Consider the following 144179-nt stretch of genomic DNA (forward strand, 5'->3'; position numbering starts at 1 on the left):
GGTATAGTAGACTTTACTTTGGCATTTTAAACCCATGGTATGAATTACAACGGCAGCAGCAAAAGAGTTTTTGCCAAAATTTTATGTCTCCGTGCAGTCATTATTCCAAGCAGCTGTTCTTTTGTAAGCTTAACTTCATTACATTTTGCGCTATTAAGAAACACTTGCTGAGCACCATTTTACACTATGTCGCTCAGTTAACTTTCAAGTAATTTATTCAGCAGTATTGTATGCTATAAAATTTGCCATTTGGCCTCTTTTAAGAAAGAAAGTATTTTTATTCTGCTCACATTATGAGATTTTGTCATCCGAGTATCTGCTATAGTCGAGTTGAGAAATCTCTGGCCAACCTCAGGTTGTTGAACTCAGTTTTCTATCTGACCCTAGATAATCTGGCAGCGATGTGATGGGAATAGCAGTTCATCAATTTATGGTGACTGAAGGATTTCACCCCTGCATTTTGCTATGGGTTACATCCAAAGAAAGTCTTACTGATAGTGGACCCATTAAAATCAATGGAACATGCCACTGTTGGCTAACATCAAGTCCAATTTATTTCAGTTGAACTATTTGAAGGTTGACAAAATCCTTGAATCTTTTTGTTAGACTTGCCAGGAGTGGACCCACTGAATCAATGGACATAATCGTTGACAAATCAAATTTAACTGGGATTAATAATAAAACGTTCTATAATAATAATAATAAAATAATCTCCTTTGTTTCACAACTCCCTTTCTGAATCATTGTTTTCTCTAGCTATTCTGTGCTTTGCATTACAAGTTACTATCTCTGCCTTTGGGACAGAGAACTTACGGCTCTCCAGATGGTATTGGGCTCCAGTTTCCATCAGCTCCAGGTGGCATATGCAATGGCTTGGAATGATGAAAGGCCACAACATACAAACATATCCACGTTAATCTTATATATTAGCACCTTAAAGACTGAGAGAACCAAGTTGGTAGGATAAGCTTTCGTAGACGAAATCTAAATTGGTAGCATAAGGCATTGAAGGAAATAGACTTGATTTACAAATGCTTTTGCCACCAATTTCATTCTCTCAGTGAGTCTCTAAGGTGCTACAGGATTCCTCTGCATACTCCTCTAAGTCTAAAGGTACATCCATGCTGTAGATGTAATTCTGTTGGATGCGACTTCAATGGCTGTGGCTCACTTCTATGGAATTGTGAGGATTTTAGTTTGTGAAGCAACAGGACTGTTTGGCAGAGAAGGCAAAACACTTCGTAAAACTGTAACGCCCATGATTACACAGCATCAAGCCATGGCAATGAAAGTGGGGTCAATCTGAATTAATTTTACAGTGTAGATGCACTCCATGTTAACATGGTCTCAAGTGAGAGATTATGCTCCAAAAGCAGATTGAGGGACTCCCCTTGCTGTACAGAATGGTGACATAGTCTTTCCAGCACAGAATATGTGGTTGGCATATCTATGGCCAGAGGTAATCATCTAGAGACTATTATCTGTCTGAGAAACCTAGCTGCCCCCTCTTCCTCCAAAATATAGATGAAGGAGAGGAAGCAGCAGGGGTATTGATCTATCTCCTGCTTCTCTATTGCACCTTGGTTTACAAGCCAATGTTTGCATCAGTGGGCAGGTTAAATATCACTCCTTACATTTGTTGCTTTTTCTCTCCATCATTATCTTTTGAATAAACTCTAGCCAGGATTTCTGCAACATATGGTGGCCACCCCAGTGTCTAGCTCTGGCCAAGTTTTCGTTATTTGTAATCCTCATCACAGAGACTTATTGGCATTGAATCATTCTGCCACTTCACATTAAGTTACTTGACATTTCCAAGTTGCTCATTTCAAGGGCCGAGTAAAGGGAAAAATCATTAAAGTACACAGAGAACTTTATATTCCTCTGAATTTGAGCTCTATAGAAGTTGCACATAATGAATAATACTTAAGGCTTCTTTAGTGCCAAATTTTGTAGGTATGTTTACATTTTAACTTCTCTTCAAACTGGCACTTTAAGGCTTATATATTAATATGTTATAGTATTTATATATTACGGATGTTCTGTACTTAATAATACAATATATTGTATACACATATAATATTGATAATATAATATTATATTGTAATACAATATAATAATAATACAATGTATGAATTATGTATTTTATATTACATGTAATACTACTAATAATATTACAGTATAGTGGTGTAGTACAATATAGTACAATATAGTAATACATAATACTAATATTGTGCTGTGCTAATAATATAATATATTGTGTGCACATATAATATGAATATTGATAATAATGTTATAATGTAATACAATATAATATTAATAATAATACAATATAGTAATTATATATTTTATACTACATGTAATATTACTAATATTATAGTATAGTGGTATAGTACAATGTGGGAATGTATGGTACTAATATTGTGCTATGCTCAGAATATAATATATATTTATTTACATTTGACTTGTAAGCCATTGTGAGTCCCCTTCGGGGTGAGAAGGGCAGCATATACAGTTGTGTTATTTCTACTATTGAAACCCTTGTTAGCAACTTTTGGGAGACATTATTTCCAGAAAAAAATCATGCACAAGGCAATTTGTAACATTATACAAACAGTATCATTATGTAAGAGAGAACAAAAAAATCCACAATGAAATATTTCAGTATTAGGCCACATGATTTATTCAGTAGTGTTTATGTTCCCAAATTACAGTTTATGTCTATCCATGTAAGACTACAAAAGTTACCATTAGAATTGTCTGTGCTTATAAAATACCAACATTTTCTTTCTTTTTTTAACTGTTATATACTCATTAACACCAGTTTGCAACAAGTTACATAGAATCATAGGCACTTCAAAGGCTTTAAAAGACGTTTACAACTTAAATGCATTTTAAGAACCAAAAGTAAAGAGATAGATCCTTTTAAAATTCCTACTCGTACCTTCAAATTGCAAGAAATTAATGAACAGTGGCCACAGAAATTTGCAGGAATTTCTTGGAATACTGTTAAAGAGTCTTTGGGTTTGTATAGATCTGTCAGTAGCTTACTGCAAAATCTCCCATAAAGAAGATTTGTTTTGGAAGGGTACGACTACATCATTTGCAGTAATAGTCCAATTTTACACATTAATTTGCTGCTGTAAGTTTCAATTAAGCTACAGGAACACTGAGAAACAAAGCAAGGTGTAAAATGGATTTTCTGACAGTAAAATTTATACAAAGTGGAGGTTAAGGTTTACATAGCTGAAAAAATACATTTACACTAAGAGTTACCATTATTTGAGTTATCTGAAGACAAATTGCACCATGACAACTACAAAAAGGCATTTTGTTTTTATTTTTTGGAAACAGATAAATTAATGAAAGAAAAACTAACTTGTAAGATCATTCAGACATGCTGACAAAAATTAAACAACTTTCATTGAACCATAGGATAAAACAATCATTTTCATTTATGCATAAAGTTTTAAAATGATTCAGTGAACACCAATGGCGATATAAAATAATGGGTTGCCACTGTTATTCACAGAACACTGCAAAATGTTAAGATTTTACTTTACATTTTCTTTAGAGGAATACATGAAAAGTTTTAAATACAATGGGATTTTTTTATCATAAAGGTGCCATAAAGGCTCTTTAATGAAAAAAAAAGTTCTTCATTATTCTATGCAAAAAAAGCTTTATTTAAAAAGTTCAGTGATCTCTTAAACAGAGACACTAAGTTGAGAGTTTTATGCGTAAAACTCTTTAGTAGGTGCCTTCTGATAGGCAGCACTCGATGGCTTACGTTCCCCGAGATCGTAGCTGCCTTCATCCTTCTTCCTCATGCGATATACCAAAAGCAAGATAAGGAAGATTGCAAAGAGAAACCCGATAACTCCACCAGCGATAACAGCTACAAAAGAAAGAGAAGAAAGAACTTCACCAGGAGTACCAAAGGATGGCTCATAGCCTCTCATCTGTTCCTCATAAGAAAGAGGACAACACAACCAGTATATAAATTACAAACATATTGTAACATATTTAAAAATAGGCTCTGTTTATAATACAATACAATCAGAAGGGATGTTATAAGTTGTTCCTGAAGTTTTGACAACTTGGTCCTAAAATTTCTTCACTTAGTGTCTGGATCCAGGGAAGTCATGCTACCCCTCTATTCTGCCTTGGTCAGACCACACCTGGAATACTGACCACAGAAAATGCAGGCAGGCCTGGAAAGTGCACACACCTGCCAGTGCCTGCAGCCAAGCACCTCTAACTCTCGGTTGCAGGCATGCTCCGGAGTTACCTGCACACCTCACCACACTCTCCAAGAGTGCATGTGTGGTGGGGTGTGCAGGTAGGCCTGGAGAGTGCCTGCAGCCAAGCTCCAGGTCTGTCTGCCTTCATGCCCTGCCACACATGCACTCTCTTTCCAAGGCAAGGGGACAGGTTTGGATGCACATGGAAACAGGCTTTTGTGTCAAGAGTATTTTTGTGTCGGGAGGGAGCTTCCTATTTCGTGCTTCCAAATAAATGGAAGACAAGAAAGAAATGGTAGAAATGGTAGGAACTAATTTACTGGGTGCCACACTTCAAGGATATTGATATGTCCAAAAGAAGGCAACCATGATTATTAAAGATTGTGAAACCAAACCTTATGAGGAGTTACCTAGGAATGCTTACCTTGGGGAAGAAATGACTGAGAGGTGATATGATAACTATAAATAGCTGAATGGATGTTTAAAAGGTGGAGTGGGTGTTTTCTGCTGCTTCAGATACTAGACCATGAACTGATGAACCATCTTCATCCCTCCTCTCCTTCAGAAAGAAGTTGAAAACATGGATGTGGGACCCGGCCTTCGGGTGACTATGCTGATAAGGATAATGACAACGATGACAATTTGCTAATGTAATGAACTATGGACAAGCTTGATGGAATCTCCAATCTCAGAACTCGGCTAGAAAAGGCCATAAGGCTGTTATATTTAAGTATATTTTAATTGAATTGATTTAATGTTTTAATTGCATGTAATTATTGGTTTTATTATGTATTTTATTATGTACACATGGAGGCATTGAATCGTGCCAGCTGGAAGCTGCCCAGAGTGAGAAGGGTGGAGTACAAATATTTTAAATAAATAAATAAATAAAAAAGTACAAGAAAAGACATCCCACCTAAACATTAGAAAAAACAGTGGAATCATTTGCTTTGGAAGGTGGAGGGCTTTCCTTCTTTAGAGGTCTTTAAACAGAGGTTGGATTAGCATCTTTCAAGAGTGCTTTAGTTGTGTGTTCCAGCATGGCAGGGATTCGATGATCCTTGTAGTCCCTTCCAACTCTTGTGAACATTGTTTTGTCCCAATGCATTACATTGCTTGGACTAAAAGTTACTGGCAATGAACATCGGCTCTGTAAATGCTATTTTGTCTTTGCTATGTGTGTATACATGTTTTTAAAACTGTATACAGCAAGAGGTGAAAACTTTAGGACATGTTTTACAATCTTCAGGTGACAACTCTGTACTATGCCTATGTTATAAGGTCTGACTATGAGGGGATTCTGCATAAAAACATATCTCACTAACATACTCTCCCTATCAAAATATATATCTCACTATCAAAATGTCATTCCACAAGACTGAGTGATGGCCACAAACATTTCTGGGAGTGGTGCCCCTAGACAAGTGAAGCAGCAGAAAACAATCCCATGGATAAGAGGGTCTTACTGTATGAATATTGCTACAATGAATGAATTCAGGATGCCTCAAAGTAGCACCAGAAAAACATTATGTTTCTTATGAATCTATAGAACATCTACTCAGTGACACTCACCTGCCAATACTTCCGTTCTCTGAAAAAGGTTTTCTGAATGTTTCTGAGTGAATACATCAGTATCTTCACTTGGTTCACTTTTATCATTTTTATTTTCAGCCTCTGGTTTAAGTATTTTCTTTTGATCAAGCTCTTCAGATGACTGTAGCACAAGATACAATAAAACAGTTTAGATGACAATGGGAACAACTACAAAAGTGCTAAATCACAAATATTAACTTACTCACTTTGAAATGCTATAATATGGTTTCTGTATCAAGGCAGAAAATCGCACAATATCTATTTTTTTTCTTTTCTGTGTCAGGAGCAACTTAGGAAACTGCAAGTTGCTTCTGGTGTGAGAGAACTGGCTACATGGACGTTGCCCAGGGGACACCCAGATTTTTTGATGTTTTATCATCCTTGTGGGTGGCTTCTCTCATGTCTCCGCATGGGGAGCTGGAGCTGATAGAGGGAGCTCATCCACACTCTCCTCGGATTCTAACCTACCTGTCGGTCTTCAGTCTTGCCAGCACAAGGGTTTAACCCATTACGCCACTGGGGGCTCCTACAATATCTGGTTATCTGAGTTCATACTGTCATATATTCCAAATCAAAACAGATATTTTGGGATTTTCTGCCTTGATATTCTGGGATATAAGGCTGTGTGGAAGGCTCTAGGATCCTAGTTCAATGCTTTAATCATTAAACCACTCTGGTTTTCATGTCTATGTCTTCTATAGTTAAGTTCATTCATGTGTCATACAAAGAAAAAAATGTGATATTTATTAATGCACATTGCAGTAATCCTATAACTTATCTTGAAATCTACCAATATTTCTATTTCAGTTATTTTAGCCAAAAGATGCATTATTTAATGATAAAGCACACGACTGGCATTCAAGTCGAACCAGGTCCAGTCCCTGGCATATTCTGGTAACCCAGGTAGATAATTTTTGTCTGAAACTCTGAAGAGCCAATCTCAGTTTGTGTAGCCCGGAAGAATGAAAATTCTGCAGCTAAATCAAGCTTTCTTAGGTTTTCCTGGGCATGTCCTCTTTTTTCACTACAGGGTGTTTCAAGAAGATGGACCTGATTTGAATTTGCTATATCTCTGCAGCTATGAACTCTATCATGAATGAAAGGATGGGGCTTGGAGTTTCAAATTATTACCGCTAGATTGAATGCGTTGAAGAAAATTGTGAACAATCATATCCTGTTAAAGCAAAAGTGGGCATTAACCTCCAGGTGTGGCTTAAGGATAACTCCCAGCAGCCATGTCCAGAATAGCGAATAGTGAAAAGATTTGGGAGTTACAACCAAAAAACATCCAGGGGGTCACATATTTCCCACATTTGTGTTAAGAGGAACTCACACACAGGCATCTTCCAAGAACTTGGAAGGCCATCACACTTGGACAATGAGGGATCACCTAAGTAAGTAAGTAAGTAAGTAAGTGGAAAAATGGATAGAGTAAGAGACAAGGACTCTCTCCTCCTGTCCATGAAAACACAGACTCCTCCTCACCACAGTATAATATAGTGAGAAAATACAATATATGGAATCTACATAGCTACATAGCACATGTGTAGCTAACCTACTGACATGTTAACTAGACATGCCAACATTTTGGAACTTCCCAACTTAAAGTTTTTTTTCTTAGAAAAGTTGGCTCTAACTATGCTTCCAAATGGATGAAATATTCCTATTGTTAGGTGAAGGAGAAGACTTGTTGAACTAAAACCTATATATTATCCACTTCTTCCCTTAAGATCCTTGTCCTAGAGAGCAGACTCTTCAAAACACACATGGAAAAACAAGGAAACATGCACAACTACTTAAACTTCTGATTGCTCATTTTGAGCTGAAAGAATACTATTTGAGACATTCCTTTATATAATGATGGAGGCTGGTTTTAAAACAGGAGTGCAAGGTTCTATGTTTCTCTTAAAAGATTGATGTGCTATGAAACAGAGTCATCTTTATGGTTAATCCACAGCTTTCCTCTAAATCCTCTTAAAGCATATATTAAATGGCATCTAAGGTTATATTGTAGTACTGCAGTTTTGGAGAACCAAACAACCACCACTACGTCCTCCTGTACACACCTTTGTTTGTGTAGGTACCTTGGTCTGTGTTTTCTGTGTAGTTCTTTCAGTTCTTGGGGAATCACTAACTGGAATCACTGGACGTTCTGGAAGCATTCTAGGTGTTGGTTCTAGCATTGTGTTCTCATCCTCCTCTTCATCTCCTGAAGATTATGAAGAATGTCAATGACATGCATTTAGACACATTTGCCCATCTTCTTTTATCCAAAAGATGTGTACCACTCTTAATGCTGTTCCCGAACAAAATATCAAAAACATTATAGTAAAAAAAATCCCAAAATGTAAAAACAGACACATTATGGATTGTTGTGTGTTTTCTGGGCTGTATGGCCATGTTCCAGAAGCAGTCTCTCCTGATGTTTTGCCTGTATCTATGGCAGGCATCCTCAGAAGTTGTGAGGTCACAACCTCCGAGGACGCCTTCCATAGATACGTTAGAAGAGAATGCTTCTGGAATATGGCCATACAGCCTGGAAAACACACAACAACCCAGTGATTCAGACCATGAAAGCCTTTGACAACACAAAGAAACAACATGTTTACTTACTTTAAAAGAACAATGCTAGTGCTTTCAAAAAGTTGCAGGGAGTTGCATGCTCCACTTTACTTTATTCACAGAACAACTCCTGACATATTTGATGATGAGAGATGAAAACATATTTAATGTTCTCTGAGCTTTGTGGCTGAGATCTGAAACTGGGTAATCCCTGTCCTACCTGACAAAAGTCTACTGATAACAACCAGATCTATCACTTTAAGAGTCTCATAGAGCAGCTGGGAGATTGTGGGAGCTGTTGTCTAAAAAGTAAGTTAAGCCTGTAATCTGGAATTTTGTGAGAATTGACTATTACTTATTCAGGCGCTGGCTAATTAACAGTATTACTTGGAATTTATTTAGCTTTAAAAAGGAATGGGCTGACATCAGTTATCTGATTATAGAGTTAATGCTTTGCAATTAAATCTAAACATTCATTGTATTTTCCTATGTCTACCTCATCAATTTAATTCCTATTAGCTTGTTGGCAATACTTGACTGTTTAATTTTTCCATTACTGAGATGAACATAACCGATTGCACAGAGAGCAGGTTGGTATAAAAACTTTTATTTATTTATTTTATTCATTTCTATCCCGCCCTTCTCACCCCGAAGAGCACTCAGAGCGGCTTACAACAAAGGCATAATTTGAAGACTTGAATACATATAAAATAAAACAACATATAATTTAAAATCACATAGTTAAAAACGTATCAATTAAACAATTTCTTAAAATCATGCAATCTGAAAACATATACCAGGAGCCACTGCAATTGTCATTTGTATTGTTCATTGTTGCACTGAAACTGTTGCACTGGGAATCACTGTGTAAAAGCTTGGTCCCATTAAATCTACATTCTGTCCCATCCTGATGTGCTTAATAAATCCAACAGAAAAAAATACACATCGTGACTCCATCAAATACACAAAACAATTTAACTAAAAGGAATTTTAAGAAATTCAGAAAATTCCACTATTAGAGGAGAACGGGAGTACTCCATTCATCTTCTGTTTCACATATTGCATCCCAACTTGAATTAGCCCTTCCTAACTCAATTCATCACATTTTCTATATGAAAAAGGTAACTGAAATCTCACTCCTATTAGATTTATGAAGTGGAGTCAAAAAGAACAGTTTTAGCTTAATTTTATCTGATGTCTCTTTCCACACCATGCAGTTAAATCCAAAACATGGACATCTTACTTTTTTGTACTACAACACTTCGCCACAACAGCTACTCTTGGGATATTTTGGAAATTATAGTGCATCTGATGCACATACAGCATTTCCTCTTCCAGGGAGACATGAGGGGTGGAGAAAACACATATAGCCATAACAAAACTTCTCAGATGTGGTATTGCCTTACCTGAGCCTGACCCGGATGTATAATCATCATCATCAATTGGATAGACCCCTGATGCTTCTTCAATGGAGCTGTTATCAAGATATAGGTCTTTATCAGAGGTCAGTGCTGCTCTCTGGAAATGAAAGGAAAATACATGAAGATAGTTAGCTTTAAGGCCACAAACACAACTTCCAAATTCAGTCTCACCCCCAGTAAATAATTATAGGAATCAAGAAGGTTGAGAATGGAATCATAGAGTTTGAAGAAACCAAAAAGTCTATCCAGTCCAACCTCCTGCCATGCAGTAATATTCAATATTAGTGATAAACAACTATAAGACATTAAATACTTATAATAAAACTGTGGAACACTGCTCTGAGAATATATCCAAGACAGCTAATGTTGTACAGCTGTAGCCAAAATATAACTGAAGTATTTGTATTAGACATATTATCAGAATTGGTGAAAGGGAAGCTCATTTTTCCTTTTTGCTTGAGGACTTGGAATGATTTCATTGAATATGAGCTGAATTACATATCCCCAAAACACTGTGCAACAAAACTGCTCCCTTCCTCCATTAACATAAACATCACTAATTCCTTAAGTCAACTTTCCCCAGGCTACTAATACTTTGATGCAATAGCAGTACTCTGTATAAAAAGATAGAGAAAGAAATATCTCATTTGTCCTAATATGAGGCAATTAAAGTGAGAAGGCAGGGAAGTGGATGCTCGGAGGTAAGTGGAGAAAGTTGGGGTGTAGAAACAAGTGTCCTCAAAAATGTTGAAGGGGAGGCCACTCCTCCCACCCTCACCCCCTTCCCCATCAGTGCTCAATGGTATATTAAAATCAGAATTCAAAATGATCTTGACACAGTTAAGAATTGGAATAAATATAAGGCACAACATTTACACAGGAAAAAAATGAACAAATATAGGAAGGACAACACTTGTCTTCATAACAGCACATGTGATTTCTAGGCATCATAGTCAAACACAAGCCAAACATGTGTTAATTGTATGCAGCACCATCCAAAAAAGTCAATGCAATTTTAGGCTGCATTGACAAGAGATGAATCTGCAGACCAAGGGAAGCAATAGTGCCGACCTAGTTTGCTAGACAAACCCAAGTTAGAACTCTGTATACAGTTCTGGGGACAACATTTCAAGTAGATATTGACAAGTTGGATCAAGATGATTCAAAGTCTGGAAACCAAGCTTCATGAAGAATGATTTAGGGATCCTGAAGAAGAGAAGACTGAGAGATGACCTGAATTATGTCAGGCTGAAAATGGATTGAGTTTTCTGCTGGCTCTCACAGTCAGGAAGTTCTTCCTCATGTTCAGATGGAAGCTCCTCTCTTGTAGTTTGAAGCCATTGTTCCTTGTCCTAATCTCCATGGAAGCAGTAAACAAGCTTGCTCCCTCCTCCCTGTGGCTTCCTCTCACATATTTATACATGGCTATCATATCTCCTCTCATCCTTCTCCTAAGCTACTTCCTAATTGTCTTGAAAAATACACATGACTTAGTGGATAGTCCATCACTAATTTGCCATCTCTCAGTCCAAGGGGCAAAGAAATGAAAAGATAAAAGATAAAACACACACATAACCATCATCACCATCACCGACACCATCATCACCAAAACAGCCACTACTCAAATCTTCTGAAACAGATACAGGTGGTATATTTATTTCTTCAAGCCTAATAATTTACTGTGTTTACACCCCTTGGACCACTCTGAAGAGGCAGACTGGTTCACTCATTACATCTGGGAACAGTATATGGTCAAACATTTTAGGTATTAGGGTATCACCCACAAGCAAATGTCAAGCCAAAAATGTTCAGAAGAGGGGTTATGCCTTGTAAAGAAAGAAGAGACAACACTTCCTCCCCTGCACAAACAAATAGTTGTGGAGAAACTGGACCAAATGTTTTGGAGTACATCTCTCCCAGTCCTATCATCTTGGCCATGGTGATTGAACTGTTAGAGGGTAAGTCCAAAGCACATGGAAAGCCAATGATCCTGAACTTTAAATTAAGTGGAATTTAGTCCCATCGGTATATATAAAATTACAGGCATAGTAAAACCCTTCTATCTATGGATGAAATGTTCTAAATGTCCCAATTTTTACCTAAAACTGTGGACAGGGGCAAATTTTATCCTTAAACTATATTTGGGCTGGAAGGATATCATAGAATAGTGCTAGAGGAGCAAGAGAGGTACATAAACAATTGTTATTCTATAGTATGCTTGGTGGATCTACAAAGGCCCACAAAGACTTCTGGAGAAAATATTTTTGGAGAGTGGCTAAGTAAAGTGTGGATAAGGGGTTTTTACTATGCATTAAAGAAACAATGATCTGGGCAAAGAATGGTCCTTAATAGTATGGCTCCAAGCATGTCTAATATGCTGAAAATCCCACTATGTTTCATGGAACTTTCTTCTTGCATAGGATTTCAGCCTTAGGCATTCAGTGCAAGCAAAACATGAGAGACTTAGCAATTCCCCTCATACAGTGAAAGAGGGATTGCATTATCCCCATCCACCAATTATTATCCCACTTACATTGATATTCTTAGAGTATAATGCTGCAAAATCCTCTGACCTAAATTCTTCACATATTACAAGCCAATGATCATTGGTGCTCGGTCTGGTCACTGGAAAAAACTAGGAATAAATCTAAATCTAGTGGATGTGCAGCAGATTAGTGACCACTAAGCACTAAATACAGGTTGCTTCCATCTCATATATGTGCTGAATTTAGACTGCACATCTGGGAGTTGTTAGTTTGTTTCAACTCAACATTTTTTTAAAGCGGTTTTGTATGTCATACTAGATCTATATCTGATGGCAAAGGCATTTTCCTCTAACCATAGATATATGGCTGGGGAAGTGTGTGTGTGTGTGTGTGTGTGTGTGTGTGTGTATAGTTGTGCTTCTTCTCTCTATTCATTCTGAAAATATATCCGAGATGGAAAAAAAAAGCTCCTGACCATTGTCAGCTAAAACAAGAATAGGACAAAGCAACTACAGAAACTACATGTTGAGGATTCCTTATCTAAAATGTTTGACTTTTCCCCCAGTTTGGAATACCTGTATGTGAATAAATGTATGTGATGAGATATCATGGAGATGTGAATCAAGTATAAACATTAAATCCATTTGTGTGGCCTTTACACCTTATATTCACCTGAAGGCAATTTTATACATAATATTTTAATAATTTTGTGCATGAAACAAAGTCTGCATTTGTGGACTCAACCTTCTTGCTTGAATTACTGGTAATTGGCTCTTCACCCTTGACTGGACATTTGGTTTTCCCTCCTGCTTGTTTCCTTGAGTATTTGGCATTTATGTGAACTATATGGTTTGACTTGGGACTGTTGTACACTTTGGCTTGTTGTTAGAGGTCCTGGCTTTGACCGACCCATGGATAAGTCACCTCAAGGTTTTGGGGTTGATTTTTTAATTAAACTTTCTGGACTTATCTAGTAAGTAAACAATTTCACTGAAAACATGTTTTATATCAGAGATTCATCATCATTTCATCTCACTCTTGAGAACTCAAGTCTATTAGAAGTGTCAGGGCTCTATGAATTCTCCAAATCTTCTAAAAATTACATTCCTCAAGAGGTTTTTTGTGTGAAAAGAACTAAAAGAGGTGCAGTCCAACAATTATTACCCTTCTACTCATATGACCACAATGAAATTCACAACACATTTTGATAAACATTAACATCGTGTAACAACTTTTATTTTTAGAATGATCTAAGATGTTGAGCTTCCTATTCTTTAATACAAAAGGTTAACAAAATATTAGTTAATAGGCCTGGGTAACAACGGAAAAATTTGTTTCTAAAATCGATTCGTTTTTTGGGGGGTTTTGCGTTTCGTTATTTAAAATAATTACAAAATTTTCCTTTTAAAAAGTTCGATATTTACGAAATTTCATAAATGTGAAAAAAATTACAAAACATTAACGAATCGATTTCCGAAACAATAACGAATCGATTCGTTAATGGTGGACGCGACCGCGAAATACGCTAAAAAACCTCCAAAAACTTCTGAAGCTTCCCTCTCCCTCTGTTGTTGACTGTTGGTGTGATATTATAATTTTTTTTCACTAATTAAACAAAAAACTTGCCCCAGACATGCGGAAATAATAACGAAACGACCTCAGAACAATAACGAAACGAATACAATAACGAAATACGAAGCATTTACAAAACGTGTTTAAAAATTCGTTTTTAAAAAAAATTGCTCCAGAATGGTTCGTTATCGTTTTGTAATTAAAAAAATTAACGAATTATTAACGAATTACGAATTAACGAAATGAAACCGCCCAGCCCTATTAGTTAACATGTGAATAACTGTTATAGAAATTCATTTCTAACAGGAACAAATTACGAAATTACACACATGCATAGTTCCTAAACTCCACAAATGCTACTCATTTTGTCAGTATGTGCCTTGATCTCTCAAAAGCTATGGAAGTAGTTGACCTGAACGGATGGTTTTTCTCTGTGAATATGGCTCCAGATTCAGCATGTTCCGTCAAACATGTTTTCCACATTTTACAATGAGAAGAGTATCAGCTGAGAACATCTGCCTAAAAATCTGTCCTCTGAGGAGGTTGAATAGTCCACAAAAACAGAGTAAAAAATTTATTGCTTCCTCTCCCATGCTTTTCCTGGTACTAAATGAACCTGAGAAAGGGAGATTATGGAAGTTCTTAAGACATCAGCTGCATCTGTTAATGTGTTTTATACAGTGCTTGACTCAACAGAGCTGTTGCCTAGCCGTCACTCCTCAGCTCCGAGGGAGGATCAGTGTTACCGTTGCCTAAAAAGGCTCAGCTAATCTCATGGTGCTGCAAATCCATTTGCTTTCCTGACAAGGAAATGGAATAGATGCAAACTTATTTTGCAGGACTATACACAGAGATCCTATTTCAGTAGGACTACCTAGGAAAACAGCAAAAAGGCGGTTTAATTGCAACGGACGAAGAGAAAATTATGGACATGTCCATGCAACACACATTCTTTTTCAGTATGTATTTCCAAGTTCTCTTGTCTAGCTGCAGCTCAAATTATGACTAGGAGCAGAAAAGGGTATTTTAACATAGCACTGTCCTGTTCCATTAGCCTCTATAGCAGTGGTTCTCAACCTGTGTGTCTCCAAGTGTTTTGGCCTACAACTCCCAGAAATCCCAGCCCGTTTACCAGCTGTTAGGATTTCTGGGAGTTGAAGGCCAAAACATCTGGGGACCCACAGGTTGAGAACCACTGATCTATAGGTTTGCCCATTGCAGAGGTTTGCACATGTGTTGGACTATACTACAATGGCTACCATCTCCAACCAATTCATCCAATGAGATTTGCCTACGTTCCCAACATTTCTGGAGCCAATCAGGTTGCAGAAGGTTGGCATATATACAAATTCAGTGCTTCCTGGAAGCAATGTAAGTCATGGAAAATTTGTAGGAATCCTTGGTAGTGTATCTAGGTGTGCATGTTGTTGTTCATTCGTTCATTCGCCTCCGACTCTTCGTGACCTCATGGACCAGCCCACGGCAGAGCTCCCTGTCGGCCGTCACCACCCCCAGCTCCTTCAAGGTCAGTCCAGGTGTGCATATGTGTTCATATATAAAAACAATGAACATGAAACATCCTTGCATGTCAAGTGCAAGAAAGTAATGCAACATAAACTAACTTCTTCATGTAAGCTAGTTTGCACGCAGAGACTTTATTCTGTCCCATTTAAACTGCTAATTTCCTGAATAGTTTCAGGTGCTATTTCCATCCCACCAATAATAAAAAAATAGAACCTCCCCACACAGTTTGGAGAGCAGATATTCTTATCTTATATATAAATCAAGGGATGGTTGGGAGGCAAAAGTTATAGATTTTGATATCACCCATGGATAAGTTGAAACGTATTCCGCATAGAGAAGAAAGTGCTAGTTTTGCTTCAAGGGAGCATCCATCTTCCCTGGAGTAAGAAGGAATGAGGCTCCCCCAAACAGCCTGGAGACACACTTCCCACATTTCAGCCATGAAACAAAGTGTATAGGGCACATTATTCCCCCCCCCCCCCACCGCCCCGGCTGGGACAAAAGGATTTCCTGTAACTTCAAATGGCAAATAGCTTATATAAAAGTGCTTTAAGTATTGAAGGACGTTTGCAGACCTTCCTTATGTAAGCACAAAACAATACTAAATCACAGCAATTTTATGAGCACCACCAGTAGGATTTTGAACTCTGGCATTCGCCTGTGGCAATGCAAACACAGCCTTGGTGATGAAAAACTGTTCTAGATTCCAGTATTGTTTACTTACCAGTGCAGTTACTATAACATTCTGACTAGATGCCACAAAGATGATTCGTGCTCTTTGTATATAATGGTGAACTTTATGCCAATGCTGCATACATGCATGCATGTGTGTGTGTACACACACATATATACACACATGTATGTATCCTATTTCTTATGGCCTGATCTCTAGACTTACACAAATGTTATATAGTATGTAAATCTATAAGGATGGTCTCAAAAAGGATTAATATGTAAAAGAAAATCATCCTCGTGGTGGGAATTGTAAATGTTGTGTATGTGTATGTCCAAAATTATATATATATATACACACACACACATATATATATATATACATACATACACACCAACCCCCCCCCCTCTTTCTATATATATTTACGAGGTAGAGTCCCGCCTATCCAAACTTCGCTTATCCAACATTCTGTATTATCCAGCACAGTCTGCCTCCCACCCAGATCCACAGCTTTTTCAATACATTGCAATGTTTTGGTGCTAAATTCATAAATACAGTAATTACTACCTAACGTTACTGTGTATTGAACTTCTTTTTCTGCCAATTTGTTGTAAAACATGATGTTTTGGTGCTTAATTTGTAGAATCATATATATATATAAGAGAATAAAAAGAGAGATATAGCTTAAAGCCTTTAACTTTCACTCTGCAGAGTTTAAAAAACTGGTTTAAGTGTCTCCAGCTACTGAGAATCTAAAATGACGACAAAATTGCAATTGTTGAAAACGGCTCCTTTGGACATGTCAATGAAGGGCTCTTAAAAGAGAAGGGTTTATACTCAGCTGTATAAAACTGGTTTAACTGTATAAAATTTGAATAATGGTTTCAAAGAAAGCCTAGTATTCTTTGTTTAAATACACAGGCACAAGCATAGAAGACAGATACACGGGCACAAAACAAAAAGAAAACCAAGACTAGAAGAAGTTGGAATAATTACATACGATAAATCATCCACACTTCAAACCCGGAAGTGTCATTCCAGCTTGAAGGTCTAAACATAAAAGTTGTTCTTCCACCTGTAACAGGAGCCAGGTAGCCAAACCACAGTATCGCAGGTGGGTTTACCTCCCGTAGCACAACCGTTCTGCATGTCCAATCAATTGTTAAGCAAAGAGTCTTTAGTCTGAGCTGTAAATAGGTGAAAACACACACAAGAAATTCCCCATTGCAGCTGAGGATGCTGACATATAATTTCCAAATACTATTAACATCAATCTGTGTTGGGCCTGCAACTGTTAATTCAGAAAATGATCGGTTAATGGTGGGCCAGATGGCAAATTTAATCCCTTTGAGAATTCTGGTATCGCTGAGTAAACAGGAGGAGGGCATCCTTTCACCTTTTTAGGAATGCATTTGCCAGCGATTATTAATTGTTATTGAAGCACTGTACTCCCCCCTACACATACACACACAGAAAGAGGCTTATCTGTCTTTGTCTCTCTGATCCATTTCATATCTTTCAGGAGACCTTTCTTTACAGCCCCAGAAAATATGACTGAATGATTAAAGCTGCCTGGGTAACCTCACTGGCATGCATGCTGATAAAACGTCACCTAATAGCCTTCCCTTGGCCTCATTGCCCCGGCCTTGTGGCAATTATTTCCACCTCTCCAAGTGACCAAATTGCAAGGCGTCCCCCCGGAAACTGCTGATGCTCATGGTGAATAACTTTATAGATGTGGTTTCTAGTTTGTTTTTTAAAAATCTTATACAAACCACTGCAAGCTGGTGTAGGATGAGGATGATTGTGCAAGAATCATCATCCACGGTCACAACTTCAACTCCTCCTTCAACTGAATTTACAGGTTGAAACATTGGGGCTTTTTTTTTACTATGAAAGAAATATCTCTCCTCTCTGTAAGAAAGGCTGGATTATATGATGCTACTGGAGCAAGATCCTTAATAGCAAGGAACATCATGCAAACACCAATTGTTTGTGTACTGTGATGCTGTTAAAAAGAGTGATTGTCTTGAAAAGAAGGGATCTATGGCTCTAATCTACCCACAACAAACACAGATGTTTGCAATTACTGATAATCCTGGCCTTATTTTTTCCAGCTATAGAGCAAGTGAAGTGGCAGGTGGCATGCTGGAGTTGAGGTGCCTGACATTCTCATACCAGCTGGGACCAAGGCAAGAGGAATGCCACAAAATACTCGCTCCTTCCTCAACCCTAAAAGTCATTTATTGGATCTGGACCCAGGCAGGATTTCTTTCCACCAAACTGTGTCACTGCAGCTAATCCACTGTACTGCAAAAGCTGGCCCTTCAATAATGATGCTTGTTCAAATGCATGCACTAGTTCTGACCTGCATAATCTGTGGCCCTCCAGGTGTTTGGGCCTCCAACTCTCCGAAGCTTTAGCCAGCTGTTAATATGACCAAGAATTTGGGGAGCTGAAGTCCAAAACACCTGGTGGGTCACAGATTGTGCAAGCCTGAACTAGTCCCTTTCTGGAACTGCTCCAGGGCTCCCAATCACGTACATTTTTGCTACTAATTTCCCTTCCAGGCCCAGGATCTGATCCCAGGTTTTCTGTTTATCCCAGATTATCTGGCAGTGGGGATTAATATAATCCAGTTCAAAGCAGAAAACCTGAGATCAGATCCTGGGATATAGGGCCTGCCTGGAAGGGCCCTTTGATGACCTTGCCCAATGCTGCAAGTCACTTCTGATGTGAGAGAATTGGCTGTCTATAGGGACGTGGCCCAGGGAACGCCCAGATGTTTGATGTTTTACCATCCTTGTGGGAGGCTTCTCTCATGTCTCTGAATGGGGAGCTGACAGAGGGAGCTCAACCTGCTTTCCCCGGATTTGAACCTGTGACCTGACGGTCTTCAGTCCTGTCAGCACAACAATTTAACCCATTGAGCTACTGGAGGCTCCTTTGCCCAATACTAATGAATATGGAAGTTGAAAATGGAGAAATAACTTTTGGAAGAGGTGGATTGATTCTTACATGATTTGAAGAGAAGTTGGTAATCAGATATGCAACCATTGAAAAATATCTATGGTTGATACACTACACAGCATAATAATATGTCATCTGCTAAACCTTTCACAATGTCAAGAATAAAACAAGGTAATACATTTATGTACAAAGCTGTCATTGCCAGTTTTCACTTTCCACTCCAAAGTGTCACAGCAACAAATGCCTATCTTCTTAAAAATAAAATAGGTCTATCATACTGCAAAATCATCATGTAAGATAATAAATGAATGAAACATGGCTTTTTAGTGAAGAACCCCAATCCCACTGGTGCGATTTATAGATTTTAAAGGTTTAAGAAGCAATAGTTGAGAAAATATGGGAGCAAGACCCTTTCTACTTCATGGTTACAACGTAACCAGAGTCTTTCTAAATATCATTATTTTCTTTTATGAAAATAAGATCATTTGATTTCTGTTTGTTTGTTTGTTTTTTGGAAGAGATAATGAAGTTGTTTTCTCTGGAAAACCTAAAATGTCTAGAAAGGAAGGACCTAGAATGGAGTATGACAGAATTTATAATGGAGTATGACAGGCTGGTTTCTCCCATGATGGGAGCAAGACTGGCTGCATCAGCCAAACTTGGACCACACTTTTTAGGAGATTACACTTGTAGAGATGGTATCTCACTGAGGTTCTGTGTCAATGAGAAATCCTCAAGCTGCTACATCATCAGGTATGATCCAGCTCCTTCAAACTGGGTAGTGGTGGTATGGGCTTTAAACGATGAAGTCAAGGTGCAACATGGTCTTAAGTCAAAGGTGAGAGACTTATTTCACCCCAAGAACTGAATTTAACTTCAGATAATCTATCAGTCCACATTCCCAAGACAAATGTGTCTTAAATATTATTTTAAACTCATTCTGTTCATAACTAAAAAGAGAGGATTTCATGCTTTTTGAATGGGAGAAACATGCAAAAGCTGGGAAACTACCTACTAGTTGACTCAGCCCATCTATCTGAACACAAGAGATTAAAATGGAGCCAATTTATTCCTCTTTACTACCATAATTGCAAATGGGTAAATGGAGAGAAAATAGAGAATAGGGCACTACCATTCCATCCACTAACTAGAATGATAGACCAAACAAGCAACTTTGAAGCCATGATTGGGAGGAAGGGAAGCCACACAATTTTAGCACTGTAGAGACAACTTCAAACACATACATGGAAATGAAATTATTCTCAGATACCTACTAGTTAGATCCCATACAATTGGAAGTTTCCAGAAGTTTCTACAATGCATACATTTTAAAGCAGTCAGCATTATACCTTCAGTTTGTAGAGTAAGAAGTACTCAGAAAGTATATTCCAAAGACATTTAAGACGACATATTGATGTATGAGCCAAGATCAAGTAATAGGCCTGGGTAACAACGCAAAAATTTGTTTCTAAAATCAATTCATTTTTTGGGGTTTTTTGCGTTTCGATATTTAAAATAATTACAAAATTTTCCTTTTTAAAAGTTCGGTATTTACGAAAATTCGTTATTATTAACGAATCAATTCGTTAAAATGGTGGACGCGGTTGTGCAACTTGCTCCCTTCTTCGCCCGGCAGGCACTTTGGGTCGCCCCGAATTGGCCCTGGCAGAGAGAGGGAGAGCGGGAGCGCGCACGCGCGCGACCCTGAAACCAGGAGCCCTGGTAGGAGTCGTCGCTGCCTCTACTGCTGCTGCCTCCTCCTCCTCCTCCTCCTCCTCCTCCTCCTCTCCACGCTTCAGGCTTCTCTTCCTCTCTCTCTCCCTCTCTTGGGGCCGCCGGGAGAGGCGATGAACCTACCCGGAAAGCTTGGCGATCTTGACAAAGCTAAACACATCCATCCATGCAGCCGCCTGAGCTCTGCCCGCTCGCCTCGCTCGCCCTTCTCTCGCTCACTCCAGCAGCTCCATGCCTGGGAGAAGGCGGCTTGGCAGGGCAGCTCTCCTTCTCTTCCTTTCCCCAGCAGAAGAAGCAGAAGCAGCAGCAGCAAACCTTGGCGGGGACGAGAGCTGCTACCCCCCTCCGGCCAGTTGTTGGCCGTGCAACAACTCGCCGGAGGGGGGTAGCAGCTCCCGTCCCCGCCAAGGTTTGCTGCTGCTGCTTCTGCTTCTTCTGCTGGGGAAAGGAAGAGAAGGAGAGCTGCCCTGCCAAGCCGCCTTCTCCCAGGCATGGAGCTGCTGGAGTGAGCGAGAGAAGGGCGAGCGAGGCGAGCGGGCAGAGCTCAGGCGGCTGCATGGATGGATGTGTTTAGCTTTGTCAAGATCGCCAAGCTTTCCGGGTAGGTTCATCGCCTCCCCATCCTCCTCTTCCTCCCTCGTCTTCACGGCATGTTTTGCTTTCGGGATTCTTCCAGGCTTTCCCTGGGGGTCTCTGGTGCCTCCTGGCGATGCTGGCGAAAGAGAGGCAACTAGGCAGGAGAGGAACCAGTGGTTCAACTTCCTGGCGAGTCCCGGGGGCTCTGCTTCTCCCCACCCTTCCTCCCCCCTTCCCCAGAGTGGGCATCTTGATCATCCCTAAGGGGCATTTATTCTTGCAGGAGCAGAAAAAAGTGAAGCAGCCTTAAATGCCAAATCATTTCTGAGTATAAGCAGAATGTCATTCTATAACCAGCGAGAAAAATGCAGCCAGCTGGGCTTAGAGGCAAGAAGGAGTACCAATACGCAGAGCTTTGGGAGCTGAAATAATAACGAAACAATTACAAAACAATTACAAAATAGCTTTAAAAATTCATTTTTTTAAAAAATTGCTCCAGATTGCTCCAGACTGATTCGTTATCGTTTTGTAATTCAAAAATTAACGATTTTTTTAACGAATTACGAATTAACGAAACGAATTGCCCAGCCCTATCAAGTAACTATGGCATCAAATCTTATTTTTATGGTATATTTTTTCCAGGACTTGATAGTCCTATCATAAAGCTAGAGGTGAACTGCAAATGGATGTGATGGGCGACTACACAGAAGTGAAATAAATGGACTAAACACAAACATAAAGATTAGATTACAAACAAACACTGATCATTTTATTTAATTCAGTAACATATGCACAAATTTCAAGTTGTAAAGGTTACATGTTATATCTTAAAGGCGAAACAGTAGCATACAGTGGTACCATTCTCAGCTCTAGACTACTAGAGATACTTGGGAGTTGCTATTCAGGACCAATGAAAATCCTAAATTTTAGTTACAACAAGACAGATATGAGTCCAAATCAGTATGGTTGCTACAACGTTTCTCCAAACAACCTCCTTTTGAACACTGTTAGTCCACTGTGTAAACAAAACTTGTTCCACTGGCTGAATATGTTCAATCTTCTAGTGTTCCTTTCAACGCTGAAGTCTATGGGGATGTATTGTCAAAGGCTTTCATGGCTGGAATCACTGGGTTGTTGCAGGTTTTTCGGGCCATATGGTCATGTTCTAGAAGCATTATCTCCTGACGTTTTGTCTGCATCTATGGCAGGCATCCTCAGAGGTTGTGAGGTCTCAAACAATTTGAATCCACTGATCCAAGTCTTACCATCTAAAACAATGGAAAGCATGCTTGCACCATCCTTTTACATAAGTCCCACAGATATGGGAAGACAGCTTCCTTGTCACATATTTCTTCAGGTAAAATATACCAAGTCTCTCATTGTTCTTCACCAGTCCTGGTATCCAAACCCTTTCCACCTTAGTTGCCTTCCTTTGGACATGCTTCTGCTGGCTGATGTCATTCATAAGCTTGATGCCCCCAGAATGAACACAGCTGAGGTTTGACCAAAGCAAAGCATTTCATTCCTGTGTAGATGAGTGTGTGTCTGTGGGTTTAGTAAAAAAAAAACCCCAAACGCCTGGGCTGATTTCTCCACAGATCAATGTAAGTACTGCACCTAACTCTATACCTAACCGAGTTATAAGCATCTGACTTATAAAGGACTCATAGTTAAGAACGGGAGTGAGACAACAGGAAGTGAGAGAAATTTACCCCTCAGAAAGGAAATTCATTCCTGAAAGAGTCATCATGGGGAAAAGATGTCTCCACTGAAGCTTTAACACCAGTCCTTATTTCCATAATAAGCCACATTTTTCAATACGCAGTTATCACAGGGACAAAAAGTGGGGTGAAGTCTTCTGAACAGGGACACACACAACAAAACAAACACCACAAGTCAACCTTCGCCGTGCTATCCAAGGCTAAAATATAGATATATCTGGTTGGAGTTACACTTCCGACATACAAACACATTCAACTTAAGAATAAACCTATCTTGTTTGTAACTTGGGGACTGCCTATATGTGGAAAATGCCTCCACATTCTCAATCCAGTGCATATTTATATCTGCCCGGTACAGATGAGCTCTGGGAAGTTTCTAGATTTTAATTAATCCAAAATTCTGGTTTAATTTTATCTAACTTCATGCTGGATAACTGCTACATGGTAAGTTGTTTCACACTGGGAACAGGATAAAGCCACATGTTATAGCAATTAATTCTATATGTTCACAAACTAGGTTTATGTTTGTATGCTGCGTTCCCATACAATAACCAAACTCCATATTTCAACTTTAAAAGAGGTTTGACAATGGAGAAGGTAGCCACATGTTGGACTCATTCACAGATTGTCATGCAACAGATGGCCTTAAATGAGTATTAGGGATCTATCCTGTGTCTTCAAAGAAAAACAGATTAATTTCTAAGTAAGAATTATTTCTCATGTGAAATGCTTAAAATTCAAGCCTAGCTGTTCCAATGTGTGATATTTATCGCACAAATAAAGAAGCACTTGAATCTTGCTGTGTTTCTGGGTTTTTTCCCCCTGTGTTAATAGCGACTAAAGAAACTGCAAGTCGCTTTTGGTGTGAGATAATTGACCATCTGCAAGGACATTGCCCAGGGGACACCCAGATATTTTACCAACCTTCTCCCATGAGAAACTGGAGCTGACAGACAGGAGCTCACCCTGCTCCCCAGACTCAAACAGCTGACCTTTCAGTCAGCAGTCCTGCTGGCACAAAGTAGCAGCACTGAAGCTGTTTATGTCCTCTCCTTCTTTTTAGATGTAGTTTACAAGACTGCCAGGCAATTCATATTTGTTAGAGCTGTGTGAAAAAGGTTTTACACACTGAGTTGTATCCAGCAGTGCTTCTTGCTGGTGGAAGCCACATCGAATCACTCAAAATGAAGCTTCTAATTTCTGTCAGTTCTCCCCAAAGTTGCTCCAGAGGTTTGAGGGGACCCTTTGAATAGTGAGAAATATACCGCATGGCACAGCACTAGAAAAACAAAATGCTGAAATCAGATGCCCTTCATTCATGAGAGCAGAAGTGTTTGACATTGGTGCAAAAAAGGAAGAAAAAAAAGAAACAGGTCTGTACATGCTTATTGATGGTTGTATTTTATTCTTACACATATTTTGCTTATCTAGTTTTATAAAGAACACAACATGATATTACTGACTTGAGGACAACATAATCAATCAAACAAGAGCAGAAAGTTCTCCATAAAACTAATAACAAAGTTATTATTATTAGTGTGTTTCACAATACTTTTTACATGCTGGACTTTTTATAAAATAAGATAATGCAAAAACATAACCTACAATAAGTATGTGAAGGTCTGTTTCTTTTTTGACCTGCAGATTCTGATTTGTAACTAGTGCAAATGAGCCAGTGGGTAAAAGACTCTTCTGATGGTTTTGCAAGCACATAAAAGATACAAAGATTGAGTGATTTGTAAGCAAACGCAAACAAGAATTCATAAATCATCGCATAAGTGTTAAACTTTCTTATAACAAATAGGATTCACTGCAAATACAGCACTGTAAAAGGTAGACACACTTTATCACTCTGAAAGTTTTATTTATTTACTTCTTTGGTTCATTTATATCCAAGCTTTCTCACAATAATGGGACTCAAGGCAGCTAACGGCATATTTAAAACAATATAAAGCAAAAACAATGTATGGATATTAATAAAATTATAAATATAAGATTTGGCTTTGCTTGCTCTGAACTTGTGGCATTTTGTACATATTCAGCATGTTAAAATATATCAAAGCATGAAAATATCATGCACATAAAAGCCAAGAACCTTAGGGTTGTATCTCATACACAGCAGATCTAATTTTCTTCAGCTTTGCCAGAGGTGTTGTCATTGGACAACTGAATGCATGTTGAATCTTACCACACACACACGCACAATTCCTGTCCAATACTTCTATACACCCCAAGATATACAACTCCATTTGCAACAACAACCCAGTGAGGATATTCTGGCAACAACAGCCCAGTAAGGATATTCTGCAAAATTATAACCCTCTGAAGGCATTCGACATCTGCCTTCCTTAACCTGGAAAACTCCAAAGTCATTGACCAACAACAACAACAACAACAACAACAACAATCTTTTAATGATATCCCGCCACCATCTCTAATAGGGACTTGGGATGCCTTACAAAGCACACAATGGTGCCATACAACATATCAAATACAATATATCAACATTAAAACCAACAACATGCTTTTTGTGAGTGTGTCAGAAGAAGCTTGAGAAACTGCAAGTCGCTCCTGCTGTGAGAAAATTAGCTGTATGCAAGGATGTTGCCCAGGGACGCCCAGATGTTTTCCCATCCTGTGGGACACTGCTCTCATGTCCCTGGCATGGGAAGCTGGAGCTGACAGACAGGAGCTAACCCCATCTCGCAGATTTGAACCACTGACCTTCAGGTCAGCAGTTCAGCCAGCACAAAGGTTTAACCCATTGCGCTACCATGGCTCCTTAATAACATCTTTAAAACCAGACATATAAGATTAACAAGTGCAATAGAATCAGTAAAATATGTTAATAGTTGTTGATTATAAGATCCATATAATTCTTACCATAGCCAATAACTATCCTGGCTGGGACTTAAAAGAGGTGTGGTTTCATTCATTCTATGTCAAAATTCTGGAAAATAAATATATACAAACAACATGTTTTCTTTTTAAAAAAAACCTTGACACAAATGCTCTCAGAGAGTTTGAAATGCCATTTAAAGTTTTCTAAGAGTGCCTTTTTATTCCAAATTTGATTGCTTGCTGGATTTGTGGGTTTGACACGACACATTGCATAACAAATGTTAATTAGCTGAAAGCTCAGTAGGAAATCCATTATGAAGAAAACTGAGTTTAAGGAAACATGAAGAGCAAACAAAAAAAATAAAAAAGCTCTACAAGAACACTAGCATAATGGGTATATTCACACAGAACAATTGTTTTAAAGTGGTCATCTTGAAATCTGGTGTCCTTTTCCTCCTTGCAGACAACATAAAGAAATCTTTCGGTCTTCAATTCACTCAATGGGAGTAGGGCAAAGGTTAGGAATATCTTGACATTCTCCAGGAACCACCTGTCATCCAAAGATATGAATCACTAAAATAGTCAGTCCATGTAGTCAACTTAACTATTTGTTGTTGTGAGCCTTCAAGTTGGATTTATGGCTAACTGAAGGCAAACTTATCATAGGCTTTTCTTGGCAAGATTTGTTCAGAGGGGGTTGCCTTTGTCTTCCTCTGGGTGAGTGCAAGTTACCTGTCCAAAGTCACCCAGAGGGTTTCCAAGCGTGAGCATGGATCTGAGCCCTGTTCTCCAGGGATGTAATCCAATGCTCAGATCTTAACTATACTTGTAAACAAAAGGAAATGTTGAGTAGTTCTGTCAAAATTAGGATCAGTGGCTTTCATATCAACTGCTGAACAATGGTAAGCAGCAATGGTCAACAAAAGACTAAAGGAATGAATTTACACCTACATCTTCAATATAGTGTTTGAATAACCATTTCCACAGTTTATTTCAATGAATTCAAGCAAGTTAACTTTTGCCTGACATCAAGGCCAATACATAATATTTTGTTATGCTGTTAATTGCCACCAAGGTAGCTTTTATTTATGGCAGTGGTTCCCAACCTGTGGTCCGTGCACCACAAGTGGTCTGCAAGAATGAAAATATGGTCCACAGATTCATCATTATTACACCGTTGCCTCGAAACCACATGGCAATGAGAGCAGCTGGTCTCGCGAAACCCTCTTATAGTGCAAGGCAATGGTGATGTTGGGAGGGGAGAGGCTTACTACCCATGAAAGATTGCTACTACCAAATCAACTCTAGATTATTAAATATGGTTTTCTGTGGGTGAGCAGATGTAAACTACTGGATGGCATATGTTCAGTATCAGGAACTGGAGCTGATGTGGTCTATCCAATGCAATTTTCTGAATCAGCACCCCAAAAAAACAAAACCAAATCTAAAGTTGACCAAAAACTGATATGTAACCCTTTTTGGTATGAATGTTGGAAAATGGTCCCTGGTCAAAGTGGTTCCTGGTCAAGTGATCCCTGGTCAACAAAAGGTTGGGGAACACTGATTTATGGCAATCCTATGAATGAGACACTTCCAAGACACCCTGTTAAAAACAGCCCTGCTAAGATGTTTCAAACTCAGGGCTTCTGTGAGTGAATCTATTCACCTCAGATGTGCTCTTCCTTTTTCTCCTACTTTTTTCCATAATGATTTTTATTCAAGAGAACAAGACATGACAAACATAGACATAACCAACATCGAAGATCGGGGATCACCACCTCTATGTATATTAAATCCTTACATATACATATATATGCTTGGTTTCTCATGTAGTATACATTGGTATTTCTATACACTCCCCACGAAATTTTACCTACCTAAAATAAAATTAAAAGAAAAAACAAAACAAAAACAAAAACAAAACAAAAACCCCACTCCGTATATTATGTAAGTTTCCCCTTCACTTCCAGGTTCCTTAAGCGAAGATGTAAATTTCTATCTCCTACTTTTTTCTAGTGGGTCATGTCATCTCACCAAATGCCCTAAAGTATCATGCAAACCTTATGATATGATTATTCAGAATAAAACAATTATTTACTTACGTAAATGTTTTCAAACAAAGTGGGGATGTGCATTAATTTTGATGTAAACACCTGCATGTTTAAATGCCAAATGCAAAGGACAATACATTTACCTGAAACCTCAAAGATGTGTTAGCTCTGATAATTAAATGTCAGCTATGCACCGATGAATCCCTCTCTCAGACACAGCAGAGAATAAAATGTTTATAAGTACAGGTACACACCATTTATATGCACACTCTATTCTTTGAATTTTGACATGGAATGGTACTGCTTTAATACTACTTTTAATATAGTCTCAGAGTCTTTTATTCAGAGAGACAGTATGATTTAATTTATTCACCCAGATCTCTCCTGTAGTTAACTCATTCTCCATTATATCAAGCTTGAGTAACATGCAACTATAATAATACATGGCACTGCTGTCAGTGTCTACTGTCCATCTCTGTCAAAATAAACTACTATGAAAGGCAGAAATCCTCCAAAGCTCAGGTATTTTTAAAGGGAAGATGCTGAAGTTTCAACATGAGTCCATGAAAACAAATCATGTGATGTACATATGGAATGGCAGTTAGGGTTTCTCCATTGATTATTGAATCACTTGTACCGTACCATACTGGAAAATTGCCTCAGAGGTCACCTGTTGTTTTTAGCCGAGGACCAAAAGTGGGGCAAAATTTCCAAGAATCCTCAATTCCATTTACAACCTTGCTTCTGCTAGGGCTTTGTTTGCTAGAGACTTATTAACTGCAGCTCTACGAGCAACATCAAAAACCAATTCAGGGATATTTTGCAAGTGTCTTTGTTAGTTAGAGGATTCTGAGAGTTCTAGTTCAAAAAGTAACATATCAAGCATTGTTTTGGATGCAGTGACAGACTCTGTTATAGAAAGCTCAGTGAAGTTTGTGGAATCTTTTTGGAAAGGTGGAACCTTTCTGGACAACCTATAGTCTTCCAGGTGTTTTGGGCTTCAAATCCTGGGATTCCTGAGCATTGGACAAGCTGGACAGGGCTTCTGGGAGTTAGAGTACCAAACACTTGGAGGACCAAAGGTGGGACACCAATAGTCAGAATTACATTAACTCCTGAAGGATGTTTTACCCAGTACAGATACTGTATATGCTCGAGTATAAGCCTAGTTTTTCAGCCCTTTTTTTAAGCTGAAAAGTCCCTCTTGGCCTATACTCAAGTCAAGATTATTTATTATTGAATTCAATTGTTGTTGTTGTTGTTGTTACATTTATCATTTTACTCATTATTATTACATTTATTATTTTCCTTTATTATTGTTATTATTACATTTATTATTTTACAGTTATTACTGTTATTATTACATTTATTATTTTACTCTCTTTATTATTATTGGAAGGATACGTAAGCACATTGACATTGAAGAAGGTTAGAATGATGGGTTAATCAGAGTTGGGCAGTCTTATTTATTTTTATTTATTTACTTACTTATTTACTATATTTCTATTTCGCCATTCTCAGCCCAGGGGCATGGCGGTTTACAGAACGGCACAATTTGATGCCCATAACAATATAAAAATAGCTAAAAAATTTAAACATATATAAAAATTCACTGCACAATAACATCAATAAAAACATCATGGACCATCTAGTTCAACTTCCTGCCATGAAACGAAATGCAAAGATACAGAATGGGGGATGCCTGGCTCGAGAGCAGTACGTGTGAAAAAGATCTTGGAGTCCTTGTGGACCACAAGTTAAACATGAGCCAACAATGTGATGGGGCAGAAATATTTCCTCCGCATTCCATTACCAAATCATTATCCAGTCGCGTTGTCCAGCCATTCCGAGATCAGAATTTATCTGCTACACTGCATTTGGGAAAGCCTGCTCAAATAGCCAGGTTTTGACTTTTTTACGAAATGTTAAGAGGGTGGGGGGCGATCTAATATCCCTGGGGAGGGCATTCTACAGCTGAGGGCCCACCGCTGAGAAGGCCCTTAAATTACAGTTTTATGTAAATATTCAAAAACATTTAAACTACTGATGCCTCAATTAATGTAATTGTATTGGTATCTATTTACATTTTGTAATTTTGAAATTTGCCAGTAGCTGCTGCATTTCCCACCCCTCATCTTATACTCGAGTCAATCCGTTTAGGTGCCTTAGCTTATATTAAGGTCGGTTTATACTTGAGTATATACGGTACCTACAATATGACCTACGTATATCACAAGCTATATAGCTGATGATCAACTGCGACATTTGAAATGATACTGCTTACATGTTCATTCATTTTAAGAAAAACATTTCAGCTTTCCAAAGTTATAAACCTTCTCCAACCAGCATGTAGTACGTAGAATGGTTTCCCAAACACTGATCTTCCAGGTGTTTTGGAATTAGTTTTCCAGAATCCCTGTTCATTGGCCAAGACAGCTAAGTCCAAAACACCTAGAGGACTAGACTTTGGGAATCACTGCAGTAAAAGATGAGAGCAAATGTGTATGTGCAACCAGTATTGTTGTGTGCCTTCAAGTTGTTTCCAAGTTATGGTGATCTAAGGCAATGCTATCACTAGGTTTTCTTGGCAAGACTTCTTCAGGGAGGTATTAACATTGCTGTTCTCTGAGGCTGACAAAGTATGACTTGCCCCATATAACCCAATGGGTTTCCATAGTTGAGAGGAATTCGAACCCAAGTTTCCATTTTCATAGCCCCAAAGCTCAAATCACTACACCATGCTAGCTCTAACATACCGTAAGTAGTACCTAAAAATATAAACCCAGCAGGAAGAAGATATGTGCTTATGTAATTGGTAGTTACATGGTAATTAACTTGTTTAACATGTAATAATTAAGTGGTTTCAGATTATGCAGTTCACCAGTAAAAAGTGAGAATAGTTGATATTATGTGGGGAAGATGTATATTGCTGGGAAATAGAGGACATATTTAGGGGAAGGAAAGCAACCCTTAAACACAGTAATATCACTAGTTGTTTGGCCAGTCACAAATTAGCTCTGACTAATTATCCGTGTAACATACCGGCACCCAAGAGCACTGCAGCATGGTGAAACAGAGAGATGGACTGAAGAGAATGTCCTATTTAGTTAACAATTAATGTCAAATCACAGTATGGGGAAAAGATTCTTCTCATACCCATCTGGAATTATTTCTCAATCCACCACTTTTGGGGGGCATACTCTATTTACATGTACAATTGCTATGGATATTTTTAGGAGCAATGTTCCAAGCAAACACATTACAGTACGGCTATTGTAGCAAGAACGCCAAGGTCATTCATTCATGTTCTTTTCACAAAAGTATTCATCAAGGATGCTGCTCAAACTAAATCATCTTGCAGAATTTGAAAAATAGTTATTGGTAAAAATGTAGAGTCTTAACTGCAATTCCATTTTGAAAACTGAAATGGAAATCATACTACCAAGTAAGTGATGGTGATGATAATGGTTTTTTTTCATGTCAGGAGAGACTTGAGAAACTGCAAGTTCCTTCTCATAGAATCATAGAATCAAAGAGTTGGAAGAGACCTCATGGGCCATCCAGTCCAACCCCCTGCCAAGAAGCAGGAATATTGCATTCAAATCACCCCTGACAGATGGCCATCCAGCCTCTGTTTAAAAGCTTCCAAAGAAGGAGCCTCCACCACACTCCAGGGCAGAGAGTTCCACTGTTGAACGGCTCTCACAGTCAGGAAGTTCTTCTTCATGATCAGATGGAATCTCCTCCCTGGTGTGAGAGAATTGGCTGTCTGCAAGGACGTTGTCTGGGGGACATGTTTGATGTTTTACCATCCTTGTGAGAGGCTTCTCTCATGTCCTCGCATGGGAAACTGGAGCTGACAGAGGGAGCTCAACCTGCCATGCAGGATTATATTACATATCCTGAGAGATGCCCACCCAACTTCTGTTTGAATACCTCCGAATAAGAGTTCACCAGTCTCTAAGACAGTTCACTCTACCATTACTTTCTGTTTATATTAATGTTTAGGGCCAGGGCTTTAGCATAGTTGGTAAATCACCAGCAATGATAAGATCTATCAATCCGACTGTCAGCCCTGCTCACTGTTTACCTGTGCAGTTCAAAAACAGGTTACAGCTGTGATTAGAGAAATTAGGTACCGCTAATGTGAGGGAGGTATTTTACAACACCATAAAGAAAAAGATCAAAAGGAAGTCCTGATGGCTCTTCATCATAGGGGATAGAGCGACAGCACCCTCTGTGGCTGGCAACTGCCAAAGATGCTAACAAGCTGGATGTTCAACACCACACAATATACCTCCTTTCTGTTCTATCTGTCCTTGTCCCATCCAAAAAAATGGCATTGAATGTTTGCTGTGTATGTGTACTGTGATCCGCCCTGAGTCCCCTTTGGGGTGAGAAGGGCGGAATATAAATAAAGTGTTGTTGTTGTTGTTGTTGTTATTGTTATTATTATTTAGGTGGGACCCCTTTTCTTATAATTTAAATTCTTTGGTTCATGTTCTAGTCTCTGTAAACAAGTCCACTACATCTTGTACATGACATCTCTTCAGATATTTATATAGCCATTTTCTATCGTGTCACCTCCCAATCTTCTTTTGGACAGATTAAACATATCTATCTAGTTCTTTACATCATTTCTTATCAGTCTTGACCGCATCTCCAGTGTAGAATAAATAGTTTGGGACCACTTTGACTCTTTAGCCTTCTTTTCCAAAGAGTGTTAGATATCCCAGGTTTCCATAAAATTGAGCCGTTGAAGTTAAAATGGTGCCAAACTGCATTAATTCTACAATGTAGACCTTGTGCAATCCCAACAGCTGTTTTCTGATCAAACTCATTGCAAAGGCCAAATGAAGCATCCCACTTCACAAGTGGACAGAGGGAGCAGCGAGGCAAATCTGTTGCTTCCTTGGGGCAACACTTACCCCATCACACATGGAAAGCATTTCCTTCCTGGTGAGGACCTGTGCTGGCTCCACTGAAGCCAGCACAACATGGGCAGAGACCCGTGTGAGGAGAAAGGCATCCAAGGGTGCTTTCACCCCAGTTGGGGATGGGGCCTGCATGGGAAGTCACACGACGTCATGTGATGGCCAGCATGGGACTCCGTCCTCAAAACCGGGAGGAAGAATCCTTGGATGATATATTTGCCCCATCTGCTGAGGACCTGAATGTGTTTCAGCTTGTATAGTAAATATCGCTCTTGAACAGTGACATCTAGAACTGGATACCTTCTAAGCAGAATATAGTAGCATTAATACAATCCCCATGACATTTAACATTATCCACTCTTCAATTCCTCTTCTCTGTTCCATGTGATAATTAACTTATTTGAACAAGATCATGCTGATATGTAGTAATGGGAAAAAAGGATAGCTATTTTTATTTTCTCTTGTTTTTGCAATGTGTACTTAAATTTTTGATAAATATCACTGCCTTGGGATTAAATGTGTGTTTCCCTTTTTCATGGTTTTTTTTAAACATTTATATTTTTACAGTTTTCAATAAATAATAAATGGCTAAAATTTAAATAATTCATATTTATAAAAATATATTTCTTTTTTATAACAACCATGTGGCCTGTTAATTCTACCATGTAATTGTTATTAAGTGCATTGTTATTAATTTTATAGTGATGATAATTCTATGAAAATAAAGCTGGGATAAACAATGGAACTGCATAAGAATTCTGCAGAAAAAGGAGCCTTTAAAAACTGGAGAAGTCTGTGTTGTTCATGTAATTATTCATTCAGTACTGAATGAGACGTCATCTAACCCTTAAAGTGAAGAAATGAGGGACTGGTGGAGTTGTGGCAAGGGGAGACATGCTACTATTTTGTTATTGTTGCTAACATCACCACCACCATCATAATTATCATTTATTCATATACTGCCATCAATGTACATGCACTTCATGTGCCTTGCAGACTTTCCAACGGCTTACCCGAAATGAACTTCAACAAAGAGTAGCTGTGTTAAGAATTTCAACCCAGCACTGGGGAATGCAAGAAAAATTGCATTGAGAGAGAAATATGTATATTTTGTAGGACTGCCATACCTTTCACTAATAGTAAAGTACGCTATAAAGAGAAAAGCTCACTGTATTTATGAGTTATGCTCTGCCAATGGAGGATAGGGGTATCTACTCCTGGGACACATCTACCCATTATCCTGAACAGTGTGTATGTTGAAGGGGGGGGGGGGTTGAATCAGCTTCATGGCAGCTGCACAATGCACAACATTGATTCAGACTAACACAAACTTGAAATGTATTAATAATTAACAGAACAAACTGCAAGTTTGAGCCCATGTAAACAGTTATGGAGTGTTGAAATGGTTGAACAGAAGCACTCTGAAGCTCTAGGTGCTCTTACTGCCCATTACAGGAAAAAACCAGCTGATTCCTAATCCATCTAAAATGCAGACGTGTGCCTTTCATATTAAGAACAGACAAGCATCTTGAGCTCTGAGGATGACCTGGAAAGGAATCCCACTGGAGCATTGCAGCAAACCCAAATACCTGGGAGTTATCCTGGACCGTTCTCTGACCAACAAGAAGCACTGCTTGAATATCAAGCATAAAGTGGGTGCTAGAAATAATATGAATGAAAGCTGACTGACACAACTTGGGAATCACAACCAGATACAGTTTAGACATAATTGTTTGTACGGTTTCTTTCTGGCAATTGAATGTTTGCCTTACATGTTGGAAACCACCCTGACTACCTTCGGGGAAATAGGGCGGTATACAAATAAAGTCTTCTCCTTCTTCTTCTTCTTCTTCTCCTTCTCCTTCTCCTTCTCCTTCTCCTTCTCCTTCTTCTTCTTCTTCTTCTTCTTCTTATTATTATTATTATTATTATCTGCCCTTGCACTTTGCTATTCTGCTGCTGAGTATGCATGCTCAGTGTGGAATACATCTCACCATGTTAAAACAGTGGATGTGGCTCTTAATGAGACATGCCACATTATCACAGGATGTCTACGCCCCACACCACTGGAGAAATTATACTGTTTAGCCGGTATTGTACCACCTGACATCTGTCGGGAAGTAGCAGCCAATAAAGAAAGGACCAAGACAGTAACATCTCCAGCCCATCCTCTGTTTGGATATCAGCCAGCACGCCAATGCCTTAAATCAAGAAAAAAAAGCTTTCGACAGATATACTTGTATATCTGCAGCAAGCGAGAGTCCAAAAGTGGCAGGCTAAAACCCAGAACTTCAAGCCATGGCTGATACTGGATGAAATACTCCCTCCTGGGCACACAAAAGACTAGGCAACTTGGAGGGTGCTGAACAGACAGTGCTCTGGCACCATGAGATGCAGAACCAATCTTAAGAAATGGGGCTACAAAGTGGAGTCCACGACATGCGAGTGTGGAGAAGAGCAAACCACAGACCACCTACTACAATGTACCTACCACATGTACAATGGACAGCACCAGAGGCACTTCAAGTGGCCAGCTTCTTGTCAAAGGAAATCTAGCATAATGCCAGGTTTTTAACTTTATTTGTGTCTTTTAAATATATAATAACTGTACCACTTCTGACATGATAAATAAATAAGCAGTTAGGCCGATTCCGAGATGGATTCCAGCACAACTGTTTACACGTACATTCCATATTCACTGAACTAAGGCAGCTTGAGGACATAGGTTGGTACTTGCCATCCAACTCCTGGTCTTGTTGTACTGATGACCATTGGCCAGTGGGCACGGCATGGCTGATGTCCGTTGCTCATTGCCTGAAGTAACATCAGCTGGGATGCCAGGATGATCAAAGAAGAGAGGGATGAAAGGAAGGGTGATTCCTCCTCTTTCGATCTCCTCTCGTGCATCACTCCAGGCAACATGCAACAGACACTAGCTATGTTGCATTTGTTGGCTGCCACTACTATAAGAAAGAGGAGGGGCTGGCAATCGAAATCGTCCTGTAGTTGATCTGGAATTCAACACTCCAGACTGGCTCTATGATAAAGGATCAGAGTAGATGTGCTCTTAAACTGGAGCTTAATTTTTGTACCAAATAGTTCAATATGGCCTGCTGCTCACAGCTGAAGTCTATTGCTTCAGTCAGCCTCTCAGGAGCCTTTGGAGAGTGCCACAAACCATGTTTTAACTGTATGACTGTCAATTAATGCAAATCATGGTTTAGTAGGGCATATGAAACACCCCACTTAGGTTCCATTTTTAAAAGACAAAGAAGGGAGAAGTCTATTGCCGTGGTGCTGAACTGCTGACCTGAAGGTTGGAAGTTTGAATCTGCAAGGCAGTGTGAGCTTCCATCTGTCAGCTCCAGCTCTCTTGCCAAACTAGCAATTTGAAAACATCCAAATGTGATCAATAGGTACTGCTTTGCCAGGAAAAAAGCAAAGAGACGCTCCAAGCAATCTTGCTGGCCACATAACCAAGAGGTAACAACGCAGGTTCCTCAGACTGATTTTGGCCAAGCCAAAAGCCAGAAATAAAAGGAGGAGCCTCTGCCTTTGTTTATGTTTGTGTGCCTCATTGTATTTGATTGTAAAAGGCATTGAATGTTTGCCTATGTATGTAAAATGCTGTAGTCTGCTCTGAGTCCCTTAGGGGAGAAGGGTGAAATATCAATAAAGTATATTATATTACATAATATTATTATTATAGTGACAGAAACTAAAATATTCAGAAATGCCTATAAATGATCGTGTGTAAGCAATACACAAACCTCGGGTTGTGTGGGAAGAGATGAATATTTTATCCACTTCAGCCATCTCCTCAAAAAAAGTGAGGCTGTTTTCTAGATAAGACAATCTTCAACGAACATCTCAGGAAGTCATACAAGGATATTAAGCTCAATCTATGAGTGAACCCAAATCTAACTAAAATACCATGGCTTAAGTGCTTAACTGAAATCTTAAATCCCACTGAATTTAATGGGGCTTAGCCCAGAAAGTAATCACAAACTTTTAATTTATCCTCTAAATGTTTATTTATGTCATAGATAGCCTTGCTTAAAGGAGCAGAGCTCGGTGACAAATTTTAATTTAGTGGAAACACAAGGCGGGGGGGGGGGGGGAGAGTCACAATGGATACCTTTTCAAAGAAGCTCAAAGTATAATATACCCTCCAAACTAAACTAATGAGCATTTTTGTTTCCAATTAAAAGGTAATTGAAACAAAAATGCCTCTTGTTTTTTTTAAAAAAAACCAACAACAACTTTGAAGTAAAGGAAAATCAAAGGACTGCTTTGCTCTTATTGTGGCTGCAATTCGTTTACGAAGGTGTGTGCTGTGCTTCAATAGTGAGCACAAGACACCCTGTCCAAAATAATTCAAGCTTTGATATCTTTATACAAAATCTTCTCTGTCTCACTTTTAAGACTGCAGAGATTAACATTACTGGGCAAGCAAGTGTGTGTTAAAAGAATGTTTTTGGCAAGTGATGCAGATGAATGCCGAGGTAGCCCTTTGAAACCAATGGTACAACACACTCCAGCATGGCATGTTCATAGAATGTAATGGGAAGTCCAGACATTTTCAGTCTCCCCTCCTGTATTTATCATTTCTTCCATCTTTTCTATAATATAAAAATATCCTTAAATTGAACAATGGATTTTGTTTGATTGCACAAGAAGCTCTCTGTCTGGGAGCATTTTCCCTATGACTAACCTATCCAAGAGCCGGTGTCGCCTGTTTGAGCACTGGGTAGAATAGAGTAGAATAACTTTATTGTCATTGTATATCGTACGACAAAATTAAATGTCATTCCCAATCACATTATATATGTAGAATTACAAAACAAAACACCCATCCATCCACATTCTAATCACTATCGCACAACCTTAACGCCACATCAGTGTGAAACCACAGAGTTCAATATAGTCACAGCTCTAGGATAAAAGCTGTATCTCAGCCTATTTATTCTTGTTTTTATCATCCTATACCATCTGCCAGTTGGGAATAATTCATAAAAAGAAAATCTAGGGTGGTGGTTCACAACCTGTGGGTCCTAAGGTGTTTTGGTCCACAGCTCTCAGAAATCCCAGCCGGTTTATCAGCTGTTAGGATTTCTGGGAGTTGAAGGCCAAAACATTTGGGGATCCACAGGTTGAGAACCACTGATCTAGGGTGAGGTGGAGCCTTACGAATATTTTGAGCTTTCTTAAGGCAGCGGAAATTATAAAGATCTCCCAAAGAAGGGAGAGGACGACAAATTATTCTCTGGGCAATAGTATTTATTTATTTATTTGCATTATTTCTACTTCACTCATATCAGCCCGGAGGCGACTCTCTAGCAAACCATAGGTAGATGCAATAGGTTAGGACATTCTCTATAGCATAGTGGTAGAAAGTCACCAGCAGTTTATCATTCAATTGCTGGTTTCTTAAAAGTCTCAGATAATACAGTCTCTGCTCAGCCCTCTTAACCAATGCCACAACATGAACCTTAAGAAGGTCAGGTCCTCCTTAACAACAGTACCCAGGATCTTTAAACTAGCCACCTGCTCCACTTGATCTCCACTTATAAACAAAGGCTAAATTTCTGATATATTCCTTCTGTAATATACTATATGGAGCCCCTGGTGGTGCAGTGGGTTAAACTGCTGACCTGCTGAACTTGCTGACCAAAATGTTGGTGGTTTGAATCTGGAGAGTGGGGTGAGCTCCCACTGTTAGCCCCAGCTTCTGCCAAGTTCAAAAACATGCAAATGTGAGTAGATCGATAGGTACTGCTTCGGCGGGAAAGTAATGGTGCTCCATGCAGTCATGCCAGCCACATGACCTTGGAGGTTTCTACAGACAATACTGGCTCTTCGACTTAGAAATGGAGGTGAGCAGCGCCCCTCAGAGTCAGACATGCATAGACTTAATGTCAACGGAAAACCTTTATTTCTAATATACTATAAGATCCTTGGTCTTATTGATGTTAAGGACCAAATCATTGTCCCTGTATCATGAAAGCAGGCGATCCACCTCATATAGGGAGGCAGACTTGAAACTCACTAGATGATCTTACACAAAACACAATCTCTCAGCCTCGGAGGAAGGCAATGGCAAACCCCCTCTGAATTAAGCTTGCTTACAAAATCTTGTGATAAATGCTCATCTTAAGAGTTGCCATAAGCTAGAATCAACTTGAAGTTACACCACCACAACCAACAAAACGTATCCCACTGATTTCAGTAAATCTGCTCTAAGTCTGGATCTCACTTGGGTTTCTAAAACTACAGCTTTGAGTGCTGTCATGGTTTCACATCTTATCTACAGCACAGCACACATTTAAACAAGAATTCTAACAAAAGGCAGCTGTACAAAACCTTAAAAAATTAAATATTTCTCTGAGGTTAATCCACTCTCTCTGTGGTTTCCAATCCTCTATAGAAGAAAATGGTATTTCTACACTTTTAACTTCTTGGGGAAGGCTATGGCCTTTGAGCTGGTAAAGGCTGAATATCAAATGTTAGGAAAAAGTAGAGAATACTAAGAGCTCAGTGTTGTAACTCGGAAAAATCAGATTACAGATAAAAGAAATCCCCTTCTTTTTTAGCCATCTATTATGAAATAGCTATTCATAGATTCTTGAAATACCTACAATTCTTTTCATTCAGTACTAAGAAACTCTTATATGCTTAATGAAATGAAGAAACACTATCCCCCAACAAAGACAAGATGCTTCAAGGAACAGGAGGAATGTGCATTTAGTGTCTCACAACAGTGGAAAACCTCTATAGAGAAGCACAAAGTTAGACTGGCATAAAGTAACCTTTTCTTAGGAAATTTCCACAACAGCAAAAATGCTTTAATATATAATATAGCAAAATATTCCTTTCATTACAAACTAAACATGGCTATGAAAAATAGTTTTTAAAATAAAAAAACGCTGATCCTACAGATGGAAATTCTTTTATAAAAGGAGCAAATCAGAACTCTAGTCATCATTAAAGATATATAAAGACAGAATGGGGCAGACTTTAAAGGATTTTCAAAATCCTCATATTCAGATAAGAACAAAGGAAAAGACTTTCTTGCAGCACTTTGAATACGAAGCACAAACTGTGAAGCTGTTGGAAAATTAAGCTTCAGTACAAGACTAACAGAGAAGGAAGGCATAGCTCAGTGGTCAAGCATAGGCTTTACAAGAAAGAAGTCCTGGGTTTAACAGATGATATCTCCATGTGGTGTTAAGATAGAAGCTTTTTGAAACCCTGGGCAGCTATTGCCTGTTGGTTAACATAGAAAATACTGAAAGTGATTAAGCCATAGTCTCACTCACTATAAGTAAAACACTTTAGTAAGACTGAACTTGGTACCATGCCTATAGTTCTCTCACGCCAGTCATTATCATTTTTTTTATCAATGATAGCACTGTTTGGACATTTAAGAATGCCATTCGTTTGTTCTCAATCTAATGGTTCAAAAAGGTGCATCCCCATTTCTACACTTGACACTCCTAAACAAAAGCACTATTGGTGACGGGAATCCAGAATTTAGGTTCAACCTCAAATTTTCAAGATGAAAGAAAAGGAAATGAAATTTACAATGGTGTTTGTTTATAAGTATGACTTGCCACAAAAACGTTCTGTACATGGTTCAAAACATTATGTTCCAGCTTTTATCCCTATAGAGAAGAGGGTCCCAGGAAACTGGGATATCCCACCAGGTGCCACCAATTATAGCAAACTGCCTCCAATTATAACAAACAATGGAGGGACAGTAGGCAGAATTTGCCTCAGGTACAACCATGAACACAAGATGGAGGACAAAAGGCAAATAACAAAACTTGGCCCAAGGCGAGGCCATGAGGGAACCAGTGCACACGCTCACCTTCACTCACACAAAGCCAGACAGTGGGAAACCTCCACTGTATATTATATTTTGCCTTTGCTCCTTCCAATTATTTATTAAAGATTACTTTCACTGCCACCAATTTATTATTAGGCGACCTCCTTTACTGAAATGTTTAAAAACCACATGGAGACTTCAGTTGGAATAAAACAGGAAAATGTTATTTATTTTGAACAGTCAATAAGCGTAATGGTTGTAGATAACTTGTCAGCCTTTTCTGGTTACAAAGAATGGTACTTCTATGTTTCTTTAAAACAAAGTTCCACACTTAGGAATTCAAACAGGAATCTTGTAAAACCTTTTGAAATCTCCCTTCCTCCTACACAGCACTCTAAACACTATAGAGGCCTATTAAGTTTTTTTCCTCAAAGAAGTATATTTCCTATAACACACAGTTCCCAAATTTCTTCCTTCCTTCCCCCTTCAAACTCCTCATCCTCCTCCTCCTTCATTTCCAAAACCCTAACTAACTTAAAATGGCTGCTTCACCTTCTTCCCTCTGCCTCAGGCTCCACCCATCTCCAGCTACTGAGCTTTTCCCTCCAATTTCATCAGCCATCAGGCTGCACTTCTGCCTTAGAGACTGCCTGATTGCTCCACCCCTCAGTTCTGCTTAGCTTCAGCAAGCTGGGCCTGGCTTCTGCCTTTTACACCAACCCTTTACACACCAACCTTTTTGGATAGGTCAATCTGTTACAATCCCCACTCTTCTGTCTCATCCAGACCAATCAGTCAATCAGTCGGCCAATTCAGAACAGTTAGTCCAAAATTTTGAGGTGGGTAGGAGTGGGGAGTGGAATTTGGTTGCATAACGGGAAATTAGATTTGATCCACCACAAAATGGCAAAGTTATCAGTAATCTGGTTGTTGCTGTGAGGGGCACAGAAAATAGTGCAAAAGAACAATCCCTATTAAAAGATAAAAGTAGATTGGTGTAGGAGGGGACTATCAGGTCCTTTCAAAGCAGAGAATCCACATTATCTGCTTTGAACTGGATTATATGAGTCTATGCTGCCATGTTTTTATTATTTTCATATTGATGCTTAATTCTTTGCTGTGAGTTTACTGTTGTTTCTGTGCATTATCTTGTATTATTTTGATGTGTTTGTCTTCATTTGAGGCACTGAATGTTCGCCTTTTAATCTTGTGTCTGTAAACCGCCCTGAGTCTCTTCAGGGAGAGAGGGCGGTCTAGAAATAAAATTGTTGGTGTTGTTAGAATCCACAGAAAATCCCTTATTCCCAAAGTACGCCAAACTTTCCACCAGCATGTCTGGTGGAAAGTATGAAACATTCAAATGATAGCAAATAAGAACATACAAAACCACCTTAGCCTTTCAGTCAAACAGTTGAAAGATTAAAGAAGAAAGGTCAACTATGTCAAATGAAGTGAGTTGTTTTGGTCAAGATATAGAAAGAAAATCCCAAAATGCCTACTAGTGCATTTTATATCAAGAAACAAGAAAGGAATCAAAGATTATGGTGCAAAAACTAGAGACTATGAGACAAAACAATGGATCCAGGGTGGCCAAACTAATTCAGATCACCAGCAGGCACCTTCTAATAATGGTGATTCTCTTTCAGCCTCAGGAACAATTTTCACTTTTTCTCTATGAGAGTCCCATCACTTTGGGCTATCATCAGCACTCACACAACTTAAAACATGGGAACAAATCTTGATAAATGGGGAAATTGATAAAATGACTTATATAGACTTTGTCCAATTTTGAAATATTTCCTAGAACTAGCAATGGAAAGTTGGTGCCCAGCAGTGCTCCAAACACAAAAGACTGCAACAGCAGGGAAGGTATTTTACAGATATTTCTGAATGGGAGGTAAAACTGCGATAAAAGCAGTATTTGGTGGTACATTAATATCCTCAGAGTTCAATCTTTAAGCAGTCAGATCTAAATTTTTACAATGGTCTTGCATAGGAGGACGATAATCATAATCAAAAATGTCACATGCATCTAAATAAAGCTCATTTGCTAGTTGTTAATTGATACTGGGGGGAAAGGAGAGCTCATTCCTCAAGTCTAGGCTCAGAAAGGAGAAGATACCCAAGAAGAAAATGGAAAGGGAGGCGTTGACATGAAATGGAGCACAGTATGGCCCCAACAATCTTTGCTATCCTTGATACCTTAGCTATTTATTTATTGCATATTTAACTTGGCTGGATTCTGAAGGATCATATTTTGCAGTCCTAAGCTTGGTTTGAGCAAGACCATGAGTACTGAGATTGCGGGGATGGAGAGCTGGGTTGCTGTTGTGTAGGAACCAGTATTATATGTTAGAAATACTTACTTCTCTTGAATATGCCTAATCTAGTCTGATTTAAGAAAGTTAATGGAAAATCATGCAACTGAATGGGTCAATACTTGGATGGGAATACAGGGTTTCCTACTAAGGCAGCTGTGGAAGCTAGTCAGAGTTAGATTGAGCTAGATACTCCCAAGGTAATTCAATATAATTTGGGAAAATCAGTCTCTGTCAGGTCCACAGACTGATTCCACTGAAATTTGACAGTGTTGTAGTTGTAACAAAAAATTTTCTTCATTCTTCTGATTCAAAACAAGGTGAAAAGAGGGTTGCATACATTTTTTGAAATGAGAATCCACTCTCAAAATGTTTGTGTGAGCACAATGATTAAAACAAGGTATATGGTCTCAGAATTAAGTAAGAAAGGGAAACGGCAGCAGTAGGACACAAAATCAGACAGGGATTACATGAAGTCTACAGCTGTGCAACTCAAGCTAACTAACGTGGTACATGTGCCAGAAACTGGCTCTATATCAGTGTTTCTTAACCTGGAGGTCGGGACCCCTAGTGGGGTCATGAGGTGGTGTCAGGGGGTCACCAAAGACCATCAGAAAACACAGTATTTTCTATTGATCATGGGGGTTCTGTGTGGGAAGTTTGACCCAATTCTATCGTTGGTAGGGTTCAGAATGCTCTTTGATTGTAGGTGATCTATAAATCCCAGCAACTACAACTCCCAAATGTCAGAGTCTATTTTACCCAAACTCCACCAGTGTTCATATTCGGGCATATTGAGTATTAGTGCCAAGTTTGGTCCACATTGATCAGTGTTTGAGTTTGCAGTGCTCTCTATATGTAGGTGAATTACAAAACTCAAGGTCACTGCCCACTGAACCCTTCCAATATATTCTGTTGGTCATGAATTCTGTGTGCCAAGCTTGGTTCAATTCCATTGTTGGTGGAGTTCAGAATGCTCTTTGATTGTAGGCGTACTATAAACCCCAGCAACCACAACTTCCAAATGACAAAATCAATCCCCCCTCCCCCCAAACCCACAAGTATTCAAATTTGGGCGGATTGGGTATTTGTATCAAATTTGGTCCAGTGAATGAAAATACATCCCACATATCTGTTATTTACATGACAATTTTAACAGTAGCAAAATTTACAGTTATGAAGTAGGAACAAAAATAATTTTATGGTTGGGGGGTCAGCACAACATGAGGAACAACATTAAGGGGTCACGGCATTAGGAGAGTTGAGAACCACTGCTCTATGTATTTGCTAGTTGGCTATCACTGTTTCTTTCTTTCCTGGTAACTCACCACAGATCAGCAGCCAATGAGTCATGGGTTAGCACTCATCTATATGGCACATGCTGCTCTCTCCTGCTTTAAAAGGTGGTTGGACAAATTCATGCATTACTAGTCATGGCTTCCAGGTTCATAGTCAGCAGGCTACTGAATGCTACTTGCTGAAAAACAACAAAGGAGACACTACCCTGCTTGATGATGATGGGATATACCAAGGGACAACACTATTCTCTCACATGTTCTCCACAAAACCTGAAAAAAGTAATCAGGGGAGAATCCCAAAGAAATAGCAGCAGTAGCGATTTCTAAGACATGGAGAGCGAACATTTTTTATTATTATTTCCACAGAACTGCCTTATCATCCTTTGTTGTCTTCCCATTCTCTTCTGTTAATTTTTCTTCAAAAGTCATCAGTATTGTTTGAAACTATCTTAAATGTTACTCTTTATTAATGTTCACTTACTATTCGTGTTAACTGTAAGTTGACATGGAGGTCCGGTGTCAGGAAAGCAAGCTATGAACATCTATGTTGTTCATTCGTTCAACCACTTCCAACTCTTCATGACCTCATGGACCAGCCCACACCAGAGCTCCCTGTCAGCCATCGCCACCTCCAACTCCTTCAGAGTCAAGCCAGTTACTTCAAGGATACCATCCATCCATCCATCTTGCCCTTGGTCGGCCCCTCTTCCTTTTTCCTTCCATTTTCCCCAGCATAATTGTCTTCTCTAAGCTTTCCTTTCTTCTCATGATGTGGCCAAAGTACTTCATCTTGGCCTCTATTATCTTTCCCTCCAATGAACAGTCGGGCTTTATTTCCTGAAGTATGGACTGGTTGGATCTTCTCGCAGTCCAAGGCACTCTCAGAACTTTCCTCCAACACCACAGTTCAAAAGCATCTATCTTCCTTTGCTCAGCCTTCCCTATGGTCCAGCTCTCATATCCGTAGGTGACTACGGGGAATACCATTGCTTTCACTATGTGGATCTTTGTTGCCAGTGTGATGTCTCTACTCTTCATGAACATCTATATCAATAAAAATGTAATGTTCATTTGTGGGATTAACATAACCCCAAACCACTGGTCCAATTGATACCAAACTTGGACACAATGCACCTATCAGGCCAGCAAGGGACCAACACTCATAAAAGCACTGAAAAACACAGCAGAAGAGGTTTAAAAAGTCAAAAGTTTAAAAATACATTACAACACATGCGCAAAACCAAACATATATATGCAAGCACATGTATATACACACATACACACACACACAACACACATATACACAGACTGGACCACAGCAACGCATGGCAGGGCATGGCTAGTTCTATATAAATGAAGATCTAAACATAGCTTTCATGCGCCTAAATTCCAAGATTGGTCCCAACTCCAGTTGGCCCACTAAATCACTGGAAACTTTGAATGCCAAGATATGTGGTAGTTCCATTGATTAAGCTCTGCTCTATTAAGGACTTCATTTTTATTTTATTTTTTGCTTGTGGGTTCTACAAGAATCATCAGATTTATCATTGTGGAAAGCAAGATACTGAATTAGAATTTACACAGCATTATTTTGTCAGAGAAGTGATGAAAATAGAACTTGGTGATTTGCATACAGCTCAGTTGGTATTGAATGGCTTATCAACAAAACGATGCTTTTTTACTACCATTGTCTCTGTGAGGCAAAACCCGACAGCTTTATTTCCCTAATAGACATTAAACCACAATGAAGAAATTACTGTGACTAAGGATCTTTGTCGGATCCAAATGATTCCCAAAGCTGGATTTCCTTGGGTCACCAGTGACTACATGCCAACTGTTTACTGTTCACAGTATCATGTTCATTTCATCTCTTCTATCCTTTTCAAAGGAAAAAATGGTAGTGTTTGCCAATGTGAAATCTAATGCCCTAGAAACAACAGTTCAGCTACAGATAAAGAACCAGGGCAACAGCTGCTTCTGTACAACAGTCTTTTCTATCTCCAACATCTTTTGTGAGTCAGCTCCCCAAACATTTGCTGCCAGTTTATCTTTAGGATTTAGCACAGTTCCACTGTTTATGTTGTCTGTAACAAGAACTAGAACATGCTGCTGTCCACCAATGTATCTCACTTCCTCCTGTATGTGTTTGTGATGCTTGCCAGATATCTATTAGGAACCCCTGCCACTAACTGAAAATATGTAATTCTTATTGTGTGCCTTCAATTCATTCCTGCCTTCTGGTGACACTATGGGAAACCTATCACAGGGTTTCCTTAACAAGATTAATTCAGAACTAAAAGTAAACTGTAAAATCTTCCATATTACAGATAAACACTGAGTTAAGACCTGGTTGGATCTGATGAAGTTTGGATCCCACCTTAAAACCAAAAGTATGAGAAAATTCTTCCAGGTTATAATGTATGCAAAAGTATAATTTCAATGCAAAATGCTTTATAAGAGCTAAAAAAATCAGACATGGCATAAATTCAATTTTTGGCCCCAACTAGAACAGATTTGTTGAATAATTAGGAACATGGTAAGTTAACCTCTTGATGACCTCTATAGATTGAATCAATAGGTCTACTCTCATTGGGACAAACTGTTGGATTTAAGTCATGGATGCCTATTTAAAAGCTGGCTAAAACTATAAGAAGCAAATATCAAATTTTAATTTTGCTTCAGGTACACGAATGGTTTGAGATTCACTGCAGTGGGGTAATACGCACTGCCAAAGCAGTACTGGACCAACAAATTAACTAATCAACAACATAAAATTCTGCATAATGTTTGACCTATTATGAAAATCTAAAGTAATAAGAAACGGGTATTTGTGCCACCATTGTTCCTGTTAAAAAGCACATAAAATTCTATAATTCCAAAAATTTGTGTCATCATCAAAAATACAAATAATAAAACTGTATTATTCAACAAGATTAGTGACTTCATATGAATTTGTAGAAGATAAGAAATAATATGGAGATCCTCTATAGCAAGCATGGGTGAACTTTGGCCCTCCAGGTGTTTTGGGCTTCTACTCTCAGAATTCCTAACTGTCAGCTGTTATGAATTGTGGAAGTTGATGTCCAAAACATCTGGAGGGCCGAAGTTTTCCCATGCCTGCTATAGAGGTTATGGTAAACCATTAGCACCCAAACATGGAACAGAGATTTTAAGAGGCCCAATTGGACCCCCTTCCACCTCCACATCAAAGGAAAAATGAGTGGTGTCTTTGTGGCAATAAATAAATGTAACTTGCATTTAATATGTATATCCGGCAGCTAATGCTTGCAATACCTGCTATTTGTGCTGCACAATAATTCATAAAAGCTAAGGGGGACCTAAGCTTCTTTTAGAATTCAACACCTCTTTATTAAAAACAATACACAGTTCTCTATCTAAAGCCTTCCATTCTGCAGAATTGCCAGCTAGCTGTATTGAAAAGCAACCAAACCCTTCCATCTGCCAACAGTAAAATCCAGCACATGACTCAACTTTGGTTTATTGTTTCAGTGTCCTAAAAACACTTCAGAAACACAAACGTTTCTAAGGAAATTTGCTGAATGGAGGCTGAATTCCATTTTCTTCTCAGAATTCATTTGGTTTTATCACTTGCTGCTACCTATTCTCCTTGAAAACCAATAAAATAAGCTTCTAACTACTGTTTGGAGAAGAGGGCTGTAGCAAACTACAGGATGTACAGAAAGTTTGAGAATTTAGAGTGGAGGATGAGCAGCACAGATGTATATTGCCCCAATCAACAAGACAACACTCGGAACAGTCTGAGAAAGACTTCAGAAATGCAAGTTAAGAAGGAATGCCACCATTCTTTAATTCTGGAACGAAATAGCTTCTTCCTTTCCTCTCAGGTTGATTTGAAACAGTATAAAACACTGGCAGAGTCTTTTCTGTAAAGTTCTACACTCTTTCAAATACTGACCCTTCAGTCCAGCTTGGAGAAAGTAGTGCTGAAACTTGAAGTATTTGCGGGATAGTCTTGTGCTAAGATACCGCACTATGTTCCTCAGTGGTTCTTTTTAATTTCGTTTTCTAATTAGTAAAAAGTAAACACAGATCCATATCAGTTTGGATTTAGCTTATAGGACAGAAATAGCTTTGGTCGCCATAATAGATGACCTGTGAAGGAACAAGACAGAGGGAAGATATATTGTTGAAGGCTTTCATGTCACTGGATTGTTGTAGGTTTTTTTGGGCTATATGGCTATGTTCTAGAGGCATTCTCTCCTGACGTTTCGGCTGCATCTATGGCAAGCATCCTCAGAGGTAGTTAGGTAGAGGGAAGATACTGGGTCTCTCAAAGGCTTTCCAAACTATCAAACATATTATCCTTGGTTGCCTCTTATAGATGGGATTCAGGGGAAATGTTTCACAAAAACACAAGTTCTTCTTGGAGAAACCAACTTAGAAGGTGGTGCTAGGTCAGACCTGTTCAACACCCTGGTCATTGGCCTATGGGATCCTTCAGGGTTCAGTTCTGTCCCCCATGCTCCTCTTTAAATTATTATAAGCCAATCTGAATCCCATCTCAGGAGACAGGCAGCATATTAATTTTAAAAATAATTAAAATCACCATTTCTATTTTGTTTTTTAAAAACTCAATTTTCACGAATGTATCTTATACTTTAAAGTTAATGAGTGTTTTCTAAAGGTCTTCAAGAGTATTATTCTACACTGTTTATATTTTTAAAAAATGAGTTTGGGAGAGCTCTGGAGCTGAACCAGGTAGTAGATGTCACATATGTCATACTATTGCTTTAAACATCAACACATTAACATGGTCATCTGTAGGCAATAGGTCTTATACATGAGGAGTGGCATTCAAAAAAGAAGACATCCATACAATGTATCTCCTTCTATGAACCATCACGGAGATTAAGATCTTCTGGGGAGCCTCTGCTCTCGGTCCCACCTTCTCCGCAAGTCCGGTTGGTGGGGACGAGAGACAGGTACTTCTCAGTGGTGTCTCCTCAATTCTGGAACTCTCTCCACAGTGAGATTAGATCAGCACCCTCCCTCCTGGCCTTTAGAAAGAGAACAAAGACATAGTTATGGGACCATCCTTTTGAGTTGTAAAGTAACACAGTACAAGAAGTATATATGGAATATGTGTAATTGACATCTGGAATGGCCTGGTCTATGAGTTTGGATCATGTGATTTTAATGTTTTTATTTGGAGGTTTTGTTTTTTTTACTTTATGTTTAAATGTTCTATTATCTTATGGTGAAATTGTCCTATTGTATTTTATGCTTAGTCATATGATGTTTGATTTATGATTTAGTTTGTGTATGTAAAGCATTGAATTTTGCCATTTTTTTGTAAACTGCTTTGAGCCCCCCCCCCCCCCCCGGGGTGAGAAAAGTGGTATATAAACACAGTAAATAAATAAATAAATAAACTGGGACACCAGTGTGAATTGAGTCTCAACTGCATGGAGGCCAATGATCCAGAAGCTGCCCACATGTCAGGATTTCCTTTCCAGTTGACCACAGCAATGCACCCAAAAGTTTCCAGAGGTAGGGACAAAGTCACAGTTCACCATGCCTAGTACTTATTGCAGAGTCCAGAAATTTACTCTTAAGAAGACTGTATATAATGGTATGCCAAACCTATCTGTGATTGTGGTAGGATGGTACTTTGGGCTCCAGACCATTGTTCTTCCTCAAAGTACCTTCCCAAATACTGCTCATCTGAAACCCTTATCATGAAAGAAGCATGTAAAGTGGGCCCATGTTTGCTCACATAGTGAACATTAAGCACCTATCAGAAAAATCTGACTTGATCCACAAATATATCTGGTCACTTGGGGTTCACAACTGTGAGGACAGCATTCCCTTTAGCGATTCCACAAGCCATCTGGGCTATTCTGTGAACAACTACATCTGGACAGATCTGAAAGGATGATGATGTCTTCCAGTAAATATTCCAAGTGTGTGCTGTTGGTTTTTCTTAAATGAGGGCAGCATATACCCCGGGGTACTAAGAGCTAAGAACACTATTGTTCCTCTCTTACTTACACAGTAGCATCCATTCTGTTAAAAAAATCCTTTGCTTCTTTTTACGGCAACAGCATACAATACTGCACAGATTGCCACAGCTTTCTATTTTCATTCCACCAAGCTGTCAAAGAGAAGTGAAAAGATCTGGGAAAGTATGTTATCTATTATAGTATGGTGCATGCCTCTCTTTTCTGTGGCTCTAGAAGACTGCTTAGAGTATTCAGATAAATGACTTGGAAGGCAGCATGCAGGGGAAGATCTTGCCTGTTACAAACTGTGGCAAATTTCCACACTGAAAGCACATCAGATTATTATTTCATGCTTGTGGGCAGTCACTGATCACGCAATTTCCAGCTACTGAGTCACTGTCAATCTCTGTAGCAGGGATACAAATCTTGAATTATTTCATTCTTGCCTACTAGAATGAGAAATTTCAAGTTTCCTCTTTGCTGGATGAGATCACTAGAACTTGTATGCATTTATTCAATTATTTTGCTATTTTGAGGTATCTTTTCCATTTTTTTATTTTAGGCACCATTACTTTTTATGGGGAAAAATGCAGAGAAAACACACAATTAAAAACCAATAAAAATACAGGCCATCTGATGACAGCTGACAATTTGTTTCACAAAATATCTTGTCATGTGGAGACACCTTTTCTCACAAGATGTCATAACTAACCCTGTGGATTTGAATGATTCAGATGAAGAGGTGGAGACAGATTGACAGGTATCTGCAATTCCTGATAATGACGGTCCATCTGAGTCCAAGAAGCCATAGAGTGTCACAGAGAGGGATCCTTCTCCTCAGAAGGAAGTTGTAGACACTGATGACTCATTTCCATTATTCATTAAACTATGTTGTCAAGTAGGAGACACTGACCTATTTTTTCACATGGGATCTCAAAAAAGCTTCATATAAATCTCCCAACCATTCCCTGGCAGCTTTGTTGCTTTCAACCCTCCTTCTTGGGAACTAGTAGTATTTTTGTTTTTCTCTGATCTTGGACTGGCTACAATTTATAACTGTGTTATTTCTTGCTAACAACCATTCTCTTGCTTCGCCCTTCATCCTGTTGTATACCCTGGATAAAATTAACTCCTTGACAGCTCTTACAATTCAACTGCTTGTTTCCAGGGTCACTTGCTTACTTAAATGTAGGACCCTGGGAGATGAAAATCTACAACAGTCTGTACATTCCTACTTATACAAGAAAGTCAAGAACAATGAAGCAGGTTTTTAAAATTATTATTTCATAGCTTTGAGACACTTGGGCTTATCCTTGGGCTTTGAGCCTATCCTTTATCTGAAATGCCAGAAACCAGAAGTGTTTTGGATTTTGGAATACTCGTGTATGCATATATGTAGATAAGAAGATATCTAAGAGATGAGATTGAGGTCTACGTATGACATTATTTATGTTTCATACATATAAGGTGCCTTAAAATTTAACCTGAAGGTACTTATATACACAATAAGTTTGGACATGAAGCAAAGTGTGTGTACACTGAATCATCAGAAAGCAAAAGAGTTGCTGTCTCTGCCACTCATATGTAAAATTTTGGATTTTATGGTATTTCAAGTTTTGGCATTCTGGATAAGAGATGCTCAACCTTTTAAGTTAGCAAGTGATAGTTTCCTTCTTGTGGTGCTGCAGTAATATGGCAAAGGACTTCATCACATGCAATACAATCAGCATTTCTACATATTTAAGAAATGGCTACTGACAGAGCTCATACAGTGGGTTCCAGGTATTTCGCCATTTCTGAAGTGTGTTTTTTTCCCTACATTTCCTAAGTCGATTGGCAAGCAGCTTTTTTTTCATTTTCCCGTGTAGAGACATGTAAAAAGTCCAATTTACCACATGATGGGAATTCCCCCTTGCCCGTTTGTAAATACAATGGTGATATCATCATTGAGGGAGTAGCGGAGATGATTCCTTTCTTTCCACCATTACAATTTTGGGACTGAGGAGGAAGGAATGGCAATTTATATCTCTTTTGAATGTAAAATAAATAGGCATACCTTTTGAATTGAGAGTTATCTGTACTTACAAAGATAAATTGTAATATGCAAAGAAAACGGGGAGGAGACAGTAGATGGAGAAATATTTCTCCCATGTGATGGGAAGGCAAATGGATGATTAGAAAAGAAAATGAAGAAGGAAACTATGTGATGGGGATAGGAATTTCCAAAATGGGGTTTTGCAAAACCTAAGGGAAAAACAATGATCCCAAATATTTTACATATCCCATGGGATGAAGTCCTTCATCAAGGCACCCAAATCAAGAAATATACAACATTCCTTTAGTGCTAAGGAACACAACAAAGAAAAAGAAGCATGTCTAGCAGATAACATACCAGGCAGTAAACTTGTAGTGCAACTCTATGCATGCCTATCCAACTCAGTCATTGTTTATTTGCGTGGAGCTTTCCCACACTTTGTATCCAATGTATATTTTAGGATGCTGGCAACATACAGCAATGAAGATAACATTTAAAAGGAATAGCTACAAAACAGTGATACTGGGTAAAAACAAACAAAAAGAGCCAAACTATCCAAGCAACATTATATATAAATATTACTAAACATACACCCAAATAAATGATGGAATCCAATAGATTAGGACTGAAAAAAGAGAAGACATAAGGGCTAACAAAATATTCTCTCTCCTTTCCACTCCTAATGCAAGACAAAGCAAAGACAACATGGAGTTCCTGGCAATAAAGTTCACATATTGGGTGGGAACACATCTCCTTTAGGGCAGCTTTCCTCCCAGCTCTTACCTGAATCAACCCTACGTCTCACTGGAGCAAAGTTGGGCAACTACTTGGAGGTCAGGGACCGGTTGTTGTCAACCCTCCTGGCTGCCCAAAAACTTCATTTTTCTTCTTTAATCCCTCTCATTATGGTGGCAGGAAGTGATATGCATTCTGTTGCCATTTTGAGAAGGCCTGAAGAATTACATGCAAGTATTTAAGAGATATTTCTGAGATACTCTAGGGGTAGGCAGTGCTAGTTTCCATGTGTTTTCACATGCTTGCTGAGGAGGGAGGATGCATGATTTTGGGAAAAAGGTTGTCCTATAATTATTCCATATTTTCTTAAATGTTGAGGGGGGCTTCCGGGATCATAAAATGGGGTCCAAGGACCGCATGCAGCATTTGCGACACACTATTCTCTTTTCGGCACTAGAAGAAAGATCCAGCCCTCCCTCAAGTCATCACATACAGTTTTGATTGCACTGAGCTCTTGTATTATTGTACTGACATCTTTTCTGAATGCTTCTCATCAAATCTCCTTTCAAGGGAAAATGAACACAATTAAAATCTCTTTGCTGGGTATTTGTGGCAAAAGTTGTCACTGACCCACTCAGTTGCAAGACAATTAGCAACATTAGCATACTAAGAAGCAGCTGAATACTAATATATTCCCAAGGACAATGAGTAACACAATGCTACATTTAAAAAAAAGATAAACCATTCAAGAACGGATGAAAATAATGAGAAATCAAATATGATTACATACAATGCTTAAGCAAAATAACCAGGATCCATCTCTGCAGGCATGAACATGCTGAGCTGGAGTCCTCTTTGATGGCTTACAGGGAAATGATGCTGGCATAGGCACCTGACTGAGGGAAGATATCTAAGGAAGGCAGCTCCCATCCTCTCCAGCCTTGGTATTGGCCCACCGATTCACTTCTGCAGCAGTGTGAGTTTGACTGGCTACTTAGGGGGCAAGTAGGATTTTTCCCCTTGTTGAAGGGTTTTTTTTCCTCCGTACCCCACACTGTGGCTGGGGACTTGACTTTGAGTGTGATTTATGATTTGTTTTTTATCACTAGCAGGTTTTTGTTGACATGGAAATTGGTGAACACCCATGGTGCCCCTTTAGGGTGGAAGAGAATCCTCTGGAATCACCTCTTTGGGACTGGGGAGGTGAGAATAGAGACTCTCCTTTGGGGTGACCCTGAAGCTTACTCCTCCGACCTTGTAGCTTGGAACCTGCAAAGGAGTAGACCTTGAGGAAGCCTTCCAAGTGCGGGCAATCTGAGGAACAATCCATGTTTGGGTTCATCTTGGAGTTCTGGTGTCTTCACCCAAGTTAGGTGGTGGAGAGGTTTAAGAGGATACTTGCTGTTACTACCTTTTCACACCAATACACCCCCTTTTTTGGAGGGGTTAAGGATAGTTCAATAAAGTTGGCCCAGTTTACCCAACGTTCTGGTATCTCATTATTTCACCGGTGGGTTATCAAAACGAGAAATGTAGGCCTGAATCTATTATTTCAGGTGGGGCAATCTAAGTGAGGCTAGGAGGGATAATAACATGCTAGATTGGTTCTTCTTGACCAGGTAGACGAAATGAGAAAACCTTCAGGAACTGCTAGAAACTTTAGAAGCAAACAGCCACCAGTCCAGGATGTTGTACCACTTCCTTAAAAATGACTCAATTATTTTCCATAGAGAGCAGTTGGAATCCTATCAGGTGGCACATCATGTTTGGCTACAGAGTCTTCCAGCATATGTGCAATTATTTTGTCTATCTAGATGTTTTGGACCTTGACTCCTCAAAGACTTGATGACTATGGCCAGTGGAAAAGAATGGAAAGAGCAGTACTTTGAAATATGTGGAGCACCAAAGTTTCCCCATTGTGGCCTTACAGGACTGATACCTCATATCTTTCAAATGCTTAAATATCCATACTGTGAAAATGCCGCTGTTGTTTGGGTGGGGGTGGGTTACCTGAGAAGATATATTTCACAAATAAATCCATTCCCAAATGGAGAGCATCCTAATTTTAAAAGGCATTTTCCTAAGAAATTCCATTTAAATAAGTTAATAAATCCCCATTTTCCTGAATCCTCCAGCTAACTGGTCTTTCCTCTCCCCTCTTTTCCAAACACATTTGCTTCATTCCCTTGTTCTAAAATATATTTACATATATAACAGAAACATCCCCTGGCACCTAGACCATCTTCCCTTAGAAAAGGCAAAGCAAAACAGAATACATAACAGTCTACAAAGGACATAAAACAGTATATTGTCAAAGGCATTAAAGAAAAGTAACAAGTTTGGGCCTTTGAGACTATGTGTGTGCTTTGCAGGTTACAAAAACAAAAACAAATTGTTTTCTGCACGATAGCTGTGCAATAACAGATTTGTTTTCTCAAAGCCATCAGATCAACAGAAGTCTCCATTCTGAACCTTATCTCCTACTGTCATGGATCCGTACCTGGTGTATTCAAAACACCAGAACATCTCCACAGCATTCCCAGTACAACAACAAATCACAATCTAAAATCTTATTTCATCCACCTGCTGTCTCCACCCCATGTCATAGATGCTTACAAAGTACTTCCCAAAGTACTCCAGTGGGATGCTGGAGACTCACTGAACTCCAAAATGAAGTTGCTATTTTATGTTTCATCACAAAAGTCCTGTTGGATCAGATCAAAGGCTACTTTGCTTCCCACAATGGGCAACTAGGCCCCTCTAGAAGCAATCCACAAATGGATCAGGAATATAACCATCCTCCTCTTCCACTGTTGCTACAAAGCACTGTTAATCGATGCAACCTTTCAACTTGGTTGCAGACAACATGACTAGTAGCCATTGGTACTCTGCATGAATTTGTCTGAATCCCTTTTAAACAAATCTTAGAAGAGTTATGTCTTGCAGATTTTACTGAAAGATATAGTCCAACACAATCTTGGGATCCATTATGAGCACCATCTCTATGCAGTGGGATGCTGGAGACTCACTGAACTCCAAAATGAAGCTCATCCTGGAACCACTGCCAAAAATGTATTAAAGGTGGCCCCAAGAAAGTTTGCAGCTATCAATAGATAATCCTGTAAGATGAGCATCCTTCTGTTGCTCTGGAAAAAGATGCACCTGGAAATTTTCCTGTAATGTACCATTTTTAAAAACCCAAATGCCACACTTTATTGGTGTAAGGGTAAAGCCAAAAATGTAGGTCAAAGAAGGGATGAAAAGGCTAAGTATGCCTGAGGACCAAAGGCTTGACTGACAGAACCCACTGTGAACTACATCATACACAGAAATAAAGCCACTTTGAGTCCCCCCAGGGGTGAGAAAGGTGGTATATAAATACTGTAAATAAATAAAATAGTTCATATAGTCTGGTTTTGATATGAGACTTTTGGGTGCCTCCAGAAGTGGAAAACCCCATTTGAGAGCAATTGTTGTTTTTGTTTTTTTTCAATAAGGGGGACAATGGGAAAACTCACAAAATCTGGGGAACATGTGTTTGTGGTGATATAGCGAAGAAGATCTCAGTAACTGACAGACAAATGGGCCAAAAGGCCACACTTTGTCCACACCTAAATTGAAGCCACATACACAGCCTATTCTCTCTCTCAAACATACACAAATCTCTTGCAGCTATTGAGCGTAAGCTCTTTTTCTTGGGTTGATTTTAATATGGATGGGGTTTATCTAGCACAGGTGATTTTATCCATGTGTTTGAAGTCCTATGGGGATTTGGGGTAGCATTTTAAGGAGCATGCTTACCATAAAAATTATAAACTCTAAAGAAAAGCTATATGCTACATGGAATTAGAGATGCACTTATCTATGCTGCAAATGTTCAGAATACAAAGAGGTTTTAAATGTAGACAGTATATGTAATGATAAAAATGCAGGTGAATAAGAACAAAAATGCATTGTATTTTGTCTCCCCCCCCCCTCGCTTGATTATTATTCTTTCCTCCACTCCTCCCTCCTTTTGGTCAGAGTAGCTGATTTTAGAGGGGGGGGGGGGGGGAATTACAACCAGTTGTGCACCTGGATACATTTCAGAGTCTCTGAAGCATGAGCTATTACATTCCACACATAACTACCCACCAGAAATATCAAAACGTCCTCTTTCAAGTGCATAACTCACAGAGGAGGGGTGTGTATGTGTTAGTTTTAGGTTAGATTTTCTTTGCCATACATACTAACCCATAAATTTCCCCCTCAAAATCATAAACGTGGAACATATATTTCAAAAGTAATTGGTTATTACTGCTTTAAAAGAAAATCTTATCTACCAAGCTATACAATTTTATCAGTTGAGTGGCAGAAGTGAAAAGAATATATATATATATATATATATATATATATATATATATATATATATATTCTTTTGTGCTGAGAATATATATATATTCTCAGCACACCACTTATTACAATTAATGATACAGAAAGTAATTTGTTCACTCCTTTAAACTGCAATTTAATTTCAACAAGAGCCAAGTTCATAATCTTCTAGCAATGCTAAGGTGGTAAGGAAAATAAGTGTAGGCTGCATTCCTGCTATACTCTACTGCTTCCCTTTTCTACATATTCCCTCTCTTCCTATTTTTCATGTTTTTCTTAGCCCATTGTGATTTCTGTACCGGTACTAAAGCTAAACTGGTGTGCTATATATAGCATTAGACTAGTGGACAGGGAGCACCAAGACCCAGACTCGGATCCCTACTCAGCAAAGGTGAATGCTCCCAATTGCTACCTTTCAACCTAACCTGCCTCACATGGTTATTGGGAAATTGAAATAAAAGGTTGGGAGATGTTTTTAGATTACTCTGAGTTCTTTAACCAAAGAGGAAGACAGAAATAATAACAACAGGAAATTATCATTGTCATAATCACCATCAACACTAAGTATATATGATGTCAACAGCTAGCATTAACTTATTCATGAGTTTGGAAACTCAACTGAAGATGTAACTATTTATTTGAAGGCTTTCATGGCCAGAAGGCTTTCACTGCTAGGTTGTTGTTGAGTTTTGTGGGCTGTATGGCAGTGTTCCAGAAGCAGAGGTTGTGAGGTCTCACAGACCTCACAACCTCTGAAGATGCCTGACCTAGATGTAGGTGAAACGTCAGGAAAGAATGCTTCTGGAACATGGCCATACAGCCTGGAAAACTCATAACAACTCAACTGTCTGTCTTGTCTTTTCTTTTTCTTTTACGGCCTCCCTTTCTCTTGATATGAGACCCAATGCAGCTTAGAATCCAAAATAGCCGAAGCAATACATGGCACAAAAGTTTTAAAACAATCTATTAAAATAATTAAAACTCATCCAGCACATTTTATGATTTATGTAAAAATACAGTGCACACACTGCTCATATTTCTGCTTCATCCAACCAAAGGTTGAATGTCTGTTTAGATAGCAAAATGAGAGCAGAGAGGGGCCAAACAAGTCTCCCTTTGGGAATAAGTTCCCAGGAGTTAACACTGAGAAGCCTCTCTCTTGTGTCCTTAACATACAAGGACGTGGGATGGATAGAGAGGTATCACCCAAAGATCAAATTACTTGACCAAGCTCATCTGGTGAGATAGGAGCTTCCAGATAGTCTGGACCTGAGCTGCATATGGCTTTACAGGTCATGCCCAGAACTCTGAATGGAAATAGACTGGTAGCCAGGGAATCTGTTTCAACAATGGAATTATAATATTTTTTTTGTTTTCTGCCTTCAAATTGCTTCTGATTTATGACGATCCTAAAATGAGCTTATTGTGGTCTCTTTCACCATCCCTGGTCAGCAATCTGGTCTCAGCAATTCAACTTTTGTACTGCATCTTGTTTCAGCTATTTTGTAACTAAGGAAGTGGGAGAAAGTAACCTATACTAGCATATATTCATAGTCTACCCTGAAGCTAGCACATTGCTAAGAAACATATGCATTCAACAGTCATAAGGCCGACTGTGATTATATGCCTTTCATCTTCTTTCACCCTACAAATGATAGCTCCCAGATCTTTGTACCCTCTTTTCTGATCCTCAGGGTGAGAACTCTGAGAATTAGAACCTTACTTTGACTCTCAAAGACTGTATATTCCTGTGCCCATGTTTCCACAAGCTGCTTGGAGAAACTCCTGTGGATTGTTTTCTACTTTCAAAAAGTGCATGGAAAACTTTCCGTGATGGGACTGGAACTCCCAGGTATTCTTAAAAGCACTGCTATGTGTGCACAAGGTTGCTATAAGTTTTCCAGGCTGTTCCAGAAGCATTCTCTCCTGACATTTCACCCACATCTATGGCAGGCATCCTCAGAGGTTGTGAGGTTTGTGTGTATTTTTGTTCAACTTAATTTCCAATTTAAAACATATGTATTTTCTCACCCACTAGAGTTGCTCAGAGCATGAATTACAGCTCACGTTTTCTCGCCAACAAGAACATGCTCTGAGCAATTGTGTTTGATGCTTAATGTATCATATTTTCTGACATCAATAGAACCCACCTTTATTCTGAGATTTTGAACCTGAAGTCTCTGTGCCTGGGATGTTCTTGGTTTAGCAATTCCATGTCGCTCACATTTCCATGCCACCAAGTATCCAAATTAAAATGTACAGTTCAATATGCATAAAGAATTTTGCAGAAAACACCAAATGAAGTAAAAAAATAAAGCTAGCTCTCTTGGATTCTATACTGGAAAAAGGTGGGGTATTAATTACATGCATTTTTGAGTATCCCTCTTCTGAAATGCCTGGGACCCAAAGTGGTTTGAATTTCAGGTTATAGAAAAAAATAAGCATAAGGCACTCTGTTTACATATGATACCTAATAACTTTTGGGGAGAGGCAGAGAACTGTGATAGGGAGCTGCTAAAGAATGCTGATGCCTCACCAAACTTCAAATCCCAGTACTTCATAGCACTGAGCCATGGCAATTAAATTAGAGATGACATCCCTCAAATAAGGGCTCCAGGTGTTACTGAAGTAGCTTATCCTTTTGCTTTGGCTCATTACTAAGATCACCATATTATGCAAATCTAATATGCACCCTAATTTTGGGAAGGTACTAAAACCAAAGATTTTCCTCTGACATTAAGTCTAGTCGTGTCCGATTCTGAGAGTTGGTGCTCATCTCCATTTCTAAACCGAAGAGCCGGCTTTGTCTGTAGACACCTCCAAGGTCATGTGGCCGGCATGACTGCAAGGAGCGCCGCTTGAGAAGGTAATTTAGCCAAAAACAGGTGTGCATTAGTTTGAGCAAATATGGCATCTATCTAGTAAATGGTCATAATGCAAAAAAAATATTCTGAACTTTAAAAACCTAATATTTTATTCCCTCTAACACATTATGGACATGTCTTCCACATTTGCCATATTATAAGTACACACACATATAACTACATCAAGTCTCACACATTAAGACACTACATCACATCTCTGACATTTCATCCTCCAAACCTGGACACAGAGGTAGATAAAAAAAAGAGAAGAGACTGTCTGAACACACTTCTCATTCTCCCTTGCTATAGATATAAATATAAATACAATTCCCTTTAGAACAATACTAGAAACACAGCTCTCCAAGGATACCTGCTCCTCTTTTATTGATATGCAAAGAAACATACTGCCTTCTGAACTGTCAGCATACTGAATGCTGTCTCCACTGTGACTTCCTAAGCACAAGACTTTAAAAAGGAAAGTTTACAATAAATAAATAAAAACAAGTGATCTTCCCTTTGATCTTTCTCCTTTTCTACTAAGGAGGAGGTTAACATCTCCCAGGAGAAGCTCGGCTCCCAGTACGCAAGCTGAGCAAAGCTCCCAAAAGCACTGACCTACTGTACGCAAGCCGTATTAATAAGGATTATGCACACCTCCCTCTCCCAGCCCACTAGAAAAGCTTGAGATAACCACTTGCGGCCATTAAAAGGCTCTTGTGTTGCTTTCACTGTCTTCAGGCTTGGTGCCCAGCAATCTCTGGCAATGAGGACACTTATTGTTGGCTTAAATGCTTCCCTAAATAAACAGTGTAGGAAGCGACATACCAAAGAGAAGCAGTGTATCTCAAACGTAGCTGCAACGGAACGGACATACATACTGTATTCGTGCCTTTTCATTTTCTGCTTGGGTGAAGCAATTATTTGAAATGGTAAATCGCACTTCATCATCTCTGAAGCTTTCCCTTTGCCTAATCTATAATTTCTAATAGCAAAAGCTATGAAAACAACCGACTTCAATAAACAATATTTGAAAGTCCCAAAATGAAGCATTCAGACACATCCTCACTTGCTTGCTCTATTTCTATTTTGGGGAGATCAGATCCCCTGAGCTCCCCATATGGATAGTTATAGTACACTATGATTGCCACATCCCAAGGGGATACATTCCTGAACACACCATATTCTGGAAATTGGAAACTATATATAATAGTTAAACATCAAAAATCCAAGATTATGGCAACCAAACTGACTGATAAGTGGCAAACAGAGGGAGAAAAAGTGGAGGCAGTGACAGACTTAGTAGTTCTAGGCACAAAGATTATTGCAGATGCAGATTGCAGTCAGGAAATCAGAAGACGATGACTTCTTGGGAGGAGAGCAATGACCAATCTCAATAAAATAGCAAAGAATAGAGACATCACACTGGCAACCAAGATCCGCATAATTAAAGCAGTGATATTCCCCGTAGTAACCTATGGATGCAAGAGCTGGACGATAAGAAAGGCTGAGCAAAGGAAGACAAACACTTTTGAACTGTGTGTTGGAGGAAAATTCTGAGAGTGCCTTGGACTGCAAGAAGATCAAGCCAGTCCATACTCCAGGAAATAAAGCCTGACTGCTAACTGGAGGGAAGGATATTAGAGGCAAAGATGAAGTACTTTGGCCACATAATGAGAAGACAGGAAAGCTTGGAGAGATAATGTTGCTGGGGAAAATGGAAGGAAGAATGAAGAGGTGCTGACCAAGGGCAAGATGGATGGATGTTATCCTTGAAGTGACTGGCTTGACCTTGAAGGAGCTGGGGATGGTGACAGAGGGCAGGGAGCTCTGGCGTGGGCTTGTCCATGAGGTCACAAAGAGTTGGAATAATACTGAAGTTGATTGATATTAACAACTTCTACTGGACATTACCACAGCATCCTGCTGCGGGATGCAGAAAGTTCCTAGAGAAGTATCCTCTAAAGAAATTGGCTAGGTCTTCCAACAGGACTCCATGATATCATCTGCCAGAAGCATATCATAGAAACACTTTGAGGACCTTGAACATTCCTGTGGAAGATATATTTTGTTGGAAGCAGGTAAATGGTCCCATGGTAGGTACTAGTTCCACAGATGCTGTTTTTAAATGTGGGAAAAGGTATAAAATAAAATTATACTCTGATGAATTTCGTAAGTATTGCCACCGCCACGACAAATCGGCCAGATAGGTCAGAGAACAGCAAACAGTTGTAGATTTTCAGGCTGTATCAGAAAGTGAATTGTCACAGGAACCTTAAGTTCTTTGCCCCGAACATTGCCCTTCCTCTCACAGGGCTCCTGTTAACTGTTGACCAAAGAACACTTTTTATGAGGAAAGAACAAGGAGAAGTAAAATTGTAGCAGCTGCTGGTCCTCTGAGACTGGATAGCCTTCATTTGGAAGTGGAAACACTTGTTAGGTTGCATTCAATCAGAATGGGACAAGGGTCGCAAAATCTGCAGGAAGGTACTCCACCACCCTTTTATATTCCCCAACTCACCTTCCTGATGACCCCCAGACTAACTGGGTGCATTTTAAATTTTGTATGTATAAGGGGTAGGTGTCTCAAAAAATTCAATTGCTACTCCTGGAACAATAGCTCATCTGTTCAAAAACTCTACTCTTCTCCAAAGCAGTTGAAAGTTCTCTCCAAACCCGAAAAGTACAAACTGAAAGCTGATTTCTGTTTTCCATTTTTACTCCCTTTTTGGCAGTGAAAATTGTCCCCCTTTGCCCATCTCATTTAAAGGTGCAATTGAAAACAATCACCATGTCTCTTCTGTGTTTTAATTAACACCAATGACGCTCGAGATGTCTACAGTACGTACAACCTTGCTACAAATGACAATAAGCTATTGTTTCACCTAACTACCCATACAAGATTATTCTTTGCCTATTCGTTTTTTTCACAATGGCATTCTGCTTATATTGCATGGGAAGAGTGGGACTCTTAGCAACAACACCTTTTTTAAAACAAAAAAAACCCCATAATATCATTAACAAAGATTACCCCAGCAGAAACTGTGATTCATTTTAAGTACGCTTAGCTTAGACAAGGGGCTTCCCAAGTCACAGTGAATGAACTGTAAGGGAAATAAATAGCATGAAATAACAGTAGTATGTGTGAAAAAGATCTTGGAGTCCTTGTGGACAAGTTAAACATGAGCCAACAATGTCATGTGGCGGATAAAAAAGTCAATGGGATTTTGGCCTGCATAAATAGTATAGTCTCTAGATCCAGGGAAGTCATGGTACCCCTCTATTCTGCCTTGGTCAAACCACACCTGGATTGCTGTGTCCAATTCTGGGCACCGCAGTTGAAGGGAGATGTTGACAAGCTGGAATGTGTTCAGAGGAGGGCGACTAAAGTGATCATGAGCCTGGAGAACAAGTCCCACGAGGAGTGGCTCAAAAAGCTGGGAATGTTTAGTTTTCAGAAGAGAAGGCTGAAAGGATACATGATGGCTATTTATAAATATGTGAGGGGAAGGAGGGGAGCAAGCTTATTTTCTGCTGCCCTGGAGGCTAGGACACAGAACAATGGCTTCAAACTACAAGAAAGGAGATTCCACCTGAACATTAGGAAGAACTTCCTAACTGTGAGAGCTGTTCAGCAGTGGAACTCTCTACCCTGGAGTGTGGTGGAGGCTCATTCTTTGGAGGCTTTTGAACAGAAGCTGGATAGCCATCTGTTCTCCTTCTACGTCCCGCCTAGGAATTTAAGATCTTCTGGAGAGGCCCTGCTCTCGGCCTCTTCCCTGTCACAAATGATACTGGCAGGGACGAGGGACATGGCCTTCTCAGTGGTGGCCTTCCACCTGTGGAATTCATTCCCTGAGGATATTAGATCATCGTCATCCCTCCTCTCTTTTAGAAGGAAATTAAAAACATGGATATGGGACCAGGCCTCTGGGTAATCTGGCAGACTGACAAGGACAATGATGACGAGAGCTTTGGAACGGATTATGATAAGCTGAATGGACTCACTAATTACAGATCTCGGCAAAACGATGGCCACCAGGCTGGCTTCTTTTTTATTAGATTTTATTGTATTAACTTAATATTTTAATTATTTATAATGACTGTTGTGTATTTTACTGTGTTTAATTGTAGGCATCGAATATGTGCCGGCTGGAAGCCGCCCTGAGTCCCCCCAGGGGGTTGAGAAGGGCAGGGTAAAAATACCCAAAATAAATAAATAAATAAATTTTCCTGCTTCTTGGCAGGGGGTTGGACTGGCTGGCCCACAAGGTCTCTTCCAGCTCTATGATTCTATAACTTCATATTATTTATTTGTTATGGTTATAGACTAATTCAACCCCAAAAGCTTCCATAGAAGTTTATAGCAAAGATAACCTTTTATCCTGGATGGGAATTAATTCCAAGAAAAAAAGATTGCTACATTAAAGCAGCTCCTCACCAATGTAACATAGAGAGTAGCTATGGATGACTTGCAATGACTCTGGGATGCTGGGAGAATAAATCAGTATAAGGAAACACCACATACCTATCTTCTCATTGCAAAAAACAACAGGCACTCACTCCTTCCACACTTTCCAAGGCTGGCAACTCCTCTGGGAACCCATGACAAACCTAGACAGCACAGATATTTGCAGACTAGACAGTGGTCTTACATAACCTGTCACAAGTTCTTTGGGAAGTGTGGAAAAGACAGGCAAAGAAACAAAAATATGGAGCCAAAAAGGAATACTAAGCCGTGCTCAGAAAGGCAACACTTTGCAATGCTCTAGGGGTGAAGTGGGGGCTGGAACAGACATTTGAAAGATAATAAAAATATAACAGACTTGGCTGGAAAACCCCAGGTGCCAGGCTGCAAATACCAGTTCCTGCCATACTTTTAAACACTATATACATGCACCTAGGTATATTGGACTGCAATTTGGAAGCAACTTAGTTCATGTGTAGAAGTGGTTCCCAACCTGTGGCCCTCCAGGTCTTTTGGACTTTAACTCCCAGAAATATCAGCCATCTTAGGAACTGTGGGCACTGAAGTTCACAACGCCTGGAAGGTCAAAGCTTGGGAACTACTGGTGCAGAGAGAATCAACATTAAGGGACCAACTGGTCAAATTGAGCTTTTCATCCATCCCAAACACCGAACACATGAGAATGGGGCTTGTTTCTTATAAGGACAAAAAGCTTGAAGCCACTTTCTCCCCTAGATTCAAATCCTAATCTGATTCTCTGGGAAGGAGGGAGAAAAACAGTAGATAAACTGTTTGGAGAGTGCTGCATTATCCAATGGTTCTTCATCCAACAAATTATGCATGCAGATTTTGATTTTAGAAATGTGAGCAGCAAGCAGGGGGAAAAAACACAGTTTGGGTCTAAAATTTTGGCCCTGGGTTATGATTATTTGACATAATTCTCAATTTTCTGTTTGGAACTATTGCAAACATGGACTTTTAAAAAAGAAACATCAAGATACAATCTCCCTCTCTATTTATACATATGTGTATTTATATCTTTATCTATATATCTATTTCAACAATCCTACATTAATCATTCATTTGCTCTCATTTGTTTTTTTGGAATGCAGACAAAAGTTAAGGACAGACTGTTAAGAGGAGAGTGCCAGTGCTTTCCGGTGGGTCCAGAGCGTTAATAAACTGCTCATGATGCAGGGTGTGCATGAGAAAGCTCCCAGACAGCAGCTGCCCATCTGTATATAATCTGCCAAGAGCTATGCCATGGAGTCTCTCTTCTCTCTTGCCCAGCGAGACAGCTTGGCAGTAGGCCTGAGTTGGTTGGACCGTATGTTCCAGACACATTATGTGCCTGCGACGGGTATGCATCTGACTCAGCAAAAGCCAGGAATGCTTTTTTGAGTTTGTTCTACTGCACACAACATACAGAAACCTTGTTTGGCCTTTCCCTGTCAGTGCAACGGGAAAATGCCTCAACATGATTTAGTATAACCTTGGTAGGTAGGTAGACAGACAGACAGACAGGCAGGCAGACAGATAGCAAATAAATGACCAAAGGTAATGGGCGTAAGAGGAAGTACTTTATTTCAGTTGAAGAATCTGTAGCTCAAACCCATTCAGATACAGCCTGGCAGGTGGCGGATGGGCAGGTGGCGGCTTCTTGCAGGCCAAAATGTAACTAGTAGAAGCAGACAGTGCAGATACATACACACACACACACTCCCTTCACACAGGTTGTTGTGACCCATCCATTCGTCAATGTGTGCATGTGTACCTCTGCTAGAACATCTGAAAATGTTATCAGGCCTGTGGTTGGCCTTCCATAGTTCTCTCTACCTTTGTGGTAGCCTTTGTCTGTATTAGGGCTGGGCAACCACGGAAAAATTTGTTTCTAAACTCGATTCGTTTTTTGGGGGTTTTTGCGTTTCGATATTTAAAAGAATTCCGAAATTTTTCTTTAAAAAAAGTTCGATATTTACGAAATTTTGTAAAATTACGAAACGAATACGAAACGAATACGAATCGATTTGTTAATGGCGGATGCGACCGCGCAATACGCTAAAAAACCTCCATATGGGACAGGGGGAACTTCTGAAGCTTCCCTCTCCCTCTGTTGTTGACTGTTGGTGTGATATTTATAATTTTTTTCACTGATTAAACAAACAACAGCTATAAAACTTGCCCCAGACATGCGGAAATAATAACGAAACGATTTCGAAACGAATACGAAACAAATACGAAACGAATACGAAGCAATTACGAAACGAATTGAAAAATTCGTTTCGTTTTTTAGATGCTCCTGAATGGTTCGTTATCGCTTCATAACCAAAAAAATAACGAATTTTAAACGAATTACGAAATTACAAAACGAAACCGCCCAGCCCTAGTCTGTATATATGACTCTCTGGTGGTTGTATCTGAATGTTGCATACATTTTTTTAACTTGGGGGGGGGGGGGTCCTTGACCCAAAACACTGGGTTTTTTTTGTTGAAAACCCACCAGTATTATAAATTAATCAGTGACGGACATTGGTACCAAATTTGTTCCAGATCTATCAAGCCTTATAGGGGCTTTTGTGGGACAAACCAGCTAATTAGAAAATATGCATACTTTGACTCCTATATAGAGAAAGCTAACATTCTTTCTATTCCTATTGTATCCTCCCAATATCCCAATGTACACATATATGAATATTACAAATCCAAGGTAATTCTATCTCAGTGCAGACTAAATCTGGACTTCCAAAATCCTCTTTCCAACACTCTAACAAATAATAATAATAATAAACTTTATTTCTACCCCGCCACCATCTCCCCGATGGGGACTCGGTGTGGCTTACATGGGGCCAAGCCCGGACAACATAATACAGCAATAAAATCAACACATATACAGCAAACAACAACAACATCATCAAAATAACATTAAAAGGAGAGAAAAAATCATAAAGACACTTCAGGGTATCTCTAGAGCAGTGGTTCCCAACCTGTGGTCCATGGACCACCAGTGGTCCTCAAGAACTAAAATATGGCCTGCGACTTACTACACCATTGCAACGAGAGTGACTGGTGTTGCAAAACTCTCTTATAGTGCTGAGGCTTATTAAATATGTTTTTCTGTGATTGAGCAGATGGCAACTACTAGATTGCATATGTTCTGTATCAGAAACCAGAGCTGATGTGGTCTATCCAATGCAATTTTCTGAATCAGCACCCCAAATAACCAAATCAAATCTAAAGTTGACCAAAAAACTGATTTGTAACCCTTTTGGTATGAATGTTGGAGAGTGGTCCCTGGTCAAAGTGGTCCCTGTTCTAGTGGTCCTTGGTTAAAAAAAGGCTGGGAACCACTGGTTTAGGGTTTCACTGGGGATTGTGTAAGTTAAGCCTTGCTCCTCTATCACCAAATCAGACTATAGAGTAGCAGTTCCCAACTGTGTTTTAGCATAGGAGTTCCATGGAAGAAAAACTTTTAAATCTGAAAATAGCTATTTGACAACTGTTCCTTTTGTGTGCAGCTATCAATGCAAACCAGGCCTTTCAATTTATGCTTACACCAAAAACAAATATAGATATAATCTGGATGCCCTCCCCCCCAGATTTGCATATTCAATTGTTGGACATACAGCCCAATTTCAAAACTATTTTAAGTACAAAAATGAAGCAATTTCATTCATCATTTTAGTTGTGAATTAAATATTTTCCTGTAGCAAAATAAATGCTTGTTACTATATTCAACATTTCCCTGTATTAAAGTAAAGTAAAACACTCAGGCAACAGGAGTAGACGAAAGAAAGAAGAACTTTCTTACTTCACTTCACAATGCTTTCAGATAGAGATAGGGTTCTGCGGGAAAATCAGGGACAGAGTTAGGGTTCTGTGGGGAGAAAAAGTCTTCTGAGGGGGTTCCAGGACTCAAAAAGTTTGGGAACCACTGCTATAGAGAATACACATTTTATTCAGACTCCTCTTAGCACTCCTTAATGAGCCCCTGGTGGCACAGTGGGTTAAACCCTTGTGCCAACAAGACTGTAGACCGAGAGATCAAAGGTTCAAATCCAGGGAGAGCATGGATGAGCTCCCCCTGTCAGCTCCAGCTCCCCATGCAGGGACATGAGAGAAGCCTTCTACAAGGATGGTAAAACATTTATTTATTTATTTATTTATTTACAGTTCTTATATTCCGCCCTTCTCACCCCGCAGGGGACTCAGGGCGGATTACAGTAAACACATATATGGCAAACATTCAATGCCAGTTTGACAAACAACATTTAACACACAAATACACCAAGGCTATTTTTTTTAACTTTTTTTTTTCTGGCCGCCAGGGGAGCTGCTGTTTTTCATCGTCCATCAACGACACCGATGAAGTTCTTCCGCATTCCACATTCCCCGGAGTCTTCTTTCTTTATGGCCTCATAAATTAGTTAAATTCAGCCTCCCACACTTTAAGGTGGTACCTTATTTTCCTACTTGACAGATGCAACTGTCTTTCGGGTTGCAAAGGTCGACAACGGGCTACACAATGGCTGGACACCCACTCCAGCCCCGGCTGGCCTCGAACTCATGACCTCTTGGTCAGAGTGATCTTAATGCAGCTGACACTCAGCCAGCTGAGCCACAATCCCGGTGCATCATCAAAACATCCAGGCGTCCCCTGGGCAACGACCTTGCAGACGGCCAATTCTCTCACACACAAGCGACTTGCAGTTTCTCAAGTCACTCCTGACACAACAAAAAAATGAGTCAAGTATCCTTCTACTTGTACCACAACCCACAGCTGCCACTCCTAATGCACATGTGAATTCTGAGAACATCCCCCTATTTTTACCTTGAGAAAAAAACACCAAGATTCACACTTGCAGATGTTTTTGAAGATGTTATTTCATATCTATGGAAAAGAAAAACTTCTCTTAAATAGTAGCAGTATAGTAGTAAAGGAAGAGGGTGAAGAAGAGTAGGGATGGGAGGAGGAGGAAAGACAAAGAAACAAAGAGAGAGAGAGAGAGCAACATTCCCAGAATGAAATGTTGCAATAAGCATGCAAGTCTACATCCTCTTTATTCAGGTACTAAGCACAGCCTCCATTCACAAAAGCCTCCTGCAAACAAATCTCTCGTAATAAAGGCTAATTGACAACTGCAGAGCACCAAATGAGGGGCTGCCACCGCTTAATTGCAGGTCAGTTCTGTTAAGCTTCATGCTATATTTAACGCTAGCCTAGCAAGGGGGCTGCTGCCTATGCAAATGCTCGACTACGAAGAAGTTTCGCTGCGCGTGAGCATTTAAGCCATGAAGAATTTACCTCAAAACCCTTTCCCGACAAATTAGCAGGACAAGGCCAACTTGCACACTTTCTCAGCAGAAGTAGGTCAGGGCTTTGCTGAATGGTGCCATGCGAACACTGTGCCCAGAATGCAGATCAAATGCCTTTCTTTTTTGGTGGATTAGAAACAACTGCTTTGGAGGTAAATGCATATATTGCCAACAATTACCAAAGCAATACACCAACAAAACTAACCATCTCAACTTCTCTGTTCCCTCAAAACAACCTACTGGTATGCATCAACAGAAGTAATGTTATTTCTGGTTTGACTTTCAGAACAAAGCCAGCTCAAAAGGATTCAACAAAGCAACATTGCTATAGCAATTCCCATCTATTCCTGGATAGACCTGGGTAAGAGAAAAATTCACTGGACTTACAGAGACAGCACAACTGTTGCAAAGCTGGCCAAATGCAAGCTTGACAAATGTTGAAATGCTTGGGACCAGAAGTGCTTTGGATTTTGTTGGAAACCCAGTTATTGCACAGTATCAACATTAAATCAATCCATGATCAATACAAAATAACCAAAGCAATATTCATATGACTTACCTGTATTTGCATATGAATAATTAATGAGATCTCTTGGACCCAAGTCTAAGCATGATACTCATCCACATCTCATATAGACCTATACACATAACCTGAAGGTAATTTTATACAGTATTTTAAAATAATTTTGAGTGTGAAACAGAGTTTGTGTACATTAAACCACCAAAAGCAAAAGTGTCACTCGCTCAGTGACAGTTTGAGATTTTGGAGCATTTTGGAATTCCAGATAAGGAATGTTCAAACTGTACCATGTGACAATCCTTATCACTGCCTGTCTGTGCTATTTTGAGTGCTTTGCTATATCTAAATTCAGAACTTAGTAACTCACTGTAAGCCCCTCTCAGTATTTTTTCACTATTAATGCTGCCATATTTGTAAGCACATTTCATAACACATTATATTGTCTCTTACTATGTGTGTTGTGGGAGGGGGTGAGAGGGATATTTATATTGATAGAACGGCACAACACTTGAAGAAGTCTATTCAAAATACTTCTTAAATGTCCTTTGAAAACAACTTATAAGAGTCCAGGAAGTTGTCATGTTGGTTCTACTTCTACTACTTTTGAGTCGAAACTTCATGAAACCCTCAGTGACAACCTACACCCCCACCTGCAGTAGCTGTGTCATTCTGCTACTCAAGATACACATATCACATTCAGTTTGAAAGTAAAAAGGCAGATGATTTCACCTGCAGTGTGGTGCAACACAACCTATAGACCAGTGGTTCTCAATCTGTGGTTCCCCAGATATTTTGGCCTTCAGCTCCCAGAAATCCTAAAAGCTGGTAAACTGGCTGGGATTTCTGGGAATTGTAGACCAAAACACCTGGGGACCCACAAGTTGAGAACCACTGCTATTGAGATAGATAGATAGATGATAGATAGATAGATAGATAGATAGATAGATAGATAGATAGATAGATAGAACAGCACAACCTCTGTATCTGCAGGGGATGAATTGCTGAACTTACTGTGGGTACAGAAAACCATGGATAAAAGTGAACCCTATTGAAATGAACAATATCTGGAATTGCCTGGAGGACCTAGGAAATTTGTCTCTAAGAATTTGCCGAGTCCTCCAGGGTGTCTCCACCATAACATCTAACAAGCATTTCACATAATGGTCTGGAAGATCTAGCAAATTCCTAAAGAGGATATATTTTGTTGGATGGAAGTACATGAACTCATGAGCACCAATTCCTTGAACACGTGAGTTGAACACTTGAACACCAATTCCTTCAACACTTGATAGGTGGGTATGTTGAAGTCTGTAGTATAAAGGCAATCTGAAAGGATACCATATTCCACCATGTTCTAGTCTAGTTGCAAATGTAAGAAAATACTGGGAGAAGGCAGCATTCCCACATCCTGTCCGACATACATAGAAAGGAGCTTTTAAAAATAATTTATTCTTGGTTTGAGTGAAAAACTTTGGTCTTGTAAAAGCATCAAATCACAATTTTCAAGGAAGGAGTGGTACAGCATAGTTCTGGGATGTGTAAGGGGGGGGGGCTTGTGTGTGCATGTTTTCACATTTATCTGTGTGAAAACATAAGCTTATTATTAATTTTTATAATTTTTTGTATTATTAACTGTTGCTTTAATTTAAATTGGATATATTTATGTGTGTTGTTGTGAAGATGATTTGTATACTTATATTGTTGTGAGCTGCTCCGAGTCCCCTCAGGGAGGATGGGGCGGGATACAAATAAAGATTGTTATTGTTATTATTAATTTGATACACAACAAGATTTGTACAGAGCAAATAAGATCACTATACTCGCTTTTGTATTTGATCGCATGTCAGACTCTTCCCAAGTGTCTAGAACTGTGTGATGTATTGGCTATTATTATTATTATTATTATTATTATTATTATTATTATGTAGCGGGCTCTGTGTGGTTTGGGGTAGAAATTCACCAAAATCATGCTAACTTTGTTTTAATTTGGGAGTGCCATCTAGGGACTTATACAGGTCACTCCTTGTCCACCACCATCTGGAAGGCTGAAGCTTCCTGATAGGAAAAAAAAACATAGAAACAAATCTTTTTACTAGATATTCCTTTTTTTCTAGATTGCCAATGTCTCAATACTTTTAAATAGAACCAGTAAAAACTATTACTGTAATGTGGTCTCTGCTACTACTTGCATCCCCCATGTCTTACCTATATAATATAGCTGTTCATTATACTGAAACGGAAGTGATATGAACACACAAAGATACTTTATACTGAAGTGGCTCATTCAATCAAAAGCTTTCCAGAGTCTGAGGTATGATTTTTTGCAAGTGCTGGTGAGTGAATCAGAGATCTTCTGTAGGGGTCCATATGTCCTAGTTTACTGAAGATGCTTTTTTATCTGAAGTACTATTAAACCAAAGTTCAGTTTAAAGAAAGGGGACTATAGAAATCTGAAAAGCTCCAAAACCTGAAACTTTTTGCCACGAGCTGCCTGCTTCTTCCTTTGAAGTAGTGGCTTTGGCACTCCTGCCGTTTATGTCGTGAGGCTTTAAAAGATGAATGAGCAAGAGCACCACAGCTGCCACCTCGAAGGTGGAAGCAAGCGACTGGCTATGAAAAGAGAGAGACTGAGGATCTGTGAAATGGCAGTAGGCGTGTACTTGTGCAAAGCACCATGCTTTGATTCCTGCCACTTCACAGATCTTCAATCTCTTTCCAGCCTCGTGTCTCATACAAAATACAGGTAGCGAAAGAACAAGATGTGAGGCTATTAGAAAAGGATACCGTATTCCAAAATCCTCAAAAATCCAGTATATGGAACACTTCTGCATTTTGGATAACCAACCTGTATAAGCAGGGAGATCAGGTGACTGTGAAAATGTGCATCCAGAACTAGAAGTTACATAACGAATTTGAGTAGACACCCAGATTGTGAGGACATAGTCTTTTCACTATGGTGATAAGTACTATATTTCCATTTCAATTACAAAACCACAGATTTGGAAAGCAACTCCATAGACCATTCAGTCCAACTTCGTGCTCAGTGCCGGAACTCCAATAAGTAACTTGTCCATACTTTTTTTTGAAGTTTTCTAGAGAAAGCTATCCTGCCATCCGTTTAGGTAACTGACCACTGCTGAATTGCTGTTATCATCAAGAGGTTCTTTCAACTGTTCAATCAAAATTTACCTTCCTACGACTTAAATCCATTAAACTTACGTCTATCCTTTGGGACAGCAGAGAAGAGAACAAACTATCACCTTCCTCTCTGTGACAATTCTTTATAATACAATTATGTAAAATCATAGAGCTGGAAGGTGCCACAAAAATCATCTAGTCCAACCCCCTGCCATGAAGGTTGGCCCCTTCCCTCTTGTCCTTTAGAAAAAAAGCTTAAATCATGGCTATGGGACCAGGCATTGGAGCAGTAAGTGCAGCATTAATAATGAATACTATTTCCTTGACTGACAATGGACAGACTTTGGGCTATGACTTTAGATCTGGATTTGAATATGGTCCTGGATTTGTTAGATTTTAATTAAATGTTTTAATTTATTTTTAGTTATTTTAATTGTGATTTTATTGCTATTGTATGCGTGGCATCTAATGAGTGCCAATTGTAAGCCATTCTGAGTCCCACTTCGGGAGTGAGAAGGGTGGGATATAAATCTATATATATAAATTTGTTAGGGGCATCCAACGAGGAAACAAAACTCAAAAAACCCCCAACGAAACTTAACCAAAATTCCCATGCCCATAACACAACCCACAAGGTACAAACATATCTACTCAAAATGAAAAACAACACAACAACACACTCACAAAACGGCAAAAGGATAAAACTCTAAAAAAACCAACGAAACTTAACCAAAATTCCCATGCTCATAACACAACCCACAAGGTACAAACATATTACTCAAAATGAAAAACAACACAACAACACACTCAAAACAGCAAAAAAACAAAACTCAAAAAAACCCCAACGAAACTTAACCAAAATTCCCATGCCCATAACACAACCCACAAGGTACAAACGTATCTACTCAAAATGAAAAACAACACAGCAACACACTCACAAAACGGCAAAACAACTGAGCATGCGCATTGGCGCCCAGCCGCAAGTTCCCTGGCGCGCGCACATGCTCTTCCGGCCAACGTTCCCTCTGCAGAAACCATGCCCACTCCAAGCCCCACCGTGCCGCTTCCCGCACACACACACACCCCTGCCGCACATACACACACAACCCCACACTCCATCACTCCCCCCGCCGCCGCACACACACACGCAACCCCACTCCCCCCGCCGCCGCACACACACACGCAACCCCACACTCCATCACTTCCCCCGCTGCCGCACGCACACACGCAACCCCACTCCTCCCGCCGCCGCACACACACACGCAACCCCACGCTCCATCACTCCCCCCGCCGCCGCACGCACACACGCAACCCCACTCCCCCCGCTGCCGCACACACACACACAACCCCACGCTCCATCACTCCCCCCCGCCGCCGCACACACACACGCAACCCCACGCTCCATCACTCCCCCACCCCAATCTTACCTCCTTTTACTTCACGCCACCTCCAAACCCCACCCCGCCCCTTCCCGCCCTGTCAAAATCTAGGAAAGACAGGAAGGAAGGAAGGAAGGAAGAAAGAGAAAGGGAGGTAAAGAAAAAGGGGGAAGGAAAGAAAGTTAGAGAAAGAAGGAAGACGAAAAGGAAAGATGGAAGGAAAGAAAAGAGAGACAGCAGAAAAGAAAGAAAAAGGGGGAAGGAAGGAAAGAGATAGAGAAAGAAGAGGAGAAGGAAAGATGGGAGGGAAGGAAGGAAGGAGGGAAAGAAGGAGAGAAAGAGGGAAGATTGGCCACAGCAACACGTGGCGGGTAAAGGTTGTTATTTCTATTATTATTCTTATTATGCTATTGTTCCTATGAGACCCTGGAGGAATGGGAGAGGTGTCAGGTCCCAGAGGCAATGCATTGCATTATTGTTATTGTTATGATGGTGGTAAAATAAAAGGAAATAAAAAGTGAAAGAAGGAAGCAAACAGGGAGGGAAGAAAGGCAAAGGAAGAAAGGGGGAGGGAATGAAGGAAAGAGAGAAGGATGAAATCAAGTAGTGAAAGAAAGAAAGAGGTAGAGAAGGAAGAAAGGAGAGAAAGGGGGAGGAAAAGGGGGAAGGAATAGGTAGGTACCTCTCTTTCATAATAGTCCAGATATCTACCTCAACTTTGATAAGTTTTATTATAGGCCACAGCAACGCGTGGCAGGGCACAGCTAGTAATTAATAAATCAAGCAAAACACTCCTGGCAAATGGCAAGCCAGTCTTTAGTTAATAACTTTCAAAAAAAGAGATTCCACCATACTCTGAGGCAGAATATTCCACTGTTGGATGGCTCTTACTGTCAGGACTCCTTTCCTGCATTTTGAACTCATGTGCCTTCTCTTCAAGTTGAACATGTCCAACTCCGTCAACTTTTCTTATGCTTTGTTCTTCGTGCCTTTTATCATCCTTGATTCCATTCTCTGAATCCAATCCAACTTGTCTATATTCTTCTGTAGATGACGTACCGAGAACCAAATACACTACTAATGTCATAGTTCATTTGGGGAAATGAGAAACAAGGTGGTCCATCAGCAGTCCAAAGGTCAAGAACCAGAGTATCAGCCAGAAGTTGGGGATCACAAACCAACAAAGGAATGCACAGCCTGGATTCAGGAATAGGGCTTGGATTTCTCTCAAAGTTTAGGTATATACATTGTTTCTACCAACCATAGAGCATTAGGTGGCTGTCTTATCTAGGAAGGCAAACAGTTGGAGCCAGTCCTGTTAGTATTTTCAAAGGAAACCCAACAATTCCAAATGAAGCCTTGTTGCTAAACTTGAGCCTATGTTTATAAAATTTGAACGTTACATTTGAATGATGCATTTCCCCATGTGGAAAGCAGTGCAAATCCCATGACTAGACTACTACAGTGGAAAAGGTCCCTTTAAACTCCCTTGCTGTGTTTGCAGCTCAGACTTGCAGTCAACATGCATAGGACTGGGCTGTCACTCAACTCCAGTCCCCCGTACCTCAGCTTAAATGGATTGTGGATCAGGCTGCTAGAAATGCAAGCCAAAGTGTAAACATAAAGCTAATGCCAAGCTCAGCAAACATAATAGGCTTGGCAGAATGAGGGCTCCACAGCCATTTAGTCTCCCCCACATGCTTCGTGTGGTTCCTTTCTTTTAAAAACTGCACATTACAGTTAAAATGCCAAGCCTCACAGCTAAGAAATAATCAAAGAGTCAATGCTAGAGAAATTGTAAACAAAGCCATCAAAGACTGGAAGATGCATACAGTGTTTCAATGCAACGAAGTTATGTATGTAATTTTCATTGAGCTAATAAAACGACGGTACTCTTACTCCAAAGTTTCTGCCTCGGGGTGGTGATTCTTTTATCTCCCTGAATTCCAACAGCATACAACAAGGAAGCTTTTTTGAAAATGCAAAAATGCTAACAGATACCAATAAAAACCTTGCAGTAATTCAGAGGTGGGAAATGCTGGTAGATGTTTAGGTGCTTCCTAATAGATGAGCAAGGCAGTGCTGATTCCTGGTGGGTTAAGAATAGTGACAAAAAGCTATTTTCCCCTCATATTGAATACTGGATTCTGAAATTACGAAAGCTTGGGACTGACTAATGTTCTGACTCAACAGAAGGCTGTCTTCTATATTTCTGCTATATTCCCAAGTTACTATTTTGGACCTGACTGAGGCAGGTGGACATCAGGTAAAAACCATGCTTATCCTGAACATCTAATGTAGTGGACAGTAAGGAAAAAATCCCCTTATCTATGGATTCTGGACTATAATACAATGATATCACATGCTAGACCAGAATATGTATCTAAACCATGGGAAGCTTGATTGTGTTTCTCCAAACAGACAAAATGTTAATAAACAATGATACCCTGCCTTTTTGTCCTAATATAACACCTAAGTATGTTTGTGATAATATAGAAACAACAAATAAGGATTATGTTTGACATTTAATTTGTGATAAGCTTATCTACAGGCATTTTGCCTTTGTGAAATCAGCTCTCAAAAGGGTTATAATGGAACAAGTCAATGCCAACCTCCTGATAGAATCAATAATTGGTTTGGGTTTCTTTGGTTAGAGTCCAGTGATTCTCAATCTGCATTCAAAAGTGTTGCTAGATGTGTTCTGACCTTCTTTGAGTTTGGGTTATAGAGTTTGCTATATATCTGTACACTCGGTTGTGATCTAAGGACAGGAGTCTGTAAGGCACAAAGGCTGAATATGTCTTACCCTGGATTACATTGGAAAGGAAGGAATAACATTCTTGATCCAGTAATGCATGCACACTACCTCCTATGGTCTAGGACAATGCCTCTCAATCTATCTGATATGAGGCATCAGCAATTTCCCTTTACAATGTGACAGGGACCAATACCATATGTATGCCATCGAGTATAACGTTTTCCTTCTTTCCTGAAATCTTGGTGCAGATTAGTAGTCTTACAGCAGTAGTTTGTGGACCATCACTGTGCAAAGCATTGGCATAGGACAGTGGTTCTCAGCTTTCCTAATGCTGTGACTCCTTAATACAGTTCCTCATTTGTGGCTACTCCCGACCATAAAATTATTTTCATTGCTACTTCATAACTGTAATTTGGCTACTTTTATGAATTGTAATGTAAATACCTGACATATAGTATGTATTTTACATTCACTGGAACTAATTTGGTATAAATACCCGGTATGCTCAAATTTGAATACTGTTGAGGTTGGGGAGGGGATTGAGTTTGTCATTTGGGAGTTGTAGTTGTTGGGATTTATAGTTAACCAATAATCAAAGAGCATTCTGAACTCCACCAAATTGAACCAAACTTGGCACACAGAACTCCCATGAGCAACAGAAAATACTGGAGGGGTTTGGTGGGCATTGACCTTGAATTTTGGAGTTCTAGTTCACCTACATCCAGAGAGCACTGTGGACTCAAATAATGATGGATCTGGACCAAACTTGGCATGAATGTGCCCAAATGCGAACACTGGTGGTTTGGGTAAAATAGACTTTGACATTTGGGACTTGTAGTTGCTGGAATTTATAGTTCACCTACAATCAAAGATCATTCAGAACCTCACCAATGATAGAATTGGGCCAAACTTCCCATACAGAACCCCCATGACCAACAGAAAATACTCTTGCTTTCTGGTGATCTTTGGTGATGCCCCTCAGAGGTCCTGACCCCCAGGTTGAGAAACACTGGCCTAGGAGATATTTGGCAACCCACTAGTATTTTTAGTGCCACATAAGCATCCCAAACAAAATGGTCCACTCTGCTTTGCATGCCTAGAAAGTAAGGATCAGCTGACGCAGATCAAACATTATCAGCATCTCAGTTTGGTTACCATGATTGGAGCACTGCCAGAGGCAGTTGGAGGCAATGATTAAGGGCTCTGAGTAACAGCAATTTCATATCTTTGGTTGTGAAAATCCTCAAGCACACAGCAACAAAAGTAAGGAATTAATCCTCAAAGAGGCAATAATCATTGTTGCTTTTAAAAAACTGGCAAAATGTTATAAATATAAATGGCACAACAACAATGGCCAAACTTTGCAGCAAGAGCTGAAGAGGTTTTACAAATGTACTCTAAATGTATTTAGTTTCCTCATTTCTCATAGCACAATATCCAAGGTTTCCAAAATTAATCAATTCTTAGATCCTGGAGGTCCTTCAAAAAGTCTCTGCACTGCATTTGCACACACAACCATTGTGGCATAGCAACAGATGTGTTGGACTAGGCCTGGTAACACAAAGGTCCAATATACCTTCAGGACACCTTTTGTGGGAGACCACATCAAATTCAAGGTACAGTTGTAAAAAAATAATCCTGAGAACATCTCATTAATGACTCAAGAGACTGAGCTGGATCAAGACTAAGCATCCAACTGGATGTGATATTTGTCACGTAATTTGGTCCTGTGCTGCAGCTTATTATCCCAGACACATGAGGAATGCAAGCTGTTTGGGGACTATTGCTATGGAAGACAGGGAATCCCTGCACCTGTACAATGTCTACTTCTGAATGGATCAAGCTACATGTCAAACACTATATCCTGTTTGGCCCTAGGTATGATGAGTGAGTCACAACTATGTGTAAATAGTGGCTTAAGTCCCATTGATTTGAATGGGAATTTCTACTTCTTCTGCTCTGTCAACTTCACTCTGCTGTTTCACTGCAGGATGGAGATAAGCCTGCGTTTTTGAAGGATGTCAGTCAGAGGATGAGCAATAGGAGGTTATACTAAGCAGATTTTGGCCAAGATCCTACTGAACAGAACATAAAGTTCTACCAGCACAGTTATGCAGATGGAGACAACAGAGGTGGCTTCTCAAACACTCCATTAGTCATTTCAAGACTTTTTCCTGTAGCTACCTCGGTTGTAGGGAGGGTTGGCACATGCTTTTCCACTGAAGGAGAATGAGCCACCACTTTCCTAAAGGGATGCTGGTTAACTCTGTATTCAAGCATCTTCTAAATAGTACAATAGTGGCATAACAGAATGCTAACTTATGTAGCTGCCTGTCTAGCTAAGTATGGTGAGTTTTATCACCAGAAGGATGGCAAACAGGTAAAAATGGGTCATAACTACTATTTACTTATTTACTCGATTAAAATAGTTTTATCCCACAATCTCAGGGCAGCAGTGACATATTTCAACAATTTAGAACAATAACAAATTAATTAAAGGCATATCGAACAATTTATCAAGTTAAAACAAAACAATGAAGAACAGGTAGAACTGTTGAAAAATTCATAGTGCATGGATACATTTGGTACCCAAGGGACATTTGACCGGGATGTAGCGCAGCTAGTTAGTAGCCAGCTGCATTAAATCACTACTGACTGAGAGGTCATGAGTTCAAAGCCAGCCAGGGTCAGAGTAAGCTCCTGACCATTAATTGTCTAGCTTGCTGTTGACCTATGCAGCCCGAAAGACAGTTGCATCTGTGAAATAGGAAATTTAGGTACCACTTTATGTGTGGAGGCTAATTTAACTAATTTATGACACCATAAAACCTTCCAGCAGCATGCATAAGAATGAGGAAATACTCCATCAAGGACTCAGTGTCACAAGTGGATGGTGTCACAGCTCCCCCTGTGGCCGGAATTGAGCATACCCTCATGAAGCTGGAAAGCTGGAATGTTAAATTGCCTCTGTGTCTGTCTATATATGTTGTATATCTATGGCATTGAATGTTTGCCATGTATATGTGCATTGTAATCCATCCTGAGTCCCCTGCGGGCGAAATATAGATACTGAAAGGTAGAATATAGATACTGTTAATAAATAAGTGTTTTTCTCTATAAAGGATCATTGATTAGTGATACAGCTACCAAAACTACTGAAACCATCAGGTTTTCCCATAAGGATCTAATCCAGTGGTTCTCGACCTGTGGATCCTCAAATTTTTTGGCCTTCAACTCCCAGTAATTCTAACAGCTGTTAAACTGGCTGGGATTTCTGATAGTTGCAAACCAAAACACCTGGCGACCCACGGGTTGAGAACCAGTAGTCTAATCTTTGCAAGTGATCATGCAATGGAAGAATAGTTAACTATTCCATACTTGTATGAAGACTCATTTTGTATAAATGGTCTTCCAAAGTCAGATGCCACTGCCACCACTGCAGATGTTCTGCACATGCCAATGAAATTGTTTTGAGATGAGGACCAGAAGGGTACAAAGTGTGTATTTGTGTTCAGCATGTAACTCAAACACAGCTTTAAAATGCTAGTAAAGCTATCCAAAATAAATTCACCTTTGGCCAGGAACAATTTACTCCATCAGGGTCATCCGTTTTAAGTGTGCTTTAAGGGGAAAACCCCCTTTTAGAAAAAGTTTGGTACATGATTTACTTCTTACAGGTAACTTATAAAATACCGAACTCACACACTCATATGTTCACTGTGAATCTCTTAGTATTTCACCCTAAACTAAGTTAGGAACCAGACAATAGTTTTCAAGTGACTGTTGGAAATTGGTCCCTTAAGGTTTAAAGTCACTACACCAGTTTTCCCCAGAGCTGCTTCAAAAAAAAACACTTTGCATTTAAAGACTATGAAGCTCTTAAAAACACACAACTACCATCATTGCAGGATAAAAGATTTGCTCAGGAAGGGTGTAAACTTTGCTTTGCTGTGAACAAGAATGAACATTATTTATGCAGTGTTACGTCTGTGAATAAAATTACTAGTGCCACAAAGAACAAATTCTTCATTCGCCTTATGAAAAGGAGCGAAGGACAACTCAATACAACAAAAATTTGTTCGCTGAACAGCCTGGAGTCATTCTCCCTTACTAACTACAACAGGAAACCATGTCATACCACTTCAGTAATGTGTCTTGAACCAAACTCAAATTGTTCACTCATTATTTGCTGCAGCTAAGATGAGGCACAAACATTAAAAGGAGGTCTTTATGACTTCCATCCAAGCAGTGCCTTACAGGGCTAAATGCAACCTCTCAATCTTCAAAAACACAACACAACTCTGTTTAAAGGAAGCGGTTGCATCTCATAAGATGACAGAGTGCTTTTCAAGAGCTAGACAAGTGCTCTTTTATTCTGTCTGTGGATCACAACATAAATAATTATTCGCCATAAGGATAACATTTGAACTGCTGACCGGCAAAAGCTAACTTAGTTTACAAGGTAATTAAATAGCAATTTGGCGATAATAATTTAATTAATAACTCATTCAAGATGTTCTGAATGAAGATTATCTTAAATGAAATCAGCATAAGTTTTTTCCCCCCTCAGCTAAGTCTCAAAGAAAACGGAAAGACAAGGGCTACTGTTAAGCTACACACAATTTACTTTGTTGATTTTTTTGCACATATTTTTACTTCATGTTCAGGGTTCAGGACAGACTGTTAATATCCCATGAATTTTCTGATCTTTTTGATGATGGTTACATCTGCATTGTAGAATTAATGCAGTTTGACACCACTTTAACTGCCATGGCTCAATGGGAGCTTCAGTTTTAGAAGGCCTTGAGCCTTCTTTGCCAAAGATGGATTGTGCCTCACTAAACTACAAATCCACAGGACTCCATAGCACTGAGTCATGGGAGTTAACGTGGTGTCAAACTGCATTAATTCTACATTGAAAAACATAAGCTCTCCATGAATCTCCAGCCCGTCCAAAACATCCTCTCCACTGTTTCCCCATTCTACATAATTTACAGTCCTCAAATTGGTTTTTAAATTTTCCACTAGTAAAATTTGCTTGATCCCATTAATTTTATAGAGTTTTCTGGGTAAGGAATACACAGCTGCAGTTTTGCCAGTTCCTTTCTCTGAAATATAGCCTACAGAAGCTGGGAATCACTGGCAATTTCCCATCCAAGGACTAACCAGGTTTGACCCTGCTTAGCTTCCGTGATCAGAAAGGATCTGATGACTTTGTGGCATGTAGACATGTATTACCATATTGTTGGTGCTCTGGATTCAGTTTTAATTCTTTACTAGCAATTTTCCCTTCAATAAAACTCTTTTTTGGTTCACAACAGTACTTCTCACTTAGGAGTATGCATCACTTGAAAGCACTTGACTCAAGAGAGTGTACTTGTGTCATTCACTGCTTCTAACCAAAAGGCAAAGGAAAAAATGTGGCAATAGAATCCAACTACAATGAATACAAAATTAAGGCATATTGCTATTGTTAATAACAGGACAAATCTGAACAATTCCTGCCACTAAATGATCAGCACAAACAATCTTGACTCTTCTCTAACTGATTTGCCGGTAATCTGGCATGTCATAAAAGATACATTGCATATTGCAGTTAACAAAGTCTCAGATAAAAAGTTTCTTTTTAGAAAGCAGTTTTATGGGAACCCAGCCCAATCCTTTTCTGGTCTTCCATTTAGCAAAAGCTTCTTTTGCAGCATTGGCATTAGGAAGATGGAGAAGGGCTACAGAAAGGCATACTTACAGTCTTGGATTGCAGCAGCATGTCTGCAGTAAAGAGTTCAAAAACATTTGCCCTGGAAAGAACAAAACTCTGTTCTAGGTGATGCTAGTGTAACGGTGTGTGCTTAGGAAGAACAGACAGGTTAAAAAATGGTGTCAAGAATAATTTAAAGAGTAGTGTCAAGAGCAAAACCAAAAGAAAGTGGTAAAGGAGAACAGCCTGCTTTGCCTTGCCAGCTACCATGGCTGGAAAAGTCATAGATCTGTAACGGAAATCATAATTTCTATTTAGAAATTGTTAAAAAAATTTAAAAAAAATCTCAGGCATGTACGCTGCAAGAAGTTTCAAGTCATCTCTGAAAGATTCAATGTATCTTTCATTTCACATGTGCATAACATTAATTTTAATTAAAAGTATGCAGAAACACGATTCATTTATCATGTCAGTTCACTATATGTGGTTGTGATCCCCAGATTGTACCAGTCAGCTTTTGATATTATTTCTAGCATCCACTTTTTGTTTGATAGTCAAGCAGTGCTTCTTGTAAGTCAGAGTATAGTCCAGAATGACTCCCAGGTATTTTGGTGTGCTGCAATGCCCTGGTGCATTGGTTCTCAACCTGTGGGTCTCCAGGTGTTTTGGCCTACAACTCCCAGAAATCCCAGCCAGTTTGCCAGCTGTTAGGATTTCTGGGAGTTGAAGGCAAAAACATCTGGCGACCCACAGTTTGAGAATCACTGCTCTAGTGGGATTCCTTCCCAAGTTATGCTCAGAGCTTGAGATGCTTGTCTGTTCTTAAGATGAAAAACACACATCTGCATTTTAGGTGGATTAGGAATCAGCTTTTTTCCCCCTGTAATAGGCAGTTAGAGCTCCTAAAGTTTCAGAAGCTTCTGATCAACCATTTCAAAGCTCCCTGCTTGAGTGGTGATGGCATGATCATCAGCATAGATGAAACATTCTGTCCCTTCTGGCAGTGTCTGATCATTAGTGTAAGTGTTAAAAATTGATGGAGCAAGCACACTCCCCTGAGAGGGACATGAGAGAGGCCTCCCCACAGAATAAAAACACATCCAGGCAACCTCTTCGTAGATGGCCGATTCTCTCACACCAGAAGCAACTTGCGGTATGCAACCAAACAAATAAACATGTTGAACTGTGCTTATTTCTTTATGATCAGAACCTATATTTCCATGTAATTTCTATTTCTGGGACCAACATTTTTTGTTAAAGGAATTATTTCTTTCATTAACTATATGCATTTGGTGAGCATAAATTTTACACAAAGGTGTATTTTGTCATTGAACAGAGGTTAAGCTGCAATCAAAGCAACTTCCTGTATTTTCAAACAAGCTTGTGAAGTTAAACCTCAAAACCCCTTTGATACTCACTGGATCAATGTTCAACATTTGGGGGTTTCCCTACCTTAAAAAGAAATTTCAGAATTCTCTCATCATTCCAAGATAAAAGTGCATGTTCAGGTCTTATGTATAAAAGTAACCTTACCAGTTACGTCTTCAGTCAAGCAGAAGTCAATAAAACATGAACCAAATTCCCCAGCAAGTTGTAAGTACACCACAGACTGTGGTTTGGGATCTTTGATCCTCCAGATGTTTTGATTTCAACTGCCAGAAATCCCAGGCACCATATCCAAGGACACTGTGGGAGTTCTAGTACAAAAAACCCAGGCACCTAAAATATCTCTGCTTCCTGCCTTGAGGTCATGGTTTATGCAAAGATGCATACAACTCACATCAGTATCTTCAAATGTTTTGTTAGAACTCTGAGAAAAAGGGGTCAGCAGCTGGAAATTTCAAAGCATCCAGAACATGCACAGTTATTTTTGTCCTTCTTCTCCTGGAATATTTGGGAATATTCCTGGCATTTCATAACCAGCTAGATATACCAATAAAAGAAGAATTAAAATGCTCCCCATCATTAACAGATAGGATCTGCTAAAATAAAAAAGAATTCTGTTTATTCCTGATCAGAATAGTTATATCAATATCACATCATTATTGGCATATAGTAAACCCTTGTGCCTCTGTAGATACCAAAATCCATGGATGTTCAAATTCAATTATACACAATTGGTGTATTAAAACTGTGTCCCTTATATAAAATGGCAAAATAAAGCTTTGCTTTTTGGATTTTATTGAGGGTTTTTAAAATAATAATAATCAACATCATCATCTTTATTTATATCCCGCCACCATCTCCAAAGGGACACACACAAGGTGCAAACATATAAAATACAACAAGCACATAAACAAAAACACAAAACAATAATGAACAACAAATATCATAAAATCCCACTGGTTAACTGTGTCCAGAAGGCATGGAGAGTGGGAGCTAGCCTGTTCTCTCTCGGGAGGGCATTCCAAAGCTGGGGGGCCACCACCGAGAAGACCCTCGCTCTCATCCGCACCAACCGTGATTTTGACAGAGGTGGAACCAAGAGGAGGGCCTCCCCATCAGATCTCAGAGCCTACACCGGGTTGTAGGAGATGCGGTTCAAAGATAGGTTGGACGTGAACTGTGTAGGGCTTTATAGGTGATAACCTGCACTTTGAATTGAGTCCGGAAACTTGTCAGTAACCAGTGGAACTGCTTTAATAGGGACATTGTATACTCCCTATATCTAACTCCTTTTAGTAATCTGGCCACCGATCTTTGGACTAATTGTAGTTTCCAAACCATTTTCAAATGCAGCCCCACGTAGAGTGTTACAGTAGGCCATTCTAGATGTAACTAAGGCTTGGGCCACCGTGGCCAAGTCAGGTATTTTCAAGCCGTGATGGTTGAGTCAATATATATGAAAAGTCAACTATACTCTATTGGTATAACAAGTGACAATTTCAAGTTGCTTTCAAAAGTTGTGTTTATAAAGGACACAATATAGGCATTTTGGCAGGTTTGATCAAGTTTTATAGTATTCTCTTATCAATCCTAAAGGTTTTTCCCCTTAAGAAATGTATTTAAAAAGGTAATTAGAAGAACAGCAGGTGACACACTAAACTACAGATAGAACAAAATTCCGACATCTGAAATGCCCAAACATCCAAAATTATGCTGCATGAAGGAGATAGTGCCACCTTTAGGTTCCATGTACACAAATTTGGCTTTGTGCACAAACTTCTGACTATGTGTATAAGGTGTTCCATCTTCCAGATGCCTCATTATATGAATGTGTAGAAGTATTCAAAAGTCCCCCCAAAAAAATCCGAAATCCAAAACAGTTCTGGTCCCAAGTACTTTGACTAAGGGATACTTAACCTGTATTTGGTTTCACTTCTGTAGTGAGCTTCAGGATGGGTTACTGTTTATATACTGCTTAAGAAATAATTACTTGCTAACATTTTCCAGGCTCTCTCTTACATTTATGACTGATGAAATCTTTCCAATGTATTGCCTGCTAAAACTATTCAAGAAAGCGATCTGCAATGGTGGCGACGTGGAATGTTTTCCAGGCATCCAAATATAGTTTACAGTTACAATGCCAAGTGCCACAACTGTGTCACCACAATTGATGGCTTTCAGCGTTTACTGTAATCCTGGTGCAATTTTCTTAGCAAGACATGCTCCCTCATTTGACATACCACAATTCCTTGTTTCTGTTACAAAAACAGTAAGGAAACAAACAAATCCTTTCTCTGAACAACTGTTGAGCAGAACTTCCTTCTCCAGAACATAAGCAATTAAAGAAAAGTTGAGAGAACGAACAAACAACAAACAAGAACATGGATCAAGACATGCTTGGAAAGTGCAAATTTAAAATTTACAAGTGTTACTATCTGTTTGCGAGCTTAAAAGAAAAAAAATGGGCTATAGCATTGCTGAGTCTAGATTACATGCTTACAGGAAACGACATGCATTCTCCATGGGAAAATCTGAGTGGAATTGAACTCAGGAGAGTAATTTCATATGCACCCAGTTTATAAGCAAGTTAAATGGAAATGGATAGAATGGTTTCACATTGGAGATGACTGCTGTCAATCAAATGCTTCATTTACAATGTGGTATGAAATATGTTGACTCAGAAATGTCACTGATATCAATAGGATTTCTTTTAGATAAGTATGTATAGCTCCAAAAAGTCCTACTCCATTCCCTCATCAAGTTATAAAGATGGTCCTGGGCTCCCAAAGGCTCTGCCTATGGAGACTAAGTTTTGGGCATTTCTATCAGAGCTAGATGGTACATGTATTGTCTGTCTGAAGACCAGCTTACGTCAGTAGGAAAGAATTGTCACCAAAAGCAAGGTCACCAGATGACAATGGCTCAGAGTCTACTAAATGCTTGCACAGCACAAAATTCTGAAAGTATAGCTACACTGCAGTACTAAATTGTGCTACTGTGCTGTCAATTGTCCAGGTGGAGGCATGGCGATGCACTCTTTTGTCATGCCGCAATTGCACCAACACATCACCCACTTATGGGGATCACTCTTACCAAACGTTCTAGGAAGCATTCCAAGGCTTATGCAATCATTTATTTTAGGGCTTTCACAATCTGGAGAAAGTGTAATTGCATGTGTAATGACATTCATACTAGCATAAAGCTGCAACAGATTCCAATCAAATTATCTAAGTGAGCATGCTTGGAATAATTGTTATTTACATTGATTGAGGGACTACCTGAATTGATGAAATCACAGATCTTCAAGGAAATCAAGTTGTAAGTACGGTTAATTGCACGGCCTTCTGCTCAGTATAGATAACCAGCTATCCTCCACATGTTTTAGATGGTAAGTTCTATAATCTTTGAGCAATGGCCATATCAGTTGGGACTAACCAGAGTTGCCACACAAGGGACACCAGGATCTCAAGGTCTAAAGAAAGACCAAGATAGGTGCCAACTCTTCCCTAACTCCTGTACTTATTCCAAGATACATTAAAATAATGCTGAAGTGCCAAACCATCTTTCTCAGTTAATGGGATGTAAGCACTTGTGTGGGTATATGAACATCTACATATAGGTTATTGTAGGTTTTTTCGGGCTATATGGCCATGTTCTAGAGGCATTCTCTCCTGACATTTCACCTGCATCTATGGCAAGCATCCTCAGAGGTTGGGAGACCTCACTACCTCTGAGGATGCTTGCCATAGATGCAGACAAAACGTCAGGAGAGAATGCCTCTAGAACATGGCCATATAGCCCGAAAAAACCTACAACAATCAAGTGATTCTGGCCATGAAAGCCTTCGACAATACATCTACATATATTTATCACTTTTGAGTTTTAACCGATTTGTTATAAAGGACTACATAAAGACTGGCATTCCACACAACTGTCCTCTTCAGTCTTGTTTCACCATGCCAATAATGCAACTACTAATTCACCTACATACAACTTTGGGGGGTAAAAATAGTTTTTTGATGGAGATCTTGAACCTAGAAGCAGAACATAATAGTGAATGACACCAACATCTAAATTAACTGGAAAACTAAACTTCTGGATGGGGAAATCCTTGAGAAACATATGCCATCATTTTGCTATGTCCAATGTTTAAGACAAAAAAGTATGCAACTCAATCCTAAAGTTTACACAGAGGTGAATCCCACTGAGTTCAACAGGTCTTTACCACGCTATAAGTGGACACAGGATCTTTGTTTAAGCATAACCAGTTCTACCCAATCCTCTGTATCAAGGTTGTTATTTTTTTTTCATGCCAGGAGCGACTTGAGAAACCGCAAGTCACTTCTGGTGTGAGAGAATTGGTCGTTTGCAAATATGTTGCCCAGGAGATGCCTGGATGTTTTACCATCCTGTGGGAGGCTTCTCTCATGTCACCGCATGGGAAGCTGGAGCTGACAGATGGGCGCTCATCCCACTCCCCAGATTCAAACTGCTGTCCTGCCAACACAAGTATTTAACCCATTGCACCACCAGGGGCTCAATGGGTATTGGAAGTAAGCCTTATTCAATTTATCAGGGCATTCCTTTGTAAACACACATCTGTGTGCATACATGTTTGTGTTTACTGTCAAGTGGCCTATCAACTTATAGCAATCCCATACATTCCATAGGGTTTTCTGAGGCAAAGAATACTCAAGAGATTTGCCCTTACTTTCCTCTGAAATGTAGCTTACAGCACCTAGTATCCACTGGTGGTCTCCCCTCCAAGAATTGACCCTGCATAGCTTCCGAAACCAGACAGGATCTGATGTGTCTGCCACCTTTATACATTCAGGACAACATAAAAGAGCATCTCGAAAAGGTCGGGTCATCACAGCACATTTTGATCCTGTATACTTTTTGGTACACACAAAGGAGATCCCTCACCATAAAAGGTACAAGGAAGACTGCCTGGAATGCTATTAAGTCATTTTGACAGTGCCCAAAATTCAAGGGGGAAAAGAAGACTAACCACCAAGTGGAACACCAGATGAACAGGAAAATAAGATATTATCACTGCAAGAATCAGTGAGTGTGTTGAGGGTATGGATATTTCAATATAGTTTAACCCAGGCATAATAATAATAAAATAAAACTTTATTTATATACCACTCTATCTCCCCGTGGGGGCTCAGGGCTGTTTCCAAATAACATCACAGAAACATACAAGTAAACAGCATAACATAAAATTAACAAAACAACATAAGCATAACATTATCACAATAACACATGTATATTAAAAAAATAATCCTGCCTATTCACAGGTATAGGCAAACTTCAGCCCTCCGGGTGTTTTGGATTTCAACTCCCACAATTCCTAACAGCCTCAGACCCCTTGCTTTTCCCCCTCAGCCACTTAAGCTCTGAGGCTGTTAGGAATTGTGGGAGTCCAAAGCACCTGGAGGGCTGAAGTTTGCTCATGCCTGGTTTAACTCATACCATCCAACAGTTCTAATGCTTGTTTTTATACATATGTGGAAATCAACATGGGGAATTGCAAATGCAAATAACCTTCTCCAGAGAGAGTGATTCAGTGCTAACTGTAAATTCAATAGGTTCAAGAAATGTCTAACTACTTCTAACCTGGAACAGAAAGCAAAGGACAACAGAAGAAAGAAGGGGGCAATAAGTAAGATGGGTGCCCCCCCCCTCCAAACACATATAGTTTTCAGCTATGCTAAAGGGGGAGGGAGGTTAGGATCTGCAGCTGAGTCTCACTGTTCTCGAGGGATACGAGTACTTTCAGCAATAGAAGTCACCAGAGATTTGAGCTATTTTGGAAAGGAGACTTTCCCCTACTTCTCCACAAAGGAAAGGGAAAAAGAGAAGGGTAGTTTCTCTTGCACAAGGCTCAGAATGTATCCTTCACCTCTGAAATTGCAGAAATAAATCCCACTGAGCCAGAGGAGACGTTACCCGTCACCAACTGTAGCTATTTCAAGACAAAGTTTAAATAATGCTGAAAGAAGCCAAGAGGCAGAGCAGCAGCAACTGAGACTAAACACCATAGTTACAATCCAGAGAAATTCTCTAGTGACTTTCTAAAGTTAGGATGAGCCCATTAGCCAACTGTAAAACAAACCCCAAGGGTTTCAACAGAAGACTTCTGCAACTTCATTCCACAATCTGTGCATTCAGCAAGTAAACCTTAATCCAGCCTAAGGGAATTTTTTTTCTGTCTTCTCCCTATATGTTATTTATTTGCCTCCAGGAAAGAATGCCAACAACATTATTTATAGGTTGCTGTGAGTTTTCTGGGCTGTATGGTCATGTTCCAGAAGCATTCTCTCTTGACATTTTGCCCACATCTATGGCAGCATCCTCAGAGTTTGTGAGGTCTTTTGGAAACTAGGCAAGTGGGATTTATATATCTGTGGAATGTCCAGGGTGGGAGAAAGAACTCTTGTCTGCTTGAGGCAACTGTGAATGTTGCAATGATGCATAGTTGGGATGGATAGTAAGGCAAAGCTTCAGTTGTGATCTCAGGACACAACGGTCTGTCTGGCCTGAATTTCTCCAAAGTGCACCAGAAAAGCAGAAGTCAGGATCACCATCATATCATGTTCTCCTCCAGTCCTTCAGAGCAGAAGGACAAAGCTAGAATTCATGATCAAACTTTTCTGGAGTGTGAAAAGAGGAGGGGGCAACCTCAAAAACAGACACCCACTTCCTCAAGGTCCATTTTGTAGGAAGCTTTTTTTTCATCCTCCCACATCCACCAAATATCTAAGGCTAGCAAGGAATTGTCAGAAACAACACTTAAAACATTCCTTTAAAAAGTGTGGTCCTGATTCAAAAAAAGGGGGGGGGATAGGGAGGAAAATAACTGCCCCTCCAATACATTTCCCTCCCCAATTTGTTCACTGCACTGAAAAGCTCTTCGGTGGAAAAGTTTTGATCTTTTGGTGAATGACCTCAGCCCAAACCTCTGTGCACCAGATGTGGGAACGGCGGGGGCGTCTCATCCTTCCTCCCAAATTTCTCCCTCCAGTCTCTCTCTCTCTCTCTCTCTCACACACACACACACAACCCCCCCCCCCCCCTTTGCGGCCAATGCAATGCACAAAGCAGGACTTTTATTGAAATCCTGCATTTAAATCCCTTCTCCTTTCAAAAAGAATAACACAATGCCTGCCAGCACCAGTGGAGAATTCCTGCGCTCTTCTGCACAAGGCAAAGTTTCTCCAGGCGTTTTCCAACATGCAGACCCCATGTTTATAAGAAGGGAAAGAAGGGGGGGGGGTGTTGTTGATTTGCTTCAGTGGACTAAGTGTAACCAGATTTGCAGCAGGATATTGCTGGTGAGGGGCTAGGATTGAACTCTAGAGGAAGGAAGGAAAGATGGAAGGGAGGGAGGGAGGAAGGGAAAAGTGGGTCTTTGGGGAAACACTCCACGGTTGCCCTCCCTGTTCCTTCTCACTTCAAAAGAAAGAAAGAAAGAAAACACAAAGCTCAAATCAAAAAAATCACAGTTGCCCTATCTCTTCTCACCCCATTAATAACATCAACAATAATAATCTCAAACCCAAACCAAACATCTCCCAGTTGCCCTGTTCCTTCTTATTCCTATCTCAAGCTCAAACCAAGAATCTCACAGTTGTCTTGATCCTTCTCACTCTCAGATAGATAGACATTGATATATTTGGGGAAGTTTTGGAGATGAATGTTTCAAACCCAAACCAATCATCACACACTTTCCCTGTTCCTTCTACTCCAGGGAAGAACAACTATCTCAAGCCAAACATCTAGCAGTTGCCCTGTTCCTTCTCACTCCAAACCATAATCATCATCATCATCATCATCATCCCAATCTCACATTTCCCTGTTCCTTCTACTCCAAAAAAGGAACAAATATCAAAAGCCCAAACCAAACATCTCCCAGTTGCCCTGTTCCTTCTCACTCCAAACCACCACCATCACCACCACCACCATCCCAATCTCACACTTTCCCTGTTCCTTCTACTCCAAAGGGACACAAATCTGAACCCAAACCAAACATTTGGCAGTTGCCTTGCTCCTTCTCACTCCAAACCATCACCACCATCATCCCAATCTCACACTTCTACTCCAAAGAAGGGAACATATCTCAAGCCCAAACCAAACATCTCCCAGTTGCCCTGTTTCTTCTCATTCCTATCTCAAGCTGAAACCAACAGTCTCTGAGTTACTTTGTTCCTTCTCATCCCCAGATTGGTAGATATTGATATATTGGGGGGGGGGGTGGAGACAAATGTATCAAACCCAAACTAACTATCTCACTTTCCCTGTTCCTTCTAATCCAGAGAAGGAACAAATATCTCAAGCCCATACCAAACATCTAGCAGTTGCCCTGTTTCTTCTCACTCCAAACCATAATCATCCCAATCTTACCCTTTCCCTGTTCTTTCTCACTCCAAAGAAGGGACAAATATCTCAAGCCTAAACCACACATCTCCCAGTTGCCCTGTTCCTTCTCATTCCTAACTCAAGCTCAAACCAACAATCTCACAGTTACCTTGTTCCTTCTCACCCCCAGATTGAAAGATATTGATATATTTGGGGGGGGGGGGGTCTGGAGACAAATGTATCAAGCCCAAACTATCTCACACTTTCCCTGTTCCTTCTACTCCAGAGAAGGAACAACTATCTCCACCTCGAACCAAACATCTCACAGTTGCCCTGTTCCTTCTCACTTCAAACCACCATCATAATTATCCCAATCTCACACTTTCCCCATTCCTTCTACTCCAAAGAAGAGACACATATCTCAAGGCCAAACCACACATCTCCCAGTTGCCCTGCTCCTTCTCATTCCTAACTCAATCTAACAATTTTACAGTTTCCTTGTTTCTTCTCACCCCGATTGATAGATATTGATATATTTCAGAGGCTTTTGGGAGACAAATGTATCAAGACCAAACTATCTTCACACTTTCTCTGTACCTTCTCACTCCAAAAAAAGACATATATCCCTCACTCAAATCCAAACATCTCTCAGTTGCCCTGCTCCTTCTCACTCCAAACCATCATCATCATCATCATCATCCCAAAACAACCATCCCCCAGTTGTCCTGTTTCTTCTCCCTCCAAAAATATCTATCCATCTCGACCCTAAAACATTTCAGTTGCCCTGTTCCTTCTCATTCCTAACTCAAGCTCAAACCAACCATCTCAGTTACCTTGTTCCTTCTCACGCACAGATTGATAGATATTGATGTATTTCAGAGGTTTTTGGAGACAAATGTATCAAGACCAAACTATCCCACATTTTCCCTGTACCTTCTCACGCCAAAGAAGGGACATATATATCCCATACTCAAACCAAACATCTCGCAGTTGCATTGCTCCTTCTCACTCCAAACCACCACCACCACCATCTCACACTTTCCCTGTTCCTTCAACTCCAATGAAGGGACAAACATCTCATGCCCAAACCAACCATCCCCCAGTTGCCCTGTTCCTCCTCACTCCAAATATATCCATCTCGAGCCAAAACCATTTCAGTGGCTCTGTTCCTTCTCACACCAAAAAAGAAAACATCTCAAGCCCCCGAGCAACCATTTCCCCGTTGCCCTATTCCTTTCCCACGCCAAGAAAACAAAATCAAAGCACCACCTTTTGCCCCCCAACCCCTTCCCTTCTTACCGTCTCCCCCGACACGCAGGCCACCCCGGCGAAAGCGAGCAGTATCCACACGTTCCGCATTATTCCCGGCTTTGCTTCGGGGACGCGACTTCCAAAAAGAATGAAGAAGAATAACCCAAAGACCCAAGCAAGCTAGATTTCCAGGCGGAGGCGGACTCCACGGGATCGGCGCCCACCGCCGGCTCCCTCTTCTTCGCCCTCTTTCTCCTTCTTCTTCTCCTTCTCGCCCTCCTCTTCTTCTTCCTCCTCCTCCTCACTTGTTGGCTGGCTTCGGGGCGTCCCCTTCGCCTCCTCCTCCTCCTCCTCTTCTCCTGCGGCGGGTGCCTCGCGTGGGTCTCCCTCGCCCCGACAAAGTTTAGCCACGGAGCAGGGAGGGAGGGAGGAAAGGAGGGAGGCTTTTTTTTCCACGCGGAGACACACACAGAGAGGGAAACGGCGAGAAGGGGCGGCTGCAGGAGGAGTCCCGGGCTGCCTTCGCTCTCTCTCTCTCTCTCTCTCTCTTTCTCCCTCCCTCTTCGGCTGGGGCTGCCTTCGCCTCCGCTTTTTCTTGGCTCCTCGTTAAAGCAGGATTACCAGGCGGATTGGCAGCTCCTCCAGCCAGTGGGAAGGAGCAGGGGAGGGGGAGAAAGGGGAGGAAGGAGAGGGGCAAAGGCAAGGGAAGCCCACTCTCGCGTTCTTCCTCCGCCTCTCTCTTTCCCTCCCAAGTTTGCCCATGCCTGATCTACACCATAGAAGGAATGCGTTTTGACACCACTTTTACTGCCGGGGCATTGTTTTTGGACTTTATGAATGCTCTCATTAGAAAATGCATAAAGATGTGGGTGGGCTACCACTCCCATCATCCTGGGTCCACCACACACACATGCGCCCAACTCCACCAGTACTTAAAAGTTAGTCATGATGGGTCTATGTGGCAAGTTTGGTCCAGGTCCATAGTTGGGAGGGCTCATGGTGCTCTCTGGGTGTAAGTTGACTGCAACTCCCATCAAACTGGCTCCACACACACACCTCAAATCCCAGCAGTACTTAAAGTTGGTGATAGGTCTGTGTGGTAAGTTTGGTCCAGGTCGATCATTGGGAGGGCTCACGGTGCTCTCTGGGTGTAAGTAGACTGCAATTCCCATCATACGCTTCACACACACACACCTCAAGCCCAAGCAATAAAGTTGGTCATGATGGGTCTGTGTGGCACATTTGGTCCAGGTCAATCATTGGGAGGGTTCACAGTGCTCTCTGGGTGTAAGTAGCCCGCAACTCCCATCATACTGGCTCCACAGATACACCTCAAATCCCAGCAGTACTTAAAGTTGGTTATGATAGGTCTGTATGGCAACTTTAGACCAAGTCCATCGTTGGTAGGGTTCACTGTGCTCCCTGAATGGAAGTGGACTGCAACTCTCATCATACTGGCTCCACACACACCTCTCAAACTCCAGCAGTATTTAAAGTTGGTCATGATGAGTCTGTGTGGCAACTTTGGTCCAGGTCCATTGTTGGTAAGGTTCACTGTGCTCTCTGGATGGAAGTGGACTGCAACTCCCATCATCCTGGGTCCACATGCATACCCCAAATCCCAGCAATACTTAAAGTTGGTCATGATGGGTCTGTGTGGCAAGTTTGGTCCAGGTCCATCATTGAGAGGGCTCATGGTACTTTCTGAGTGTACATGGACTGTGACTCCCATCATCCCACATGGCCCAAACCCCAGCAGTATTTAAAGATGGTCATGATGGGTCTGTGTGGCAAGTTTGACCCAGGTCCATTTTTGCTAGGGTTCACTGTGCTCTCTGGATGTAAGTGGACTGCTTGTTTTCTGCTTCCTTGGAGACTAGGACGCGGAACAATGGCTTCAAACTACAAGAGAGGAGATTCCATCTGAACATTAGGAAGAACTTCCTGACTGTGAGAGCCGTTCAGCAGTGGAACTCTCTGTCCCGGAGTGTGGTGGAGGCTCCTTCTTTGGAGGCTTTTAAGCAGAGGCTGGATGGCCATTTGTCAGGGGTGATTTGAATGCTATATTCCTGCTTCTTGGCAGGGGGTTGGACTGGATGGCCCTTGAGGTCTCTTCCAACTCTTTGATTCTATGATTCTATGATTCTATGACTGCGACTCCCATCATCCCGGGTCCACACATATGCTCCAAACCCCAGCAGTACTTCAAGTTGGTCATGAGGGATGTGTGTGCCAAGTTTGGTCCAGATCTGTTGTTGGTGTGAGTCACAGGGCTTTCTGGATGTGGGAGTCATCTTGGAAATCACCCACAAACATAGATGATAGATGATCCTGGAAGACTATCCTACTCGGCCAACGAGGGATCGCCTAAGTCAGTAAGTAAGTAATGAGACTTCATTCATTCTATAGTGTCAATGCAATGTCTGAGAGTTCTGGTGCCATAACAAGATACGCACAAATACTAGGATTCCATAGCTGTTAAAATGGTGTCAAGCTGCTATGATTCCACAATGTGTTGTAGTGATGCAAATATTGGACTATGACTCTAAAGACCAGAGTTCAAATCCCTACTCAAGCATGGAAACTCACCAGGTGGCCTTGATTGAGCATGCATCTACAAAGTAGAATAAATGCAGTTTGGTGTCACTTTAACTGTCATGACTCAATGCGATGGAATCCCGGGATTTGTAGTTTGTTGAAGCAGTCACACTCTTGGGCAGAGAAGGCCAAAGTCCTTGTAAAACTATAACTCTTGTGTTCCCATAGCATTGAGACATGGCAGTTAAAGTGGTGCCAAACATCATTAATGCTACAGTGTGGATGCCACCACAGTCAAGGTACTGAATATTTAAGGCAAACCAAGTCTTCTTTTTTAGTCTCTGCCAAAAGGTACAAGAGTCTCTCACAAAGAGGTTTCAACTTTCCTGGCAGTTAAATAAATAAATAAAGTATTCACTAGCATTGGCTGCTTTTGGATGACACCCAAAGAATCTGACTGCCGAAGGCAACTGCCTTTCTCTTTCCGGTGGCAAGGCCCCTGTTCATTTTTACAGTGTTACGATGCACTCAGGAGAAGGGATTCAGGTAGAGAAACAAAAACAGATTGAACATCCATTATCCACCATTCCAAATTCTGAAATACTCTGAAATCCAAAATTATCCACATGAGTTTTAATGTGTACATTTTAGCTACATTTTAATTGCATTCTGTCTTTTGGTAATTTGCTGAGGCCCCGGCACTCTTTATAAGGCTAAAGACCTTGTAAAACTGCAACTCTCATTTACTTACTTACTTACTTAATTAGGCGATCCCTCGTTGTCTGAGTAGGATAGTCTTCCAGGATCAATGTGCTGGTGGGTCCGTAGGTGACTGTGGAGCCCTATACTTGATCTGCATCTTCTCCCACAGTGAAGGCATTGGTTTCCAGGTGGAAGGCAGTCTCATTCGGGGTTGTCTTGATGCGCCTTCCTCTTGGCACGTTTCTCTCTTTCGCCCTCCATTCATGCCTCTTCAAATTTTACAGCACTGCTGGTCACAGCTGACCTCCAGCTGGAGCGCTTGAGGGCCAGGGCTTCCCAGTTCTCAGTGTCTATGGCAGAGTTTTTAAGGTTGGCTTTGAGCCCATTTTTAAATTTCTTTTCCTGCCCACCAACATTCCGTTTTCTGTTCTTGAGTTTGGAGTAGAGCAACTGCTTTTGGAGACAGTGATCAGGCATCTGGACAACGTGATCTGTCCAGTGGAGTTGATGGCAAAGGACCATTGCTTCAGTGCTGGTGGTCTTTGCTTCTTACAGCATGCTGACATGTGTTCGCTTGTCTTCCCAAGAGATTTGCAGGATTTTCCGGAGGCAGCGCTGATGGAATCGTTCTAGGAGTTGCATGTGACGTCTGTAGACAGTTCACGTCTCGCAGGCATATAGCAGGGTTGGGAGGACAATAGCTTTATAAACAAGCACCTTGGTATCCCTACGGATGTCCTAGTCCTCAAACACTCTCTGCTTCATTCGGAAAAATGCTGCACTCGCAGAGTTCAGGCGGTGTTGTATTTCGGTTGACTTTGGTGGAGCGGTGGCTGCCAAGGTAGCGGAAGTGGTCAATGTTTTCTAATGTTACACCATTAAGCTGTATTTCTGGCATTAGAGGGGGATTGGCTGATGACTGCTGGAAGAGCACTTTGGTTTTCTCAATATTCAGTGACAGGCCGAGCTTTTCATATGCTTCTGCGAAGGTGTTTACAGTGGCTTGTAGGTCTTCTTCTGAATGCGCACAGATGATATTGTCATCAGCATACTGGAGTTCTACAACAGCTGTTGTTGTAACCTTGGTTTTGGCTTTCAGTCTGCTGAGGTTAAACAGCTTGCCATCTGTCCAATAGATGATTTTCACTCCAGTGGGAAGCTTCCCGTCAACAAGTTGAAGTATCATAGCGATGAAGATGGAGAATAAAGTTGGGGTAATTACACATCCCTGTTTGACACCCAATTCCACCTTAAATGGGTCACTTTGGGAGCCATTGCTGTCCAAGACTGTTGCCATCATGTCATCATGGAGGAGCCACAGGATGGTCACAAATTTGTTAGGGCACTCGATTTTTTGGAGGATGGTCCAGAGAGCTCTGCAATTGACTGTGTCGAATGCCTTTGCAAGGTCAATGAATGCCATGTACAGAGGTTGATTTTGTTCCCTGCATTTTTCTTGGAGCTGTTGTGCAGTGAAGATAATGTCCACTGTTCTTCTGGAGGGGCGGAAGCCGTTCTGGGATTCTGGGAGGGTGTCTTCTGAGAGGGGCAGAAGGTGGTTTGCAAGGATTCTTGCAAAGATTTTCCCAGCGGAGGTCCCCAGCAACTCCCATTATTCTATAGCAGACACGGGCAAACTGGGTAGGCTCCTAGGAATTGTGGGAGTTGAGGCCAAAACACCTGGAAGGTGGAAGTTTGCCCATGCCTGTTCTATATCATTGAGCCATGGAAATTAAAGTGGTGTCAAACCATATTAATTCTACAATGTAGATGCACCCTAAAACATATGATTGGTTATGTGTCAGGAAAGCCTGCTATGGGACATATAGTTACAAACATATAATCTGGAACTCCAATATCTATAATATCCCTTTCTTGTATATTAAGCTTTTTGAGGCCATCTTTCTGGTTGTGGCACCTTATTTTCAGAAAACTGTCCCAACAGAGACCAGCTGGATCCCAAATCTTATATCTTTTTGGTTCTAAATAAATACAATAACGACAGCTTTTTATTTACCTAGGTCTCAGGAAGCTGACTTTAATACTTCCAGCTGGATTTCTAATTTGCTTTATTGCTTTGCCGTGGCTGCATGCCATTTCTTTTGAAGCCGTGAGAGTCCTTTGGAAGTGAAGAGCAAGATACCAAATACATGTAATCAAATGAAATATTGAGAGAAGGCATTGACAAAGACATCATAAATCTTGATACTTAAGTAACTACTGAAGAAGACTTGAAATGGCAAAAAAAATCAATAAGAGTAGATCTAGAATGTCTGGAAATAAAATATTACAACTTGAAGCTTCAGTGCAATCATATGCATGCCCACGCAGAAATGCAGCCTGCCAAATTCAGTGGTGTCTAAGATTACAAAACTCAGTCTTTACACACTCAATGGTTTATATAAGGCAACCAGTTTTAAAATGCATTCAATTTAGTTACACATTCAGGTGTGCATTCAGCTGCCACTCCATGCAAGCAGTACAATCAACGCATCATTCCTCATATACAAATTGATGCCGTGCTATCCAATGTAAGATCACATCCTTTGTGTATTATAATCCAAAATGTCTGCATTCTGACATTTTAATTCTTGTGATTCTGAACAACTGCACATGCTATGAACCATTTGAAAGTATTGCAAATGGGGTTCAAATACTTTTATTTCTAGCGATTCTCTTATCTAGTGGAAATACATTCATATGTATGCAGTCAGCAAGTTCCCTTTCTTTTGGGGGCATCCTAAGAGTTGTCATTTTACAAGGTCTTTAGCCTTTTCTGCCAAAGACTGTTGGTGTCTCATCAAACTACAACTCCCCAGATTCCATAACATTATGGCAGTTAAAGTGGTAACAAATTGAATTAATTCTACAATGTAGATTCATCTCAGCTCTAGCTTCTGAGATCATTCATGATCTTCTAGAGCAGTGATTCTGAAACACTAGTCTTCCAGATGTTTTGAGCTTCAACTTCCAGAAGCCCCACTTGCCTTAGCCAATAATAAACAATTTTGGAGCTAAAGTCAGAAACATCTGTAAGACCAAAGTTTGAGAGCTAGTGACTGGAGTCTTCAGAGTATTTAGTGGAGGTGCATGAAATGGTAGAGATTCATTTCAGTTTCATTTTGAATTTTAGATGCCCCCTCCTATTTTGTTTCAAGAAAATTCATGGAGATTTGGAGGAAGCCATTTCGATTCATAATTCGAAATTCGAAGTTTCATTATTGTTTTGGTAAGATTCCGTCCATTAGCGCCAATGGGGAAACTTGTGCAGCTCATCTTTCTGTCATTTCATGACTATTGAGATGAAACTTGCCGCACTTGTAGAACACATTCACAGCTGTAAGCCTGCAAAGTGTCAGAATGTTTTGGTTATTAACTGATTTTTAGGAATTTTAAAAAGTTTCTACCAAAAGAATTTCTTTGTTAAAAAACAAAAAAAATCCCTTGAATTTTTCCACAGTGACAGAACATGTGTAGGGCAAAATTCCTGCAAAGTTTCAGAAAAATCTGGTTATACACTGATTTTTAGGATTTTTTTTGCAATTTAACCACCTTGGACACTCTCTCATCCTCAGGGGATTGAAAAATTATATATTTTTTGGCCATCAGGATCAAACTTGCCACACTCATAGGCCACTTTTACAACTGTAAGCTTACCCAAGTTTCAGAAGATTTCAGTCAAAGTGAAATGCTGGTCCTGTCAGAGGAAGCAGAAGACTGATAAGTAGGTTTTGCAGATCTGACTTGCTGGGTGTGGGGGCAGAGGGCTCACTGGTGTGTCTGAGTTGAGAGGTACATCCACCCACATCTCCTTAGTAGAATTTGGAAAATAAAAGTTGGATAATAACTAGAGTAGTCCTCCTAAGTTTTCAGAAATAGTCAGAAACTGGCACAAAATAACTGACAAGTATAGCTTTCTTCTTCTGATTGGCTGACAAGGGGAAAAAAGCTGTGTGCAGCTTCCCTTATCAGTCATGCCAGCCAGTCCCAATCGGGTAATATGTTACATTGAAAAAAATTCAAATAAAAAAAAATCTGAATTTTTCTGAAAGATTCAGAGGCTTGTGTTTTGATTCGTAAATGCTTCAAAGGGGATCCTCCTGCATTGTATTTTGGTGGTATGAATTGCCGAAATTTTCCGAAATCCAAAATGGTGTCTGAAATTTTGCACACCTCTCATATTTAGGCAAAAAGCAATCCAGAGGAGGAATTATTATTCCTCAAAACACAGGAAATTACCTTATACTTTCAGACCCAAGAAACCTTTTCCAGTAGCAGCCTCATGTTTGTAGAACTCTCTGCCCATAAAGGTTAGGTCACCTTCCTCTTTACTTATATTTGGCAGGAAGAAATGTCTCTTTAAACAAGCAGTTGACTCTGCTGTTGCTTAATCTTGTTTACTGACTGGATAGGTCCTTTGCCTTTCTCTCTGCTGCTGCTTTTAACTTGTTGTGTAAATGCAATGTTATTATTCTTGTGTTAAATCCTACATCAGTCCCTTCAAGTGTGGCTCTGTTGAAGTGAATGAGATTTGTTAGATTTAGATTAGATTTGGTCCATTGTATTTATGCCATTCTGAGTCCCTCCTCGGAGGTCGAGAAGGATAGGGAAAGAAAATAAAATAAAGTAAATTATCTTATTTTGTAGACATTTTGGGTGACTCCTTTTATTTAAGAAGGCAAAAGCAAAGTGTACATTTCTTACATGAGCAAATAAGTTCTTCTAACTCAGGGTTGTATACAGTGGCATCTCTCTGTGTTTCCCATTTTCATGTCTACTTGCAGATGCCAGGGACTGAATGTGGGACATTAGGCCAGTTACTTTTTTAATTTCAGGCCCTAGAACCCCACGGAACTATGTCCACAAAATCTCATAATTCCAATCTCAAATGTTTGAAATTTCTTCATGTGGCCTCATTACTATGAGTTGGTAGAACTGTGTGGAAGGGAAAATGTGCTGTTTACAGGAGCAAACTAGGAAAATATCAATTCTCTAATCAAGAATAAACTGAAGGCATGGTGAAATACAGAAAGATGAATTGCATTTTTGTGGCCCAAAGAAATGCAAAGAAATTCTACAATACACACACAGAGGCAGACAAACAGAGGCTACGTCTACACTTGGTGTATTATTCCAGTATAAATCTGATCCAGAAGAGGCCCAGATCCAGCAAGTACATGCTGAATCAAGGACTGGAGGCCAGATAGGTTGGGACCACTCCACCCCTGCTAGGCTGTTATGTTGTCCTCCATGATGCCACTGTTACTCCCTGCCAGCTTCAGAGCATTATGCAAGTGCCTGACCATCTTGGTTGCATATGCTGAAGTCCATGCTGGAGGACCTAGATATTTCTAGAGAGAGAAAGAATATCAAGGTCCTCCAGTGTGATTCTATGGTCACCTCCTTCCCTGATCAGTACAAGGTGAGGGTCATGCTATAGTATCAGCCTGGACAGTTCATCGAGTCAAATTGGACCAATCCAGCTGTCAAGACAGCCTCAAAGCCCCAGGATACTCTGAAGTTTCCAGCAAAAACTGGAGTATCCTCCAGCTTTGCATAACTTGGGGTAAAGTCCAATTTAAGTCAAGAAACCCTGTAATGTTTGGAGAGGGATCGCAGTGGTTCAGAGAGAATCCAGTTTTTTGGTCAGTGTAGATATCCTCAGAGTGAGCTGTGGACTATATCTCAAAATTTGGAGATACCTCAAATTTCCATGTCAGCCTTTTTCACAGATAAGCATACTGGGCAACAGTGCCACCACCACCATAGTTGTTGGTTAGTTCTTTCTTCTTTCTTATTGCCAGATTCACTTTTGGAAAAGGCAATGCCCTCTTCCTAGCCCTGAAAGAATAGCAGGCCCAGGTTGTTCAAGTTAAGCAAAAGGAAGTTTGAGTCCTGTTGTATTTGGGATCTGGAAAGAGACACGGATAATGTTGGCAGTTCTCTTTATGAACTGGAAACACCACCTCCACCCTCATGAAAATGAAAAACTGCAAATAAAGAAATTGCTATATATTTACCAGAGCGAAAACATCACTAGGAATTTCTAGGTTTTCCAGAATGACACTATGGTCAACCACTGCTAGAAGCTGACCATAGAATCACACTGGAGGACCTTGATATTCTCTCTCTCTCTAGATATATCTAGGTCCTCCAGCATGACAGCATTGAGCCACACCAGGTGATGCCTAGACAAAACATTGTCAATCAAATGTGTGAATAATAAAATCTGCAAAAGTCAAAACCACAAATGTGGAGGGACAGCTGTAGTGTCCAAATCTGACCCTGATGATTCCAATATGTTTCTACTTCATTGCCATAGTAGAATCATAGAATCATTGACTTGGAAGAGATGTTGTGGGGCATCCAGTCCAACCTCCTGCCAAGAAGCAAGAAAATCACATTCAAAGCACTCCCAACAGATGGCCATCCAACCTCTGTTTCAAAGCCTCCAAAGAAGGAGCCTCCACCACATTCTGGGGCAGAGAGTTCCATTGCAATCACAGCAATCACAGTTAGGAACTTCTTCCTCATGTTCAGGTGGAATCTCCTTTCCTGTAGTTTGAAGCCTTGTTCCACGTCCTAGTCTCCAGGGCAGCAGAAAACAAGCTTGCTCCCTTCTTCCTATAACTTCTCCTCACATAGTAGTGTTCCAATAGATTAGACATGTCCTGTTTTAAATGCAGAACTAAACCTAACCTTCTCATGTCTTTATATTCTATTTTTAAAGACTCATAGTCAAAGAGTTCACCTACATTTTTTTTAAAAAACACACACATATATTCCTTTCCCAGCATGGGACTGTGTCGTTCAAAGTGTATGTGAAAGGACTTTTGATTGGAAGCGGTCTTATAAAAAAATCCCTGACTCTGGAAAAAATGGTCTCAGTCAAAATGAGTTCTTTAGCATGTTCCTGCTATTTTCTGTCTGCATTGGCATATGAATGTATGAGAAACAAACAGTGAGAGATATTTAATTTGGGAGACATTCATGGCACAACAGGAGCCCACTATTAGCATTCGTATTTGGTAATACCTCCATCACGGCAGAACTGCGATTTTCTGAATGCATAATGCAACTTTTATTGATTCAGAAATGTATATTAAAGTTCAATCTCTATTTCTCTTCGTGTTCTCATTTAAGTGGTAGCTTATCTCAAAAAATAAATGCCATAAATCTCTCTAGAAAAAAATGACTCACCTGACAATTTATTTGTATTAAAGGATTACTTACAAAGAAGTGCCCAACGTGGTAGTTCTGAAAGATTCAAAGTCTTTAAAGTTTATATGAAGATAAATTGAATTGTATCTGGATTCTCTTTTGTAATGCATTCAAATTTATGAAAAATCCATTATATTAGTGTACCGGTGGCATTAGACACTGCTCACCAGCAATAAAAGAAAATGTATTCTAGCAATGTGATTCGTCCTTCCTCTTGTAAAAGTGCAATAGGGGAAAATAACAACAAACCCAGAAGTAATTTTGCAGATGGATGCTATGGTAATTCTTTTGAACCAAGCAAAATAAATGCAAGAACCAAGCAAAAGCACAGGAGAATGTTGTTTGTAATTGCATGCAAACGATGGCAAACTACATATTTTTGCCTTCAAATCACCTGTCCAGCGGATAGGCGGAGTCAATAGGCTCTAGGCCAGGCATGGTCAAACTTAAGCCCTCTGGGTGTTTTGGACTCCAACTCCCACAATTCCTAACAACTACAGGCCCCTTCCTTTTCCCCCTCAGCCACTTAAGCAGCTGAGGGGGGAAAGGAAAGGGCCGGAGGCTGTTGGGAATCGTGTGAGTTGGAGTCCAAAACACCTGGGGTAGCAAAGTTTGCCCATGCCTGGCCTAGAGCCTATTGAATATATTATTTATGCTTTTTTAAAACCTCAGTTCTTCTGTTAATATTGATAGGGAGAAGTAGTTCTTCAAGTAAATAAATCTGTTTAGAGCTTTAAATGTCATTACAGGTTTGGTATCCCTTTTCCAAAATGATTGGGATCAGAAGTGTTTTGTAGTTTGGATTTTTAAAAAAAGGTTTGGAATACCTTTATTTGCATATTATGGACCTAGTGACATATCTTGGAGATGGGATCCAAGACCCATCTCCGAAATGTTTCATATTCGCTTTTTGCATACTAACCTGAAAGTAATTTTATGCAACATTTTAAAATAATGTTGTGCATGGAACCAAGCTTGTGTACACTGAACCATCAGAAAGCAAAGGTGTCACTCTCACAGCCATTTTTGTGGACAATGTTGGAGTAATGTGTTGTTGAAGGCTCTCATGGCTGGAATCAATGGGTTCCTGAAAGTTTTTCAGTCTGTATGGCCATGTTCCAGAAGCATTCTCTCCTGACATTTTGCCTGCATCTATAGCAGACATTCTCAGAGGTTATGAGGTCTGTGAGGACCTCACAACCTCTGAGGATGCCTGCCATAGATGCAGGAAAAACATCAGGAGAGAATGCTTCTGGAACATGGTAATACAGCCCGAAAAACTTACAGCAACCCAATGTTGGACAATTTTGCATTTCAGAATTCTGGAGAAGGGATGCTCAACCTGTACTTGAATTCAGACTGGAAATGAATTGACAACCATTCCAATTTTTAAAAAACTGGCATTATACTTTGTCTGTGTGATACTTCTGCATATTTTTAATATTTAAGATGCCTAGACTCTTTTTCTTTTCAATAAAAAGTGCCAGTTGAGACACTACAACCACCAACACCATTTATATAATGAAGTTGTGGTTATACTGTAGTACAGGCTGGGTTGGAGCTAAACTTGTTCCTGGCTTTGATACCTAGAATCATAGAATCCTTGAGTTGGAAGAGACCTTGTGGGCCATCCAGTCCAACCCCTTGCCAAGAAGCAGGAAAATCACAATCAAAGCGCCCCAGACAGATGGCCATCCAGCCTTGGTTTAAAAACCTCCAATGAAGGAGCTTCTAACACACTCCAGCGCCCCAAGAGTTCCACTGCTGAACGTTCTCACAGTCAGAAAGTTATTCCTAATGTTCAGGTGGAATCTCCTTTCCTATAATTTGAAGCCATTGTTCCACGTCTTAATCTCCAGGTCATCAGAAAACAAGTTTGCTCCCTCCTCCCTATGACTTCCCCTCACATATTTATACATGGCGATCATGTCTCCTCTCAGCCTTCTCTTCTTCCGGCTAAACATGCCCAGCTCTTCAAGCTGCTCCTCATAGGGCTTGTTCTCTAGACCCTTGGTCATTTTAGTTGCCCTCCTATGGACACATTCCAACTTGTCAACAACTCCCTTCAACTGCAGTGCCCAGAATTGAACACAGTGTGATTCCAGGTTTGGTCTGCCCAAGGCAGAGTAGAGTTGTAGTACAACTTCCCTGGATCTAGACACTAGACTCCTATTTATGCAGGCCAAAATCCCATTAGCTTTTGTAGCCACTGCATGACATTGTTGGCTCATGTTTACCTTGTTGTCCTCGAGGACTCCAAGATCTTTTTCACACATACTGCTCTCAAGCCATGCGTCCCCCATTCTGTATCTTTGCATTTCATTTTTTCTGCCCAAGTGGAGTATCTTACATTTGTCCCTGTTGAACTTCATTTTGTTAGTTCCAGACATTAAAAACCAAACTTATGTCTTATCTGAATTATTTTTCTCTAACTTCTGTTTCTTGGTCATGTCAGAATATGACACTCAGCCAAAACCCATTCTGCAACTCCTGGATGGATTAAAAAAGAAAAACGCTTTCTTCCTCTACTTTCTCTTTCATCTTTTTGTAGCTCTTTCCACTGCACTGTAGTGTTTGTCAATCACAGGCTTGAACTATTAGAATGGCCTGAATTAATGACATGAACGATGAATGGTTAGGATTATAATAATTATTTTGAATGCTGTGTATGCATCCAGCATCCAGCAGTTCAATTACTGCTGGGCACTGGAGGCATCCTATGCCCTTTTATCCTGCAGGTTCAGGCAAGGCATCTCTTTGAATGGCAAGGTCAAACTCATCTGTCTCAGAAAGAGCCCAAGGTCAGTTCCCAAGATGCACTTTGGGGGCAAAGAGAGCAGAAATAGGGAAGGCAGGCAGCCATGAAAAGAAAAATTGGGAAGTGCAGATAGCAGCCAAGTCCGCAAGATATATTTTTTGTATATAACTCTGTTCCCAAGTCTTGAATTATCCAAGTCACATGTGTGAAACAAGGCCCACGGGCCAAATCCAGCCATGTCATTTTATGCGGCCCTCCAGATGCTAGACCACAACTCCCATATTCCTCATTATGAGACTAATGACTAGAACTGATAAGAGTTGTGATACAGTAATATCTGGAAGGCTGCACTTTGTTCTTTTTAGTCAGGATAGTGGGGTTTGAATTTAGATACAAGGTTTGTGGAGATGATGATTTTAAAATGTGCTTTAACTTTCTCCAAATGCAGTGCCACTCCCATTATCCCCAGTTCACATGGTGAATAATCAAAAGTGATGGGAATTATTGTTCAGTAGCACCAGGGAACCCAAACTGGGTAAAAATTATTTAAAAGCACTAACCATGGAATTATAGTTTGCCCTGTGTATCCATGGATTCTCCACACATGGATTCAATGGCCCTTTAACCGCAACCATAAGGCTCATATGACCTTCAATGAAAATGAGTTTGACACCACTGCTCTGAGTTGTTGGACTAGAATATCCATCATCTACTGTCATTGCTGGCTGAGGTTCTGGGATTTGTAGAACAACACAGTTAAAGGGCATGAAGACTGGAGACAATTAGCATAGACAATTTCTAAAGGATGTGGACCAAGTAATGTGTCAGATGTGGGCTCTGTATCCATGTAACCATTTTTGTATGCTCGGTCATTTTCAAAAGCACTGACTAAAAGGAATGGCAACTCTATGGGCATCTAGAAGTGGTTCGGCTGCAAGCCCCATTATCCCTCACCATACTGATGATACCAGATGGGATTTTCAGTTCAACACCAGCAGAGCCATTTGTTTCCCCTCAATTACTTATGAGCTGTGCATTCCTTCAGTCAATTTAAATATAATCAATTCCAACAATATTGGAAAAGTTAAATGGTAGCTTCCAAAGCAATCAGTAAGTTGAGACTCAGAAAAGGTTTGGTTTAATTTAAAAGAGGTTTTTTTCGTGTCAGGAGCAACTTGAGAAACTGCAAGTCGCTTCTGGTGTGAGAGAATTGGCTGTCTGCAAGGACGTTTCTCAGGGGGTGCCCCAATGTTTTGATGTTTCACCATCCTTGTGGGAGCCTTCTCTCATGTCCCCACATGGGGAGCTGGAGTTGACAGAGGGAGCTCATACGCCTTCTCCCTGAATTCGAACCTCTGACCTGTCAGTCTTCAGTCCTGCTGGCACAAGGGTTTAATCCATTGCACTGCCAGGGGCACCAGTTTGAAAGGGGTAAAAGATAGGTATGAAGTCCCAGCAACTTATACTACTCAACCTGATGCATATATGACTTATGGCTTTTTATGTGTACCTGACTACCAAAGTGTACTATCAAAATAGGGAAGTGCTACACTAGAACACAAAAGTGAAAATTGGGATCATTATGTTTTCCTCTGTATAAATTACTTCCTGCTAAGCAGCTCCAACAAGCCATGCATCATGTGAACTGAATTAGCATGACGTAAGTACAATGTCCAACCATTGCAATATTTTTAAGAGATAGTATCAGAATTGTGAAAACCACTCTAAAAGCTATCTCTGTTCTGCTAACGTGTGTGATATTTAATGTTCTCTGGCCATTTCTGTGATATTACCACTCATAACCTTGACTTTTTCAAGTTCAATTTCCACAGATTTGATTATTTGCAAGTTTGCCATCATGAATTAAATTGGATTTTTTTGGAGAAGTTTTGGACCCTCAAAAATCAGATAACTTGCATAGACTAAAAAAAATGTAAGGATTTTTTTTTAAAGTTGGGTAAGTTATAAATGCATAATACATATGTACTGCACTTTTTCTGATCATTAAATATTTTAAGCAGCATTTAGAGTCACACTTTTGAAGGTTTAGTGATATTCACGGTTTCCCCACTTTCATTTGGGTTCTACACATTTATGTGGAGGGACAACTGTATTGTGAATATTGTCCAACAGTGTTTTGTTATTCAATTTGAGTTCATTTTGCTAGCTTACACTAGCTCTGTTCAATGTTAAAGACAGCTAAAGTGTCATGAAAACAGTTTACTAATTCTGATTTCTTTTGTTCAGGTAAACAACTTTTGTTATGGCCATAAATCCACTGAAACTACACTTGGCCTGTAATACAACACATATATATTTACTTGGGAACAGGCGCCATTAAACTCAGCAGGGCTTCAGGTCACTTTGAAAAGTGATTGGGCTGCAAAAAGATAGAGAACCAAGGAAATTATTCTTTCAGCCCACGAACAAGCTTTGAGATTTCTTGGCCAGCAGCATCTGGAGAAGTGTAAGGAACTGATCTCAATGCCTTGCAACAGCAATAAAAGAGGCAGTGCAAATGTCTTTGGCACTAGTCAACATTTGTTGTATAAACCACCAGTGGTTTTCCTTCCGCTGGGAAAGGAAAAGAGCTGGAACCACATTAAAAGAATGCAGAGGCTGACAATTCTCCTTCACAATTTCTGCAAAGAATATGAGCAGAAGAACAAAGTGGTGAATTCATTCATTCATTCGTGGGGTGGGGAGTTTGATGGAGTAATTAATTATCTGAAATACAGTAATTAAAATCCCTTGGTTTTTGTGTTTTCCTTAGTGAGAAGGAACTAGAACCATATATAAGGGGGGAAATGATTGAAATGTCCTGAACGTTTTTACAACAGGCATTTCCATGGTACTGACACTGTAACTGTCATCTGTCTTTCCTTTGCAAAAAAAATAAAATTGTAGCTCTAAAAATATTCCACAGCAGCAATGTTCTTTTGGCTTCTTCTTCTTTTCTTTTTTTTTCCAAAGGCAAGCATTGAAAATTGAATTAACAGGTGTGGAAAGAAAGGATTAACTGAAGAAGACAAAATACCTCATGGGATTGCTCTAAATAGTAGCTTCTCCGATGTATTCTGTTGAAAGGCAATTTCAAGTCACGTCAGATTAGCCAGTGTTGATCTTGGGAAATTAAAGAAAGTGTAAACATGTTTTCCAACAAATAAATAAATAAATATGTTACAGGTTATTTGATGAAAAGTTTGTTGATTTTGTTTGGTTTGCTTTGTTTCTCTTTTTTTGGTGCTGAGCAGATTGGTCTATGATGCCGTATCGTGTGCCTCTTTGATGACAAGGCAAGGGCTGCCGAATACCTCAACAACTGTAGGAATTGTTTAGTTCCTTCCAGGCAAAAGGAACAGCCATAATTCAGAACGACAACCTATATTTGCAGTACCGAGATACAGAGTTTCACTTATCCACACTTTCCCTTATTGTTTAGCAGCTGCTAAACTGGGTTGTAAAAAAGATGGCAAGCCTCCCAGGTTTGTTACATTCACATTAAACAGAAATAGTTTGTTCTTTTCTCAAAAGATGAAAAAAAACTTCATGTGTGTGGAAATAGTTCTTGTATCTTTACTACAGGCGAGTAGTCTCCAAATCTTTGCAAAGTAAATGTTCTGTTTTCTTTATTACAAAAAACTGGACTCCAATTTCACACACAACTGGTTTTGACTCACAGGAGTCTTCATCATAGAGATGAGTCTATAAAAAATACGTGTTATAAACATACTGTCAACTGGAAACATCAAGCTTGTGTGTATGTGCTACTTACACACACACACACACATATATGTATGAAGACTTACAGGTGTCTTCATCAGGTAGATGGGTCTATAAACAATACATGTTTGTCAACTGGAAACATCAAGCTTCTGTGTGTCTATATATATATAGATGCTACTTACACACATATGGCAACTGGAAACATCAAGCTTGTAAACATACACACACATGCTACTTATCTATCTATCTATCTATCTGTCTGTCTGTCTGTCTGTCTGTCTGTCTGTCTGTCTGTCTGTCTGTTTGTCTGTCTATAAATATATATTACAAGCTTGATGTTTGCAGTTGACAAACTGCATGTGTGTATTAATAACATGTATTGTTTATAGACCCATCTACCTGATGAAGACTCCTATGAGTCAAAACCTGTTGTGAGTGAATGTTAGAGTCCACTCTTGTGTAATAAAGAAAATAGGACATTCACAGTGCAAGGATTTGGAGTCTACTCATCTGTAGTAAAGACCCAAGAGCTATTTCCACGCATGTGAAGAATTTTTTTCATCTTTTGAGAAAAGAACAATTTCTGTTTAATGTGAATGTCAACAATCCTATGTTTTACTGACATTTGTATTTGTATGTATACATTGAACTTCTGTGTGTTTAGATACTTTTGCATCACTGCCATTAGTGGATACTGGTCTTTCTTATTCCAAGGGAACTCATTTTCCTTTTAAGTCTCCCAGGTTACCATACACCTCAGACAAAGCCTGAAAGTACCACAAGGTTGCCCACATGCGTTTTTCAAAATCGTATCAACTGTTGAACTCATTGGATTCCTTTTGTGAGTGAAAATTGGCCATCTTATCCAAGCTGAATGAAGCTGACTTGCGTCTTAAAGCACACTTTTGTATTCACTGAGTGGGTGTCTTATTTACTTCCTACTGGAGCAAAATATATTCTTTAGCCGAACTCTTCCACTCAGACATGCTCTCCATCATTGGGGGATTGCTCGTCTCTTTCAAGGATTCTAGCTTTTTCTTTTTATTATTATTTTTGTATCCATTTGCATCGTGCCTGGCTCCTCTGTGTGCACATGTGTATAAATAAATATGCCAGCGGTGTAGCTTTATGCATTTTTTATTACTTTCAGATTGTGTGTCCTTTAAGTAATCAAAAAGTTTGAGGTATGGCTCAGTGAGCTATGATGAGCTTGTCAGGCTGCTCCAGTTTTAAAAGTAGCATCTTTTCTTTACCCCCTACATTCATTTGTCTTTCCTCGTCTTCTTTTTTGTACAGGTGGTATGCACTGGGTTTGCAATACTGTCACAGGGTAAAGCTGTCACGCAGCAAGGAAACAGATTAAGGGTGGCACCTCTTCTTGATAAGAAAGCCCACTGCTGCTCAGTTTATGTATGTTAATTCACTTTTTTGCTATTCTAAAATAGCCTGTTGAATAGAGATGAAGCCATCAAGGAGACAATAAATAAATAAAATACATTTACACCCTCCCCCTACGTCCAAAAGCAATGTAGGTATTCCAAATAAGATTATTCTATGCTGACTGGGGGTGAGAAATGATGGAGGAGGAAAAAGCCCAAGTTTTTCATTCATATTCATATCTACTACTATGTCCTTATTTATGATTTTTAAAACATTAAACACATCACTTCAGAGACAAGTCTGTTTTACGTCTCAGAAGGACACAGTTAATCACTTTGGATCTATATTAGTGTGACTAACAAAGTAGAAATATTTACATACCATGGCAAAATGTTTTGTCTTTTGCCTTCTCTTAAGCTGCTTTGAGTAAAAATAGGATGCACCCAAATTGGCAGTTATAGAAAACAACCAATCCATCCTCCAGGAAATAAAGCCCGACTGCTCATTGGAGGGAAGGATACTAGAGACAAAGTTGAAGTACTTTGGCCACTTCATGAGGAGACAGCAAAGCCTAGAGAAGACAATTATGCTGGGGAAAGTGGAAGGCAAAAGGAAGAGGGGCCGACCAAGGGCAAGATGGATGGATGGCATCCTTGAAGTGACTGGACTGACCTTGAAGGAGCTGGGGGTGGTGACGGCCGACAGGGAGCTCTAGCATGGGCTGGTCCATGAGGTCACGAAGAGTCGGAGATGACTGAATGAATGAACAACAGAAAACAGGATGGAGTCTTCTAAGGACCCCATCATATGGAAGTTTCCCTCCATCTCTAAACACTTCAAAGATGGACTCCCACGGAGCCCATCAAACAATGCCGGATTAATGTGTTGTTGAAGGCTTTCATGTCGGAATAACTAGGTTGCTGTGACAACCTCTGAGGATGCCTGCCATAGATGTGGGTGAAATGTCAGGAGAGAATGCTTCTGGAACATGGCCATAAAGTCCAAAAACTCACAGCAACCCAATGCTGGATTACTTCTGGAGGTTGCAGGGACTCTGTCCCTGTAGCACGTAGAAGCAGGTGGATTTCAAAGACGGACAGAAACTGACTCTACTTCTTGCACATAGAAATGCTTAAAATGGATATTTTCCCTTGTGATGGGAAGTGGTGGATTTGTCTGATTACTTTGCGACATTTCAGTGTGAGTGTTCATATAGGCACTCTGGCGATGTTCCTTCTGTTTCTATTAATGGTCTAAAGATGGTGTGATCTCATTGAAAGAAGTGTTTTAAAAAGTGTATACAGGGGATTAAGGGAAAGGAACGATCCCATGGAAAGTGGGGTCTCCAAAAGGATGCCTTTTTTAAAAAGTGTACTGGTATCCTTGAAATGGTTCAGCTAGAAAGGAACGGGGGTGATCCTGTGTGATGGGAATGTGTAAATTCTCCATCTTCTTTAAAGACAGAATTCCATGAAACATTATGCAAAGAAGAGAATATCATCCGCTTTCCCCCCTTGTGAGATGAAGTTATCTTCTAGGTTCAGAGATCCGAGAACTGTCAACATTGGCAGGTAGGCCATTATTAGTTTTGACTATTCACAAGTATGTGTTTCCATAACAATGAAAGCACACAATATGTTACCTTAAATAACTATCATCACCAACTGAAGCAGGTAACAATCTGACTGCCTTGAAAATAGAAGCAAAATAATAAATGAAATATTACAAAATCCGGTGAATGTAAAATACAATTAATATATAGAGCAAGGGTGGGAGTAATGGAACATATCACTAAGTTAATGCAAAGGTGATTGTAAGATCTTCTGGCACAGCTCCAACTTTACTTGTAAATTTGCCCACTCCATCCCTTTCAAACTGTTCCTGAAATCCCTTTTGTCCTGTCACTAGTTGTGTTAGAAATTCATACCAGTTGAAAATAACTGCTGCTGAGTTAACTAATCAGCCTATCACTATGACTGCCGAACATGTTACTCTGCCTATGTCATTCTCAAAGGATGAGTTGGAGGACTTCTTTGGGGTAATGAAATCTACTTTGTTGGAGATTTCCACACAGTAACTGAGTAGCCATCTCTCAGACAGGCTTCAGCTGTGGATCCTTCCACAGGTAAATGATTGGGGTAGATGGCTCTTGGGATTCCTTCTGACTCTATGAATTCATGATTCTGATCTCCCAAACCTTAAAGTATTTAAACCAGCCCTGCAACATTTGCACAATACAATAAAAAATTGTTGTCGGTGGTACATGGCTTCATGACCTTTCTGAATTACATCAACCCAAAAGCCAACATCATGAGATTTTCTTAGGAAGCTTCATTTAGAGGGGGTTTGTCTTTGCCTTGGTTGAGAGGTTCTGCTTGCTCTAGGTTAACCAGTGGATTTCCATGGCTGTGCAGGGATCCAAATCCTGATCTCCAGAGTTGTACCACCTCATCACATTTACCTTTGGAAGCATCCTACGAATCTTCCAGTCCAGCTGGGGGACCAATGAGCCTGCTGCTCATCAGACAACATAAGGAAGCTTCTTGTGGAAGCATCTCCTCCAACTAGAGGGAAAGCATAACTCAGGAGGCTTCCCAGGAGGGCAATGCTCCTGGGAGGGCAATGCTTTCCCCATGTGATGGGGAAAGCGTCACTGAGAGGGAGCTGCACATGGAGCAACAGATTTGCCCTGTTTCTAACTCTTCCCTGCTGGATGTCAGGTGTAGTGGGACACTATGCCTGGCTAATATGATGAGGTTGGTAGTCCAAAACTCAAGCCACTACACTACATTGTCAAGAGAAATATACTTTTTGGATAGGACGTATTAATTCAGAGTCACAATGCGGAGACCTTTCATCAGATCTTTTTAGCATGCAAACTAAAAATGGCTGTTGCAAATATAGGGTATAGATATAACCCAGGGCAATCTACCTCCTGGTGTGATTTTGAATCTCTAGTCAGGCAATCACAACACCTGTCACAGTGACTGAAGTGACAATCAAGGGGAGAGCAAATTGCTTCTCATACTATCCATTATCATTCTATCATCCTTAATATTCTTACAAGCAGAATGCATACTTAGAAATGTTCATGTGTTCAGTGTGGCTTACTCCCAAGTAAGTGTGCATAGGATAAATTATATGCAACTTCATCTAATCCTGGGAGGGGCCAATTAAAATGTATATGTGTGTTCTTGATCATTTAGAACAATTCTGATTGATGCTCACGGGAGTCTTGGTGGCCCCATTTTCCACCAGTCAAGTCTGAATCCTCCTCACCACCATTTGGTGTCTACAATGACATTTTATGGCATGATTAAACAACTTTAGCTTGCATATACTCCCAAGGCCTCCCACATCACTTATCTTCCTTCCTTCCTTCCCAGAACAGAAGAAACAGCTTCACCTTCATCCTATTTCTTATTCTCCAGATGCACAAGGGCAGTTGAAAACCACCTGGGCACACACTCACAGTTGACCACTGGCCAACATGAGTTCAGCTATTATGCAATGAGAGCAGGAGGCACTGCCCAAGTAAGTGTTTGATACTTCCTTCACAACACATCTAAAAGTGCATGCACTAGTGTAACCAGCATATATCATTTCACTTCAGGACTTCTCACGCTATCTGATATGAAAAACTAAAAGTCCTCCAAATGCTAGGGATCAGTACTATATTTGTGCCCATTTCCTATTATTTTATTATTATTATTTATTTACAGTATTTATATTCCGCCCTTCTCACCCCACAGGGGACTCAGGGTGGATTACAATGTACATATACATGGCAAACATTCAATTCCATAGACACACAACATATATAGACAGAAACACAGAGGCTATTTAACATTCCAGCTTTTTCATGAGGGGTCTCTTCACCATCCATTTGTGACACTGATGAAGTACTTCCTCATTCTTTGCATGCTTGCTGGAGATTTTTATGGTGTTGTAAATTAGTTAAATTAGCTTCCCTGCATACGCAGTACCTAAATTTCCTACTTGACAAATGCAACTGTCTTTTGGGCTTCAAAGGTCAACAGCAAGCTACACAAATTGGTTGGAAGCTCATTCCGACCCTGGCTGGCTTCGAACTCATTACCTTTCTGTCAGTAGTGATCTTAATGCAGCTGACTCCGAGCCAGCTGCGCTACAGTCCCGGTGCTGTTCCTATAACTGTTTCTTCCTTTCTGTAAATTAACTACTGACAGACATCTCATGGTTGGTGAACTAGTACATGTCTACAAACAGCCAACTGCCCTGAAGATCATTTTAAAAGTCATATATATGGGTCAAATTAGGCTGTTTCTCAGTTTAGTCTCCCCTTTCTGCATTAGCTCTGTTCGTCAATTCTAATTCAGGCAGAAGACACTGGGCACTTATATGGTATATACAAACAGCAGACATCCATTAGCTACTGCCAGCATTATCTGTAAAATACTTTTTCCAAATGCATTGAGAATTGAGACTTCAAAGAATTCAGTTCTGATAGATCCAGTTTACTGATGACAATGGAACAGACATTACTGAAAATGTTTGACATTGACTATTTTCTATACACTGACTTTCATAATTGAATGGGATAAAATTAGTTCAAAGCACCATATTCAACAATGATGGCCAATAGAACTGTCTTGCCTCTAGTGTTTTGGGTATCAGAAACAACGATGCTGAATTCAATTGGTGTTAGCACAGCATGGGCTGAGAATTATCCTCCTTGTTCAATGAGACACTCACTGATAAGAGATTAATGGCTGAAAGGGATTTAAAATTCCATGGAAAGGATTTAAAAATCGGTTCCAAGTGCAGGAGACAAACCCATTAAGCACCCTGTCATACAAGGAATTAGCTCCAAATTTGTGAATGCAAATATTAAAGGGGAGATAAATGGCTCATGATATCTGATGACAATTGGGAACAAAAGGAGTCTATGAAGCCAAGGGAAAAATGAAACTCATTCAGATAAAAGAATCCTGTAGTTTCCTATCCAGCAATGCCTGGTGGATGCAAATGTATATGCTTGCTCATCATAGTTCTTCAAGGTGTGACTGGCAGGATTGAGAAACACAGCCTTTTCAGTGGTGGCCCCTCAGCTGTGTAATTCCCTCCTTGCGGATGGTAGATTGCCCCCCTCCCTCCTGACCATTTATAAAAAAGTGAAAATGTGGCTGTTTGATCAAACCTTTGGAGAACCTGTGCAATAGTCAGAAAAAGAATTATGTGTAAGGACTACTGGAATGGCCCAGATTACAATTATGAACAGTGTGATTTAGCAGTGGTAATATTGTTTTAAATGTTTTTAAATGTTTTGATGTATTTATAATGCTATTTTAAATGTTTATTTTGATTTTACATTGTTTTAATGGCATTGAATAGTTGCCTATGTTGCTAAGCCACCTTGAGTTCCCACCAAAGTTGAGAAAGGCGGGGTAGAAATGTTGCAAATAAGTAATAAATAAATAAATAACATTGGAAAATTCTGGTTTACAAGTTCCTGCTCATATTCAGCAATTGGTATTGAAAGGCTTACTACCTTGGATGCTAGAGATAATATATAGCTATCATCAAGCCATCATGTACTTGGCCATTGAACCTCAATCCTTCTCCAAATTCTTCCCTGCCTGTGTCACAAATTTGGAGTGAGCTGCTTCCCCACTTATCTGCCAATCTCTATTACTTCTGTGCCATGATTTTGGTTCCTATTTATCTTTGTCCAACAGTTCTTGCATGGTCTTTAGTTATCACAAGCTATTGCCTATACAGTAAATACATCTTGAGAGCAATTAACAACAAAAGCTGGGTTATAGTTTAACATAAAAAAATCCAAGATTAAAGCAACCAGACTGATTGATAATTTGCAAATAGAGGCAGAAAACGTGGAGGCAGTGACAGACTTTGTGTTTCCAGGTACAAACATTATTGCAGATGCAGACTGCAGCCAGGAAATCAGAAGACATTTACTTCTTGGGAGGAAAGCAATGACCAGTCTTGATAAAATAGAGAAGAGTAGAGACATCACACTGGCAATGAAGATCCGCATAGTCAAAACAATGGTATTCCCCGTAGTAACCTATGGATGTGAGAGCTGGACCATAAGGAAAGCTGAGCGAAGGAAGATAGATGCTTTTGAACTGTGGTGCTGGAGGAAAATTCTGAGAGTGCCTTGGACCATGAGAAGATCCAACCAGTCCATAGTTCAGGAAATAAAGCCCGACTGCTCATTGGAGGGAAGGATAGTAGAGGCAAAGATGAAGTACTTTGGCCACATCATGAGAAGACAGGAAAGCTTAGAGAAGACAATGATGCTGGGAAAAATGGAAGGAAGGAAGATGAAAGGGGGGCTGACCAAGGGAAAGATGGGTGGATGGCATCCTTGAAGTGACTGGCTTGACTCTGAAGGAGCTGGGGGTGGTGACGGCAGACAGGGAGCTCTAGCGTGGGCTGGTCCATGAGATCATGAAGAATCGGAAGCAACTGAATGAATAAACAACAACAACAACAACCCTGTTATATATGCCAAAGGACTATATTTTGGGAACACGAGGAAGAACTTCCTAACTGTGAGAGCTGTTCAGCAGTGGAACTCTCTGCCTCGGACTGAGGTAGAGACTCCTTCTTTGGAGGCTTTTAAACAGAGGTTAGATGACCATCTGTCGGGGGTTCTTTGAATGCAATTTTTCTGCTTCTTGGCAGGAGGTTGGACTAGATAGCCCACGAGGTCTCTTCCAACTCTGATTCTATGATTGGGAGTTCTTTGCAGTTTGGCACTTGCACATTCTGAAGTTAAAGAGACATGTTAATCAACTATTGTCCTTTTCTGCAAAGGAAACAAATGGCTAGGAGCAGCACTTTCCCACAATAAGTATGTATACAGAAATAGCCCATCATCACACGACTGTGATTGTACAAGGAAAGATGCATCTCATTTTGTGATTGCACACTGCCATGCGGATTTATAACAAAAAATATGCAAGTTACTGTAATTGAATGTTGATAAATTAAGTGAGACAGTCCTCAAAGGCTCTCTGACAAAGGGTTTCTGCATCCTTGAAAATAGAGGAGAGATGGGTGGAGGAGTGGAGATGATCATGTGCAAAAATAAAACAGCAGTTAACATCAAAGCAATGGCTTCACTTGAGTAGAGTTCCATCACTGGGTACCAGCCAATCGGCATCAGCACTATTCCGAGCATTTTATTAAAACTTTGAATTTGGAGCATCAATTAAACGTACCCCAGCAATGTGTATGTTTTTAAAAATGTTCCAGCTGGCTACCATCCAGTAGCAAAAGAAAATGACTGTGCACACTCATGGTTCAAGGACTTTGATCTGAGCACAGCTTTGTAGTTGCGGAAGGAAATGGGAGGAAAACAATAAGGCAGAAGGACACCCATTCTGGGGGTGGGAAGAGAGGAGAACACTCAATCGGTGGAGTTAGAAAGTGTCCCTTGATCTTGGAAGAGGAAGTGGGTAAGCTTCTCCTTCCCACCCTTTCCTTTCTGATTTTAAGCATCATCTAAATCAGGAGCTTTAACTGAGGCATTGAAAGGCTTATACAGACTAGTGGAATTGAGGTTGGCTAGAGTTTTTCCTGTAGGAATCTGAGGCAGGAGGTATTTTGAGTATTCATATGATGTATCTCTTGTCCCAGTCTCTTTCTAGCAAAATCCCAATACTAGGTTTGACCTTTGAAACTCAGGACAGGAGGTTTAATTTTAAAAGAAGAAGAAGAAGAAGAAGAAGAAGAAGAAGAAGAAGAAGAAGAAGAAGAAGAAGAAGAAGAAGAAGAATAGTCCTCAGCTGCTGCAAGAAGATTGCGCAGACAGACTACAAGCAGAGGCATAACACCATTGCTCAGATGATTCATTGGAACTTGTGCCACAAATACCATCTGCCTGCGACAAAGAACAGGTGGGATCACAAGCAAGAAAATGAACATGTCAAGCAGACCCGTAGCCAAGATTTTGATTCGGGGGGGGGGGGGGGAGGGGGGCTGAGTTTGATTCGGGGGGGGGGGGTGAGTCTGAGTGAAAGAGGGTCTACCCTAGCAAACCTTCTGTATCGTTACCCCAATACCCCCATGCATATGGGATATATTGAACATGGTGATCACATCATGATATGAATAAACATAACAGTTTAAATAATGCACCAGTAAGGCATTCTCGCAGACCACCATGAGAATTTCGGGAGGGGGGGCTGAAGCCCCTCAAGCCCCCCCCCCCCCCCCCCTCAGCTACATGCCTGATGTCAAGCTACTCTGGGTCTTCTGAATTCAGAAAGAGAGAGTTTTGGAGCACAATACTCCTGACCTCATGGTCGTGTTAAAAAACAAAGTATGGATTGTCGATGTTGCAATCCCTGGTGACAGCAGGATTGAAGAGAAACAACTAGAAAAGCTGGCACAATATGAGGATTTAAAGATCAAACTGCAAAGGCTCTGGCACAAACCAGTCAAGGTGGTCCCAGTGGTCATTGGCACACTGGGTGCAGTGCCTAAAGATCTTGGCCTGCACTTAAACACAATTGATGCTGACAAAATTACTATCTGCCAGATGCAAAAGGCCACCTTACTGGGATCTGCATGCATTGTTCGCCGATACATCACACAGTCCTAGACACTTGGGAAGTGTCTGACGTGTGATCCACTACAACAGCCAGCAGAGTGTCTGCTGTGGACTCATCTTGTTGTGTTTCAAATAAATAAATAAATAAATAAATAAATAAATAATGGTAGTTCTAATACAAAGAGTATCACTCACGACGATCTTTTCCTTCTGATCCTCTGGACAATCTCTGGTGACATGTAGTATGGGAGAAAGTAGGAAGGGAGCAAAAGCACATCTCCAACAGAACAATACAACCCACTGTATTTATAGCATATGCCTGGGTGTTGAAATGGAAACAACCACTATGAAGCATGTGATGAAACAACACTGTAGCCCTACTATTAATGAGGACTACGATCCATTTGGAGGAAATCTAGCTAGGTCTTACTCTCAATGCAATCTCACAATTTCTGACAAACACTGTATTAGTTGTCACAAGAGAAAGGGGAAGCAAAGTTATTTCTTCAATTAGGATTGAACACTGCCACGGAAGACCTTTCTATATAAAATTGAGAGTGGTCCATTGTTTATACTAAGCTTGAAGTTACACAGTGATGAGGCTCAGCAGATCTGTTCTGCAACTCAGGCAAGCCCAACTCAGACACTGGAAAAGTTCTTCTTTTGTTTGATAACCCGCAGAAATCCCTTGCCAATATGGCCAACGATCATGCTAGCTGTGAGATTCTGGGAATTGCAGTCCCCCAAAAGGAACTTTCCCCAAGCTCTGAAACTGACCAGTACTCCCCCAATGCTACAGAAATCATCTCCAATTCACATGGTAGATTCCAAGAAGCTGTTAGCTCATAACAAGTTCCCTAGGGACTTGTTTTGATGTCCAAAAAACCATTAAAGCATATTCAGTCTTTCAAAGGACTTTGTGACCATTCTGTTAACTAGATGTGTGATCCCTTCATAATGTTATCACAAGATATTCTGAAAAAGCATTTTTCTGTATGCTTTCTAGCCCATTTTTCCAATCCAGTAATAGTAGGATAGATGCAACTGCTCATAAAACTGCTTCAGCAGTATCACAAAGGGACAATTTATCAAAGCTTGAAAAGTTAATTTTATTGGACTGAAAGTACACAGCCTGCAGAATGATGGGGATTCTGGGAATTGCAGTAAAAATAATTTTCCCAGCTCTGCAAAAGAAACTCTTGTACTGCTCCTAGAGTCCTTCTTCCAGCACATCTACAGCAATGGACATAACAGGAGCAGATTCTACCTTTTGTGCTTGGCTGGTCAGAAAAAAGAAGACGAATTTAGTCACTCTACCCTCATTTGGATCTTGAATGGTCAAGTACAGGAAAATAATAGCTGCAGCCACCACTGGGGAAAGTATGATCCAATCAGTAGCAGATGTGACTCTAGGTGTTAATCTGAACTTTGAAGGATCTATCCAACAAGCTTTACCTGTTTTGGAGTTCATCACCCCATTAGATAACTCCTTTAAAATGTAGACTAAGACTCGAGAGTAAATTACCAATCCATTGAGAAAAGAAGCCACCACTGGATCCGTGCTCTTTGAAATACAATACAACTTCCAGATCCAGAAAACCGGTACATGCGGTTTTATTTATCAACATATGACAAATATATCCTCTCCAGGCATTTTGTAGGTCCGCCAATGTGACTCTTTGGTATTCTTGAGCCACACAGCCTTCATTTCAATAAGATTCACGATTATCTGTGGTTTTGCGTATCTACAAAGCCTGGAAATGTATCCCCTGTGAATACAGGGGTTATATTGTAATGGAAGGAGCCCCCGGTGGCACAGTGGGTTAAACCCCTGTGCTGGCAGGACTGAAGACTGGCAGGTCAGGGAAGAGAGTGGATGAGCTCCCTCTATCAGCTCCAGCTCCCCATGCTGGGACACGAGAGAAGCCTCTCACAAGGATGGTAAAACATCAAAATATCCAGGCATCCCCTGGGCAACGCCCTTGCAGATGACCAATTCTCTCACACCAGAAGCAACTTGCAGTTTCTCAAGTCGCTCTTGACACGACAAAAAAAAACTGTAATGGAAAGAGATGTAGCTTCAGAAGTCCTAATAGTGTCACTGCATGCAACAAACATTTACATTGTATGCTTATTTTAGTAAATAAATAAATAACTTGGGGGGGGGGGACTGAAACCTATTTCTCTGCTGACATGGAAGCCACCAACAGGCATCGACTGTAGTATGATCTGTTCTAAAATGCAGGGATCTGACATTTCTGGTCTCGTGTTATAAAGTACAAATATTAAATCTGTTGATTTTGGCTTACAGGAGGGGGAAAAAGCGTCAGGACAGAAGCTTCAGGCTGACTCACAGAACATTGAGTCCTCTGATTTCCAGATCCCTCATGCTACCGCTTCTACAAGGTATTTAAAAGTCTGCTTTTGTTTGTTTAAAATCCAAGCCTCGGTTCTGCTGAGGGGGAAAGTGTCTGAAGGATTGAACAGAAACAGCTGTAAAATCTCAGACAGAGTGGGAGTTTCCTCCTAAGAATTTCCCTCCATGTCTTTTACTTAACTAAGATCTCTTCCATACCTCACATGTATAGCACTTTGACACCATTTTAACTGCCGTGGCACTAGCCTGTTGAATTCTGAGTCTCGTAGTCGGGTGAGACATTAGAATACTGGCAGAAAGTTGCAATGCTCTCAGTGTTGTATTATCATTTCACTTTAATAATAATAATAATAATAATAACAACAACAATAATAATTTTTATTTATACCCCACTACCATCTCCCCATAGGGGATTCAAGGCGGTTAACATGAGGCCAAGCCCTAAAAATACAATACAGCAAAATAAAATACAAAGCAACAAAAGAAAACTTACATCACCATAACATACATAAAGTTACAGAATAAAATAAGCAGTGAAAAATAATATAGTAAAAAATAGAATACAATGGGTATGCACAAGACAAAATGGTAAAACCCTGGATGAAATAGGAGTGGAAAAGCGTATTTGTGAGGGAGGAGCTCAAAGGGATGAACAGCAGGGTTAGGGCTTCATTAAGGACGGGGGTAAAGTGCATTGTGAGGACGACTCTGTAGATGGAACAGACAGAAATGGGATATATGGTCACTCTCCAAAGGCACATCAGAAAAGCCACATTCTTAAAGACTGCTAGGGTGGGGGCTTGCCTAATCTCAGCAGGTAGTGAATTCCAAAGCCGAGGGGCCACAGTGGAGAAGGATCTCTCCCTTGTTTGTTTATTTATTTATTTATTTATTTATAGCATTTATATTCCGCCCTTATCACCCCGCAGGGGACTCAGGGTGGATTACAATGTTCCCACAAGTCATATTTCTGATGGTGAAAGGAGGGCCTCCCCAGAGGATTGAAGAGATCGTGCAGGTTTATGGTAGGAGATGTGGTCACAAAGGTAGGTGGGTCCCAAACCATTCAGGGTGTTATAGGTGATAACCTGTTCCTTGAATTGAGATCGGAAAATGAACGGCAGCCAATGGAGCTCCTTAAACAGTGGGGTACACCGCTCCCTGTAATTTGCCCCAGTTAGTAGACTGGCTGCCGAACGTTGGACCAATTGGAGTTTCCAGGCCATCTTCAAGGAAAGCCCCATGTAGAATACATTGCAATAGTCCAGTCTAGAGGTAACTAAGGCGTGGACCACCGTGGTCAAGTCAGACTTCACAAGTTAAGGTCAAAGCTAGCGCACGAGTTTTAATTGTGCGAAGGCCCTCCCAGCCATTGCCGACATCTGTGCATCAAGCGTCAGCGCTGAGTCTAGAAGGACCCTCAAGCTGCGGACCTGTGTCTTCAGGGGGAGTGCAACCCATCAAGCACAGGTTGCCACCGTATACCCCGGTCAGATGACCTGGAGGACCTCTGTCTTGTCGGGATTGATCTTCAGCTTGTTCACCCTCATCCAGATCGTCACAGCGGCCAGACACTGGTCCAGCACCCGAGGGGCTTCCTTGGATTCTGGTGGAAAAGAGTAGTGGAGTTGGGTGTCATCTGCTATGGTTATATTTTCAACAATTTCAGGATTTGTAGTATAGCGAGGCACCAGTGCCTTCTGACAAAGAATTCTAAATATTCAAGGAAACTACAAAACCCAGATTCTGTAGGATGGAACCATGGCATTAAAAATGAATAATGTTCAATTGGATGGTGTCTACTTAACACTTTTCCTTCTTCATTATTGTGGCCTGAATAATAACACTGCTATCCCTCACCTCAGCATAGTTAATCCCTGAGTGTTGCTTGACACACTTATTTATTCATTTGTGCTTCATATTGGGGGTTAGGACCACTAAATTATAGAGAATTCCTAACTCTCCCCTGTCTATTTATCGCAGCAGTTCCTTCACTTTACATTTGCTTTCTGTGACCCTCAAAGGAGCGTTGTCAACAAGATAGCCATGCTAATCTGTTTCTGCGTTAAAAAGGAATCAAAGAGCGGGAATATACAGTCAGTCTTCCATATATGCTGAGGTTCCCCATGAAAGTGAAAAAAATGTGTATAAAGACATTGCTATGTCTTTACCTGAGGAAAAGGCTCTCTAACAGTATCTAGTTCCTCCAGCAGAACTCTATTATCATCTTCTACTGGAAGCTGTCCATAGAATTGCATTGGAAAACCTAGAGATTCACAGAGAGATGTTCTGTCTAGAAATCTCTAATCCTCCAGCATGACTGGAAGAAGTTGACTACAGAATCACTTTGGAGGAGCTACAGATTCCTGAAGAGAACATTTTTAATTAAACCCATGAATGATTGAATCTGCAAAAGTTAAACCCGGAAATGTGAAGGGATGCCTGCATAGTCATTACAGGTTGTCTGGAATGGGTATGGATCCTTTAGCTGTTGATGCTATAAAAGGATGAGCCAACAAGGTGCATTGATTTGACAGTTGGATTAGAATTCTTGGAAACTCATTGGGTGGCTTCAGGGAAATCACACTTTCTTAGACTCGGAAAATGGTAATCCCCTTCTGAACACATCTTACCAAGAAAACCCCAGGATAGCTTTGTCTTAGGGTTATCCTAAATGGGAAACAGCCGGAAGTCATAAACGTACATACACACAAACATGCTAAAAGAGATCTTTTTTCTTAGGATTCCATCACATTGAGGTTGAGAAACGTCTTCTCTGCATTCCTCTGTGCTGTAGGCATGCTGCCGGCACGGGATCCCTGGAGCCCATCAGATGATGCAGGGCTACTTCCAATGTGCTCCGTGCCAGCAGCATGCCAGCAGCACAGAAAAATAGAGCTCAAGAGGAATCAGGTATTGTCATGTATCATGTTCTGCAGTTGATGGTGGTTGGTGGTGGTAAGCTTAGCAATTGGTAATGGAAGGGTTAATGTAAGTCTTAGTTCTAAAGGTTTGAGTAATCTGTAAGTAAGAGTTCATGGGTGAAAGCAATTAAGGGTGGAAGTATGCAAGATATGGGTTGCAGCTGGGTGTTTCTGGATATAATGAGCTAGCCTTGGGACTGATTTTTGGGAGAAAAGTATTTGTTTTATTTTGGTGGTAGATGCTGCTGTTTTTCCCCCAGGTTTGTGGATTTTCCGTATCCTGGCCTGTCTCCTGTGCTCTTGGAATCTTGAATCTCTGGACTGGATTTTGACTATGGAATAGACTCTTGATCCTTGGACTTTGCTCATTGAGCTCTCGGCGTCTGACCACTGGACTGGACCTTTTGACTACGGTGTTATCTTGAACCTGCAACAGTTTTTGCTGTCAGTTTTTGTTTTATATTCTGTGGCTGAGTGCTATCTTTATGTTTTATATTTTGGACTATTAAGACAGCCAGAAAGTAAGTGCTGTTTTAATTCAGTTGTTTAACTCAAACTGGGAATTGGTTTGGTTCATCTCTGCTTCTGTATCGGCAGAGCCCTGGCATCATGACAGGTATACACCCAACCCCTCATAGAAGAAGCCTGGAGAGGAGGTGGGAAGAAGCTGGGGAAAGTAGGGAAACATTGTGGAAAGGAATCCTATGATGGTAAGGGAACATAGCGTTACAGTACCCCACAGTTTCCCCCGCTGTCCCTCAGCTTCTTAGCCTTAATATGATGAGGTTCTTGGGCAACAACTTCCATTCACTTATTGATAAACTCCATCACCCATTGATTCAGATCAATTTGTCTGTGCTCTGCACCATCAGAGGGAGCCATGGAACAATTAAGTTAAGAAAACTGTCAAACTGAACTCACCATAAACTCTGTTAATGTCTTTACCTAGCATTCTCACACAGCATTAGGGCCCCTGGGAGGTATGCAGCTGCTTTTGCTTTTCTCAGATTCTACCAAAGTTTTCCTTTTACTTAGATGACCATTGTTAGACTGGTGACAAAAGCCAGTGTATTTCCTGTGGAAATCCAGATCCCCAACTAACTTAACCTTTCCCTTTCCTGGGATGTCCTTTTCATCCATATAAATGAATGATAACTCTGGAGATTCCTAGTTAAGACCAAAAAAAAAACCCCAAACAAGCTAAAACCTGTGATGCAAGATCTGTGATGCACACATGTATCTTATTGGCAGTCTCCCAACTCTTTTCAAAGATAAAGTACAGGGTGAACATCTGGTTCACACTATTAAAACCTTAATTAAAACTGAATTTCTTTTCCAGAATAACACCATCTGTCACAAGCTTAGGCTCTTGCTTTCTAAACAGAGATCTTACTCATCCCCCCTCCCCACAAAACACATCTCTAATTGTTACTATCTCTAGAACCTTCTTTTTCTTGAAAGGCTAAATGGCAAGCCAAGATCTTTTACTGTTCCATTTTTGTTGGGTTTAAGGAGCCATTGTGCCACATTCATTTGTCTTGACCAATAACAGGCAAATGTGATTATAGCAACTACCATTAATCTAGGTTAGACCATTCTTATGCTACAATGAATGCAGTTTTCCATTCTGTGATATACTCTAAGGGCTTAGAGGTTAAGATACCCCTTGCTTATCTTTTTGAATATTGGATGTTGGTTTTGTGTGTGGGTGTTTATGTGCGCACATTTAAAAAGAGATATAGTGGCATAAAGCTTATTGAAGGCAAACTATTCAAGCAAAAAGATTACCACTTCTACTAGTAATTGGTATTTCAAGAGCATCTTTATTTTATTAGGTTCTACATATGCAGAACACTGTTCAGTCAATCAGGTAATTTTTTTGAAGTTAATTAAAAAGAATGTGATTTTAGTTGTAGGTCACTAGTCACAAATAACAATTGGTGACCCATGAAACAAGTGCCTATTCTCATTCATTCTTTCTCTTCGAGAAAAAGACAAATCCATCCAATTCTAGGGATCTTGGATGAACACGATAGTGCAGAATGCAGAAGCATATTGAATTACTGTTGAAGAACAGTATTTTTAATTGTCTACTTTATCTTCTCTACTTGACAAAATATGTAGTGAAAATTGTTATTTTGATGACAAATGCCCTTTGAACGTAGGTAAACTATATTTCTAGCAACTACAACTTCCAAATGTCAAGGTCTACTTTCCCCAAACTCCACCATTGTTCACATTTGGGCATATTGAGTATTCGTGCCAGGTTTGGTCGAGATCCATCATTTTTTGAGTGCACAGTGCTCCCTGGATCTAGGTGTACTACAACTCCGAAACTCAAGGTCAATGCCCACCAAACCCTTCCAGTATTTTCTGTTGGTCATGGGAGTTCTGTGTGCCAAGTTTGGTTTAATTCCATCATTGATGAAATTCAGAATGCTCTTTGACTGTAAGTTAACTATAAATCCCAGCAACTACAACTCCCAAATGACAAAATCAATCTCCCATCCCACCAATATTCAAATTTCAGTGTATCGGATATTTGTGCCAAATTTGGTCCAGTGAATGAAAATACATCCTGCATATGAGATATTTACATTACAATCCATAACAGTAGCAAAATTTCAGTAGTGAAGTAGCAATGAAAATAATTTTATGGTTGGGGGCACCACAACATGAGGAACTGTGTTAAGGAGTCGCAGCATTAGGAAGGTTGAGAACCACTGCTGTGAAGAATTATTCCGACTCTTGACATTGGCTTGCCAAAACCTTCCTCAAAGTTTGAGCTAGTCTTTCCATGACTGAGTGAGCATCTGGATTTTGTATCTAATCCAGATCATTGCACCATGCTGTCTTTGGCAATCTTAAAAACTGAGATGATAATGATAAATACAATGGTAAATCCAGCCAATTATTATTATTATTATTAATAATAATAATAATAATAATAATAGTAAACATTGACAAAATCACAATTTGTCAACTGCAAAAGGCCACCTTACTTGAATCTGCGCGCATCATTCGAAAATACATCACACAGTCCTAAATGCTTGGCAAGTGTTTGACTTGTGATTTTGTGATACAAAATCCAGCATATAGATCTTGTTTCCTGTGTCATACTGTGTTTTTATGTCAGTAAAATAATAATAATAACTTTATTCTTATATCCTACCTCTATCTCCCCAAAGGGACTCAAGGAAGCTTACATGGGGATCAATTCCAATATAAACAAATGTTACAGAGCAACACAATTAAAACATATAACAGTCAACTATATTAAAAACAGTAAAATCAATAAAATATAAAACACCATAAAACATGAATCACACAAGAAACAACCAATAGCTGAAAAAGTGGGCATGTGCAGATTTGAGACTACTTGGGCAGGACAAGAGCTTGTGCAAATGTAAAACTGTAGAGCCAAGCTAGGAATATAATGCTGGAGATCCAAACAAAAGATGAGGGCTAGGTGGACTTGATCAGTAGCTAACTATTATTCAAAGGCACACTGGAACATCCAAGTCTTCAGGTCTTTCCAGAAGGTGGACAGGGTGCGGGCTAATCTAATCTCCCAATCATGTGTTGCCTGTGCATGCACTCACTAAATCACAGCAACTGGAAACTTGGGACTAAATCCAACTGACAATCCCAACTAAAGTAGGCCCATTGAATCTATGGGACTGATGTAAGTGTGGACTTTCCATTGATTCAGTTTTCCGGCTGGGGAAAACAATTGGGTTTAAGGGGCAATGGGATGGGTGTTGGACTAAGATGATGGGAGACCAAGGCTAGAATCCCTGGATGTCTTTGGATAAGTCACATTCTCTCAGCCTCAGGGGAAGGAAAAGAAAAAGACCCTTTGAACAAATTCTACCAAGAAACCTCAGGATAAGTTTGCGTTAAGGTCACCATAAGTCAGGAATTATTGAAAGGCACACCACAATTTATTTAATAGACACACAATGATCCATCAAGTAGGATTTTTACATGCTCTGCTCTGTTCAGGTCTCAGTGTAGGAAGCAACTGAGAAGGAATAAACAAGAGGTCTGTTTCTCCTTTGTAACATGATGTGACGAGGAACATCACATGCAACATGTATGACAGGTGCTGTAGGACATATTTTGATTAAGAAAAGATCTATCTCTTTCCAGCAACTGTGAGCTTCATGTCAGTGTGAAATCTCTCCTGATTGTCTCTTGATAATTTCACTGAATGACAGAGAAATCTCTTCTCTGTTACAGTTCCAGCCCTACCATTGGGCACAGTGACAAGGCACAAACTTAGAAAACAGAGTATGGATAAGGTGTTAGAGGAGAATCGAGCTGTGTGTGTCACTTAATCTCTCTTGTACACACACATTTCTAGTCTAATCCCTGTCATAAGCCTTGGAATATAATTCAGTTAACAGTCATTGGCTTCAGTAAGCCATTTGGCCCTTTATAGCAAGAGTTATCTTTCCCGTTACCTCTTGAGCTCTCAACTTTTACCACAACACACATCTCTACCATGCCTACCCATCACTATAATCATTTGGGCTAATTTTTCATGTATCTAAAAGCTTTGATTTGTGAAGCCAATTTGAAGAGGTGCTAGGTGAAAGTTTGAAGACGGGATGGGAAACTCCAGAAGGCCCAGGACATTTTACAGGCCACAAAATCATAATTTATCCCCAAACCAATTTCCATGCTGATTGTGGTGTTAGGGGTTATTGTAGGGAAAACTTATGACTATACAGTCAGGTCTTCACATTTGCTGAGCTTGGGGGCACAGGACCATGTGAGTAGAGAGAAAATGTAAATAAAAAGGCCCACTTCTACCTGAAATAACACTTTTTAGGTTCTCAAGTGCAACTTTATGGCCAACTTCCACCAACCATTGAATACAGAGTTGTAGTGGAGGACCTAGAGTTTCCTTGAAAGGTGTGAGAGCAGTGAAAACCATAATTGTCAAGGGCAAATGTTGCCCTACCAACTTCTGATCCACTCAGCAGTTGGCAGCATATCTCTTACTGCTAACTGAGGAAGCTTCCACTGATCCTATTGCCATATTGCTTTAGGTCATTCACCTCTCCCTTACTGAGTTCTCTGCCTCATTTATAGCTGTACAGGTCAACAGGACCTTGGACATGAAGCCATCAGCTTAAATGTAACATTCTGAACTTCCTCATAAATGGATCTACATAAGACAAGGCAACACAAATCTCCCAATGGGCTCATGAAAAGAAAAATAAGCTCACTCAGAACACCATGTGTGAAGTGATCCCCAGTGGACCTGCCCTGTAAATAGCTTTTTATATGGGTATTTATACCCGTTTAAGAGGGGATCTAGGGAAATGGGAATTGCTGGGCTTGGCTCAATTCCCACAGCTCTTATCCTTCTCAACAAAACAACATGGCAAAATGTTATCTTTTAATGAAATCTGAACCAGTGTTTGCAAGGAATTTAATTGCATTTCCGACATTCCAAGGTCCCTGCACAGTGATTGTGAATTGCACTATGGGCATTAATATGGCCACTTTGCACTTACCTCATATCTAACACCCAAGTCATTTGTACGAGCTCAGGCGTAGATTCAGTTCAGTTCTTTTCTCCATTTTAGCATGAACAAGCTGCAAAAGAAAAAGAACCAGCAGCCTTATTTCAATGGCAGATTGCTGGAGCTTGGTTCCAAAATCATGTCCAACCTGAGCACTTTCAGGTGTCACAGCCTATCCCTTCCCTCATCTTTTTTATTTTGCACGGTTTGTTTTCCTTGGCACTCCTGACCATTCTTTGATGACACAGGTTTGGTCTTCACACTAAAGATAAGCAGCTCTGAATGAGGAACCAAGCCAGAGTCTGAGATGTTTTAGAGACACCTCACTGGGCCCTTGTGTCTTCTCATGGTGGCTGGAGTCAGCAGCCGCTCTGTCCTTCAGATATGGAAGGACACCACCAGATGCCATGGCAGCAGTTCATTCCTCTGATTAGCTTTCATGCGGAACAGAACACAAGGTGCTTCCGATACCCCTGGCTGCATCTGCTGACATGCCCGATTATTACGCTTTCTCATAAGCTACCTTGACAAAATGGTGCCATGCAACACTAGTCTGTGAAATCCCCCAGAGATCAACAAGCAGTTAGGCATGAAAGCTTTTCGAAGGGGAAATTGCAACATGGATGTAGATGGTAGTGCTCTGGTAGCTTTTCTCATTTGAAAAATGCTTTTAATTGCTGGTTTGTGAGCATCTCTTCTAACAGGAGCTCAAGAAAAGTGGCAAGGGCAGGCAGAGAATGCAAACACACTCTTCTTTGGCCATGACATTCGCTTGCAGAGATGCTGGGAAGTCAACTTCTTTGGGGAACAACAACAACACTTTCCTTTCCCCGACAGGTAATTAAACATGTACTCTACAATATACAACAAGGCAGGAACTTTCTTTTAGGCAGGTCAAGATAATTCATTTCACACAGTTCTTCTTATCATGTTGTTGTTTATTCATTCCGTTGCTTCTGACTCTTTGTGACCTCATGGACCAACCCACGTCAGAGCTCCTTGTTGGCTATTGCCATCCCCAGTTTCTTCAAAATCAAGCCAGTCACTTCAAAGATACCATCCATCCATCTTGCCCTTGGTCGGCCCCTCTTCCGTTTTCCTTCCATTTTCCCCAGCATCGTTGTCTTATCAGGAGGAATTGCAAAGAAGAACTGCAAGACTGAAGAAACATTGTGGTAGTAGTGGTTGCAAAGATGATGCCAGCCTGTTTGGAAAAAACAAAGGAGAAAAGGACAAATCAAAACATCAATTTAAAAATCCCGAGACCTGCATTTCAAGGATTTGTTTTAAAGGAAAGAAGAAAAATAAAGGAATATGTGGGAAACCACAGATAAGATTAATTTCTACCCTCAGCATCCCAGTTTGAAGATGATGGAGTTTCTGGCCAATACAACTGGAACACCAACCTAACAATTCTGAAAACATGACGTCTGTAGAACCACAGATGCTTAGAATCTGTTCATCTTCCTCAGGACAGGACAGATACGCTTTTATAGGATTATAGAGTTGGAAAGGGCTCAGGTGTAACCTCATGTTCAATGCAAGTTTTCCAGCTACAGCATCCTCAGCAGATAGCTGTCCAGCTTCTTTTTGAGATAGAGATCTCACCACTTCTCTAGGCAATTGGCTTCATTGCTGAACTTCTCTCAATGTCAAGAACTTCCTTCTAATGTTCAATTGAAATCTCCCCTCCTGTAACCTAAAAATACCCTGCACTCTCCTCTTTATGGCGGTCCTTGAAGGATTTAAAGAGTGTCTCTGTAATTTAAAGAATATCTTTATTTAAAGCGTATCTTTGTAATGATGGCATGCAACTCCAGGGTTTGGGGTTACTCCCATGTAATCAATACTGCGTCAACCTGCAAAATATTCCAGTTGTCAGTTCACGAGGTGATATGGAGAAACTGCCATTTGAACCTAGTCTCGTACTGTTCCATTTCAGGACTTTTTATTATTATGAGGTGCTTGGTATGTATCAGATATGTTGGCTTGCTGCTTGTAAAGATCTCCTTGGGGGTATAACAACCCTAATACTTACATTAGAAACATTAAACCAAAATAAAAAATGTGCATTACTTTTCCAGATGAAGGAGCTGATAAAAAAAGAAAACGCTTAATGATACTCCTTTTCTGGTGAAGGCTGCTGCTGCAGACTGTTTTACATACTATAATTCAAATGTTCTATATTTCTAAACTTAAGAAGTTTCCTTTGAAGAATATTACTAAAAGATGCCATACAGGGAAAGCACGCTGACAGGCTTTCAGGCTTCATAATGGGTTTTTCAATTAGTTGGGTAAGCCCTAGACATAATAAGAAGAATTTTAAAAACACACACATAGTGGGACATCATTCAGATTTTACATCACAATGGTTCTTTTTTCTCTCTCTTTGTGTCAGGAGTGACTTGAGAAACTGCAAGTCGCTTCTAGTGTGAGAAAATTGGCTGTCTTCATGGATGTTGCCCAGAGGATGCCTGGATGTTTGATGTTTTACCATCCTTGTGGGAGGCTTCTCTCATGTCCCCGCATGGGGAGATGGAGCTGACAGAGGAAGCTCAACCCACTCTCCACAGATTTGAACCGCTGACCTATCAGTGAACAGTCTTGCCGGCACAAGGGTTTAACCCATTGTTCCACTGGGGGCTCCATCATAATCATGATTTGTGAGTTTAAAGTTTGAGGGTGTATCTACAAGATCCTCACTGCCTGCTAATCAGCCCTGGATTTTGTGGCCATGTGAATGGATGCCCTGTCATAGAATCATAGAGTTGGAAGAGACTTTGTGGGTCATTCAGTCCACCCACCCCTTGCCAAAAAAAAGGGAAAATCACATTCAAATCACCCTTGACAGATGGCCATCCAGCCTTTGCTTAAAAGCCTCCAAAGAAGAAGCTTCCACCACACTCTGGGGCAGAGAGTACCACTGCTGAACAGCTCTCAGTTAGGAAGTTCTTCCTAATGTTCAGGTGGAATCTCCTTTCCTGTAGTTTGAAACCATTGTTCTGCGTCCTAGTCTCCAGGGCAGCAGAAAACAATTTTGCTCCCTCCTCCCTATGACTTCCCCTCATCATGTCTCCTCTCAGCCTTCTCTTCTGCAAGCTAAACATGCCCAGCTCATTAAGCCGCTCCTCAAAGGGCTTATTCTCCAGATCCTTGATCATTTTAGTCACCCTCCTCTGGACACATTCTAGCTTGTCAACATCCCCCTTAAATTGTGGTGTCCAGAAGGATAAGAAAACCAGGATGATGGAATCTAAACCTGTATGTGCACCATTCTACCTCGTGATATTTGCTGTATCGTATTAAATTTTGAAAATATTTAATACACAATTGCAAAGTGTCAATAGTAACAGCTCTGATTTTTTTCATTTATTGGATGAGGAAAAACTACATTAAGAATGCCGATGATGTTCCTGTTTGGGGGGGGGGGGGTTGCCACAACATGAAGATCATATTCAAACATAAGCTTCACTTTCTTTAAACTCTTCAAATAAGCGTCTGTCTTCTGCCCACTCCATTCATATTATTCGTTTTGGATTTGGTGAAAACTTTGAATGAGTGACTATTAACCTAATCATAAAAGTAAATATTGTGCTTCTATTTTGCTACTGAATGCATCTGAACCACAACCTTCTCTCTGCCTTTCTCACCTAATTGCAATTCAAAGCAAACACTGAGATTACAAAAGACTTGTTCAAACAGGATCAAGAAATTAATTTTAGGCAAGTTTGCAAAAGAAAGTATCATTTTCCTCCCCATTCAGGGGTGCTTGGAATATATACATATATCATATACCTAAGTATCACTGAAGATCCCTGAGGGCGGTGCAATCCATATCCATGCTGTTTTTCAACCAAAACATGATTTCCACCTTCTCTATTCTTAGGTTCCTGACACTGTAGATTCCTAACACTGAAGAAATTGACTTTTGCCTATAAAAATGCAAGTATAAGGCAATCACGCCATGTGGCAAAAAGATGTGACAGATTTCAGGGGAGACAAAAGCCCTGTTCAGAGTTCCCTCTTCCCAAGTACTGGTTGGGTACATGTGGGAGAATGGGATCGCATCAGCTAATCATGCTATAAAGATCAGTGTGATTCTTGCCACCACCAAAATTGCCCGTCCGACCCTGATTTCGCCCCTCTTCAGCCATGGGGCCCACCAGGTCCCATCCCACAATATAGATCTGCCGCTGGCTCCCATCCCATAATGTAGATCTACCAACGTCAGGGATCCATGATGCAAATTATTATTATTATTATTATTATTATTATTATTATTATTATTATTATTATCCCAAGTGTAGACTCTGCAAGGAAGCAGATGAAACAATAGATCACATCCTCAGCTGCTGCAAGAAGATCATGCAGACAGACTACAAGCAGAGGCATAATTCCTCTGCTCAGATGATTCATTGGAACTTGTATCACAAATACCTTATGCCTGTGACATAGAACCGGTGGGATCACAAGCCTGAGAAAGTTACAGAAAATGAACATGTCAACTACTCTGGGACTTTCAAATTCAGACTGACAGAGTTTTGGAGCACAATACTCCTGACCTCACAATCGTCTTAAAAAACCAAGTATGGATCGTTGATGTTGCAATCCCAGGCAACAGCAGGAGTGAAAAGAAACAACTGGAAAAGCTGACACAATATGAGGAATTAAAGATCAAACTGCAAAGACTCTGGCACAAGCCAGTAAAGGTGGTTCCAGTGGTGATCGGCACACTGGGTGCAGTGCCTAAAGACCTTGGCCTGCACTTAAACACAATCGGCGCTGACAAAATTACCATCTGTCAGCTTCAAAAGGTCACCCTACTCGGATCTGCACACATTATTCCCCAATGCATCACACAGTCCTAGACACTTGGGAAGTGTCCAGTGTGTGATCCAGTATAACAGTCAGCAGAGTGACCTTGTTTGCTGTGTACTAATCTTTTTGTGATTCAAATAATAATAAATTTATTCTTATACCCTGCTACCATCTTCCTGAGGGGACTCGAGGTGGCTTACATATGGACAGAATGCTCACAATACATAAACGCAAAAAACAAAACATAGAAGTAGAAGCAATCCATAGAACAAAACACCTTAAAATAAAAACATCATGACTTACAAACCCAGATAAAACACACTAAAGGTCAAAGTATAAAACCGATTATATGAAAGCTCCAGCAGGCGAGGTTCAACAAAGACCAATGGCCAAGATTACTAAAGTGGCGTGACCAAGCTAAAAGGACTGGGCAAGGGATAATGCAAACAGCATACCATAGGGCTGGGGAAGTGGATCAAGTACAAAACAGAGTACTATCTAGTGACCTAGGGACTGGGCATATATGACAGGGATTAGTCGTTCTCGAAGATTTGATGGACATAAAAGTTGGAGAGGAACATCCATATGGAGAGGAACCAGCATTTGCCGCTACCACGGCAACATAGGAGGCTTCCCGTGTTACATAAGGATCAACAGAGGGAAGCCAGACGGTGGATGCTTCCCGCTGTGAGATGAGATAAAGAAGAAGCTGGGTAATGCGGGACATAGGTTGATAGGTTTCCCCTGCCGGGCACCACCCGATTCACCACAATCCGTGGTGAATCGGCAGCTTAATGTGATGAGGTCCTCTGTTCTCTTCTTCAGTGTCAATGCACGAAAGTAGCTCACTCTGTGCATATCTGTATCACCACAAGAGAAGCAAGTGATATTCTCCATAGAATCTACTAGTACTGGGACTTTCCTCTTTCAAAGAGCTGGCATTCTTCCAGACTATCTTGTTTTCATATCCCCAGATTTGACAGAGATATTTATGTATATGCCTGTGGAAAAAACCTTGTTACTTTTGAAATTGATGTATAGTTAAGAAAAAGAACCAAATAATAAGGAGAAAGAAGTAGCACATTTTATCTATGCCAGTGTGTATAAGTAGCTTCATATTAACTCACCTTGCAAAAAATACATATTATTATTTTTATTCCATATTATTTTCCATTCCCAATCTGTCACTTTTCACCAAAAATTGAGAAAAAGCAATTTGCATGTGATGGAACAGACAACAGCACCTTAACTCCCTCTTGCAAACAACTTGCTCCTCTTTTTATCTCACCTGAGTTTTTTAACATTTTATCCTGCACATGTGGCCCGCCCACTGTCATTGTGATTATGTTTAATGTAATTTTATTGCTAATGTACTCATATGTTTTTATGTAATTATGATGTTGTTGCTTGTTGCTTGTGTTTTGGTTTTATTTTGCTGTAACATGTTGTTTGGGCTTGGCCTTATGTAAGCCACCCCAAGTTCCCGTTGGGGGAGATGGTGGTGGGGTATAAATAAAGATTATTATTAGTAGTATTAGTATTATTATCTGCTGAAGCAGCTATGAATCAGCTCACTAGTCAACATTACCTCAGTTCAGAATTTGGAAGCACAAGGAGAAACACTTCTGCAGAAGAACTTGGTGGAAAACACATTAAAACATTCAGATGTTATTTTATTATTTACCTCAGCTTAGAAACCACAGAACTGATAAAGAAAGCAACATATACTACTTTAGTTGATATTATTGTCCATATATGGCATATTTTGTTCCCTTCCCCGATGTAGCATTTTCCAGATGTGTATCAAATCCCAAAATTAAACCCTACCATCCGATGCTTGTTGACTGGTGGTCCCAGGCCACTTTAGCATACTAGTTGGGCAAAGATTGTCCTAAAACTTGGTATCGTCTTGAGTCGGCAAACCGCCTTGAGTCGCCAATTGGCTGAGAAAGGCGGTATAAAAATACAGTAAATAAATAAATATCTAGCAACCTCATATACATTTTGTAAGGATACATTTTTGGGAAAACCTTTAAATCAGTGGTTCTCAACCTGTGGGTCCCCAGGTGTTTTGGCCTTCAACTCCCAGAAATCCCAGCCTGTTTACTAGCTGTTAGGATTTTGGGGAGTTGAAGGCCAAAACATCTGGGGACCCACAGGTTGAGAACCACTGCTTTAAGTGGTCTCTAAAAGGTTAAAGATATTTTGTTTACTTATGTAATGTTTACCTCACCTTGGTTGTTTCATTTCACATTAGTGTATATTTATATTTTGATTAAATTTAAAAGTTCAAAAAATAGAATCTTTGTTTCCTCTCATTCTATAGTTGGAGCATAGTTGGATCGTGGTTATTTCCATGAAAGTTTTATAGATTTTAATCCATCAGACTTTGCATTATATCCCCTGACTGCATTTACTACATCACAACTCATATTTAATTCAGTTTCTTCTTAGCTCGTCATTTTCTGAGTAAAATGCAACAACCAAAATCCTGTATTACACAACAATTACACAGCAATGAAGCTTCGTCTTTGTAAGAGTTATTCAACAATGGAATAGATTGCTTTAGAACAGTGGTTCCCAACCTGTGGTCCATGGACTACCAGTGGTCCACAAGAACTAAAATATGGTTACTCCACAAGAACTAAAATATACGACTGGTCTCGCAAAATCCTCTTATAGTGCCAAGGCTTATTAAATATGGTTTTCTGTGGGAGAGCAGATGATGACTATTGGATGGCAAATCGGCTCTAGTTTCTGTATCAGAAACTAAAGCTGATATGATCTATCCAATGCAATTTTCTGAACCAACACCCGAAATAACCAAACCAAATCTAAAGTTGATCAAAAACAGATTTGTAACCCTTTTGGTACTAATGTTGGAGAGTGGTCCCTTGTCAGAGTGGTCCCTGGTCAAAAAAAGATCAGGAACCACTACTTTAGAAGGTGGTGGACTCTCCACCTTTGGGGGTCTTTAAATAAGGTTGGATGGGCATTTTTTGGGAGTGCTGCAACTGAGTATTTCTGCATGGCAAGGTTGGACTAGTTAGACCTTGTGGTCCCTTCCAACTCTAAGATTCTATGGTTCTATTTGTGGAGCTACCTAATCCAATTTGACCCCTTAAAACCCACCTTAGAAGTCAGGCAACCACACCAACAGAAGGAGTTTTAATTTGTTCAAGTGTGAGATGTGAAATGGTGATGTGTTGCCCAACCCCGTGCACAAGTGAGACACAGTGTAAAAACCATTTGCAACAGTAGCCCTGCTTCTACGTTTTCCACTGTGCCTCCTTAGCAGTAAAGGGTTAGATGTGTTACCATTTAGGGCCCTACATTCCAACATATCTGAACTTCTTTGTGAGGCTGCCTAGCTTCTAAGGCGGGCTTTGGGAATTATTTGCAATGGTGGCACAACAGTAAATGTGAATCACATCATTTTATGTCATTTTAAGTATTGAACAAGAGGCAGGTGAACATAATTTTCTAATTGCAAAATATCCCAATCCTGGTTTGCTCCAAAAATTGCCATGTTTATACATTCCATCTCGTTTGATAGTTTTTAGCCTTCCATGTTTGTGCTTATTACATTCCATACACTGTTTAGCTTATATTCCTTGACTAAAAAACTCAAGACACTACACCAAGGAAAATGAAAACAGCATGTTTGGGGTCCTAATTGGGGAAAAGTATTTGTGAAAAAATACTTGTGGTTTTTCTCTGCTTTGGGGCAGAAAATGTGTTTCCTCTGTGAAAAGTTATGCAGTAAATTATGGTAATTGTAGATTCACCCATTCCTGCAAATGATATGTGTTTTCTATATTAAAAATATTTTGTGTAGCACAAGAATCTTTCTATTTTTGTACAAGCAAATTTTCCTGAGCAAAGTCCCAAAGTATGAAGATGTTAGAAAATTGCACAAAAACCTTCATATTCTTGGTGGGAAAGGAAGAAAAGCACTGAAATTATGCATCCTTTCATATGTGGCAAACAAAGATTTACAGTTCTGGCTTGCACCAGATTTTTATGCTGTTTGTTAGCCCTACCATGCAAGATATTACAGCACTGTTGATGTTGATCATCACTTTCATTTGGTTTTTTAACTGAGCCATGTGCCTCTGACTCATTCAGTCTACGTCCACCTCCTACATATCTGCTGCATGGAAACACAAAAAAGCCAATGGAAACACAACTCAGATAACATTGACACGCCAGAAGCAGTTATCCACTTGCCAAACTTTCAATCAGGATAAATAGCACCCTATACTTTTATTTAAAGTGTAGACTTTGTTTACTATTTTTCCAGCTGGATGTGAATGCAGACAGATATCTCCAATAGGTTTTCACACAAAAGGAGGGATATATTAACAGTACACAAATACTATAATTGCACAGCAGCCTGCCTTTCAATTTGGCTGAGCTGAGCACAGAATTTTTCATTCATCTGCTAACTCTGAAAAATGGGTAGCATAAGGGTATGCCCATCTCTGAAAAACAGCCATTGACTTAATAGAACCAGCCAAAGGAAGTTGGAGACTTGCATTCTCTCTGTTTTTGTGGCTGATCAAGTAATATTTAGTCACCACAATAGAATCTAATTAGGCCTCCTGCTTTAATTCATGACTCTTACGTTACCCTGGGGAGCTTGCATAATAAGAGAGAGAAATATATGATCAGGTTTAAAGCAGAATATTACCATCAACATAATGGCCTGCAAGGAAATGAATAATATTTATTCATGTTATATGTCTGCTGTGAACAGCAGTCCTCAGACAATTTGATTATGGGAATGCTTGGTGCCAAAATGAAACATAGTGGCTGCCTGAATTGAACCCATGGCACCCCTCAATTTTTCCCACTTAGAAAGGCCAGCGTTTCTACTAATGCAGTGTAATTTCAAGGCACCAGCCAAACCTAACTGAAGAGCTCAAAATGTGCAGTATTTTCTCTACTTACTTACCCACTTACTTACTTAGGAGATACCTCATTGTCCAAGTAAAATTGTCCTCCAAGTTCGGTGTCCTGGCGATGGGTACCTAGGTGACTGTGGAGCCCAGTTCTTGACCTGTATGTTCTCCCACAGTGAGGGCATTGGTTTCCAGGTGGAAGGTGGTCCCGGTCGGGGTTGGCTTGACATATCTTCCTCTTCACACATTTCTCCCTTTTGCCCTCAGTTCATTCATGCCTCTTCAAATTCTACAGCACTGCTGTTCACAACTGACCTCCAGCTGGAGCGCTCAAGGGTCAGGGCTTCCTAGTTCTCAGTGTCCATGCCACAGTTTTTAAGGTTGGCTTTGAGCTCATCTTTAAATCTCTTTTCCTGTTTTCCAACATTACGTTTTCTTGAGTTTGGAGTAGAGCAGCTGCTTTGGGAGACGGTGATCAGACATTTGAATAATATGGCCAGTCCAGCGGAATTGATGGCAGAGGACCATTGCTTCAATGCTAGTATTTTCTACAAACCCATGTACATAGGCATCCCTCATTATAATCAGAATTCACTGATGTAGTGCTGTCTTCTTCATTCAGTGGGCCAGATGCCATTGAGATTAGTACAACTTTCCCAGCCAGCCACTCTTCCCTTTGGCAGCTTCTCCAGCCCTCTGAAAATGCTCCTTAGGTAATGAAGGACACCATGCTAAATAGAGTGAAGTGAGGTGTTGAGATCTCCAACATTACATAGAAATGCCATTTACTTAGGGGAATCCTAGGACTTTTTGTCTATAAATTATTTTCCCATGAATGCGACAATCTATGATAGGCAAGTCGTGAATTGAAATGTACAAGATGAACCACAGAGCTATACATTCAGTTTTGCCAGATGTTCAGTTTTTCATACTCCAGTAGAAATCATTTTCTGTTATGCACTATGGACATTGTATGAAGTCTATTCTGTCTGTGCACTACTGTGGAGGCTCTAACTGCTTTTACAATAGTAAGTAGTACTAGAGATGTACAGGCCGAACCATTTCTAGGCTGTGACTATTTAACAGTGATTCAACCCTCTCTAGTCCCAATTTGTGATTTTTTCCCCCAAATATTTTTACAAAAACCTACTGGTACATTCTTTTATTGATTCCATGCTCAAAAATATTTATTGTGTGCAAATTGTGTCCTAAAAGATACATTTTGCATACATTTAATTCTAAAATATACTCTTCTGTGCATATTTTGGTTCTGTATTTTAAGTTTAGAACTGTATTACAAAATTTGGAGAAAGGCAAAAGAAAGAAAGAAATATAACTGTGCTCTGATCTATGTCTTCGTCTTAGAAGTGTGCTGGGATTAACAGCAGCCGGCATGGATTTATCAAGAATAATTTCTGTCAAATTAATTTTATATCTTGTTTAGCAGATGGTGGGAATGCTGTAGATGTTGCTTATCTGGATTTCAGCAATGCATTTGTTGAAGTCCCCCATGATTTTTTTTATTAGCAAACTGAATGTGAACTAGATGAGCATACTGTCAAATGAATCCATAATTGTATGAGAAACCATGTTCAAAGTGTCATTATCAATGGGCATGCCTCAAACTGTAGTGATGTCTTGAACAGAGCACGGCAAAGTTTTGTCCTGGGGCTGACATTCTTCATCAGTGACTTAGATGAAGGAATAGAGGGGATCTTTTTCCAGGTGGCAGATGATACAAAACTGGGAGAGGTTGGAAGATAGGAATGGAATTCAAAAAGATCTTGATAAACTAGAATATTAGGCTCACACATACTGTGAAATTCAACAATGACACACTCAAAATTCTATATTAAGGCCACAAAAACCAAATGTGGAGCTATAGGATGTGAGACATTTGGTAGTAGTAGTAGGTGTGCACGGTACTTGTTTCTCCCATTTCATTTGTTCTTTCGTTCCTTTTGTTTCAGGCCAGTGCACAAAACAGGAACACACACACCCTCAAAGGAAAATTAGCTCAAAACGAAAGAAAACAGGAGCGGGTTCTGTTTCTTTGCTTGCTTGTGAGCACAGTTTAATCTTTTTATTAATCCCCCAGCAAACAAAAAGTAAACCCTCATTTAA

The 144179-nt window shown here is 40.1% G+C and overlaps 1 protein-coding gene and 1 long non-coding RNA gene across 3 annotated transcripts; both read right to left on the reverse strand.

The window, feature by feature from the left end:
• Nucleotides 1–2659: 2659 nt before the first annotated feature.
• SDC2 (syndecan 2) lies at nt 2660–95199 on the reverse strand. Of its 2 annotated transcripts, none has more exons than XM_060775639.2 (5): nt 94656–95199; nt 9806–9917; nt 7922–8046; nt 5817–5958; nt 2660–3898 (listed from the first exon to the last, which is right to left on the reverse strand). In XM_060775639.2, the coding sequence occupies exons 1-5, from the start codon at nt 94713–94715 to the stop codon at nt 3735–3737; spliced, it is 603 nt and encodes a 200-aa protein (XP_060631622.1). In that variant the 5' UTR covers nt 94716–95199; the 3' UTR covers nt 2660–3734. The 2 variants fall into 2 exon arrangements, with proteins under 2 accessions (XP_060631622.1, XP_060631621.1); XM_060775638.2 differs by having other exon boundaries at nt 7904–8046; nt 94656–95192.
• Nucleotides 95200–99870: 4671 nt separating this feature from the next.
• Nucleotides 99871–102138, reverse strand: LOC132772842 (uncharacterized). Its single transcript, XR_009631282.2, has 3 exons — nt 102087–102138; nt 101505–101544; nt 99871–99966 (listed from the first exon to the last, which is right to left on the reverse strand). It is a non-coding gene; the product is annotated as an uncharacterized lncRNA (long non-coding RNA).
• Between the last annotated feature and the right edge of the window lie 42041 nt (nt 102139–144179).

The sequence above is a fragment of the Anolis sagrei genome, chromosome 4 (genome assembly GCF_037176765.1).
Source record: "Anolis sagrei isolate rAnoSag1 chromosome 4, rAnoSag1.mat, whole genome shotgun sequence".
NCBI classification, from domain to species: Eukaryota; Metazoa; Chordata; class Lepidosauria; order Squamata; family Dactyloidae; genus Anolis; species Anolis sagrei.

Coding starts and splice junctions, on each gene's coding strand:
- SDC2 (XM_060775638.2), bottom strand. CDS start 94,715: ATGCGGAACGTGTGGATACTGCTCGCTTTCGCCGGGGTGGCCTGCGTG. Junction 9,918..94,655: donor CCTGCGTGTCGGGGGAGACG/GTAAGAAGGGAA, acceptor TTTCATTTCCAG/AGAGCAGCACTGACCTCTGA. Junction 5,959..7,903: donor AGGTACCTACACAAACAAAG/GTGTGTACAGGA, acceptor CTTGTGCTACAG/TCATCTGAAGAGCTTGATCA.